The sequence below is a fragment of the Gobio gobio genome, assembly GCF_949357685.1.
Source record: "Gobio gobio genome assembly, chromosome: 14".
Lineage (NCBI taxonomy): Eukaryota > Metazoa > Chordata > Actinopteri > Cypriniformes > Gobionidae > Gobio > Gobio gobio.
The window spans coordinates 29810830-29955008 of NC_137107.1; the positions used below are offsets into that span (position 1 = coordinate 29810830).

Genomic DNA, 144179 nt, shown 5'->3' on the forward strand with positions numbered 1-144179 from the left:
TTCTGACGGGGTTTCGTCGTCTAATCTGTTGTTGTTTACTTTCTTTTTACTAGCTCTTGCTACTTGGTCTTTTCTGTGAGCGTTTATGAGCCGATTTCAGCGTTGTCTGCACTTTCTCTCAAGCACAGAATACACAAGCAAGCGGCAGCGCGTGAGAAATTCACATCGACCAATCAGATGTGGTTTTCGGCTGCAAACTTTCGCGGTTGGTCAGTTCTACAAAGGAAATTGCCATATTTGGATTAGCCAGCTGTGTGTGAGACTGAGAGCTTTACAATGATACCAAGCATGACATGTTTCTGTGAATGGAGACGGCACGAGAGATCGCGCTAGAATAACGTTTGATGATTTCGGGTAGAAATCTAAAGGCGCACGGTGACAAAATATAATGAAATAACCACCTTAATGTGTAATGTTGACATTTTTTTTATTTTGACATGAAAGCTTGCATGTTAAGGGAGCAAACTGGCCCAAAATCTCAAAATTGACCACTGCATGAAAAAACGATGTTTTCACCTGCCGTGTCTCGCCTTAAGGCTGAAAGGTTGCATGTCCTTAAAATAACATTACAAGTAATGTCACAAAGATATCAGCTCTGCTATTATTCATAAATACCAGTGATGCTGTTTTAAAATGAGGACGTTGTCATGTCGCCGGAAATAGTGTCATCAGTGGTCCAATGTGTAGTGAACCAGCGTCATTTACTGTCCTTACCAGTGCCCTAATTCGTGTAAATGGTACACTGATTCACAAGCTCGGTAGCTAGGGAACTGATTGAGAAGCACCCAAATTATCATGTGTTCCCTTGGTTACTGATTATGTTTGCCACCTGTTTCTTGTTTAGTTCTCATTATCTTGTGGATACCCTCAAATTGGTTCTTTGTTTGGTGTTGTCTTTGTGTTTCAAGGCTGTCACTGTTCACTATGGACATCTTCTTTGTTTTTGTTATGATTAAAGTTTTATTGCTACAAATCAATCCACTGCACTTCGTCTTGCCTTACCAGTTGTGATTGCATGGTTTATTGTATGTGAAGAATAATCAGGGCAAAACAAATGTATTAGATTTTTTTTTTTATCCTTAGGATTTTGTTTTACAATGACATCATAAACCTGGTATAAAGACAGTGTATCCTCTCCATAGAAACCCAGTAAAGTCCATGTGAACTGGAAGTTGTGAACGACTTTAAGTATGTATCATGTTTCCAACATAATTTTAGCGCACTACCCATCACCATCTCACATTTTGAGGGGAGTGGTTAAAATGTGTATGTAAACCAGCAAAGTATGGTGTCAATTCTACAAGGATGTATCTTTTCAAATATATTTTCTTGTAAAATGTTACAAATAATTGGAACGTGAAAAAGTAAAAAGTGAGCGTGCTTTCAAAAGCCATTTCTATATCCTTGAGGAGGTGGTTTCATCAGCCAGAGTCAGCTCTGCCCCAGGACCCAGTGGCCCTACAATGTGTACAAGCGTTGCCCTGAGCTCCTGAAGATCCTATGGAAGATCTTGCAAATGGTGAGTCTGCACAGTAGCAGACCAGGGGAGCTAGGCACGCGAAGGGGGTCTGGATACCGAAGAAGGACAACTCAACCAAACTGGAGCTTCAGATCCTCCTTGCTTCTCAGTGTGGCCGATGGATGACATACTTCCTCCTCAAGATTACATTAACACCTCTGTGCAGAAAGGTGGCATTCCAGGAGTGCTGGGTTGCCTAGAACACACTGCGATTGTCATGCAGCTAATCAGAGAGGCTTGCGAAGGGAGATCTAGTGTTACTTTGGCTTGACCTTGTCAACGCATAAGGCTCCATTCTCCACAAGCTCGTTGAGATGACCCAGGATCGCAACCACGTACCTAGTAAGATAAAGGACCTCATCATGAACTACTACAGGAACTTCAGGCTAAGATTAATTTCAGGGAACTTAACATCAGAATGCCACCTGCTTGAAAAGGGGATCATTACTGGGTGCACCAACTCAATTATTCTCTTTGCCCTTGTCGTGAATATGGTGGTTAAGGCAGCAGAGCACAGTTGAGCGCAGAAGCCCCCTGTCCAAGATTACCTCACTGCAACCACACCATCATTGCCAGGAGGCTGGTGGATACTCCAGGGCCTGGAAAAACGTATATCCTGGGCAAGGATGAGTTTCAATTCCATCCATCACCGAGAAGCCTATAAGGAGCCTCAGGGATGCTACAGCCATCCAATCAAAAAGTCTGGCCTGGATATACTGTACCAATATGGCATCTTACCTCGAATCCTCTGGCTGGGATTGCAGCGCAGCACTCTATGAAAAAATAAACAAGCTCCAACTCCCGGCAGCCTCAACGAGGAGTTTAAGGTCTCTTGCACCAGAGAGGCACTACTCTATCAGGACTCCAAGGACCCAAGAATGGCATCAGCAAGCATCACGGTGCGGTCAGGTAGGAAGGGGAGAGCACAGGAAGCCCTAGAGATAACCGAGTCCCAGCTGAGACACAGGGCTTTGGTGGGCACTGTAGCTACAGGCTAAAGAAAAAGGTCTCCTGGACTGAGGAGAGTTCTTGGTCCAAGCAGTCAATTATGTCCTTCCTAGCCCGGAAAAGTTACACATCTGGGGTAGGTATGGCTCATCAGCATGTCCTCTGTGCACTGGAGGGTTCCCTAGACTCGAGCACATCTTAAGCAGCTGACCCACAGCCCTGAGGGAGGGCCGCTACCGCTGACGGCATGATCAGGTGCTAAAGTCTATTGAAGAGTCCATCTCCAAAGCTATATGCAACAATAACCGTGGATGCCACTGAAGGAACATAACCTTTGTCAAGGCCGGGGAGCACAGTCCAAGTCAGCAGCTGTGCTGTTCACCTCAGCTTCAGATTGGAAGCTTCAATTCGATCTGGGGAGACAGCTCAAGTTCCCGGTCCACATTGTGGCAACTGCATTGAGGCCAGATGTGGTACCAGATGTTGATAGAGCTCACGGTTCCCTGGGAGGGCCGCATTGAAGAGGCAAATTAATGGAAGCGGTCCAAGTATCACGAGCTGGTGGAGGAGTGGAGGAGTGCAGAAGGGCGAGCTGGAAGGCACGCTGTGAGCACATCAAAGTTGGGTGTAGAGGCTTTGCTGGACTGTCACTGTGTAAGGTCTACACACTGCTTGGCATTACTGGGGCTGCAGATGTAGTGTTTAATTTAGTAATATTTAATTCATTCTACCCATATTCATACTTTATAGAACATACTTTTTTACTTTTACGTTATGAAGTAAATTCAAATTCTACTGAGACATTATCCGATTTGTATGTCTGAAAGAAGTGGCTTCTAGAACAAGAAAAAAATGCCCTCATGCTAAAACACATGTTATCAGAGAAGATATGACATGTCATTGCAAGAGGGAGGGGAAGTTATTTTGATTAAAGATTATGAAGGCACATGAATAAAAAAAAAAATCATTTACAATACTGCAATATTCCATAAAAACAAGAATGGTCCATTTTGATTTCATGGTGACTTTAAAGGTTGTTTTGCCCAAAGCGTCAAACTGACATCATCAGAGAAGAAACACCATTCCAGAGGGAAAGCCAATTTTCAGATACTGATGAAAGATTTTTTTCTGTGAATTAATTTGCACTGATTAATTGTTCACCACAAGATTAGTAGTGTGCACTAACAATGGAAATATGGTTCATTTTGATTACATGCAGACTTTATAAGTTTAATTAGAAGTCATTTACAAAGCTTAATGTACCAGTGGCCTTACAAGACCAAAATTACAACACCTTATTGAGCATATTGTCTACACAGAACCTTATAAACCTAAAATCTGAACATAAATTGACAAGTAAATGCTATTTTTCTAAATGATTTGCAGAATAGAAGAGGAGGAATAATTTGTTCATGTCTGTCAGAGACATGAGGTTTTAAATATATTTCCTCAGTTTTCCTGAAAACAAGAAAATACTGAAAAAAATTGTTGTTTAACTGTTTAATCACACTCTAGGTTATTACATCACTTTTCACAGGGTAAATATTTACTTTATTTATGAATAGTAATTCCAATTGAGGATGTTCATAAAAATCCCCAAAGGGAGCTTTTGCCAGATAACAAGGTAAACAAAGTAAACACACACAGACCTCCACATACACGAAACAACCACTGGGATTCAACATGTCTAACATAATAATGAGTTAAAAAATATTTAAAGTGTGATGCTCTGACAGAGCTCTGATCTTTCTCCCTCTGTGCCTTCAACAGCACACAAGCCTGGAGATTTTTACTGAAGCCAAGGACATTGTATTGCAGTATTTGTCAGTGTGCTATACCAGCGTCTGTGGTCAACAGCTTCATGCTTTATTTTTCTGAATATGTCTGCTTTTAATGGTTCAACATCTAATCTCACTCAGATCCAATACCTGGTAGATCGAGATGCACCGGTGAAAACATTCCTGTGTGTGTCCTCATGTGTTATTTTCCTTTATGTCAATGGAGTCATGATCTTCACTTTAAGGAAAAAGACTGTTTTTCAGGAGAAATCTCGCTACATTTTGTTTGGTCACATGCTTTGGCTTGATACACTCGATCTTTTTATGAGTGTAGTGTTATTTGTGTGTGCTGTTAGCAGGATCTTTATTTTGAAAAATATCTGTATCATTCTTCTTGCGGCTGCACAATCCCTCTATCAGGTTGCCTTATTAAATCTGGCTTTGATGTCACTGGAGAGATATGTGGCCATCTGCATCCCTCTCAGACATACAGAAATCACCAGTTACAGAAGAACTAACATGGCCATTGGTGTTGTTTGGATGATTGGTTTGATTCAGTCGCTGTCTGAGATTATTATCTTCTATTCCATTGATTCTACAAACACAGTGATGAATTTGTTCTGCTCAAGAACTACTCTCTTCAGACTGCAGATATATAAGAAACTTGAAATAGCTTTTACATGTATATTTTTTGTCTTAGTGTCTTTTGTTATTATCTTTACTTATGCTTCTATATCAGCTGTGGCTAAAACAGCCTCCGGTGATAAAATGTCTGCCAAAAAAGCCAACAAGACTGTTCTGTTGCATCTAATACAGCTGGGTCTCTGTGCAGCATCCATCTTAATTGGAGTTATCCAAGAAGCTATTTATGTTTATACGGACTATATGACTTCGTTACATGTAATGTATTTTTGTTTTGTAGTGTTTATAATTTTCCCTAAATGTCTAAGTCCTCTTATATATGGCTTAAGAGACCAGGCCTTCAGCTCTTTATTTAAATACTACTTCACATTTGGTCTCAAAAAGCAAAATAGTTGTGATACAGAGATAGGAGGAGGAAAAATAGATACTAACTGATGGAAAAACCTATATTTTAATGTTATCAATGGTTTAGTTGACAACTTTAAGCATCCAATCCTTGTGGAAAACTATGAAATCAGACTAATAAATGTTCAACAGTTCAAACATTTTATGAAGCATTATGTCTATCATTTGTTCATAAACAAAAACTTGTATGATGTGTTTGTCCATTCTTTTACAGCTCTTTTTATTGTCTTACTAGAGTTGATTATTGCTACATGATCTGTAACACTACATGAACAGTTTTTGATTTCATCTTTTGCTCTGTTTTTCTCAAGATGTCCTAAAGTTTATCTTTGGCATGACTGCACTGCTGTACCTCCTTTCCAATGCATCTGTGCAATCTATTCATCTATAAATAACTTTTAACTGGTCCAATGATTTGTTTTGTAGTGATTTAAGATGTGGACATACTGGGATTTCATCAAGACCCTGCATACGCACACATGATAAATGTATTAAAATCACATATATTTAACCTCATTGAATGTAATGTGCATGAGAAAAGAATTTATGATATTACCTTATAATGCACAGATATGATGTAATTTGTTGATGTTTACCAAGGTACTAGATCTTTGTTCTATTATTGAGGTCTGTTTTTGAATCCATGCTCTGGAATTTTGTTGTTGTTGTTGTTATGTCTGTTTTGCTTAGACACTTCTGCTGAGTAAAGTCTGACGTGAGTTTGTATATTCATCTCGTCTTGTGTTTCTATCATGCATCATATGGCGAACATTACAGAACTCATCTTCTGAATTTATATTTTATATCGTTCTTCGACTTCAAAATATGTGTAGCCCTGAAGGGTAGGCCTATAGACAGTTTAGGTTAATACACTTAACTTACATACATGCATTTTTTCTGCCATGGAATTAAAATATAAAAAGTAATTGTGATGTTTTCTCTTACAATTCTAACTTTATTTCTCGAAATTCTGAGTTTGTAACTTTCAGGTCTTGGGCATAAAGTCAGAATTGTGAGATAAACTCCCAATTACATTGATTAAAAGTCACAATTACGTTTTACCTTTTATTTATTCCATGGCGGGAAGTTTCCATATAAGAACTTGATGTTATCTGATTTACATCACAGATTTTGTGGCAACATTTAAAATATAGATATGCAGATACTCTCTGAAAAAAAGGTACAAACGCTGTCACTGGGGCAGTACCCATATTAGTACCTTAAAATACATATACTGTAAGTACCTAAAGTGTACATATTAGTACTGTATATGGCACATATTAATATCTTTTAAAAGGGTACCGTCAGAGTGATAGCTTTTTTTTCTCTGAGAGCATATAAGCTCTTGATCGTTGGCAAAGAAGAAATACAGAATAAATGGCTACATTTTGAACAGAATAAGTTTCATTAGGTATTAAATTCATTCATATTAGATTCACTTTTATAAAACTGTTTTATAAAAACAAAATCACATTTTTAAGCTTGCTGTAGCATAAAAATATCAAGCCTCATGCCTACTTTTGGGTTACAATTATTTTTATGTTGATATTGTCCAGATATGGGGTTTATACTTTTTTTTATCTGAAAACAACAGGTTAAAATAGTATTTACTTTATTTATGAATGGATATTCCAATTGAAGATGTCCCCAAATATCCCCAAAGGGATATTCCCCAAACTTCTGAGAACAAAATAAACACACACACACAAAGCAGCCACTGGGGTTCAACACGGACATTGTGACATATGATGAGTTTAACAATATTTAAAGTGTGTGGCTCTGACAGAGCTCTGGGGGGTATTCCAGAAAGCAAGGTTAACTTACCGTCACACACTGTAAAAAAAATCCCGTTGTTTCTACGGAAAAATACCGGCAGCTGTGGTTACCAGAACATTACTGTAAAAATGACATCAAACCGTAAACATACTTACGGAGTTGCATGTGAATTTTACATTTTAAACATGTATATTTAACATTGGATTTCAGTAATATTAACATCATTGTTACACTGAAGTGAACAAGTTTGTTGAGTAAATTTAACATTTTAAACATGTGAATTCAACATTGGGATTCCGTGATATCTATGTCACTGCTATGCTAAACTGACGAGTTTGCTCAGTTAAATTTACATCCGGCTGTTTATGAACATTAGATCAGGGCTTACACTGTAAAAAAAATCCCCGTAAAATTTACGGTAAAAAAAAAAAACACATATTTCATTAACTGAAATAATGTTAAATTACCAACCTATTGAAATACTAATATCTGTTATGTATCTTTGATATATACAGACAACCACCAATCACAGTGGTGATGAGAATCATGTGATGAATCAAAGCTAATCAAAAGCAGCTTTTAAGAGAACAATAGTAATATATAGAAGGTGCTTAGTGTCATTCACACAAACACTAAACACCATCATGGTAAAACTTAAATTTAAAAAATGCAATAAACATTAATTTAACAACATCAGATATAACATAAAACCCTAATGTACATAGCTGATTAGAAAAAACAAAGAAGAAACATAGTTATTGTAATGAAAATACATCAAATGCGAAGTGTCACGCTGGGAATTCTGGGAATGTCAATTTACGGGTTTTTCACTGTAAATTACACAATGACTTGTTCTTTTTCACTTCCAAAAACTGTAAATTTAACGGTATTTTACTGTAAAATTAAATGAAATGTAAGGTTAGATCTATTACAGTTATTCACCGTATATAGTACGGATACTTTCTGTTAACCAATTAACTGTTTTTCACCGTAGCATTTTTACAGTAAAATACCGTTAAAATCACAATCATTTTTTACAGTGCATAGCCTTGCTTACTCTAGGTGTGCTGGTTCCAAAAACAAGTCCCGGAGTAAGTTCAGACAACTCAGAGTACGTTCCCGGTTAACACACAAGACATTCTCAACAGAGCAACAAATCGATGATTCACCATGGAAACAGACGTTAAGAAAAAGCGCACCATTCTACTTCTTTTGTTTAATGGTGATTTACATAATGCACATCACCAACTATTTGGTGGCTGTGCAATATATATATTTTCACCTTTTTGTTTAATAAGTATTCTTTATTCACTGAGAATAAGGATTATATTGTTTGTTTGATGCTAATTAATTGAATGCAGATCCATGTGTGAGATGACAATAAAATAAATAATAAATATATTTGAATTGAGTTAACAATTCACAAACACCCCTCTTGCACCATCAAAATACACCCCTCCAATCTCTGGCCATGAGGGGTATCAGAGGCAGCTTTATAATACCTTATTATTAATGGCTGTATCAATATTACCATTATTATTATCATAACTATTACAACTTCTACTATTATCATTACTATTATCATTACTATTAATGGCTGTATCAATATTACCATTATTATTATTACTACTATTATTATTAATTTTTTTTTTTTTTTTTTTTTTGGTCCTCTCCCCTCATTCCGGATTACATTAGTATATTTGTTCATATGATTATCATTACTACTACTACTGCTAATACTATTATTACTATTTATCATTATAATCCTTATTCTCAGTGAATAAATGATAAATAGTAATAATAGTATTAGCATGATCTTCACTTTAAGGAAAAAGACTGTTTTTCAGGAGAAATCTCGCTACATTTTGTTTGGTCACATGCTTTGGCTTGATACACTCGATCTTTTTATGAGTGTAGTGTTATTTGTGTGTGCTGTTAGCAGGATTTTCATTTTGAAAAATATCTGTATCATTCTTCTTGCGGCTGCACAATCCCTCTATCAGGTTGCCTTACTAAATCTTGCTTTGATGTCACTGGAGAGACATGTGGCCATCTGCATCCCTCTCAGACATACAGAAATCACCTGTTACAGAAGAACTAACATGGCAATTGGTGTTATTTGGACGATGGGTTTGATCCAGTGCTTGTCTGAGTTGATTATTTTCTATACCATTGATACTACAAACAATGCCTTTGTTCTGCTCAAGAACTACTATTTTCAGACTGCAGATATATAAGAATCTGGATTTAGCCTTCACTTCCCTGTCACCAGCTAATGGTCACAATCGTTGTCTCACGTGTTTGGGCATTCAGCACGCTGAGGCAGCATTTGTGGATAGTTCATGTTCCCACTGCATGCCGCCTCGCTGCCCCACTGCGGGTACGTCTATGGTGCCATTGGTCCCGCTTGCTCGGTTCCCACTGTGAGAACATGACTATCTTGGTGTTAAGGTTGAGACTCACCTACCTTCGGGAAGGCGGAGTCCCCTTAACTATGCCCCGATCTAGTGCTATTCTTGCTGGACAGCAGAATAGGGCTACTTCGGCGAATAGCCAGGGTGACCTGAGGATCACGGTTAGGGCCACCACGCAGAGGCAAACTCTGTGGGCCCCTAATCTCTCTAAAGCGGCGCAGCCGATTGAGTTACCGAAACTTTTGTGGCTTCAGCAGATGACAGCATGCCCTTCATGCCATGACGTTGCTCCAGGTGGACCAGGCCCAGGCACTCATGGACATGCACGAGGGTAGACCTGACTCAGAGCTCATACAGGAGCTCCGGGCGACAAAGGACCTCGCTCTCTGGGCAACGAAAGTCCCTGCTTGTGCAGTCGGTCAGGCGATGTCCACTATGGTGGTCCAGGAGCACCATCTCTGGCTCAACATGGCGGATATGAGGGAGACCAATAAATATTGGTTCCTGCACTTCCCCATTTCCCAGATTGGGTTTTTCGACAGCTTTGCCCAGCAGTTCTTGGCCGCCCAGAAGCAGACGGAGACCATCAAACACATCCTGCCCCAGCGGGCCACTGCTGCCTCCAAGACTGCAGTTCCTCCGCCTGCTTGTCGCCGAGGGCGTCCACCTGCCACCGTCTCCGCTTTCGCTAAAGCCCAGCAGCAGCCTCCACCTGGGCAACAGTGTGGAGCCAGCCGCAGGAAGGCCAACCAGTATCTCTGGGTGCCAAGAGAGCGCGCTTGGCGGTGTACGACGCCACAAAGCCTTGTCACCCTCAGGTGCCTCTCCCCTCGCCAGCAGGTGGCCTCCAAGAGGCCTATTCACACCCATGCGCACCCTCAGCGGAAGCAGGTAAGTGCTGCACTGCACACTCAGACCCCACATCGGGTCCCAAGTCGGGTCCCTGCATGCTTGCATATGGTGCCATTGGTCCCACTTGCTCGTCGCTGGGAGCCTGGCTAGCGCTCCCCAGCCAGTCTCACTGGCTCATCCGTACTTTCAGACTCGGCTATGCAATTCAGTTCGCCCGGCGGCCCCCCAAATTCAGGGGCATCCACTTCACCTCTGTGTTGAAGGAGGGTGCTCCTGTTTTACGGGCGGAGATCACAGTCCTACTGGCGAAGGACGCGATAGAGCCGGTCCCTCCAGCCGATATGAAGACAGGCTACAGGCTTATACAGCCTGTACTTCATTGTACCCAACAAAGGCGGTAGATTACGGCCAATCTTAGACCTGCGGTTCTTGAATCGGTCCCGGCACAAGCTGCCGTTCGGGATGCTGATGCAGAAACGCATCTTCGGGATTGCTTCATATGAGGCCGCTTCAACACTGGCTACATGACTGAGTCCCGAGATGGGCGTGGAAGAGCGGTTAATTCTGTGTAACAATAACACAGAATTGCCGCCAAACTTTTACCCCGTGGGCAGACCCTTCGTTTCTACGGGCAGGTGTTCCCCTAGAACAAGTGTCCAGGCATGCTGTGGTCTCCCCAGATGCCTCTGACACTGGCTGGGGGGCCAGGTACAACGGGCTTGCAGTTTCGGGTCTGTGGACAGGGCCTCAACTGGAATGCCACATCAACTGCCTCGAGTTGTTAGCAGTTTGTCTTGCGCTGGGCTGTCTCAAGGGGCCGCTACGAGGCAATTATGGTCCATACAGACAGCGCTGCAACAGTTGCGTACATCAACAAACAGGGTGGTCTACACTCCCGTTGCATGTCACAACTTGCCCGCCATCTCCTCCTCTGGAGTCAGAAGCATCTGAGGTCGCTTTGCGCTACTCACATTCCGGGCCTGCTCAATCGTGCTGCCGGCGAGCTCTCACTACAGCAAGTGCTCCCGGGAGAGTGGAGACTCCATCCCCAGGTGGTCCAGCTGATCTGGAGATGCTTCAGGACCGAACAGGTAGATCTGTTTACCGCCTCGGACACATCACACTGCCAGTTGTTTTACTCCTCTGAGGAAGGACCTTCTGACTCAGAGACGGGGCACCCTATGGCACCCGCGTCCAGACCTCTGTTCGCAGAGTGGTGCTCTTCTCGACGAGAAGACCCCCGAAGATGTTCGATCAGTTCTGTGCTTTCCTTTCTGCAAGATGGGTTGGAGCGAAGCTTGTCTCCCTCCACCCTCAAAGGGTATGTTGCCACTATAGCCGCACATCATGATGTAGTTGATGGTAAGTCTTTGGGGAAGCATGATCTGATCATTAGGTTCCTGAGGGGAGCGAGGAGACTAAATCTATCTCACTCTCACAGAGTGGACAGAACGCAAAGCTTCGGGACCTCGGAACAGCTTTTCATCTGTTACGGAGGCCAGCATAAGGGAAAGGCTGTCTCCAGGCAGAGGATGGCCCACTGGATAGTGGATGCCATCGCCTTGGCGTACCATACCCAAGGCGTGTCTTGCCCGCTCGGGTTGAGAGCCCTCGTATGCGCCTCGCTGACAGATATATGTTGAGCTGCGGGCTTGCTGAATCCTAACACGTCCACTAGATTCTATAGCCTACATGTAGAGCCGGTTTCTTCCAGTGTGCTCGCTTCAACTAGCCAGTAACACCGAATTTCCCATTCTAGTGTTGGCTTGCTGCGCCATTCCCCTCCTCACGGACTGGATAAGAGTGCCTTATTGCTCCAGTAAGTTCCCCAGCAGGCGAACCCTGTTGAGTCCTCCACCACTGTCAGATGTGGCGGAACATCTGACGCCAGGCCCAGTAGTGTATGCGTACCCAAGTGCTGCGCCCCCTGCTGAGCTAGGTGCCATATGTTGTGACCCCTACGGCGATCCCATATGTGTTCTTCCATGGTACGGCTCCCTATGGCGAGTCTGTGTCTTTCCCTTGGCAGAGTCCGACTCGGTCGGGCCACCCCTGGGACATTCGTATGTTGTACTGCCCAGATGGCCAGTTCATATGTGTATCTTCCACATGATACCTCCCTACGGGTAGGATGTGGACACCGCAGCACACCCTCGGGGCACGCTTTCCCAGCGTTATCCAATATTCTGCTGAGTTGGTCTTGCAGAACAGCAGCAGTGACTCTCCCTGCGTGAGTTCCGCAGACGGTGGTCTGAGGGGCTTACACGGGGTGCTGGAAGTGGCAACAGTCGTGGCGTTTTCCATAGGTTTTCCTAAGTTGGTCGATAGCTTAAAATGTTTTAGACCCCGTTTACACCTGTATTTAGCGTCGTCCACTTGTGAACCGATCGACCAAAATGCATCTTAATACCAGGTGTAAACACGGCCTTAACCCTCAGAGCCCGACGGCATCGCCCACGACGTCACACGGCACCTCCGATAAATATCTATATTATTTCATGAAACTTTTATCGATTTTCTTACCGTTTTTTCCAGCAGAAAGCTAACGAGCTAGCCATCACGGGGGTGTCTTTGGTGTCTTTGTAGCCTTTACAGAAGGTTTTCTATCCAGCCTGGAACATGTGCATCTTTTTGGAGTTGTTCAGCAATAAATCAAAACGCTTACATCCAAGATATATCCACTTGATGTCCATAATTTATACATTTTCTGTCATTTTTGCCGCTAGCGCGATGCTAGCTGCCATTTTGGATGAGGGTTTGACCAATGACAGGCTGATCCGTCATCCACGTTGGTGTGCGTCATTACGCATGAACCACAGCTGTTATTGTGGAGAGATAGAGCCGCACGGCTAGTGTTGAGGAGAGAGAGAGAGAGAGAGAGAGAGAGAGAGAGAGAGAGGCGCTGCGTTTTTAGTAGTTTGGTGGAGAAAGTTTAAGGAAAAAGTTTGAGGAGAAGTTCCTGATAGGAACTGTTTTGAGGCTTGGCACCAGTAAATATCCAAAATCCAAAGAGGCCAAAAGCGCCTGGACTTTTTTTGGAAAAATGTAAATAGTTTTGGTTCTGTATAAGTTATCATGTTTATTCCTGAGTTCCAGGACTCCAAAGACTTGAACAAACTGTTTTCCAGAGGAAATATGCTTAGCTTTTATTTATTTGTGTGTGTTTTCAATAAATATTTGAGTGATTCAATTTCCGTTTTATGTTTTCATTTGTCTTTATGGTCCCATAACTTATTTTATATTCAGGTGATATCAATGCAACACACATATACTGATAGTGCAACTTGTCTTGAAAAAAAAGAGGTGTGTCAATTGTCTGTGCACAACAGGGTTGATGTTTTACAAGCTTTTTTAGTACATAACACCAGGCGGAAAATTAATTGTAAAAATACCCTTAGGTCTTAAAGGGTTAATGCTATGCCCGTCATAACCATAATTACAAGATCGCAACCCGTGGTGTTCTACCTGGAGCTGTCTGTTCTCAGACTCGGATTTATGCATTTCTATGATAACACTATCAACACCAAAATTACTCTGCAGCAGTCAGGGGGTACAAGTCCGAGTTGTTTACGTTCAATAGGGCCTGAGTACCTATGGTGTGAGGACCTTATTGGAATTGCTCGGTCTATTATTATTCTCCGAAATGAATCACATTTTTGAGGGCCTAAACATGGAAAACTCTAAAACTCATGAAACTTTGCACATGCATCGGAAGTGGTGAAAATGTACGTCTGATATGGGTTTCAGAATTAGGTGTGGCAAAATGGCTAGATAGCGCCACCTTCAAAATTTCAATTAAGCGTCGTCCACGCTACGTTTCACGTACAAGTATGAAAATCGGTAGATATATGTAACAGCCCAATACCTACAAAAAAGTTCAATTTTTCTCTGCAAAATGTTTGACGTTATACTTTAACAAACTCCACCTAGAGATTTTATCAAATAAACAACATATTTGGTCAGTTTAATCTAAAAGCCGTTGCGATGTTAAATTGTAAAGATCTTGTGTTTTCGCTGAAGGGTGTGTCCGTAGCAGCCTGATAGGATTTTTAATAGGACTAGTTGTTAAAGATCCCTAACTTTCAGCACAACAATTGAATGGGGATGTAATCTTGTGTGGGGTGAAATTTGCACAGATCTCGTGGTGCCACCCGTGCGACACATCTTCAGTTGTGTGCCCGACCTCATTGGGTGTTTCGGCCACTTATCACAAGACACCCTCTGCCGGGATTGGCCCACCACGAGTTGATCAGACCCGGGTGTGTGTCGCACTGTAGTGGCACCATGCAATCATTTGGCAGCCCATGTTGCGTCCATACGTTTCAGCCACAGCCAGTGACTGCTCCGTTCCGCTGCAGTGGCAAGTTGAGTGTGTTGTTGTGCAAGTTGAGTGTGTTGCAGTGTTGTTGATCTTCTTGAGGCCGCTGATTGTTTCCTGCCTGAGTTGCTCCAGCTGCTTCGAGTCTTTGAGTTCTGCGCTATACCAGCGACCGAGACTTTTGATGGGCTTCTCCTGAACTGTTGGTATTGGCTCGTTGTTGACCTGGAACCTCTCGTTGGTAAGCTGGCCCTTAACAATTGAGATACTGCGGGATTTGCTGGGTTTAATCTCCATTCTTGCCCATTTGATGTTTCCTTGGAGTTTATCCAACAGGCGTTTGGTGCATGCCTTTGTTGTTGTTATTGTTGTCATGTCGTCCATGTACGCCCTGATTGGAGGAAGACGCAGCCCGCTCTCCAACCGCTCTCCTCCTACCACCCATCGGGATGCTCGAATAATGAGCTCCATCGCCATTGTAAACGCGAGTGGAGATATAGTGCAGCCCGCCATAATACCTATCTCGAGGTGCTGCCAGGCAGTTGTACTGGCCTGTACTGTCACACAGAATTGAAGATCCTGGAAATAGGCTTTGACCAGCCTTGTGATACCCTCTGGGACTTGGAAGAACTTGAACGCAGCCCAGAGAATTTCATGCGGCACTGACCCAAAGGCATTGGCGAGATCCAAGAAAACTACATGCAGGTCTTTCTTCTCCTTCTTGGCTGTCTGTATCTGGTGCCAGATGACATTTGTGTGCTCCAGACATCCTGAGAATCCCCTTATCCCTGCCTTCTGCACTGAGGTGTTGACAAAGTTATTCTGCAAGTACACAGAAAGCCTCTGGGCCGCAACACTGAAAAATATCTTTCCTTCCACATTCAGGAGGCTGATCTGGCGGAACTGATCGATGGTTGAGGAATTATTTTCTTTGGGAATCAGGATTCCTCCTGCCCGTCGCCATGCCTTTGGTATAATTCCTTTTTCCCATGCCACTTTCATGAGCTTCCAGAGGTACTTCAAGACGCCTGGCGCGTTCTTATAGAGCCTATATGGAACGCCATTGGGCCCAGGGGCTGAGGCTGTTCTTGCCCGCTTTACTGTGCTCTCCACTTCGCTCCAAGTTGGAGGTCTTGCTTCCATCTGATGCTCGGGTGGTTGAATTGGCGGCATATCATCCGGGATGCTGGCTGGCACAAACCTCTGATTGTCAGAGTAAGTCTTCCTCAGATGCTTCTCTAGTTCTCTTAAGGGTACTTTGAGGGTCCCAGTTTTCTCTTTGCCAAAGAGGTCTTTGACGAACTTATAGGGATCTCTGTAGAAGGCAGTCCTCGTTCGTTCCTTCTTCTTATGTTGCTTTCTAAGGCATTCTGCTCTACGCAGTGTTGCAATACGCTGCTTGATGTCTCCCTGTAGTGCCTCAAGTCCTTTCCTTTCCACTTCTGTGGCCTTCCTCCATTGTTTTCTCAGATTCCTTCTTTCTTTCACCAATCGCTCAATCTCTTGTTGTCTCCTAGACTTGATATTGACCAATGGGTTCTTCTGCGTCCCAATGTTTGGGGTTGTACTTTTCACCCCAAATCTCTCTGCTCCATAGCTGTAAATGATCTCTCCGATCTTGTCCAACCTTCTTTCCACGCCCCCTTTCAGACCTTCTAGAAGATGGACGAGGTCTGTGTCTGTGGTTTCCCACTCCTTTTTCTGGCAGGATTTAGGCCACAAGATTTGAGGCTTCCGTCCGTTCATCCTCCTCTCTACTGCTGTCTGTGGCTGGATGGGCTCTGGACTCATGTCCGTTGGTGGCTCTGTGCTTGGTTGAGCTTTGTCTGGGGTTCTGATACCCTGTGGACTGTGGTGAATATCCTGCCACTGGGCTTCACTCGACTGATTTGCCCTACCTCTAAGGAAGTAGTGGTCAATGCGAGGCCCCTCGCTAGGCTCTCTCATGCACTTTTTTCTGCCCTGGTGGATCTTGAGACCCTTCTCTGATGTTATCTTTTTCCAGCCACAGGTGCAGCTTTGAAACTTGTGTTCTGACCTTACTGTTACCTCATCAACTCCCGTGCTGAACATTTGATTCATAGTCGTTTCCATTCCAGGGTCTGTTACCGTGTGATCCACCGATGAGTCATCTTCCGCCCCCGCTCTCGCAGACTCAAGGGGTATTTTTCCTTTTAAATTTTTCGTAGCCATAGTTGGTTGGATCCAAGTCACAATGTAGTGCAAGAATCCTGCTAACATGGGTAGCTAACCCATGCCAGCCCCGTTGGGGTCTATTCCCTCCTGCCAGCAGTCTCTTCAGGCCGTCACCAGGTCTTTCCCGGGTTGTCAGCTGCCCTTTCGCAGCAGTCACTGGTTTTGACACCAGACATCAGGATTTTTAATAGGACTAGTTGTTAAGGATCCCTAACTTTCAGCACAACAATTGAATGGGGATGTAATCTTGTGTGGGGTGAAATTTGCACAGATCTCGTGGTGCCACCCGTGCGACACATCTTCAGTTGTGTGCCCGACCTCATTGGGTGTTTCGGCCACTTATCACAAGACACCCTCTGCCGGGATTGGCCCACCACGAGTTGATCAGACCCGGGTGTGTGTCGCACGGTAGTGGCACCATGCAATCATTTGGCAGCCCATGTTGCGTCCATACGTTTCAGCCACAGCCAGTGACTGCTCCGTTCCGCTGCAGTGGCAAGTTCTTTGATTGCCCTCCGTTGGGACTGCCCTCTGATCCCTACTTCCTTCAAGAGCCTTGTGGTAGAACTGAACATTGAATAAAAATTCAATGTTTTGCCATAAAGAGGAAGTTGTTGTAACTCATACAATGTCCGATCTGCCCCAAACTTCATATGTTTTATTAGAGTCCTGACCTGAAGACATCTACATGCCAATATTCAGTTATAGTCATAGCGCCACCTGCGGGAAACAGAAAATGTCATGTTTTACCCGGTGATTAATTTATCATTGAGATTTAGCCAGAACAACGTAATATGTGACCAATCACAGAAAGTAGGGACACACGTTGGTTCTGGGGCATTTTGAGTTATTCACCGACTCTGAAAGTGTAGTCTCCAAGCTTTCCAACGATGTGTAACACATGGAAATCTAATATTTAGAAAAGTTGTGGCCATTTGAAAGTCGGCACTCAAAAAAGGTCAAAAGGGAGATATCGGCCTGTAAAGATTGTGCAGTTCTCACCTGTTCTCACCTGCTGGGAGTGACAATAGGGCTCATTTACATCTCATTTAGATGAGCCATACCCCCTGTAAGGACCGCATACTATTAATAATAAAGGATAATTTGCATTGTAAATGTCAGTAATTTATCTTTTTTGAATTTTATAAAAATGATTTAGAGGCTGAAATATGTGTTTTATCTTTTTATAACCTTTTTTGTCAAAACTCTATTTGAACTTGTGCATTGTAGATAACGTTGCAAGACACTCCTTTACAATCTGGCGATCATTTTTAATGTTATTATTTTAATGTTTATGTAAATAAAAAGTACATATTGATGCTAATTTTATTTGTTATTTGCTGGTGTTCTACATAAAACTTGGTGAATTGATTTCATTGTGTATTATTAGGACTTTTTGAATGGGATTTACGTGGGCTAAGTCATTCACACCAGTCAATTCAAGCAATTGAAGCCTTATTCAGTTTAATAGCAGATGCTAACATTACCATCTAAAAGCCCATTACAGTAATGGGGTTTTTTGGCAAGTGATACAATGCTAACGATAACAATTAAAACGACAGTCCTGAACTAGCTAATAACATGTATGGTATGGGAAGGTCTAAACAAGGACTAATCATGAGATAACGTTTACATGTTCTTACAATGAACACAAAACGACAAACTTTGATGTTTATGGAAACTCACCCCATAAGAAACAGAAAAGTATTCTTGCAGATCTCGTTGCCTCCAATGAAATAAGTCGTTCGGGCACACTTTCTCTTTGTCTGGGTCTTCTTGTTTGTGGATGTAACCATCTCCGAAGTTTGCACTGTGCGTCTGTTTGCCTCTAAATGTCCAATTATTGTCCTGCCACTTTTCCGCAGCTAAAGAATCCAGCTGTATGTTGTACATAATGTCTGGAGAAAGCTTCTGGCTACAGGACTGTCTCCCATGCAGAGAGTTATTTTATCCTTGTGTAGCATTTACAGTCAAAGTTACGGATTTTCCCCATTTCTCTGTCTTTATCCCCATCAAATGTTACTACCGATATAGCCTCTGATATCTTATGGTCCAACTCGTCTGACGCTAGAGCCGGCCAGAGCTGCATAACTAAATAGCCACGCTTCCATTGGAGGGCGGGGGCAATAACAAAAGAAACACGCCTCTACTGCATGCTAGAATCTCCGAAAAACAAGCCGATTTCAACCTCAAAATGTATGCTTTTAAATATACCAATACTGCTATCTCAAACACGGAGAGGTTTCTTCGTGATCTCAACTAACAGATTCTGCAAAAAAAGCGAAAATCACCAATTTAGTAAAAAAAACGCTTCTTTCTCATTTTGCTCGAAAGTTGTGCTGCCGACTTGTGTCACTGGTTTCCGTGATGGGTCACATATTTGGTCAGTCTAATCTTAAGGCCTTAGCAATGTTAAATTGCAAAGATCTTGAGATTGTTGTAACTGCATACACTGTCCGATCTGCCCCAGACTTCACACGTTTGAGAAGAGTTCTGGCCTGAACACATCTACACGACAATATTCAGTTATAGTAATAGCGCCACCCACTGGCAACAGGAAGCAGGAAGTGACGTGTTTAACACTGTAATGCACTACTAGTAACATACTAAAATATGCAATTGAGTACTAAACATGCTAGAAAAATTCTAAAACATGCTATCAACACTTAAAGCATACTATTATTGGAAGTTTTGAGAAGTAACTCAAGCATACAATGTCCAATCTGCCTCAAACTCTACGTTAGATAAGTGCCCTGGCCACAAAGACATCTACACGCCAAAATGTAGTTATAGTCATAGCGCCACTAGCTGGTAGCAGTAGAAGTGTGGCAAATATAAATGACTGACGGGTGGTGGTGGCACGAGGACCCTTTCATCGCTGCTTGCAGCTTTAATTATTATTGTTATGTTATGTGCTTTGAGGCATAAGATTATTGAACGCAGTCTCTTGTGATGCTTTGCAGACTCTGCTCTGCGTTCCTATGTTTTGGAGGAGACATGGCTTTGGAGACGTTCTGAAGGGAGGGTGGGATCATGTAGCGCCTTAAGTTCAAGCAAAGCTCACGTTAACTCTGGGGTATTCCAGAAAGCTAGTTATGTGACATACCCGGGTATGTTTAAGGGTAAGTAAGCGTATAACCTCTACTTTCGGTTCCAAAAACAGAGGTAAATTTCAGGGTAAGTATAAGTAAGTAAGCTGAATTTACTCCCGGACGCATTTTTGGAACCAGCATATCTCGAGTAAGCAAGGTTTGGGTTAATCAACCGATAGTTCAGGGTATGTTTGACAGTAAAATAACCTTGCTTTCTGGAATACCCCCAGATCATCTCTTCCACTTTATTGCTAATTACAGCGTGAAATTCTACAGCATGAATGAACATCAGAAGGTGTGTTGAAAGATACAATAAAACTTCCCGAAATCCGTGTAATCACATCGTTTCAACCGTGGAAAGACTTCAATAAAACAGCTTTTAAACAATGTCACATAATGTTATATTTACCTCAGAAAAGCCATTCAGTGTTCAAAAACTTGTTAGTCAGCTAGAAAAATTTACTTAGAGAGGAGCATTTGGATAAATATATGCACTATATTGCATATTCATTGATTTTCTACCTAACCTGTAGGCTACTTCAATATAGATCTGTCATGTTTTTATGACAGCCACCATTTAAATGTTTATATAAAAATTAAATAAATAAAAACAAGTAGAAATGGCCAGCCCTTTTGCCCATTACAACACAACTTCTTGTGCTATGCTACTTATAGTCAGGCAGTTATTATGAAATGCACAATCTTCTTGTGTGCTATTGTGGCATGCTTTGTGACGCACACCCACAAACAGACCAGCCGCTGGGATTCCATTTGATAGTATTTAAAATGTGATGAAATCTGTGCCTTTAACAACAGATGTGAGGGAAGTGTGTACTGTGGATTTACATTAACAAGGACTTTGCAGGATTGCAGTGTTACTCCATTCAGTGTTTTATTACAGCGTCTGTGGTTAAGGACATGTCTAATTTTAATGAATCTAAATCTAACCTCACTCAGACTCTGTTTTTGTTGGATCAAGATGCACCAATGAAGGCGGCTTTGTTTGTGACCCCATGTGCTATTTTCTTCTATGTCAATGGGGTCATGCTCTTCACTTTGAGGAAAAAGACTGTTTTTCTGGAGACAGCCCGCTATATTCTCTTTGGTCACATGCTTTGTGTGGATACCCTCAATATATTTATGAGTGTAGTGTTGTATATATGTGCTATCAGTAGGCTTTTAATTATGAAAAATGTCTGTCTTGTTCTTCTCTTTGCTACAACAGCTCTCTTTCAGGTCTCTACCTTAAATCTGGCTTTGATGTCACTGGAGAGATATGTGGCCATCTGCATCCCTCTCAGACATGCAGAAATCACAAATTTTAAAAGAACTCACATAGCTTTCGGTGTTGTTTGGACGATGGGTTTGATTCAGTCCCTGTCTGAGTTGATCATTTTCTATTCCATTGATACTACAAACACAGCAATGAATTTTTTCTGCTCAAGAAATACTCTCTTCAGACTGCAGATATATAAGAAACTCGATATAGGTTTCACATGTATATTTTTTGTCTTAGTGTCTTTTGTTATTATCTTTACTTATGTCTCTATATCAGCTGTGGCTAAAACAGCCTCCGGTGATAAAATGTCTGCCAAAAAAGCCAACAAGACTGTTCTGTTGCATCTAATACAACTGGGTCTTGGGGCAGCATCCATCTTAGTTGGAGTTATTCAAGAAGCTATTTATGTTTATACTGACCTTGCGACTGCAGTAAATGTAATATATTTTTGCTTTTTAGTGTTTATAATTTTCCCTAAATGTCTAAGTCCTCTTATATATGGATTGAGAGACCAGGCCTTCAGCTCTTTATTTAAATACTACTTCACATTTGGTAAAGGTAAAGTCAAACCAGTTATAATAGAGCAAAACGTTTAGTAGCAATTGTTAAAAAATAGCACTTAATATGGTACCATATTTAAATATATTGGATATGTTCCTGGACATTGAGATAATAATCTGAGATAAAATGTAGTGTAATTTGTTGTAAAGATGTAAGTTGAATCAGGCTAAAATCAGACGAAATATGCAACCTTTTTGACAATCGGTTTGTTTTATTTTCACAACACAATGTGCCCATATGGCAAAAATGTTTTGTAATTGCTGGGGGTTTTTTTGTACTCTTTCTGGTCATGTGACGAATATTATTGCAGTTTTCATTTAGATTACATTTATTTTAAACTGTTTTGGACAGAATTAAAAGCTGAATGAACTGTGAGTAATGGCCTGTTCATTTTTCCTGATTCACTTGTTTGTAAGATCAGGAAAAAAACAACAAAATAAAGTGTTATTGTGGATTGAAATCTTCTCTTTCTGTCTTTTTGTTATGCCTTTCTAAATGACTGACAGATGTTTCGCAGGAGATATTCTTTAATTTTTGACACCCAGGATGAGCCATATTCAACATGTTATCAGCCCTAACATGAACCTTGAGAAATCCTGTTTGTCAAACATCACATTAACAAAATTACATGAACAATACAAGCCTAGGTATGAATATTTAATGTGACAGTTATGGGGGGGGGGGGTTTAAACAAGACTCGATAGCAGTGTCCAACCACACTGTAAATCGAATTAGTTAGACTTAGCCTATTTTAAAAAGCATGCAAACCAATTGTCTTAAACAACAAGTAAAGTGAAATAGCAGTGTCCAACCACACTGTAAATCGAATTAGTTAGACTTAGCCTATTTTAAAAAGCATGCAAACCAATTGTCTTAAAAAACAAGTAAAGTGAAATAGGAATAGTAGGCTATGTTGTACTGACACATGCTTAGTTAGTTTAGTTCACTTACACAAGAGTTCTAGTAACAAAAAAATAATATAATTTACTTTAGATCAAATTTAATTGTTACCATTGTTGTGTTTTTCATGCTGAATGTTGAAGTCTGTGTGTGACTCAAACATGATCCAAGATATTGTCACAAATATAGAGGGATTATACCAATCCAATTAAAAGTTTCACAAGGTGTTTAAGTTTTAGCAACACAGTTTAAAAGATCATTATTTGACAAGAAATATGGTTTTGTTAGATAAATATACACTGATCAGGCATAACATTATGACCACTGACAGGTGAAGTGATTAACACTGATTATCTCTTTATCACAGCACCTGGGTGGGATATATTAGGCAGCAAGTGAAAATTTTGTCCTCAAAGTTGATGTGTTAGAAGCAGGAAAAATGGGCAAGCGTAAGGATTTGAGAGAGTTTGACAAGGGACAAATTGTAATGGCTATCCGACTGGGTCAGAGCATCTCCAAAACTGCAGCTCTTGTGGGGTGTTCCCGGTCTGCAGTGGTCCAAGGAAGGAACAGTAGTGAACTGGCGAAAGGGTTATGGGTGGCCAAGACTCATTGATGCACATGGGGCCCGTGTGATCTGATCAAACAGACGAGCTACTGTAGCTCAAATTTCTCAAGAAGTTAATGCTGGTTCTGATAGAAAGGTGTAAGAATACACAGTGCATCACAGTTTGTTGCGTATGGGGCTGCATAGTGGGCATGTGAGCATCAGAATTGGACCACGGAGCAATGGAAGGAGGTGGCCTGGTCTGATGAGTCACGTTTTCTTTTACATCACATGGATGGCCGGGTGTGTGTGCGTCGCTTACTGGGGAACACATGGCACCAGAATGCACTATGGGAAGAAGGCAAGCCGACTGAGGCAGTGTGATGCTTTGGGCAATGTTCTGCTGGGTAACCTTGGGTCCTGCCATCCATGTGGATGTTACTTTGACACGTACCACCTACCTAAGTATTAATGCAGACCATGTACACCTTTTCATGGAAACGGTCTTCTCTGATGGCTGTGGCCTCTTTCAGCAGGATGATGCGCTCTGCCACAAAGCAAAATTGGTTCAGGAATGGTTTGAGGAGCACAACAATGAGTTTGAGGTGTTGACTTGGCCTACAAATTCAAAATAATGTTGAAATGTTGAATTGAAATTAAATTGACAATTCAACATTCAAGATGACTGAAGTGGAAGAAATGAGTGAAAAGTCTTTTGAAAAAAGTGTTTTATTTATTTTATTGGCTTGACAAAATGGTACTCATGTGAATAGTACAGATTACAAGATTTTTACAATTAATATAAGACATTAAGTAAAGTTAACTAAAATTTGTTAGTTAGAATCCCTGTTGGATCTTACAGTGCACGTTGCAACAGAACAACTGAGCATACATTTTATTGTATAAATGCAATGTATTTTTCATTTATGCATTAGAGGTCAAACAATAACTATAGCTGCATCCTAATTCAGAGGCCTCATTCTTCACAGGCTGCATTCAAAGGACGAATGTGTTAAAGACGAAGGCTGTCCCAATTCTAAGGCTCCTTTGAATACGGCCTACAAATGCACCCATCTTTCCCTGGGCCGTGAGGGTTCCAACGAGTGGATCCTTCGCAGCCCAGCCTATTAAAAAATGTATTGCGTGCTGGTGACGACTGGAACTACTTCATTAAGTCAAAAATCTAATTATTATTCTGGTTGTTGTATCAACCTTACATTTGTGGCCTATTTTTTTTTCATTAACAGTACATCAATACATTCATTAGAATATAACAAAAAACATTTTTTAAATAAAAAATGCAGAGCTTTGAAGAGTATACCATAAAAAGCATTGTAAAAGACTTTTAATTTTCCTTTTTTTTTTTTTTTTAAATGTGAATAACATTGCCATAACGTTTTGTTAAGATCTAGTCTTACAAAATAAATCATGATGACATTTAAGAGACCTCATTGCACCATATTCAAACAACATCATTATATTTCCCTTCTGTGAGTTTTTAGAAAAGGAAGTGCGTCTTTCATGACCTGAAAGCCTTTGAGTATCACGACAAACACCCCCACTGGAACTCCCCTGCACTTCAAAGTTAGTGATCGCATTAATTATTTATATCGTCTTTTCAGACTGACAAACATGTTTTTCTTTATACGATTGATTGGGAATAGGTATTTCCATAAAGAATAACAGCGACAACTCATTTTCAACAGAGATTCACTATAGGCTAAGGGTCTTCAGGGCCCAAATCCTTCACAAACACAAACGCTTTTCTTAATGAGAGGTTAATCTTACATGACTCTGGTGTCTTCAGTGCTCATGATCAATAGAGATGACATCTGGACATGACTCACTCATATTCAGACTTGGGTTGAAAGTGGCTGCAGCTGGGGACGTCCAACAGAGTTCTAATTCTAATCTGTGAGTCATCAACAGATTCATCAGAAGAAAAAAAGCCATTCACTTCTTCTGAAGGGTTGTAACTTGTGGAAATCAGTTTGATAACTCCTGGAACTTAAACATCAGTGTTTCCCTTCAGCAGTGAAAAATTAAAAAAAAAAAATATATATATTTTGCAAGTTTTTCCATGCATATTTTTAAGTGCATTTCACATATGGAATTAAGTAAACTGTACTTAACTAAGCTAAGTAATTGACAAAGAAAATAAGTATTTTAACTTAGGTTGAGTTATTTCTACTTAGTTTAAGATTTCTTTGCAATACTTTTTTAAAGCAAATAATACAGTATATATTATGTAGACGATACACAGTGACTGTAACATTCGATGGATCAATTTTCAGTATGAATGTGTCATTTTGAGTAGAAAATGAACTGAAATGATATGTCACAAAATGGTAAGTTACTAAACCTAACAACAAAAGCAATGATAAAACAGTGTAAATACTGCTGGAAAACAGCAACCTCATTAATTATTCAAGCCCCAGTGCATGATGGGAACACCATCAAAGTTGAGTAGTTTTCTTAATTTTATAATGTTGATATTTACGCTTCAATTTCTACAAGCTTGAATTGAGTACTAATACAGAATTTATTATTTTTATTCTTGCCTGAACTAACTTTTTCATGTAGAAATTACGTGTTTTTTCTGTAGTAGCTTAGCCTTACTTTTACTACAGAATCATTTTTACCAGTGAGGGTTATTATCATTAACTAAAAGTAAAAAGTAAAAAAAATCATCACTTGAAATAACACTCTCCCTTTGGTCTTTATTTTGTTAGATAAAAATAGAGCGTTATCTAAAGCCTAAATCATAAAACTGTTTTAGTTATTAGAGGGGGGAACAACATTGGCTATTGTCATACTGTCATGTTATTCAGGTCATATGAGAGGGCTGATAAAGTTACAAGGATCAAACCAGAAAACATGTAGAGTAGGCCTACCTGTAAAACAGGATCAAGCTTATAGGCCTAAAAGTCATGACATTCTGTTTAGCCATGCTGAAAGAAGTGCTTGCAGACCTGGTTGAGGCAGTTATGACTGCCAAAAAGATGAGAAAATGAAACTGAATGCATATATGGGCCAACATAGGTTCATAGATCACAATCATATATTGTTTCTAATGGTTGTAGATTTTTTTTTTTTTAACGAATATTTGACAAATCATTTAATGACCAGGCTGTCAGAGAATTTGTGTTAAAGTGCGTCATTTGCTAAGGATTTAGTCATCTTAAATATTCACATCGCTCGTTCTTATTAAACAGGACCTCAGGGTGCAATTCTCTGTCAACACCGACAGAGGGAGATCGTCATTTCTTCTTCATCTCAACAAGAAGTATGGCGGCGTACAGAAGGAAATTGTTCGCTGCTGGACTGAGGTTGTTTACTGTTTTTAGCTGTCTCATTCTTCAAGATTGTTTGATTTCACGAAACGTAGCTGTAGTGTATTTGTGGTTTATGTACAATAACCAATAATGGAACAGCAGTTGCCATAAACATTTGTTGTGTAAATTCGATCAGATGTTTTGGCAGCTGGTGTAACGTTAACGTTACATTGCTGCCTATATTTCTTATTTTAACTAAGATCTATTATTTAATACCTTACATTCTGTTTCATTTTAGCCTCGTGTGTTCAAACTGTCATGTATATGAAGCGTTGTCCTTGAACTGAGTTCCTGAATTATACATCTTCAATTGTTCCTTATGAACTTATGTCATTGTTTTGTGTAACTTAGCTGTGCAGCTTCCTTGATGAACAGAAGCTCCTGTCAGAGCAGCCGCAGACTGGCATTGCTGCCCACGCTCATCAGGAAGAACTGGAAGACGCTGAGTGTCACAGGTGCTCTGTGTGCTGTTCCTTTCATCCAGGTCTGCACCATCACAATATGATTTAAACATGGACTGCTTGATTCTTACAGCTGCTAATATTTAATAAACAAGTACTGAGTTCAAAAGATAGCATCATTTCTTCTGATAGAGGCTATAATTCCTCAGCAAGCAATAGCCGTCATTTCACCATCCTGGCTAACAATAGACCTGATATAGTCTGACTCTGAGTAACCCACTTTTAGCCAAAATAACCTTGAATTTTGTTACTTGTCATTTTTGCCTAAATAACTTGAGATGTATGATGTTCCATCATGTAAGCAAAGTCAACAGTGATCACAAGGTGTTTGGTTTCATTTCTTCGACATGTTTATGTTCTAGATGACTGGTCTATTCTTGGGCTATGTTTAGACGTCTTTTAAATGTTCACTGACAGTATTTATTAGAAATTATTTACCTGTGCATATTATTTTTTTGTTTTAATTCATGTGCACTTGTAACTTGTAATCAAAACAACTTGCAGCAACATCTCTTCTTTTCTCGGACAACATGATTTTGGCATGAGGGCGGGACAACCTGCCAATCACATGAGATCACTGCAGTAGCAAACCACAATCATCCAATCAATTCCTGATGGACAACATCAAGTTCCGCCCTACTTTTTTTCTTGTTCGAGAAGCCGATATACATCCCAAAAGGGAACAAAAAACTATCGCAACTCCTGTTTCATGCCAGCTTTAAACTGTTGACATTTCTGGTTTGACATCTCTTAAAATGGAGATTCAATCTGAATTTTATTTAATAATAAAAAGTAATGTTGAAAATATCGGAGTAAATGTAAAGCTGGCTTGGTATTGCATCTCAATAAAACGGCATGAAACCACTTTAGTCAAGCACATCTGCACAGGTCATCCATTTATTAATAGTGGCCTACCAAGGCGAAGGCTTATCTCATGTATATTAATTAGATGGTATGACTGAACGGCTAGGAAGATGGCCTAGTAATGTCAACACATATAATTAATATTTATAAGCTCAGTCTTCACCCTATATTACATGTCTGCCATTAGTGTTACTTTCTACTAAATTGGTATCTAAAAAAAAAACTCAGTTAACCACTCTGTTCTCTTTGTCTTGTTTAGAAACCTGAAGGTCTGTCTCATGAAGATCTGGTACGGAGAGCATCATCTCTGGTCACTGACAGTGCAAACACTTTCCTCTCACAAACTACTTTAGCGCTCCTCGACACCCTCACAGTTTATATCAAGGTAATCACAACTATTTGAACAGGCTTTTGTTTTCATGATTTTAAAAAAGTTAGCAAAAACAACATCCAACATACTTGTCTTCTCTAGGCTATAAACAGTCTTGTGACATTACACAAGCGATATGTGGCTTCTGTCAGCAAAAATACTCCTGCGGAGGAGAGTGCTTTCTGGCAGGTCATCCTTGTCCAGCGTCAGGAGGTAATGACTTGGAAAAACAGGGAGTTCATGTTCACAAGCTTTCAAATTAGAGTTATCCTTTACATGGTAGTTGTGTTTTTCTGGCATTGTGGTTATTAAAATTAATAATACACTTTTTTTAATGAAATTGATTGCAATGTTGTTGTTTATTTATTTCTTTAATTAGGTCATTGACAGGAGGATGGATTACAAACGATTTGAATCCTGCTGGATGACTGCCATCAATCTCTCAAAGCTGGCAGCAGAGACAGCTTTCAATGCAGGTAGCACTCCTCTTCTGGAGTAGCTGTTTAAAGGGTTAGTTCACCCAAAAATGAAAATTCTGTCATGAATTACTTACCCTCATGTTGTTTCAAACCCATAAGACATTTGTTCATCTTCGGAACACAAATGAAGATATTTTTAATGAAATCTGAGAGCTTTCTGTCCCTCCATTGACAGCTTACACAACTACCATTTTCAAGCCCCACAAAAAGTAAAGACATCATAAAAGTAATCCATGTGACGCCAGTGGTTTAAACCTTCGCTTTTATGAAGCAAAGTGACACGTGTTTTTTTTTTGTGCAAATATTTTTTTTACTACTTTATTTACAAAATATGAATCTCCAACGTGTGTTCAAAACAGCACCACGACGCATGCATGTCGCCTTGATGCGAGAGCACACATTGTTGCATGAACGCACATTGAACACGAATATTTAAGTGGTAAATTTAGTTTTTTTGTGCAAACAAAGCACTCATGTTGCTTCTTAAAATTGTGGTTAAACCACTGGTCACATAGATTACTTTGTCTTTACTACCTTTCTGGGGTTTAAAAGTGGTAGTTGTGTCAATGGAGGGACAGAAAGCTCTCAGATTTCTTTAAAATGATCTTCATTTGTGTTCCAAAGATGAACGAATGTCTAACAGGTTTGGAATAAAAAAATTTGGGTAAACTAACCCTTTAAGGTTATTAAGTTAACACTGCTTTACTCAACCGTTTTTATTAACAAATCTTTATGAATATCAGGATGTTTGGTTAATATTTCTATGAATAAAAAATAAAGCTATTATATAATGTTATTATAATATAGTATATAATAGGTATATTATATTATATTATTATATATTATATTATATACAAACTTAATTGATAACATCCAAGTCAACTGGTTTTATGCAAGTCAAAAATATTATGTAATATTGCTGAATTAACTAAAATACATTAATTTATACCAAAACAACCAATTAAAAAAACAATCAAGAAAAAAAAAACAGCTCTTTAAAGTACCAATTGCAGGCTACCACTTTTTACAGTGTTAGGCTGCACTTCTTTGATTAAAAATAGTACATTAATATTATTACAATTATAACTTTAAACACAAATACAATATAATGCTACAAATAAATTTTTAATTCGATATTTTAATATAATTATGGATAATTATAATATAATTATTATAATGTTATTTATTCCTGTGCTGACAGCTGAATTTTAGCAGCCCTTACTCCAGTCTTCATGATCCTTCAGAAGTCATTCTAATATGCTGATTTTTTTTAAATTATTATTATAAAAATATGCATGTTTATTGTATTTGGTCATCCTTTTAATCTCCTTTTTGCCTTCACTAGTGCATTTTACATTGACTTTTAAAAACATAAATATTCCATGTAGTCTCTCAATTAATATAAGGTCAAAAAGCTGCATGCTTAATAATTATAAAATAAAGAATTATCCTAGAAAAATTCTCCAAAGGACATGTCAACAAAAAGATTTCTTGTCAGCTACTATAGTGCTATAATGCACATTACTTTGAAACAAGCTTGATTTAGTACAGTGCTTCTCAAAGCTGTCCTGGGAACCCCCTCCCTCTACCCCACCATTGCATATTTTGGATGTCTGCCTCCTCAGTCACACCCTATTCAAGTCTTGTGATGTGTCTGAAATCGCATACTGTCTGAGTAGGTACTATATTTAAATTTGAACTTACTTTGTGACCGTTAAAGAAGTATGTTCTATATAGTGTGATGAATAGGTGTAGTATGAATGAAATTCATACGTACTACATCCGCCATGTTGTTGCTGTCACATGACCTACCAGCATCAGTTGCGTTGGTTCACTGGCATTCATACATTTTCCTCTCCCATGGCCTCATGGGATAGTAAAGTCAGTGTCCATCAAATGTGCACTTCAGTACTCGGCCGAAGTTGTAGGTCATCAGCGGACTTTTTGCCTACTGCTTTCGAATACTATGTAATTGGACATTTTGGATGCAGTGATGCAATCTGTACTAATGAGCTGATGAGAAGCACTGACATAGGCCCTGTCCCAAATGGCACACTTCATGTGCACTTTCGGTCTTGTGGACTTACAATGGCCACTGCGTGCACGTGTCCGTTAAGTCCACAAGGCCGCAGGGTGTCCCATTTTGTGGTCGATATGCACCCTCGATGCGCACCACTGCCGAGCCCGCACTGGTGCGGGTTACGCAGCGGACTTCTTCCCGGCAGTCAAAGCGGCGTTACATTGTGAAAGTGCGGACTCCGAGGAAGACCGTGAGGGTTTAGGGTGCCATTTGGGAAAGAGCCATAGAGACTTATTGACATTTGGCACCACTTGGTGGTCATTTGTTGTATTGCGCTTTTAGCCACATGTTGTAATAGCCTAACCCTGTTTGTCCTCCCCAGGGGCTGACCAAGCTTCCGTGGCAGCACAGAACAGTCTACAGGTCGCACAGTCCCAAGTGAAACATTTTCGGCAAATGATGCTGAAGGCTGAGAGAGAACTCAAAGACTCTAACGCTGAGGACAGTGAGCGGCATCAAAACCTCAACACTGGAATGGAGGATGAGGACATCCCAGATGCATATCTACGAGAGGACTAGTCAAATCAACACCTTTAGCACAGCTTTAATGTATCTTGAACACTCTGATATAAAGACCTCTACCACTATTGAAGCACACAATTGTATTTGTGCTTCATTAATACGCCCATCAGCAAGTTATTTATTTGTGTGTAGAAGTCACTCAGGACAAATGCTGTGAAATGTGCTACAAATCTGTGATGCAGCCAGGAGAATTTATATAAATGAATATAAGTATTAAATACCAAACTATGAGGGTAAGAAATGGGACTTCAGATCAGGTTCTTCACATTTGTTAGGAATTTATCATTATATTACAGTTTAATTAAATGGATTTAAATTTAAACTAGTTTTAGATTTAAAAACAGTTGTTTTATAAATTTGAATTTAAAAAAAACTCTTTTTACTGTATGAACAATGTGTTATCTATAATTACAGGCAGATGCTACCCTTGTGATTTCTTAATAATTCTTCAAATAAACATTGGAAATTGTTTTGATGATACTTTTTCTGTGATTTTTGTTATAGGCTATTCTGTTGTAATTCATTTATTATGAAACTAGATTATTATTTAAAAATCCGCAATGTCATTCTGTTTTTCTCATTCATCCCGATAAAGAATCTAATACTAATACTTTTTTAATCATCTATTAAAATGTAATGTGTAAAGACCTCCCATCTAGACCTAAATTTGTAATATCACAAACATTCACTTCTGTCTCTTGTTTGTCCTGTTAATTTTCTCTTGCCATTCTCAACAACAGTAATGAATCTGTCATCTGTCTAGTTCAGAGGCAAACACTTGCACCTGTTGTTTCCAGTGTTGTGGGCTAAAGGCTCATATCCATCATGTCAGTGGAGATGTTGTCTGTTTTGTGCTTTTCAGAGTTTTCTCTTTTCACTTATCACTTTTTTTAGTCAGCTCTCCAGAGTCAAGGTCATATGTCATTCCTTTGTCCTTTCAGATCTTAATCCAAACTGATTTATTGATTGTTTGATTCATGGCATATAACTTCATAATGCTGTAAAAAAAAAAAAAAAAAACTATTTAAGGAAAGGCTATTTAATAGTACTCAAATGGCTTGGGTCTTTTAAGAAGCACTGGTGAGATGATGTTCATGTACCATTTTAGATTGTCCTCGTTTGATGTCATGATGGATACATAGTGACAGAAAATTAACGCATAGGTCATGCAACAGTTTTCTAAATGTAGGAACCGTGGACACATATATAACAAAATTGTTTGTTGTCATAGACTTTTTATAGTTATGTTTCTTTGTTCTTTGATTTGGTTTCAACATTTAGATTTACAGACTTAAAATCTAGTTTTTTTGTGGTATGTATCACTGGATTTAAAAAAAAATGTCTTTTGAGAAGAGAGTATCTTCCCAATTAAAAGCAGCAGCCAGAAGGAGGCGATATAGGACAATTTATAGTTGACATGGTCTTCAGAACTCTTTTCTGTGTGGCATGTGGCGTTAACCTCATATTTTTTCCAGTCACTATTGATTGATTAATTGGTAGATTGATTGATTGATTGATTGATTGATTGATTGATTGATTGATTGATTGATTGATTGATTGATTGATTGATTGGTTGATTGGTTGATTGGTTGGTTGGTTGGTTGGTTGGTTGGTTGGTTGGTTGGTTGGTTGGTTGGTTGGTTGGTTGGTTGGTTGATTGATTGATTGATTGATTGATTGGTTGGTTGGTCGCTTGGTTGGTTGGAGAGACCATTTGAGGGGAAAATATTGAAGAACTTTGGGAAACAACTCATATGTCATTTATTTTTTCTGCTGGACACTAATTCAATTTACAATTTTAGTTAATGCTTAGAAAATTTGTATTAGTAGTTACATTAGTAGTTTTATTTTTATGAAAGTAATTTTATTTGTATTTATTTATTTTAAATACATGTCAGTCAGTCTCTTTTTCTCTCACTCATCCATGATTAAAAAAAATTAAATCAGTATTTTATACACTAATACATTTTAACCATCTGTTAAAATGTGATTTGTGAAGACCTCTCTTATGACCTAAATTTGCAATATCACTAAAGTATGTTCAATTGTAGATATAATTAATAGATTACAAACATGCCGAAAGGTCTTCACTAGTTTTTTTCCAAATACAGATTCAACATGACCCGTAAAGACCTCAGATAAAAGATCTCAACATTACCCGTAAAGACCTCATTCTGAGGTATTTTTTATAAAAGCAATTTTATTTTTAAACAATAATAATAATGAACTGAAAATGAGCATTTATTGTTTGTTTAGCTATTCTGGACAATGTGGCAAAGCCTGTTTCCAGCATCAAAAACAATGTGGTATTTATAGTGTATTCTTTACCAAACATTGGTCAAAGTGACATGAAGACAATAGAAGAGTCAAAAACACTGTTCCTTCCAAGTCATCGTTCCAAAGACTCTGACATCTTCATGGGAAACAGCTTACTAAATGGACAAAGTAAACTCGGCCACAGTTTATATAACTTGGTTTGGTTTTATCCTATCAATGTCTGCCCTCTGCGACCATTGTAATGGAAATTCATCTGTGATTACATGGATTTGGAGTCCCACTTCAGGACTTCACTAACATGCCAGTGTTGACTGAAGACTGAAGTAATTTGGGGTTTGCTGGACTAATCAAAGGAAAACCCAGTCGGTCCAGGCAGCAAACGTTTAGTTTTTGATCTTGCACTTTGTATTTATAAAGTAAAAAACTTGTTTATGGAATCCAAAATAAAAGAATGAGAATAAAAAGAATACTTCACATTGAGTGATGGGGGTGAAAACAAAAATGAGACAGAGCATGAATGAAAACAAATGCATAAACAGCTTCTCTGTCTTGGCATCACACCATTAGAGACACAAAACTTCTTTGAGGGAAGCTTGCCCAGTAACAAGTTTAAAGGCTTTTGCTGCTATCTAATGAAAATATCTGTAAATTAGACACATTTTTATTTCTTAAGGCTATTTTTGTCCCATGATGACACATGGTTTTATGCTTACATTTTATTCATAGAAAGGCCAAGTCAAAGGTCATACTGTTGCAAATACAAATATCTCTAAATTAGATAAAATGATGGCTATTCTTGTGATTCTCTGGTGTTTATATCCATTTTATATTCGTATTAAGTCATAGAACATAAAAAGACAACTGTACAAAAAGCTGTTTAGTTTAATCATTTATGAATATATATTAATTATTTTATGAACTTTTTTTTAAATAAAGGTATTTGTATGTATATATATATATATATATATATATATATATATATATATATATATATATATATATATATATATATATATATATATATATATATATATATATATATATATATATATATATATATATATATATACAGATCAGAGAAAGGTGTCAGAATACACAGTGCATCGCAGTTTGTTACGTATGGGACTGCATAGCCGCAGACCAGTCAGGGTGCCCATGCTGACCCCTGTCCACTGCCGAAAGCGCCAACAGTGGGCACGTGAGCATCAGAACTGGACCACGGAGCAATGGAAGAAGGTGGCCTGGTCTGATGAATCACGTTTTCTTCTACATCACGTGGATGGCCGGGTGCATGCATCGTGTACATGGAGAACACATGGCACCAGGATGCTCTATGGGAAGAAGGCAAGCCGTGGGCCATGGGCATGGGCAATGTAATTCTGGGAAACCTTGTGTCCTGCCATCCATGTGGATGTTACTTTGACACATACCACCTACCTAGGCATTGTTGCAGACCATGTACACCTTTCATGGAAACGGTATTCCCTGGTGGCTGTGGCTGATGGATAATGGGATAATGCGCCCTGCCACAAAGCAAAAATGGTTCAGGAATGGTTTGAGGAGCAAAACAACGAGTTTGAGGTGTTGACTTGGCCTCCAAATTCCCAGATCTCAATCCAATCGAGCATCTGTGGGATGTGCTGAACAAACAAGTCCGATCCTTGGAGGCCCCAGCTCACAATTTGCAGGACCTAAAGTATCTACTGCCAGATACCACAGCACACCTTTAGGGGTCTAGTGGAATGCATGCCTCAATGGGTCAGGGCTATTTTGGCAGCAAAAGGGGGACCAACATAATATTAGGTAGGTGGTCACAATGTTATGCCTGTTCAGTGTGTATAAATTTTTTATTTATTTATTTATTTATTATTATTATATCCATCTTAGTGCCATAAAAATACAGATACATCTGATGAGCCAAAACATTATGACCACTCACAGGTGATGCAAACAATTTTGATAATTTTCTAACAAGGTCACATGTCAAGTTCTGAGTACTTTAGATGATTAGTGAACAACCAGTTATGTGTTGGGTGCAGCAGAAATGGGCAACAGTAAAGACCTGAGAGACTTTGGCAAGGGCCAAACTGAAATGGTCAGACAACTGGGACTTTTGTGGGGTGCTCCTGGTCAGCAGTGGGTTAGTAAGAACCATTTCAGGTCTTGGAATCTCTACTAATGAGCTGATGTGTTTGATAATGGAGACAATCATCGATGCACAAGCGGTAACAAAGGATATCCGGTCTGAAAGGATGGAAAGTCTACAAGTCAAAATGTGAATGATGGTTATGGGCAGAATGTGTCACAACACAGAATACATCTCAATTTTCTGCATATGGGGCTGCATAGCCGCAGACCAATCAGAGTGCCTATGGTGACCCCTGGCCCTGTCCAAAGTGCTTAGAATGGGCATGTGAGTGTTGGAACTGGACATTGGAGCAGTGGAAGGTTGCCTGGTCCGATGAGTCCCATTTTCTTTTACATCACGTGAATGGCCATGTATATGTGTGCCATTTACCAGGGAAAATTATGGGACCAGGAAGCACTGTGAGTAGACGACAAGATGGTGGATGGAGTTTAATGCTCTGTGCAATGTTTTGCTGGGAATCTCTGGGTCCGGCCATTCATGTGGATGTAAATTTGACGCACGCCACCTACCTAAATATTGCAAACTAGGTACATCCTTTCCTAGATGGCAGTGACCTCTTTCAGCTGGATTTTGCACCCTGCCACACTGCACACATTGATCAGGAATGGTTTGAGGAACATGATGAAGAGTTAAAGGTGTGGCCCTGGCCTACAAATTCCCCAGATCTCAATCTGATTGAGCATCTCTGGGATGTTCTGGAACAATAATTGCGATCAATTGCCGCTACTCCTTACAACCTACAGGACTTGAAGGATCTGCTGCTAACGTCTTGGTGCCAGATACCACAGGACACCTTCAGGGGTCTTGTAGAGTCCATGTGTTGGCAGGTTGGAGCTGTTTGGTGGCCGGCGGATGACCAGCAGAATATTAGGCATAATGTTTTGGCTCATCTGTGTTTACACACACATTAATACATTTTTAACAACTTTTTTCTCTAAATAAGGCTATTTATTTTGTCATATGCCATAAACTACAGATAAATCTACAAAACAAGACTTTAATTTGTCCAAATAACTCTAAAAGGATCTCTATAGTCAGAACCTGCCTTGCTCATCCTACATTTTCACTTTAATACAGAGACAAACATCCAGACAGAGAGAAAAAATGAAACTTTATCGATCCCCTGTCACACATTAGAAAGAACTGTGAGACATACATCAGAATTAAGTTATTGATCATCATAAAGTTGTCAGTTACCGGGTGAGTAAGTCCTTCTTGAATTTTTTAATCACTTGGAGTACCTCATAAATAGTCCCTCTCTCACTGCCAGGTGAGACTGTGTGCCCAGTTTTCCTTGAATGTTTTCCCTCCTTTTCCAAATTAACATATGGTGAAAGAATGAGTTAGCAAGAAAATGTGCTTTTAGAATAATTCTAGTCCAAACAGCAAGGTGAAACACTGGCACAAGTTACAGCAGATGAAGAAAACATTCGATAAAGATGTTCATAAATTTTCAGTCTCCACTAAACATTAATTTCTAATAGGCATCCCTCACATTGAAAAACTAAACTCACCTGCGTCTAACAAGAAAGAGAGAGGATTCTTTCTCGGTTCATGGATAGTCAACAAACAACAAAAAAGGGATTTAGGGTTTAGGAACGATGATGATGGGCCAGAGACTTTGCAAACCAAGCCTTCTGGGTGCGGATGGACAAAACCTCTGCTGAATGGATGGAGTCTCTCAGTGAGATTGTTGACGAAGAGATGTTTGGTTCATTTAGGCTGCTGAAAGAAACAGGTCCTCGAGGAACGAGTCTCACTACTCAGTTCAGAGGGGTTGTGGGAGAGTCTGGGGATCTCTGTCTTTGATGTACTGTTTTCATAGAGGAGATACGGTACCAGTAACAGAGTGAGCTGACTTTGTTGATGGTGCATTGCGACTCCTGGGAAATCGTTTAGACAACTTTATAAAGGGCAAATCTACTGTAAATACACTCTCTTTTATTTTTGGAGTTATTTTCTTGCATGCTGTGATCAACAATGCCCTGGAGAAGAAGAAGAAATTCTCTGTCCAATAAATCTAAGTAACTTCACTTCTTCTTTGCTTTCCAGCTACTACCATCCATAAATGATTGAGCTAAAGTCCTGGTTGGATTCAGACAAAACAGAAAGTCAACAAATTGCTGATCTGGCATAAATGAGGTGGAGCTTTTAGCTGCCCAGTGCATTTATTGTTTGGTATAGGATTAGCTTGTTAATTTCTATATGTCCCAATTAGACTCAGACCGAGGTAACAGCATTGGGGTGAGGGGTTTTATTGCGGCTTTGAGGTAAGTAAAGCACAGATTGGAGATGAAAATTTAAAAGGGGGGTCTGAGTGGATTAGCAGGGGGTACGGGGGATTAAGTCTGAAGCGAACAGAAAATTAGCGCCTATTCTAGACCAACAAGTGGGAAAATATCTGATGACAATCCTTCCACTAAGTAACAGAAATGTTAAATAGAAAACCCAATTTGTCTTTTAATGTTCTATGTTATACTCACAAAATAAGATTTGAATTAGGATTACATTAGTCCAAATTCCTTTCAATTTGTATAGGCTAACAGAAAAGTTAAGACACTTTACAGATTTGATGGAGCACGGCCAGTTGGTGGCGCTATAACAAAAATACACTTTAAAATGGCTCTAAGGCTGCCTCCGAAATCGTTTAATTCCCTACTATATAGTAGGCGAAAAACAGTATAGGCTACGTGACAAAAGTATCCGAATTCCAAGTAGAAAAAGCACACGGATGACCTACTTCCGGCGAGATTCTGAAGTGTGCACATGGACACTTTACTATCCCATGAGGCCATGGGAGAGGATTTTTCAGTGGCAGTGATGCGATGCAACTGACGCTGTAGGTCACTTGAAAAGGGCAACTTGGCAAATGTATAGGCCTACGTCCAGATTACACACATACTACACACATTCATATAGAACATGTTTCTTTACCGGTCGTGAAGTAATTAGTACTTAATTTAAATAAATACCTACTTGAGTATGTGATTTTGGACACAGTCATCGTGATTGTTAGGCCTATGACTGGTTTGATTGTATGTAGGCTATTTGACATGGGCTGAATTTGGAATAGCTAGGCTACTAGAATGTAGTAGGCTAGGCTAGTACATCATTCTGAATTTAGGCAAAGGCTTTTGAGAATATATGAGGAAAATTAAATGGTGTGAAATCAGAATTTACCCTATTTTCTTTGTTAGCGCACATTACTAGTCTTGTGGTAAACAATTAATCTGTGCAAGTTCACATGGTCACCAGAGAGAAGTCTGTCATTTCACCACTGGAAGATCGAGTTGTTGATCATGCATTGCCAAGTCTATCCACGGTTTTGCATGCATTTTTCATTCTGATTGAACAGAAAGTGGCGCTATAACAGTGAAAACGTGAAAATGCATGCATGCGATGCTTTTGTTAGGCTATACACCAAATATGATCAATGTTCAAGAATTTGTTAACAAATCTCGGTAAAACAAAACAGTTGGTTACTGTTTTAGAATAACAACAATTTACTTGAACTCTGGTTATTCATTACTACTTTCAACTATATTTGTTTTGTGTAATAATTTGTAATAAGTAAACTTGATGACCATCCACTTTTGTCAACATCATCTTTAGCAATAAATGGTTTGCATGAGCTGTCTGCGCTTCAGGTGAGACACACACCCCCATAACGGAGAGGCAGAGTGGTACGGTCCAGACTCAGCCTTTTCCCTATGGAGTTGTTGCTGAGGAGCTTTCAGAGTTTCGGGGAGGACGAGAGAAGCGAGAGCACGGGCGGCGATATGGCGCTGACAATGACTGCCCATTATCTCAGGAATAACCCGATTCACCCGGGACTGAATTTTAGAGTCCTTCTCATGCTGTCATTTCTGTCAGGTAGGTTTGATCAAGCCTTATTTTGCTGTGTCGTGAGAGCGCATGCCCTTGGCAAAGTTTGGGGGAATCCAGTGGTCCGTGGAAAGTATTGAGCGCGTTAACATGATGCCGTCCAAGCTCGCGGACAGTCCTTCAAAACCCAAGTATGCAACGGCGTTTGTGCCACGAAAAGTTTCTAAAACTTCACTGTAGCCAATTTAATCTCGGATACCTTTAAAATGTTTCCTCTGGAACCCAATCTTGCCGCCGTAATTATCCAAGACCGTTATTTCCCCTCAAACTACGCTGATTCTGTGAACGCAGTAACGTTAATCTCGCACGAGGACTGCGATTCAGCTGCCATGGAAACATCCGAGCAGAAACTGAGAAACAAACATTTGCTGTGTTTTTATAAATAAACATTTCTTTTTAGCCTCAAATCTTTAAAGAACAGCCGGATACTCGAAGTAACCCCCTGACATTTATGTTGGCAGTGGAATGCTAGTTATTGTTTGCCAGCGGCTAATCCATGCCAAATGTTGCGCTCTTTGTTTGTTTGTTTGTTTTAGCGTGCAATTGTGGCTTTAGCAGAAAAATAGAGCTCTGTTATTTGATTCGTTTGTTGACTGAAAATGAATCTGTAAAATGGACTGAGCCATTCGTTTGCGACTCAAATCAGAAGAGCAGTTCCTAGTAACTTGATCAGAAGTATTTTATGTAATCCAAAGTGACATTTCCATTGTTTGGCGCTTATTTGGTTTTGCACTTTGCTGGCTAACAACCATAGGAAAGGCCTGTCTGCTGGAAAATCCAATTTAAGCACGATACCTGGTTTCTGGCTGGTTATACCTGGTAACGTTGTTATAAAACGGCAATTTTAAGATGGATTTTCCTACAGGCACATTGCTCGTTGACGGTTAAACTTATTCTGTCTCTACGAGCACACCTGTCGAGACCGCAGTTGCCTTCTTTTAGCAACGGGCTTCAGCTGTGTTGTATCATTTTGCAGCTGTAGGGGACACATGCAGGCAGAGGTCAGACCACAACATAGCTCTCCGGCTCGTGCACCGTTGGGCGGTATCCATAGTGACCGGTTTGCCTGCAAGGGCAGCGTCCTCGCGCCCCATCGATAACTCACTCACTCGAATTCAGTCATTTTCCTGCCGTGTATTCCCACGCCGAGCCGTATTTGTCGGGCCTTGAGAAGAACAACAGTTGATTTGTCTGTGGATTGCATTTAAATGTTAGAGTCCACATGAAATCAAAACAAGTATTTTTAATGTAAGATTGCATTGTTTATTATAAATGATTTATCCACACACATCCATGTGTCCTCGTAATCTTGCAACATGTCTTCTCTGACGTGTTGACTGGCACGAGGGCGGGTCAACCTGTCTCTAGCATCACCTGAGCTCTCAGCAATAGAGTGGTGCAGGTATGACATCACTTTGTACACATCACTCTGATTCCCTCGACAAAAACCCAATAGGATTTATATTTCCCATAGACTTTTGGATTATCGCAAAAAAAAAAAAACCCAAAAAAGCTCTGTGATCAACTAAAGTTTATGATACTTGCATGTTTTGTCCATCAAGATTCTATCACAGATTAACTTTTTTTTAAATGAATTGTCAAGTCCCCCCAATAATTGGAAATAGCCAAAATATTTAATATTTCTTAATGCAACCCCAGGTCAGAGCCTAACTCCACCCACTGGCAATATTTGAAAAATGCTGGAAAAGTGGGCAGAGCCCAGCGGGGCCGTGCACCTGAGACCTGCAGTGACGGATTGATTGACAGCTGTCAGGCTCTCAAAGATGGAGAATGACTGGAGTGACGCCAGTAGCTTTGCAACAGAGAAGTCATTCGAAGTAGAGGACTTTTCTCCCCCACCTTCACCTGAAGTGGGTGAATTGTCTGTAGACACAGGGCCAGAGCCTTATCAATTCAAGCCGCTGGCTCAAACTGCGGTCTTAACTCCCGATTCAGATGATGCTAGCGAAGCAGCAGCGCAAGAGAACTGACCTAATCTATGAACCGTCAAATCCTTATACTGAATGCCACTAAAAATAGGTCATATACATGCACCGTATTTTCATTCAAATGAACTGAATCAATAAGCAGTGCAGGACCAATAACTTCAAACCTAGTAGCTTATTATAAACAGACTTCCTCAAATAAAAGTTAGAATATATACGCCAGCACTTTATGGTATTGTTGTTCGTTTCCACGGCAACCACTTGCGTGTCAGGGTTTGAAACCTAGACTGTAAAAAAGGTTTGAAAGCGTGTATGAAAAGTATCTGTACACATGACGGGCGGCAAAAATATCGCAAGAAAAGCCTGACGTGTACTGACAACTGCATTATTTAACCACATTTTCTTCATTAGAATGTTGATAGCAAGTGTCAAGGAAGTTTCCTTCATAATGTTTCTACTTCATGTAACATGAGAGTTCATTCTGGAGCGAAGCCGTTCTCATGTCGTTCTCATGCCCCTCGTGCCTGGGGCGTGGGTAGTGAGCCGTTGGAAGAACCAACATGCGTCACGATGACCAACAACGTCCAATAGGAAAATTCCACTTCAGTAGCCACCGTTCAACCTTAAGAGGGCAGCACTCAGACGCTTTTACACCATATATTGTGGAATTAAAACACTTTATAACCAAATGTCAAAACATTTACTCGAATCAATGAACAGCACTAATAAAGTCCCAGTCTTGCAGATCATTAACTAAAAAAAGTTGGTTTAGGGTTTAGTTAACCTTTAAAAATTTACATTTTCAGGCTGGTCAGCCTCAGAGGTCTAACAGCGCTCATCAATCTAAAAACGATGACCAATCAGATCAAAGAAGGCAGGCTTAAAGTTCACTGAAGATGAGTGTGCACAATGCTTTTAGTTTTTACAATAAAAGGGTACGTTCGTGGTAAGATATAAGTAGCTGAACATATTTGACAACTGTTTTAAGATGGATAGGTTTACTGACCCACAGTAACATACAGTGATGTAAGCTACTCTTTTGAATTGAAAATATTTAATCATTTAATTGATGTCCTTCATAACTGAATGTGACGAGACGAGAGTTTTTTTATATTTTTTTTAGTGCTGGGCATCGATTAAAAAAAATTAACTAATTAATCACACTTTTTTCTGTAATTAATCGCGATTAATCGCAAGTTTTTAATATTTTACGTTTTTAATATTTTGATATTGTAATAATTTCAGTTACTCTCCAAATTAATGTATAAACAATTTAAAGACAGCATATTTTAAATATGTGTTGTATTGTCATATTTTTATGAATGAAGGCCAGTATCACTGATACTAAAGTGTCTATGAAACATTAATGACGTTACATTACAGTATAACTGAAAGCTCCCAATTTCAACATTTATTAGGCTTTAAAAAAAACAACTTTTAATTTAAGTGAACTTAAAACAATCTTTACATAAACCCAAAATAATAAATGTTATATTTACCCATGGCCTTCCCTGTTATACATATACAGAAATTTAATAGTTATCTTTCTTAACTGCATAAATAATAAATGAAATATAGATGAATCATCATTAAAGCTAAATTTTTCTCTGTTCCCGTTGTTCTTTGATGAACATTAATGACGGACATCATCAGTGCTCCTGTCACTTTAAGAACAGCCGCGGATCTCACGCGCTGTCCCGCGCATATCGAGATGATCATTTCCTCACAACTCTTTAAGTTCATGTAAGACGTTATTTAACTAATTTAAGACTCCTAATATGAGAATACTCAAAATCCTCTGTGTTATTGTTTGTTCAAGTCAAAAGAGAACTCGATGTGAGCAGGAAACTGACGCGAGTCTATCTATGCGTCGAGTGTGTGTGTGTGTGTGTGTGTCCCTTGATTAGCTGACATGAGACGCATCCACACAGACAGGACACTGACACACACACACACACACACAGGACATTGGCATACAGCGCGTTCGCTTGTGTCTTGTCACGCTTGGAAGCATTTACATGAATAAGAGCGTGATGATCATGTAACGCTAAGCAAAAATGGATATAAAAACGGAGGCTGCGTTATTTGCGTTAAATATTTTAATTGCGTTAAGCTGAAAAAATTAATCGCCCGCGTTAACGCGTTAATTTGCCCAGCCCTAATTTTTTTTAAATATATTTACCCCCCCCCTTAAAAAAAACCTTTGGTCCCCCCATGGTTACTGCCTTGGGTAATACTGATATATTTATGTCATAGAATAAAACGAAAAAAGTGCCATGAGCTTGTTCACCACAGACCTTCTTTCAGCCATTTAACCAAAAACCCATTTACTTTGGGATGAGGGAAACTGAAGTGCTAAAATGCTAACTCGTTTCCGCGTTTTGGCCTACAAAGTGATGTCATACCTGCACCCCTCTCTAGCAAGTCACACGATCCAAACAAATCCCGATGGACAAAATCAAGTATCGCCCTACTTTTTTAAATTTTTCTTCAAGATTCAGTTTAGCTTGGAAATATGTCACTACAGGGAAGCAAAGATGATCACAACTTCATTTCATGCTGACTTTAGAGTAAATATTTGGTCTGAGGTGGGATGTTTTAAAGCTTTACTTGTCTGCTATTATGTACCAACTTAGTCATTTGCATTTTTATTGGTCTAAGAGCAAAGGTTGTGACTTGGCTTTTCCTTAGTGTTTTGTGATTTATAAACATTTTAAATATCCTATTCATTGTAAGGAGACAAATGTCAGGCCAGACACCCTGCTGACGCTAAGACCCTGTGTCCAGCGGGGCCGGCCACTGCGTCTCCTGTCCTCAGGTTTGTCCAGACTTGGTGTGGTCGTTAGCTGCACTGCAGTGAGTGATGGCGGCAGGGGAACGAGGAGAGAGAGAGGAGGAAAGAATAACATTTAAAATACCACACAGGAGCTGGGGATTAGCCCTGGCATTCCACTCTGTATATCCCTCCCTCCCTCACTCCCAGTCTTTCTCTACCTCTCTCTCAAAGTGCTCTTCGCTCCATCTCATTCATGTCGACTTAATTGCTTTTCTTTCTCTGTCTCTGTCACTGTGTTCCATTTTTATCCCTGAATCAAATTGGCTGGTTAATAACTTAGTTAAAATTTTCTCTCAGGCCTTTTTCTTTGTTAAAGGCAGATTTTCTCCACGTGTCTTGATGGTTTCACCTGGGTGATATCCGTATCTAGAGTTTTTGTATAGATATCATGGTAGTTTCTATGGATATGATATACTTTGGTGTCCCATTACTGAACATGAGGTACAAATTCAATGTTTTTGTAGAGGACTATTTGATTTCCTAAAGTATTATCTAACATAAGGTCAATGAGTTTGAAAAGTAAGTTTCAAATGTCAGTAATAACAAAATGTCTGTGTCCCACATCAGGGGTCTTGACCTTCCCCTACATACGTTTGATATACACTCACCTAAATGATTATTAGGAACACCATACTAATACTGTGTTTGACCTAGGGCTGTACGATTAATCGAAAAATAACCGAAACCGACATTCAGAGCCTCTAACCGACGTATTTTTCCCATTTCGGTTTTCACGTGACTCCGCCCCGTCAGTCACATCAAGTGCAGTTTGCAGGCACACAGAGAGATGCAGGAGCAGTTATCTGTGTTTATAGATGTCCAGAATCACTATATTAACTGCATGTTTTACACAGTTTATACAGGTCAGTTAATTGCTGTTCTTATAGCCTACGCGCTGACACACACACACACACACACAGAGAGAGACGGCGCGCGCAAGCCCCGAAGCCAGATCGCTTTCACTTTCGTGCTCCTACAGTTTGTCAAGTATGCGTTTAAAGGCTTGCCAGTTTCAACATTTAACGCGATTGTGCACTATTCAAAAATACGGAAAACTTCTCCGTTCAGTCCTCATGAGCTTTTTTCTGTGACACAGAGCCGAGCCGGGTCGCGTCACTGACAACGCGCGCGCCCTGAAGGCAGAGCTCTATCAAGTGCGTCCTCACAAATGTCATTTGTAGGTGGTTTAAGCCCTGCCAGTTTGAACATTAAAGCGAGTTTCGACCATCAGATGTGTATTATGTTGAACTAATGCCTGATATATTGTGACAAACGAACACTCAGACAGAAGCTCGCACATCACGTGAAGATCGCGCGCAGAACAGCAGCAGAAACGCAGTGTCAACGCCGTCCTTTGACTAAAGTCACTAAGGAGCTTAGAAACTCAACCGCAATATTCTAACCGCAATATCAAGACATATATTTTAATACCTTTTGAAGTAAGTACAAACCACAGCTTCATAATGAATAGAGACGGTATGAGTAATTCACACACACCATCACTCTCTCATTAATGCATACAAATAAATGTAATTTAGGCCTATGTGCTAATTTATCTGTATCTGATGTACAACAAGCAGAAATCTGCCCCATAGACAATAACTGCTGAAAGTGAACCGTTTCCTTCAAGTACTTTAAAATCACAACGAAATGCACTTTTTCATTAGAAAAAAAAAAATCCACCTTTAATAGTAGAAAATATTTACAGTACTACCTTATCAGTGAACTTACTCAAAAACCTTATGAGGGCAAAAAAAAAAAAGCTAAATAATCGTTCATTAATCGTAATCGAGGTCAAATGTTCAATTAATCGAGGTTTTTATTTTGGGTCAAATTGTTACAGCCCTAATTTGACCCCCTTTCACCTTCAGAACTGCCTCAATTCTATGTGGCATTGATTCAACAAGGTGCTGAAAGCATTCTTTAGAAATGTTGGCCCATATTGATAGGATAACATCTTGCAGTTGATGGAGATTTGTGGGATGCACATCCAGGGCACGAAGCTCCCGTTCCACCACATCCCAAAGATGCTCTATTGGGTTGAGATCTGGTGACTGTGGGGGCCATTTTAGTACAGTGAACTCATTGACATGTTCAAGAAACCAATTTGAAATGATTCGAGCTTTGTGACATGGTGCATTATCCTGCTGGAAGTAGCCATCAGAGGATGGGTACATGGTGGTCATAAAGGGATGGACATGGTCAGAAACAATGCTCAGGTAGGCCGTGGCATTTAAACGATGCCCAATTGGCACTGTGACGAAGGATGACTCCTTTTCAGGCAGATAAAACTGACTGTTTGAGAATCAGCCAATCAGAAGTGTCACTGCGCTCTGCGGCTCGCGGAGGCAGATCATCTTTAGTTTCAGTTTCGAGCCGCTTGGAAGAGATTGCTGACGTTAAAAGACTGTGCAGTGTTAATTCATAAATAATATAAGAAAGTTTCGCTGTACTTATTTACAAGTTTCTAGTATTGTGTGCGTGCAACTACCAGTAAGTATACTGAAGTTTGTTGTTAATTTTACCTCACTTTTACCTCAGTAATGTCGCGGCATGTTGCTGCTTATTGTCATACGGTAAAATGGCAGAGCATCGCACCGCTTTTGTGTTTAATTGTTGAGAACGATGTTTATTACTGGAAGTGTTGCTCTGCAAACCTTATGTGCCTTAATTTAAATAATTTCTGTTCCTGCACGATGTGTAACGTTGTTTAATTCAAGGAGTAACTCTGCAGTCTATAATTATTATACGTTCAGCTGAATTTTGGTATTATGTATATTGTTGCAATTAAGTGCAGTAAAGTAAGTAATCTTTGAATAGAGATATCATGTACTGATGCATTCTAAGTTTGTATTTTCTTAGTAATAATCATTTATTATAACACTGTATTCAAGTCATATATAACAAAACTATAACACAATTTTGATTCTGTTAGGCATGTAATAATTCTTTGTTATTTATCTTGAGTTTATATTTGTACTGATTTATGTCTGTATCTTTATTTCAGAACCACACACATATACTTTGAATCTTTATTCCAATAAACATCTGAACGGAACATTTTGTATGCATTCTAATCGATGCCCCCTGGTGGTCACAACCTTCCAAAGATCAGTCAAATTATACAGTCCTTAACAATCACCAAAACATATGGTCCTTCGAGCCGGATTACGTGTGGTCACCGTGGGATTGTTTAGAGATGTTCTCGGATCAGTATACACGCACAGAAGATGCTCGACCCCGCCGAGAGACCCGGCGACCAGCCTGGATGGAAGACTATGACATTCCCCCACAAGCATTGCAGCAGCCCTCTCGTTTACCTCAACAATCGGTTAGTCTGGCAGAGCAACAGCGGCCTTACGACAGCATGGTTAGATTCCCAGAGAGACACGCCAGGATGACGCCTCTCACACCACCACTGCTGTACGAGGACGGGAGTGTCAGTCGGGGAGCGGAAGGCGTCTATCTACGTCAGTTTGAGTATACAGAACCCCTCTTCCAGAGTACACCTGCCTCGGCCCGATTGAGGCCTGCCCAAGAAACAGCGCCTGAGGTCGTTGAAGCTCTTCATAAGCTGCAGGAAGATAATCTAAGGCTGCAGCAACAGGTAATGGATATGCACAGGCGACTTGAAGCCCGTACTTCCTTTCCAGACTTACCTGTACTGCGACAGACAGCCCTTTCTCCTTTACCTACAACAGCTCGCCCCCAACAGCAGTATAGCATAGAGCAGGATGGCGGCGTGTACCAAACCAAGCCAATCACGCCACTTGTGCAAGTTAGTGGTCACACTCTGCCTACGGATGATGATGACTGGCCACCACCACCACCTCCAGTAACAGACGTTTATCAGCCACTATCACAGGACCTTATGGCAGAGCTCATAACAGCACTGAGAGACATTAGGATGACACAACAAAAGGAGTCTCCCAGATATCCTGAACCCCATCATTCAGTACCCGGGGTACAGACACCAAAGTACTGTGTACCCTACACCCCAGAAAGATGTGAGTCGCTGCACGAAGAACTGCAACCCTCTCAGTACCATGAGGCAGTGTACCGCGGGCCTAAACCCACAATCCCTACATTCACCAAAGGGGATCCGAGAGAGTTTGCCAGACTTAAGGTTGCTCTGGAGAACCTACTGCCTGTTGATGCTACAGAGCGTTTTAAATACCAGATCCTGGTGGATCACCTGAAGTATGAGGAGGCACTTCTAATAGCGGACTCATATACAAACTCACTGCAGCCCTACACTGACACAATGACAAGCCTAATTGAGCATTATGGACAGCCTCACCAGCTAGCTCTCAAGAAAATAGCTGATCTAATGGAGGCCCCCAATATTTCACGGGGTGACTCCAGTGGGTTTAAGCGATTCGCCCTGAAAGTGAGAGCACTCGTGGCGATGTTAGACCAGCTTGGGGACATTGGAAAGACGGAGCTTCATTGTGGTTCACATGTGACACGGCTTATGTCTAAACTGCCACATGATATACGGGCCGAATTTAAGAGATTCCTGTACCCAATGCGTGTTACAATCCCAAGCCTATTGCACCTTTCTGACTGGCTTGACTACGAGCTGAAGATGCAGGAGACAGTGTATGAGCCTCTAACCAGTGAAGACAAGAGCAGAGCAGGACTTAGAACAGAGCGCCGCCGTGACACTAAGAGTGGTAAGAATACCAACATCATGCACACCACAGACCTACCCGAGGGCAAACTGACAGTAGAAAAGGCCTTATCTAGCACCAAGCAGCCAGAGAGGACAGCATACTGCCCTTACTGCTCGAACACGCAACACTTCCTAGATAAGTGTGCAAACTTTGCACAGCTTACAGTGGAACAGATAACAGCGTGGATTAAAACCAATAAGAGGTGCTGGCGATGTGGTCGCACACACCAGGCTGCACAGTGCCGCTTGAAAATGACATGTCATAAGTGTAAGGGAAGACACCTGCAAGCTTTGCATGAGGTGAATATAAAACCTGCAGCTGAGGATACATCCTGCCTTATCAGCACAACTAATGAAGTTCTGTATGTGGACAGGAGGGCTGGAGGCAGCCAAGTCCTACTAAAAGTGAGCAAAGTGCTGCTGCGCAACGGTGAACACACCTTGGAGACATATGCCATCCTTGATGATGGATCGGAGCGGACTATTCTCCTCCCTGCAGCAGCGCAGAGTCTTAAGCTTACTGGTGAACCAGAAAATCTGATCCTCAGAACTGTTCGGCAAGATATCAGAGTTCTGCACGGCACTGCCGTGTCTTTCTTCATCTCCCCAGTAGACCATCCAAAGAAGTCCTACAAGATACACAGAGCATTCACTGCTGATCAACTGGGTCTGGCTGAACACACTTACTCACTGAAGGCACTTCAGAGGAAGTACAAACATTTAAGAGGCCTCCCTCTCCAGACTATTAACAGAGTGCAACCCCTGTTGTTAATTGGGTCAGATTATACCCACTTAATCACTCCAGTGGAGCCGATACGTGTGGGACCCCATGGAGGACCAGCCGCAGTGAAGACAAAGTTGGGCTGGACAATTCAGGGGCCGATCAGGTATAGCAAGCATCAAACCACATCACAACAGTGTCTGCACATCTCCACCCTCTCACACCCTAACGAGCTTCTACAGAGTGTAGAGAGATTGTGGCAGCTGGATGTTCTGCCTTACAGGAGTGAAAAGCTTGTCACACGCTCCAGGCAGGATCAGGAAGCAGTCCGCCTGCTGGAGGCAAAGACCATACGAGTAGACGTTGATGGAATTCAGCGCTACGCTACTCCCCTCCTCAGGGTGAAGAACATGCCACTGCTTCAGGCACCTAAGGAGGCTGTGCTAGCTAATCTCTGCAGTACAGAGAGGCGTCTGCGGCGAGACCCTCAAAGAGCAGCAGCATACTGTGCAGAAATTGGAAAGCTGGAAAATGCGGGCTATGTAGTTAAAGTGTCAGAAGATGAGCTGAGCAAGGCAGCTGAATCCTGGTTCATCCCACATCACATGGTGAGCCATAACGGAAAGAACAGGATTGTGTTCAACTGTTCCTTCAAGTATAAGGGAAACGACCTCAATGAGCTGTTGTTGCCTGGGCCCACTTTAAGTTCCAGTCTACTGGGTGTGCTGCTGCGCTTCAGAGAACATGCGGTTGCTATCAGCAGTGATATCAAGGGCATGTTTCATCAGGTGAGGCTGCTCCCCAAAGACAAGCCCTTGCTTCGCTTCCTGTGGCGAAACCTGAATTCAGAGGAGCCACCCAGCATCTACACATGGCAAGTCCTTCCGTTTGGCACCACATGTAGCCCCTGCTGTGCAACTTATGCGCTGCAGAAACATGTGTTTGACCATAGTCAGCCAGGTGATGATGTTCGAGTGTCGATAGAACGATCCTTTTATGTGGATAACTGTCTGCAAAGCCTCCCATCTATTGAAGAAGCCCGTCACCTGGTCGACAAACTGACCTCAATGTTGGCAACTGGTGGATTTGAGTTACGCCAATGGGCCAGTAACACCCCTGAGGTCATCAGCCATCTGCCCAAAGAAGCAAGATCTGAAAGCAGTGAGTTGTGGCTGAACGAGTCAGGTACTGACCCACAGGAGCTGGCCCTAGGACTCCGCTGGCTTTGCAATTCAGACACTTTAAGGTATAAATACCGTATGCTGGACCAACCTACACCCACCATGCGAAACATATACAGAGTCCTGGCACGCCTGTTTGACCCTCTGGGATTTATAGTCCCCTTCACTACACGGGCCAAGGTCTTGGTGCAGCACTTGTGGGACAAACAGAGAAGCTGGGATGACCCTTCACTGCCTGAAGATGTGCTGCAGCCATGGCTGATGTGGGAGGAAGAATTGCAGTATCTCTCCCAGATTCTACTGCCTCGATGCTATGTGAGCCCTGAGATGAACACTTCAAACCTCCAGAGAGACTTACACATCTTTGCTGATGCATCAGAGAAGGCATACGGCTCAGTGGCCTATCTGCGTACGGAGAGTTCACATGGCCGTGTGGAAGTGTCATTCCTGCATGCTAGATCCAGAGTGGCCCCGAAGAAGCAGCAATCAGTACCAAGACTAGAATTGTGTGCTGCCCTGACAGCTGCACAGCTAGCTGCACTACTTCAAAGAGAGCTGACTGTGCACATCCGCAATGTTATATGTTGGACTGACTCCACAACTGTACTTACATGGCTTCAGTCCGACTCCTGTCGGTACAAGGTATTCGTGGGAACACGAATAGCTGAAATCCAGGAGCTGACTGATGTCCGGACCTGGAGATATGTGGATTCTGCCAACAACCCAGCCGATGACATAACGCGGGGAAAAACACTGCTGGAACTGGCTGGTAAGAACAGATGGAGTCAGGGCCCTTCCTTCTTACAACAGTCGCCTGAAGTCTGGCCTACACAGCCTGTCACAGAGGTGACTGATAATCCTGCTGAGCTGCGAAAACCCACTATCTGCTGTCTCACTACAAGTACACAGATTTCTCTGCTACCAAATGCTGATCAGTTTACCTCGTTCCGAGCGCTGATAGAAGCGGTTACACAATCTAGCTCTGTGTCATCGGTGAGTCCGGTCAGTCTTTCTGCAGATGACTACCAAGAAGCAGAGAGAGAAGTACTGAGACGAGCCCAGCAGGACAGCTTTGCTGAGGAATTCCGTCTCTTGAGTACTGGTAAGCCAGTAGCTGCCACCAGTAGGCTGATTTCCCTAGCACCAGAGTATGACAAGACCATGAGACTCATCCGGGTTGGAGGAAGGCTCCGCCGCAGCGACCAGTTAGAACCAGATTCTATTCACCCAGTAGTCCTGGACCATCGGCATAAAGTGACCCAGCTCATCATTCAGGACATGGACAAGAGCCTTCACCATCCAGGATCAGAGCGCCTTTTTGCAGAACTACGTCGAAAATATTGGATTCTGCATGGCCGTGAAGCTGTAAAGCGCCATCAGCGCTCCTGTCCGGACTGCCAGAGATGGAGAGCCTCTCCAGTAGTGCCCAAGATGTCAGATCTCCCACAGTCTAGACTACAGCTGCTGAAGCCCCCGTTCTTCTCTACGGGCATGGACTGTTTCGGGCCTTTCACAGTGAAGGTTGGCCGTCGCCATGAGAAGAGATGGGGCATACTATTTAAATGTCTGACGACGCGTGCTGTGTATGTGGATGTTCTGTCCAGCATGGATTCAGATTCCTTTTTGATGGCCCTCCGCCGTTTTATAGCACGAAGGGGTAAACCAGCAGAGCTCTGGTCCGACCAGGGCACTAATTTTAAGGGAGGTGAAAGAGAACTCCAGGAGGCCTTCAGGTCATTACACCCCACACTCCAAACTCAACTGGCTAAACACCAGATTAGGTTTCAGTTTAACCCCCCAAGCGCACCACACTTTGGAGGAGTCTGGGAAAGGGAGGTGAGGTCTGTTAAAGCTGCACTGTATGCCACCATCCAATCACAGACTGTCCCTGAAGAGGTGCTGCAGACGGTACTTATTGAAGTGGAAGGGATCTTAAATTCAAAGCCACTGGGTTACGTATCAACAGACGTGGCTGATGCTGACCCAGTAACCCCCAACTTGCTCCTCATGGGGCGGCTAGACCCCTCTTTACCACAGGCTGTGTATGCTGAGTCTGAGCTTTTGAGTCGCCGCCGTTGGAGACATACTCAGGTGCTGGCTGACCAGTTTTGGTCCCACTTTATTCGACACTACCTCCCGACTCTTCAGACTCGCTCTAAGTGGCACAAGGACCCTGCTCAGCTGCAAACTGGAACCATAGTGATGGTGGTGGACCCACAGCTGCCCAGAGCACAGTGGCCTTTAGGTCATGTCACGGAGGTTATTCCAGGAACCGATGGGAGAGTCAGGACTGCAGTAGTCAAAGTCAAGGACAAAATCTACACGAGGCCTGTCGCTCGCCTTGTAGCTCTGCCTGCCATACCTGACACTGATACAGTCAGTCCTTCTTAGAGTGGCAAATATGGTGTAACAAATTTGGGGGCGGCTGTGACGAAGGATGACTCCTTTTCAGGCAGATAAAACTGACTGTTTGAGAATCAGCCAATCAGAAGTGTCACTGCGCTCTGCGGCTCGCGGAGGCAGATCATCTTTAGTTTCAGTTTCGAGCCGCTTGGAAGAGATTGCTGACGTTAAAAGACTGTGCAGTGTTAATTCATAAATAATATAAGAAAGTTTCGCTGTACTTATTTACAAGTTTCTAGTATTGTGTGCGTGCAACTACCAGTAAGTATACTGAAGTTTGTTGTTAATTTTACCTCACTTTTACCTCAGTAATGTCGCGGCATGTTGCTGCTTATTGTCATACGGTAAAATGGCAGAGCATCGCACCGCTTTTGTGTTTAATTGTTGAGAACGATGTTTATTACTGGAAGTGTTGCTCTGCAAACCTTATGTGCCTTAATTTAAATAATTTCTGTTCCTGCACGATGTGTAACGTTGTTTAATTCAAGGAGTAACTCTGCAGTCTATAATTATTATACGTTCAGCTGAATTTTGGTATTATGTATATTGTTGCAATTAAGTGCAGTAAAGTAAGTAATCTTTGAATAGAGATATCATGTACTGATGCATTCTAAGTTTGTATTTTCTTAGTAATAATCATTTATTATAACACTGTATTCAAGTCATATATAACAAAACTATAACACAATTTTGATTCTGTTAGGCATGTAATAATTCTTTGTTATTTATCTTGAGTTTATATTTGTACTGATTTATGTCTGTATCTTTATTTCAGAACCACACACATATACTTTGAATCTTTATTCCAATAAACATCTGAACGGAACATTTTGTATGCATTCTAATCGATGCCCCCTGGTGGTCACAACCTTCCAAAGATCAGTCAAATTATACAGTCCTTAACAATCACCAAAACAGGCACTAAGGGGCCTAAAGTGTGCCATGAAAACATCCCCCACACCATTACACCACCACCAGCCTGCTCAGTGGTAACAAGGCATGATGGATCCATGTTCTCATTCTGTTTACGCCAAATTCTGACTCTACTATCTGAATGTCTCAACAGAAATCGAGACTCATCAGACCAGGCAACATTCTTTGTAAACCCTAGAAATGTTTGTGCGTGAAAATCCCAGTAACTGAGCAGATTGTGAAATACTCAGACCGGCCCGTCTGGCACCAACAACCATGCCACGCTAAAAATTTCTTAAATCACCTTTCTTTCCCATTCTGACATTCAGTTTGGAGTTCAGGAGATTGTCTTGACCAGGACCACACCCCTAAATGCATTGAAACAACTGCCATGTGATTGGTTGATTAGATAATTGCATTAATGAGAAATTGAACAGGTGTTCCTAATAATCCTTTAGGTGAGTGTATGTTGGTTTGATATTTAATTATTTGTAGTAAAAATATTTTTGATGAAAAATTTACATATTCCTGAAACCTGAGGTTGCAAAGTTTAAAGTCGTGTTAAAAATGGAAGTAGCAACCGATCTTTTCTTCCATATTGTGACGTACATCTGAGTGAAACAGAAAAAAAATGTTGTAATTTGTTTTAATTCATTGGTTGGAGGCAGATGTAGAAAAGGGGTGGGGTTTATGTGGATTAAATGATTGATATGAAGTCTGGCATACATCAGAGTTATGTTTTGATTAAAAATTCAATTGAGAATTTTTTTTAATCAAATGTGTGCATTGATGAATCCTTCACAATAAGATTAATTACCATGCCTTTAGAAAATGGAATACATTTCCTTTTTTGCTGGCCTTAAGATCCTATTTTGTACCCCATTTGTGGAAAGTACCATAAATTCAGCCTGAACACTGGCGGAAGTACTCGCTTTTTTGGCGTGTTCGCACCGCAAGTGTACGCTGAACACATGCGAAAAACCATCCCTTAAAAAAAAAAAAGCTGTCTACAGTACAGTTTATATTTACTCCACAAACTAACTCTACAAATATGGAAAACGGTGATGGATGAACTTCTCAACCTTTGAGGGCACCAAGCGAAACATGATTACATATTTCTGCTTAGCTAGTGACATTGAGCATCAACCACACGGCAAACGCTAATACTTTAACACATACTGTCTACTTTCTTTGTATAACTGTTCTATCTAATATAGCGTATTAGACAAGACTGTTAAACCGGTCATAAACTAATGAATACAGAGAATTGGAGCGCTGTGTGCTCAGGCTCTGGCAATCTCATCCGTCAAAAAATTAAAATCTCTGCCATGCCATCAAAATAAAAGTCACAACAATAAGCGTGGCTTGCATCACTTCAGAGTTCTGGCATTGCGAATGCAACCAGGAAAACGGCCCTAGGGGAACATTTAGTCCGTTTCCCACCAATAGGGTGCTGGTGGTTTCCACTGCAAAAAAATCAGCTCTGTCCTAAATTCATATTGGTCCTGGACCAGGAACTTTAGAGGCTAATATGATTTGCAGTAATATGATTAAATTATATAAATATATTTTTTATATACTTTCCCTCTTCTCTTGACTCTCTTCAATATGATCAATAGAAGCACTAAAAGGTGATGTGGGAATTAAAGCATTATGGTGGTATTAAACACAATCCTTTCAACACTCTCAATCTCTGTGTATTTCTCTAGAGCTTAAATCACTGCTGCCCGGCCCCCTGAGTGCTCTCTCTTATCAAGACAGAATTGATAAGGCTGGCAGTGCGTCTGCATGTAAGATCCGCCTGGAGTATGATATTATAGATCTTGTAACGCTTGTGACATGGAATATGTGAGGTAAAACAAAGTGTACGTCCACAAGACCATTAAGCTATCAATACATTACATTGTACATGTTGAGAAGTCTTAGCCGGGTCCTTTATTCATTGTTTATTCATGAATAACCTATGAGTAACATGCATGTTCTGTGGTATAGTTGGAGTAGAGATTTCTCCACTTTGGCACTCCGGGTCACACTGCGTTGGAGCAGGGTTGAATAATGAATGACCTCTTTATTTAGACCCTTTCATCTAAGGCTGTTGGTGCAGGGGCGTATGGTGGAGACTGGGAGTGAGTTCACCTTCTGTACCGGTTGTGAGTCTAATGTTGCCCTTTACACTCACCCAGAGCTTAAACGACCAGATTATTTTAACGTTTGGGGCCAGTAAGATTTGACATTTTTTTTGTTTTTATTTAGCAAGCACACTTTAAATTGATCAAAAGTGACAGACCCCAAACTTTTGAACGCTAGTGTAGATTCAGAGCCAATTTGATTCCTCTAGAAAGCGTAATAAATACATTTCTAATATTAAATTTGATCAATGTAAAAAAAAAAAATATTTTAAATGTTCAATCAATTAATATCTTGACATGTTAACTTTTCACAGCCCTAAAAATATTTAAATCCATTGTTGTCCACTATAGTCAGAGGAAAATCAGTATGTGGAGTTCCAATACTGTTTTTATTCATGCATAGCAAGTACTCAACTAGCCTTCATTGCATATGCCTATATGCATATTGCGACTCTACAAAATGTTTTCTCTTATTGTGCCCTCCAGGATAGGGCATTAGAGCATGTCATTTGTTTCCTGTATAAACTATCATTGTAAACCGACAATGAACATGGTCTTCAGTCTGCTTGACTCTTTATATAACTTGTGATGGTTTGGGCCAAAGACCAGAGCACTGCCAGCGATTTGTCCCAAACTGAGGTATGATGAATGTGCTTTGTGCAGAAGAGCAAAAATAGACAGGTTTTTCTGAAATTAAGGATCACGGAGATTTAATAGCAAACACAGATCGATTTAAAATTTGGTGGCATTTTAAAGAGGGGGTCGATGAGATGTCAGTGCTGTAGAGAATTGGGATACACATTCATCTGTCCCTCTTGCAAAAGAGGATTAAGCCCAAGCAATAATAGAGAGGCCAGCTTAGGATGCTGTGTGTGTGTGTGTTGCGATGGTGCTGTTGTTAACATGAGAGAGAAACAAACAGACAGTCAGTGATCTCTATGTGCAGTGCTCCTCGGTATTAATCTCTCTAGATGACCAGCGCAGCTTTTTGCCGAGCATGAAGGGCAGCTGAGTTCCAGTGACCTCCTCATCAAGCAGCTGTCTCTCTGTGGGTGGGGAGAGCCGTGTCTTCTATGAGCATAGGGTGACATTTTCACCCCTTATGTAGTTTCTAACTTCACTCTATGGCTTGATTACTTTCTGCAGCTGTCAGTGGACAATGGCATTCATAGATATTATTTGATATTTGCTGTGCTGCTGGTTATGACTTTGAGTGCGTTATGATTCCATAAGGATTTGCATTTTCTGTACTGATTTTGGGAGAAAAGCAAAGCTTGAATACTCAACTATGGATTTGAACATGATGAAAGCTGATCTTCGAAGACCACATGGCTAGTATAGCATGATCATGGAGGTTTATACTGCAGAGCATCATGAAGATCAGGTCCTCCCTAACTGAGTCTGTGACACAACTTCTCGTCCAGGCCCTTGTCGTTTCTAGGCTGGACTATTGTGATGCTCTTCTGCCTGGACTTCCAACATGTGCATTTAAACCCTTTAAAAATGATCAAGAATGCAGCGACTCGACTGGTCTTCAATGAACCCAAGAGAGCCTATGCCATACCTCACTATCTCTCTGCACTGGCTCCTAGTTGCGGCTCTCATAAAGTTCAGAACATTGGTGCTTGCCTACAGGACAGCCACAGGCTCCGCACCCTCCTACCTCCACTCTTTCACAAGTTTACGTGCCCTCAAAAAGCCTGTGGTCTGTAAGTGAGTGGCGCCTCGTGGTACCATCACAGAAAGGCACAAAATCACTCTTAATAACATTTTCGTTCACTGTTCCTTGCTGGTGGAATGGTCTTCCCAACCCTAACCGGACAGCCAAATCCCTAACAATTTTCAAGAAACGTCTGAAAACTAATTTCTTCCGTGAGCACTTAATTGCAACTGTCACACCTCTGTGTATCTCTCTGCACTGGCTTCCATTTGTGGCTCGCGAGCTTGCCTACAGGATGGCCACAGGCTCTGTACCCGCCTACCTCCACTCTCTCACAAGCCTGCATGCCCTCAAGGAGCCTACATCGCAGAGGCTCAAAATTACTCTCAAGAACAATTTCGTTCACTGTTCCTCGCTGCTGGAATGATCTTCCAAAACCACTTCCCAAACAGCCAAATTCCTAACAATTTTCAAGAAACGGCTCAACTTGTCTCTTCCATGAGCACTTAACTGCAGCATGCTGAGTAATACTAATTTAAAAACACCTATCACTATTATTTCACCTATGCACTCACTATTCCTTAATCCCTCACTATTCTAGCTTGTACTATCCTTTGTATAGTGATGACTGGAGCTTTGTATTAATTGCACTTCTTATGTGTATTGCCTCTTTAGATGAATCGCTTGTTGTATTCCTCAATTGTAAGTCGCTTCGTATAAAAGTGTCTGTTAAATGAATAAATGTAAATGAAATCTACCCAGACTTGGTGAAAAATAAAAAAAGATACCTGTGGTGACATTTCTGCAAAATATTACATTGCTTCTTGCACATTTCGTGACACTTTCAACAGTGTTGAGGGTAACATATTACAAGTAACTTGAGTTATGTAATCAGATTACTTTTTCAAGTAAAAAGTAATGCATTACTTTTAAAAATTACAAAAAATAGTTACTTTTTCAAATAAGTAACGCAAGTTACTTTGTTCTCCCATTTATTGACTGACAGCTCTCTTGTCCCAATGTTTAGAAAAATCATAAGTACAGAGGCATTGTGTGTCAAAATGAGGATTATTGTAGTTTTAGACTAAATGTGAGCATGCGTTTACTAATCTCACTTGCACAAAAAGGATTCGGTATTCCTCAAAATGGATAAAATCAGTCAAATGCATAATCAGAATACTATGCAAACCTCCAATATTTACATTTTAAATAAAACAATATTTTTATGCATTTAATCTCACTTTATTGACCAGTGTACTTGCTGCTGACCTTCGATGGTTCAGTTAAACCATAAGCAAAAATGACTTTAGATTTTTTATTTTTATTGGTGAAGTAAGTGTTAAACTGCTTTCTCCAGCGTCCTATTCTTCAGTTATCCAGAATAGCAGCACAAAAAGGTTTGTTTGAGCTGCGCCCTCTACTGTACACGTGTGAATTTGCATTTCCTTCAGCCTGAGGCTTATTTCAATTTTGGTGTGAAAGGGTCTTTACATTTGGCCAAAAATAGAAGTTTTTTTTTTTTTTGTTATAAAAAATACAAAATCAATCAAGTCCAGCCCAGGTGAGAAAAAGTAACGCATTACTTTTCAAAGTAACTTTCCCCAACACTGACTTTCAAAGTTAAATATCCAGTGAGTGGGACTAAAAGTTCAGTTTTATCCAAAGCAGATAAATGTAACTCTGGAAACATTTTTATTACACTGGTGGCTGTATGCATCAAGGCAGTTTGGAAATGCTAATTAATGCTTTATCGTGTTTGAAAATAACATGCCACCTACACGCAACCCTTTCTATAGCATAACCCATAGTGTAAGCAAATAAAAATAAATTCGCTGTAGCAAGCATGTCATTTAAGTTTGCTTGTCTTTGAGCAGTTTTATTAAATGTCGTGACTTGTGTTTCATGGGACTTACCCCCAATCTCTCTGCATCGCAAATGCAATGCTGTACAAGTGAGCTACAGAGCAAGTTTATGATGTCAGAAAAGCCATACGTATGGAGCTTGTGTGATCAAGCAACGAAAATTTTATTTGTTTGCACTACGGTAAAAGTGTTTTGAGGTTTTGATGAATTTTATATTAATTAATTAATATGTATACATTTATGTTAATTAATTAAAACATACTACATTTTAACCCTATAATGGTTTGCTTACAGTTGCCTCTGTACATGATACTTGCACAGGAGGGACCATTTAAGCGTAGCAAAACACCTGTAAGTCATTTTGTTGCGTGATGTTATGACACAGAGAAGGGAAGGCGTATAGATTTCATGCAAAATGTAATCCATCCTGACTTGTTTCTTTGCTTAAGTGCTGTTTTGTTGCCATGGCGTCTTTCTCTCCCACAGTTCCCCACCTCTCCTCCCCTCTCAAAGCTGTTTGATTCTCTATCTTTAATCTCATATTCCATAGTGTTTTCCAGAGTGATGTATCCTGGCCCAGTTTATGCGCATTTTCTGCATTGTATGGAGGTTTCAGATATTTTTCAGATCGTCCCGGGATGCATGGAAATCCCTGGGGTCTCTCAGAGGGCCCACAGCGCTCCTTACAAAAGGCTGTTTGTATGTGGAGTGTTGTCACTTCAACCCTCTCTTTGTGTGTGCCCGCAGCCCTGGAAGGTTTTAATGAGAGGCCTGTTAAGTTTATGTATGCGTGTTTGACAGTTTAGACTTCACTTAGTAATGGTGCGTGTTATCATATGGCCACTGGATTTTAGTATAACGCCCACATTGTCTGTGGGACAACCTTGATGTTATCGTTAAAATAACCTAAAGGCATCCTGATGTGACCCTGGAATAAGCTTGATAATGCATAATCCAGTAAGGGACTCGCAAGTCTCACGAAAGCATATATTTGCTGACATATTCATAATTCTGCTGCTTTTTAAGGCAATGCAGTTTGGTCGAGGTGCATTGAAAGCTTTTTAAGCCTGTTTTAAACTGCCTGGAATGCAGCGGATTAGACTCTGATCTAAGAACATTCTCCTCACTAACCCGAGTCCCACTGTAGATTTGACCTGATGCTGAGGTCGTCGTTGGTGTTGGTTATTTTAGATGGAGCCTTTTTTGTTACTTTTGGCTTATTTACGACCTTCTTTTCTGATTGACTTTTGCAGTGCCTTTTACTTACCGGTGAACACCAGTCCTTCCCGTTCTTTTTAACAAGCCTTCACTGGCACGCTGGGACCGTGAAGTGGTCACTTTGTTTTATATCCAGCCTGCCTTATCAGCATTTTTGGGTGTGAACTATGTTTGGCTGACTTGTTCTCTGAAGCCGCCCTCTTCACTATTTCACATCATACTGTCTTGTTTGACATCTTTGGATTATCACAAGTGTTGGGTTTAACTAGTGTTCATCCGCTATGGGTTTTTTCACAAGAAAGCAACTTCTAAAATGGACAGACCTGCATTTCTAAATGGAGAGCTGATAATCTTGGACTGCATATAATTTTCTCTCACTCTCTCATTCACTCATACTCACTCGCTCATACTCACTCATACTCACTCACTCATACTCACTTACAAACATTTGAAAACGAAATGAACATATTCACTGTACTTTTTACCCCTTACATTTGACAGGTGTATCACAGAGATCTACATGAAAGTGAAGAAATTAAATAAGATTTTATGAAAAAGATAATGACATAAATAAGATTTACTTTCACTCATTGGATTATTTAAAATGACTGGTGTGATTGAATGACGTGTCCCAGTTAAAACACGGGATAACAGTCTAGCCACCTTTTTTGGAAATGATTCACTTAAAATCCTTCCACTGTGGATGAACACGTGCTTTAATCATTCATGGAAATATCTCGACTGCAGCCCAGATCCTGATCTCTGCTCGGCCTGATTGGAGCAGTCAAACTCTTCTGCATCTCAGAGCGCTGGAGTCTCATTTTTTTTATAGTGTTCCAATGATGGAGGCCTTCATGGTTTTCTCATTTTGTAACTCTGGAATGCATGCACTCTGAAATGCAATTCTGAGCGCCACGCCAGACGAGGCTTGCTGTAATTGTGTCCCCTTTCTTTCAAATGCACAAAAACGTAATACAGCAACTGTAATTATAAAGACTGCTGAGCTCCTCGCTGCTGACGTCACGGAGTGGCTTCGGTCTGATGTGGCATAGTGCTTTCTATCATGATTGCGGGCAAATGTGGAACTGCATGCGACTTCGCATACTGTTGTCATCATCCTCATCGTGCATTCCATTGTTGTCATATCATACACATAAGGGACTTTGAAGTTCTTGGAGCTCACGGTTTAACATTCCTCTTCTGATTCCTTGATGTGAATGCATTGCCAGTGACGCCTCCAGGAGACAGCCTTTTAACTTCTGGCTCTGTAGCACTGGAAGTCTTTTGATTCTGTAAAGGGTTCCTGATTGAAAGACTGTCAGTATCAACTAGAACTGAAGTACTCATCTATTTTATTTTCATGTGTTTTTCATCCGTAACCACGTGCAGAGAATCTGACTGCTGCATCCCGCCCAAGTGCATCTGTCTCCTCTCACTCTTTAATTGGATAGTCCCTCAGTGCTGTTAAATTGGAGCTTATGAAAGAAAGTCTTTTGGGCTTTAATACGGATGTGTGTGGCGTGTTCAATTCAGACAGCATGCTCTCAACTCGTTTTATTTATTTATTATTGTGAGCATGCTATCTGAATTGAATGAGAAAAATAGATATTGGTTTATAATAAGAGATGCACCATATATCATTAGCATATCGCTTACTGGACAATTTTATTTTTGTTTTATTATGTGTATGTATGTGACGTTTAGATGAATATGTATATATGTGCTGGGCACTTTCCTCTCAATAACAAAATAAACACAACAGAAATGACAGCGGTGGGAAAACAGTAGTTACAAAAAGCCTCTGAACGTAGCGATGTGCATATGTTTGCGCAAGCTCTGCATATCTTTGTCATTTGCTACAGTATTTTAATTGTGTTTAATTTATTTAGCCATTTTCATTGTGTGCTGCTCTTGTCAACATGCAACATTGTTTCCCATTAGCATGTTTTGCATGAGGTATGCAAAATGAATGCACAGTTCAGTTGATAGAAATAGGCCAATACCTCTGAGTCATTGCTTTTCTTTCAGGGAGTCTTCAACAAGAGAGACTCGGTGAGATCAAACTGGCTCGTTCTCTCTCTTCATCATTCAAGTAAACTTATTGTATTCCAACATCCTCCGCATTGGCAAAGCTGAGTTGAATTTGTCTGTGTGTGCATGTACCCACCCTCTCTCTTGTTTTCCTGGGATGTGGACTCTGAAAAGGGATTTTTTAGGATGATACGCTGGGCAAATATCCTAGACGTCAGGAAATCTCCCATAGGTTTCAACCTCTGTTTGTTTAGGAGCCCTTATTGGAGCTCTGCTGCACCTACCACAGCGAGGAACTTGCATCTCCCACGCTCAAACACGGAATCGGCCCCCAAACCGCTCATTTCTCAGTCCCTCCCTGTCGCAGCGCAAACTTGACAGCCCGACCTTAATGCAGACTGTTTTGAAGCAAGAGTCCATTTGTCCCTTCAGAGACTTGTGGTCAGACAGATCCTTGAGATCCGCTTTGCCTTGTGTATTTGAATCTGTCCTCACCATGCTAATGTATCACAGAGCAGGATTTGAGCTTGAGATTGGAACCAGCCCTTTATATCAGATCTGGATAGACTATGTAGAAACAAATGACCTAACTAGTGTGATCATAATATTGTACATCCAGTCTGGATCGAAATCACAGCCCTTTCATTTGGCATTTCAGCACTTCCTTGTTTAGACAACTGTTTTATTTCAAAACCTTGTGAGCTGTGTACGTAGGCAGCATTTTAAGGCATCATAGGCACACTCCAGACTCAAAGGCTTAGAAGGTATAGGCAACTGTTGCCTTATAAGGTTTATTTTATTGTCCAAATTCTAAAGCAGCTTTCTACTGTTCAAAAGTTTGAGGTCTATTAGATTTTTACATATTTTAGAAAAAAAAAACTCCTATGCTCACAGAGACTGCATTTTATTTGATCAAAAATAGATTAACAGTAATGCGATGAAATATAAAAATTTTAACAGCCATTTCCCGTCACTGTGATATGATCCTTCAGAATTTATTCTAATACGCTGATTGATTTGATGCTTAAGAAACACTGACTTTACATGCACATGAACTTTAATGACATCCCATTCTTAATCCGTAGGGTTTAATATGGAGTTGGCCCACCCTTTGCAGCTATAACAGCTTCAACTCTTCTGGGAAGGCTTTCCACAAGGTTTAGGAGTGTGTTTATGGGCATATTTGAACATTCTTCTAGAAGCGCATTTGTGAGGTCAGGCACTGATGTTGGACGAGAAGGCCTGGCTCGCAGTCTCCGCTCTAATTCATCCCAAAGGTGTTCTGTCGTGTTGAGGTCAGGACTCAGCCAGTCAGGCCAGTCAAGATCCTCCTCACCAAACTCGCTCATCCATGTCTTTATGGACCTTGCTTTGTGCACTGGTGTCAGTCATGTTGGAACAGGAAGGGGCCATCCGCAACCTGTTCCCATAAAGTTGGGAGCATGAAATTGTCAAAAATGTCTTGGTATGCTGAAGCATTAAGAGTTTCTTTAACTGGAACTAAGGGACCTAACTAAGAAAATTTCACGAATGGACCTATTGCACTGGTGGCAACCTATCACTGTACCATGCTTGAATTCACTGAGCTCCCCAGAGCGACCCATTCTTTCACAAATGTTTGTAGAAGCGTCTGCATGCCGAGGTGCTTGTTGTTTTTTTCTTTTTTACACCCGTGGCCATGGACCTGAATTCGTTTGCGTGCGTGCGTGCGCGCGTGTGCGTGTGTGTGTACTTTTTTTATATAGCTCAATAATAAAAAGTTTAGTCAAACTTTAGTTTGGGGAACACATATTTACCATTTAACTATGACTTTTGTCTCAAAATAATTTACTGCTTATTAATATTTGGTGAGGTAGTTGTTGTAGTGGTGAAGTTTAGGTATTTGGTAGGATTAAGGTATGTAGAATAAGGTTATGCAGAATAAGGCTTTAATATGTGCTTTATAAGTACTAATAAACAGCCAATATGCAAGTTAAAAAGCAACTATAGTTAATAATGAGAATTGATCCCCAAACTAAAGTCAAACTCTTGCACTTCCCATGTGGAACTTTATTTGTGTGCTGCCTGTGTAGAGCTTTCCAAATCAGTCGCTTATGAGGTTTGGTGTCTGTTAGTTTGCTGCCTATACATGCAGTGAGGCAACTCGGTGAGGTTTTGGAACGAAATGTATGCATCATTGCCCAGTGTGTGTAGCCTCTGTGAGAAGTTGCAGGGAATGAGGAAACAAGTTGGCTGGACAGCGGAAACAACCGGGACTTTCCCATAAGAAAAGCATTTCTTCCTCTATTAGCAGCACACATTAAAGCCATGTTTCATTAATCTTTCTGTTGCTGCTGTTTGTTGAATGGTGTGCCGAGAGCCCAGGGAACAGCATTAAATTGGGATAGTTGATGGTATGATTAGCAGTGTTTTGAAGTGGAGAAGGAAGGAAATCACTGTTCAGAGACCTCTTATGTTATCATGTGGAAAAAGGGGGTCTTGCAGGGAGTGTTGGGGTTGAGTTCACATGGGGTGCTCTGTAATTTGGCCCAGGAGAAATTAAGGGCTGGGCTGGTTTTTATTCAGACCGCCATTGCTTTGATGTGAGTCACATCTTAATGTTGTACAGTTAAAGGAATAATTCATGATTTACTCACCTTCATGTCGTTCCAAACCCGTTTTTTTTTTTTTTTGGGAGCATCTTTATGCAGCTGTTCCATACAGCAACACTTGATTTTGTTATATTGTTTTATGGAAAAGTGCCATGCCAAAAAAAAAATCATTATGTTCCAAGCAAAAAAATAACAATGACATGAGTGCATGAGTTTCATTTTTGTGAGAACATTTTTTTTTAATATATCACAATATTATTACGGTCAGAATCAGAAAGACATCTGATTTTGGGACAGATGATAAAGTTCATTTTGAATACATTTGCCAGAATGTATTGAACTAGTCAAAAGCATTTAAAAACCTATTTATCTTCTCCTAGGCTTTTCACCCTATATATTCCTTTCACTCTGGTCTCATTTTAACCAGGCATACGGAATGATATTAGCCTCAGAGGAATGGAAAAGACAACCAAAGTAAAATGAAAACATTGGTTTGTTCTACTGGAGCAAAAGGAGCGTGTTAAGGTTTTGACGTAGGAGATGAGAAACAGCTATTTTTCCATCGCTGTTTTGACCATTAGAAAACTGGCTTGCGAATTGCAGCTCTGTGAGGTTGACTGATTAGAAGCCTGAGGAACCGAGACACTGTGACTCAGCATTAGAATATGACCTGGGCTGCTGCTGTTGCAGCTTTTCAGTCACGTGTCACAGGGATTTTTACAGCAAAAAGAGTTGATTTTTGTGCCATCACATCACAACTTTGTTTTTGCAACGTCATCAATAACATCTTCACACAACCACCAGACTATCCTCTAACATCACTCACACCATGGAGATTTTCTCACTTATTCTTTCTTGTCCAATATGACCAGCTTCCTTTTTAAAGGGGGGGGGGTCTAATGCTATTTCATGCATTCTGACTTATTTACACTGTTGGATGTTGAATTGTTGGATTCTCATGGCCAAAATTTCAAAAAACGAGTTGGATGTATGGCACAGTATTTCTGTGCGAAATACACTCCTTCAGGATTCAAGTTTCAGGAAAAAAAAATTCAGAGTATGGCCCTATATGACATCATAAAGGGCGGAATTCCTTGTTATGGGCACGTTTCTCCCGGATGAGCGTGTGCACATCAACCAGAGCAAGGACTCGCCCATCAACGAGCTTAGTTCGGGCTACGGAAGTCGCCGCAGCTCTGTCATTTTGTTTTTAGACCACGAAATCAACAATGTCACTAAAAAATTGTGTTTTTGGTTGTGAGGGAAAGATAACCTTGTTCAGCTTCCCAAATAACCCAGCGTTAAGAGAACAGTGGATGCAGTTTTTCTGGAGCCGCAACAGAGTTATGCAAGTGTGTGTGTTTGATCATTAGTCGAAACTGCATCAAATATCTGTGTTTTGTTGGCAAGTGCATATAATGTAAACGCTAATGTATAGTGAATTGAAAGTTATCCAGGGATAATGGCGTGTGTGTGTGAGTGTGTCCTTCTAGCGTTTGCCGCTGGCACCGTCTCTGTAGTGGTTAAACATGAGATATAATTCGTCTTGTGCAGATCTAACGGGCAATCTTTGGTCTCATGAATCTATAATTTGTTGCCTGCCCAATCGTTTTGGCTAAGGGCAAAGAAGTTTCATAACTTAATTTTTTAGGCTATTTAACTTGACCGTTGTAGCTTACTAATGCTGACTTTGTTTGACTGAATTGTTTGCTTTTTTTATTGTATAGCTTCTTATACCTTTTACTTATACTTTTATAATGGCTATTTTTGATCACACATAAACTGACATTTAGCAAAAAGAGACTCTGTTGTTTTGTCATATTTAATTTTATTACAGTGATAATCACATATATGCACACTTATTGTCTGAACCACATATTAATGTTTGATATTTGTTTTTAAATGCAAACGAAAAGAGACATGGTTGTTTTATATTTATATAAAATGTATATATATTTTTATATTTATATTATAATTCTTATCGTGGGGAGAATTTTTACTGGAAGCCTATATTGCAAACGATAAGATATCGCACATCCCTACTCAAGATTAACATTAGATTGGCAGAAATGTGTATGATAATGCCCAACAAATATATTTTAGGTTGCATGTGTAAGAATTTGTGGGAGTTGCTCATTCTATATTTGATTTCAGTCACACTTTTTTCCTCAGTCCCAGAATCCTCTGGTGCAACCACGTCCCCCTATAACGCTGGCTGTTTGTGCTCCTATCGGGTATATTCTGGCAGTCTCCTGGCCTCTCTGTGGTCTAGACTGAAGCTAGTGTGCTGCTTTCTGAAGGAGCCCCATGAGTCACTCTTCCCAAAACCACCATCTCCGTGTGAGAGCAGCAGCTTCACTACTGCCCTGAAGACATCACCGCTCGGACTGTCACAACACAGGCTTTCACACACGTTCTCGGTCTCTTAACACACATTCCCGCTGGCCTCTCGCTCGGGAAGTCCCTGCACCAGGATGCTGTGAGGTGGCTCTGTTTTCTGTCATAAATTGTTGGCTGTTCTTTGAGAAACCAGCCTGCTGACAGCCGGTGAATTGCTGATTGTGCTCGTCAAGCTCTAAAAGAGAAGCCATAAAAGTAGTCTAAATGATTTGTGTGCAATATTTAATAGTAACTTGTAAAGCCATACAATAGGTTTGAGTGAGGAAAGTTGCTTTTTAGACAGTATTGAAACTCTTTTCTTGTACCATGTTTACTTATTAATTATTTATTTATTTTATTTAAGTTGTTTAGTTCGTAAATTAGTTTTATTGATTTAAAAAATATATATATATATTTTAAAATACTTAAAAATTTTTTTTTTTGTTCTGAATATTATTTTATTGCAGTTTCAAAGTATTGCCATTTAAGGTTTACCATGGAATTTCTTTGGCATTAGGAGTTGCTCATTCAAACCAGCAAAACTGGGACTCCTTTGTTCAGTAGCAAATTTCGGAGTTAGGATTTAATTCGTAGAACTACTGGAGTAGAGCTTCAACTTAAAAAAAAAGTATTTTAGAAAACTTTCATTGCATAAAATTCATAAGGATATGCCCTTATATTATGCTTTTATGTAGTGCTTGGTCCGGCTATTTGTCTTTTTCAGGGAAGCGGAGACTTATTTGAGGTCCCTGGTGCGTTCCTGCTGAGTGCTCAGGCCGCTGGAGATGCAGTGACCACATTTATGTGAAACCTGAAGCCACTGCTGCTGTTGCTGCTGCTACATACAAAAATGGTGTAACCCTTGATGTCAGTGCCTGTCATTGTCTTGTGTACAGATTCACACACACAACACAATTGTCATACGACCTTTAGCCCCATCACGCCAGACGTATTCTTTACACGACCTTGAGCTCTTCAATCACCCAGGTCTATTTTCATTCAGCGTCTCTGGTCCTCTTTCACGTGTCTGTCAGATGCAGTCCTGTTAAGCTCACTGTCTCTGTCCAGAACACCTGTCCCCCTGTACAACTTCACAGGCTCCTCCTCTATAGTTCCCGTATGGTCATTTATCATCGTCATATGTTGAAAGTAGGTTCTCCAAAAAGGTCAGAAGATTAAGTATTTTGTCACATACTGTACGTGTAATGAAAAGGCAATACAATGCAATTTACCCAGGTCAGTTCTAGCTTATCTGTGCAAAAGAAAAATGTACTAACATAGATGAAAAATAAGCGTAACTTTCATCATAATAATAATAATAGTAACCACTATTATGTATGCATGTGTATGTATTTATTCTCTCCTGAAGAAGAAAAAATAAGCTTTAAAGTTAATGTATATTCATTTATTTATCTGAATTGTTTTTCTTCTCACCTGAAGAAGGTGAATAACATTTTATTTATTTCGTCAGTCAATCTCAGGTCAAATCAGGAGATTTTATGATTGTGGGTTATTGCGTAACGTTCATTTCACAACAGAATGTGAATCTGAGCTGATACTGTTTGTGAGTTGATCTTGTCCTGGTTGGAATTGTTTATGGAGATTTAAGTTTTGTATTGTTGTAACCTGACCTGAGGAGGGAATGTTTAAAAAGGATGTGAGGATGTTTAGCTTCTTTGACAAACTAACTTCTTTTCATATTTCTCTCTCCTTCCATCTTCTCTCCCGCCTCATGCATGGATATTAAGTTCTGTGAAGGAGATGTGGCAAAGTTGAGCCCATCTGCTGAGTCATGGCAGAGGTGATAGCTCCATTACAACCTGCCATGTGCAATGAATACAAACTGTCTTTGAGAGAGAAAATTGAACCCTGCCACCTCACAGCGCACAGACGTGCAGCTTCTCCCGCAGACACGCGCGCACACACGCTCACATGCACCAACACACCTTGCAGGTATAGCGCGTGTGGGGGAATAGCTGACTGTGGCAGAATGGAGAGCGAGCCCTTCTGGGAGCTCTGTGTCCTTGCTGTCAGGACAGTTAACTTCCTGCGCCGCTCTGACCTCTCAGGCTGTGTGTGTGTGTTGCAGTGACTGTGCTGTGGAGCATTCATGAGTTTGTATAATTCACGTTTATTACACCATTCATAAATTTGTTTGGTGCACAGCTTTGTCTCTACTTAATTTAATTCTCAGGCACTGAAGCAATTTTGTTAATAAAACACATTAGTCATTAGGGAACATTTTGTTTGGCACGTTTTGGTAAAATTGTCTTCTCTGTGAAGTAAGTGGCTAGGCATGTCGAAACTAGTCTTAAACATGCACGTTATCAGAAATTCTTATTTTTAGCTTAAACCTCTGAAAAATCAAACAAGAGAGGGGCTGAATAATTTCTTTGAGGGAATTTTAAATGCGAAAAAAGTCTTGTATAATAAATCTTAAATATATTTAGCATTTAATGGTTTCATTTAAATTAAAGTATTTCGTTTTTTTATTTAATAACTATTAATACATTTTTTTTTAATCCGAAGAAGCTGAATAGCAATAATTATTCATATTAGATATATTCATATTCGTACTAGATATATTTGTATTTTATTAGATGTATTCATATTCATATTTTTTTAAGTGAGCTTGGCCTGTGAAATCTATTTCTCTATATACTGTTGAAAATCTATATAATCCTCAGCAACTTAAAATAGTGAATCTTACAAAATCGTTCAAAAAGTCAAGAAATGTTTGGTTCATATTTTACAATGTAAAATAAAATATAACTGCATATTTTTTCTTTTGTTTTGGGTGTAAAATATGAGCCAGACAATTCTTTCTTGTGTCAGCCTGTCAGTTTATTTATTTTTATTTCATCAGATCGGCCAAAGTGTTATACCCAAAGGTGTGTAGTTTTGCTCCACTAGTGGCGCCCAACAGAATTAAAATTTGCAATAACTGCATTTACTTCAAGAAATATGGTTTGCATGGCTGCAAAATAATCATATTTTTTATAGGCTTAAATAAACAAAGCTCAAATGAAGTCTGCATGTAAAGCGGTTCAGGCTGAATTAAAAGTGAACATTTAATTTATAGCTTAGCAGAATGTTTGATAGTGTTTTGTGTTGACTGCTTTTGTATACGGTACTTATATTGCTTTGATCTTAAAGGTGCAGTAAGCGATTTCTGAAAAACGCTGTTGAAAGTGGATCAGAGCGAGCACCACAACACACTTGTAGCCAATCAGCGGTAGGGGGCGTGTCCACTCATGATTGGGAGGAGTAACATTAGTTTAGAGCGTATGCTGGCGACTAACAATGAACTCTTGCTTGTATATACTCGTCTATTGTATGTTCATTTTTTTTTGTTCTTCCTTGTTCGTTCGCCATCTTCACTTTATTTTATTTTAGTTTGCTTTGGCAGTGATAGAGACATCCAATCTTGCACTGCATGTTTGTGAATTTTTAGGGCGGAGAAATGGTGTGGTGTGTTTTGTTTGGGTCGATTTCAAATATCAACAGTGTTCAACAATGATTCTCAGAAATTGCTTACTGCACCTTTTTAAGGTGGTGTGTATCTGTTCCACCCCCTCCCCCCGCCTATGTGCCCATCAGCCATATGAGTGACACTGTATTTGATCTAAGCAGGATCATTGTGGCTTGTTTATGAACCCAGTGATTTAAGGATGGAGAGGTCTGCATCTTGACATTCACAGTGACTCAGTGGCCTAAAATGCCTTTGTTTAAATGCTGACGGCATAAAGTCAGTCAACATTTACAGCCAGAAATCCTCCAGATCATTTCCTCGCTTGCTCATCCATTCCTGTGAGGTCATCTTTTGGCTTTGCTTACCTACTGGCGCTGATGAAGATGTAACTACTTCCAAACTTCGTTTATGATTCTTATTTGCTGCATTTTGTCACTTCTCTTATTTCTCCTCTTCCAGTCACAGTGAGGATGTACCGTCAAGACAAAAGAGGGAGGGTCGTTGCTGGCAAGACAAACTCTCCGGCGGAATGTTTGGAGTCTGTTGCCAAGCAATGCGGCGGGTTTTGATTTACGATTACATCTTCCGACCGGCAGCTTGTTGCAATTAGCGTTGTCGTTTGAGAGGCCGAGTGAGCGGGTGGGTGTGTGCGTACAGTATTTCTGTTTATTTGACTGAATATGCTCCAGCATTCTCTTCACAAGATCTTCACTGATCTTTCACACCGCCTGTTGTGTTTTACATTTATCTGTACCTTCTGTTTTTAAGCTTTTCTTTTCCTTTCCATTTCATATTCCATGTCTTCCTCTGCGCTGGTCACCGTATAACATGGATGGTCTTTAAGGGAATGGTGAAGGCTGCAGATTAAATCCAGATATTTAGTTTTGTTTGAAGTGTTGCTCTGACTGGACCAAAGCGACGCGGTTACATGAGGGGCTGGTTTTAATTCTCAGATTCAGGTCAGCTATCGGCCAGCCATCATACATGAATATGTTTGTGTGGAGAAGCTCATACTCTTGATGTCTGCTTTAAGGGTCGTCTTCAGCTTAAATTTGGTATTCCTTTGATGAAGAGCATCTCTGACAGATTATAATGCGTTTATGGTGCTGTTAAAGTTCACTAGGTAACTAGGTAACAACCCTACAGAACAGACAGTTCGGTTTGACGTGAACCTAAGATTAAACTTGTTGTGTACATTTTATTCATTGGATATACTCCTGATAGGATTGGATTGACCATTTACCTTCATGTTTTTTCAAACCTTTCTACTGAATAACATGTTTTTTTTATCTATACAATGAAAGTCAATGGTGTTCAATGTTGTTTTGGACCTGATTCACTTTGTTATATGGACAAAAAACACAGAGGCTTTTTTATTTTATTTATATATATATATATATATATAATTAGTTTTTAGTGTTCCATTGAAGAAAGTCATTCATACAAGTTTCCAACAACATGAGTGAGTAAATGACAACAGACTACTAATTTTTGGGATAACTATGCTTTTAAGTCATTTGAATGAATCTCACTAATCTATGCTGCCTGACCTTCCAAACTTTGCAGAATAAGAGCACGTTGTACTGAAATTTGCAAAATGATATTGTACTTTAGTAAATTGTTGGTACTGTGGTACCGCTGTACACTCCAGCAGATGATTGATGTGGGAATTCAGAAAAGATCCCCCATATGTCTTTAATTCCATCTTCTCCCAACAGAACCCATTGATTTGCCTCCGTCACCACATGTTAGAGAACGCGTGCGACTGCGCTACGTGTTCGCGTGTGTATGTGTTGCGTGGATTCAGATGCTGCGGGCACAGCTGTCTGGGTGTAATAAGACACACAGGTTGTCCTCATGTGGCCTTTGTTGTTTCTTTGGCATCTTTTAGCACTCGTGTCTCCCTCTGTCTAGTCTCTCAGTCTCGTCCGCACGCTCCCCTTTTGCACTTGTTTCACACAAACGCACACCCTCTTTCAAACATAATTAAGCTTTTGTTCTGCAAATGGAAAGAGGAAAAAATGATGACGGCCTGAGCGATGGAAGGTAGGCAAATGGAAAGGAAGGGAAGGCGGTAGGGAGGAGAGCAGTCAAGAGTTTCTGTGGTGAATGCCCATGTTGTTCCTAGTTTAAAGCCCTATGGGCCTAATGGCTGTGCAGACCGGTGCTTTTACCGGTCAGCCATTGTTCTGGTCACCTTCAAATCAGCCTGACTTTAATTGTTTTTTTTCTCTAGTCGGCTCCGACTCCATGACCTTCCTGACCTCAGTGAGCTTAAAGACCCCCTGTGGTGAAAATCACCCGTTTTTAATGTCGTTTATGTCTGAGCATTTTCTTCACAAACATGTTGTAACCAATCCCATCAATGTGTGGGCGAGCTTTAGCATATCATTAACTATAGTGTGAAGCAGGTGAGTCTCAAGAGAAGCCAAGTTATCCCGGTATATTTTTGTTGATATGAAAAATCAGGTACATTTTGCAATAAAGCGGGTGAATTGTATGTTATGATGAAATGTATGCTTTTCTCCACTGACTTTAAGTTGTTCCAAACATTAAGGATACTGATTTTTAGAAGGCTGCTGTCTGACTCCGGGAACATGGTTTGTGTCACATTAGCAACACATTATTAGCTGTTTAATAATGTAGTCAAGGAAATTGCTAATTATATATCAATTACCATTATGTTTTTGACGTTGTAAAGACTAGCGATATATAAATGCATTGCCATTCTGATACATGAACTTGTAGATGAGCCTGTGTAATTCGCTCCTTCCTTTTCTTCTGAATCTGCTTCTGGTTCAAACATATATGGCTGAATTAAACCAACATTTCCACTTGCCACAGTGTAGCGTTTCCTACAGTAAAGTTGACCGAGTGGATCGGGTGATCTGAACTGGTGTGATTTTGAGTGGAGGCAGAGACTAATTTGCATATTCATGAATCCACGTATATACTTAATAAAGCAAAAGGGTTACATTCAAGCAATTTTCAAGGGGACATATTATGCCCCTTTTTACAAGATGTAAAATAAGTCTCTGATGTCCCAGGACTGTGTATGTGAAGTTTTACCTCAAAATACCCCACAGATCAAGTTTTATAGCAGGAGTCGTCCAACTCTGTCCTGGAGGGTCACTGTCCTGCAGAATTTAGCTCCAACCCCAATTAAACCGTAACCCTAACCCCAGCTAATCAAGGTCTGACTAGGGCCTAGTAAGACACTGGCCGTTTCTCAATACCAAGTACGCGAACTTCGGACTTGCTTCCTAGGTAGTTCAGACTTACCAAGTTGTACTCAGGAGAACAAACTCCCGAGAACGGGAGGACACAAGTCCGGTGATTCTGCAAATGGAACAGCAGCGTTCTTGATAGCGTCACTCGCTCTGGCTACTCCGGTTATATCTGTATGTATATTTTAGGCTACATTTAAAACGAAATGTCATAAAACACCACTCTGCCTCTTTTCATTTTCATTAAAAAAAAACCTTAAACATAATATATAATAGCCACACAAAGTACATTCTCGCCTGAAAAAGTCTTAACTACATTTCGTGACAATTACAGTAGTATTTTTTTTTATTTCATGGGTTTTCCCTTCCACTATTGACGCTTGTTGGTTGGTGCGAGAGAGATGCATTCTGGGATACCTGTCTGCTCAAGGCACCTCTCGATGCATCCTTGATGAAAAGGGTGGATCAAGGACACATCCAGGGATTTGAACTGTACTTGGCTAGATGTGACCTTTCAGGTGTGTTTATTTGGGGTTGGAGCTAAACTCTGCAGGACAGTGGCCCACCAGGAACAAGTTTGGAGACCCCAGTTTTATAGCATGTTTTGGGTGACCAAAAACACAGTTTTTGTGCATGTCCCTTTAAATGCTATTGAGCTGCTGCACCCTACCTCTTCTTTCAAGTAGAGGGCGGAGCTTCAATAGCTCCTGCAACAACAGAACATGTCAGAAAATAATGGTGTTCAGTTCGAACCGGATTTGGAAAATAATGCCTACAGAGCCAGAGAATATATTCTGCATGGAGATAGAACAGGTATAGTTTAGTTTAATTCCGTTTTAACTTGTATTGTCAAATTTGCTTTTATCCATGCTTTTAAGCATGTTGTAGTGGACCCCGTCCGAATGTTGGCAAAAACTTTTCTGATGAGTTTATTGTTCATCATACAAGATGAAGCGTCTGTTTTCAGTCCTGAAAATCACTGTAAGTGATAAATAAAACACAGTACAAGAAGTGCGCATTAAAGTTTTCTCCATAAACACTCTTACCCTTGCGTTATCAGCATACACAGCGAAATACACAATAACACTTGTTACAACTAAGTTAACAAATATATTCAGACCTTATGACTTTTCAGGATGTGCTTAATAAACTGGTAAACTTTATATCTGTAAAACAACTCAGATAAACTTTTATAAAGTGTGCGCTCTCCCTTTTATTACTGCCGTGACCAGTATCGCTCCGGAGACTATAAGCTGGATCACGAACAATTGGTACTGATCCATCCTTGAGCTTTAACTTTTTAGCAAAACCTGCCTTGAACTGTCCATCGTTCAGGTAATGCACCTGCATTGCTTGCAAGACGTTGCCGCTATAGCTGCTTGAGCGCAGATAAAATGGCAGGCAGTGTACGTTCCTACGTCAGAAGGGGCTAGTTTTTTTTCACATGCATACAGAGAAAGGCTTACAAAACAAAGCTACTGGGTTGTCCTTTTTTACATTTTCTGGGTTGGTAGGGACCCGATTATAGCACTTAAACGCGGAAAAAGTCAGATTTTCATATGTCCCCTTTAAGGCATAAAAAAAATATTTTCACAGGAAAAAAGAACTTTTAAATGTGTAATTGATGATCAAAGATGAGTTTTAAGGGATACAATTATTGACTACTGCCAGGGGGACTTTTAGATGACGGTTGCACAGTGAATGAGATCCAAAACACTTGAAGCACAAAATAGTTCAATTGGATGTAAACTTGAGGATGGAGTTCAGGAATGCTGAAAATGAAAACAAAATAAAACAATTGGTATAAAAATATCCCTGTATGGGTTATTTTAAAACTATTTTAATAGTTGTACACCTACACATGCTTTGCCACAGCTGCAGATATAATATGTAGTACTACATAGACAACATACAATTTTATTTTATATTGTTCTACATTTATGTAGTAGTATAGTTAAAATACAATTTATAGAAATTGATATAGTGTATAGTAATATTGCATTTCAGAAGAAAAAAAAACTGGCCAGTTAAATAAAAATGTTTTGGTTTATCTTTCAACTTAAATTAAATAGTTTAATTGTTTTTTTTCAGCCTGGCTTTAGTTTTTTTTTTCGCTATCTCTATCTATCTCTCTATCGCTCGCTCTATCTATCTATAGTGTGCTCTGACTCCATTGTTCCTGACCCATTTTTAGACTTTTATTTTAGAAATCAGGGTTTTTGCAGCAAGTCAAATGTTAGGGATAATTTTAGCCTCCCTCCAGCACAATAAAACGCATTTCATTTGCTCCTTCTACTGCACAGTACATTACACCAGCTAACCGGTGTAGTATCCGTCTCCTTGTCAGACGTCTAAGCAAAAGGGAACTTTTCTCATTTGGAATTAGGAGCTGTGCTTAGAGACCTTGGAGTCTGATTGATTGGAGCTTGAACGGGATAAAAACGGATTTGTCAGTTGAGATGGTGGGCAAGTGCTCAAGAGCTCTTTTCTGCAGCTGCTCAATTGACCTGACTAACGATGTCTTCATTTCTCTCCCCTAGGGGTGGTGTATGGCAGTCAGGTGGTTGTCCCCCCTAAGGTGAACGCTGTGTTGGGAAAGAACGTCACCCTCAGCTGCAGGGTGCAGGTGGACACAAACCTCAGCCTGACACAGAGCTCCTGGGAAAGGAAGCTGCCCAATGGATGGGTGACTCTGGCCGTGTACAACCCCATGTTTGGCATCTCCATCCCTACTGAATATGTGCGACGCCTGTCCTTCCGCTCGCCCTCTATGCATGACGCCACCATCGTACTGGAAGATGTGGGTTTCGCTGACATCGGCGTGTACACCTGCAAGGTTGCCACCTTTCCGCTGGGTAACACGCAGGCCTCCACCACTGTCAGCGTGCTAGGTAACAAGAGACTGTGTGTGTGTGTGTGTGTGTGTGTGTGTGTTTTTGCAGTCTGATTAAGTTTGATTATGCACTCATAGCGTGGTGCTTGTGTATTAATGCTAAAGTGCCGTGACAAACCTTTTGCATGTGTGCGGTCGACAAACAAAGAAAGGCGTGCGAGTGGATGCGCATCACAGCTGCTGATTTGTGTAAGTGGGCAAGTATTCTGTGTGTGTGTGTGTGTGTGTGTGTGTGTGCGGAAGGGAGGAAAAACATTTAAGAGCAACTCCAGGGCAGGAATGAAAGCAGTGTTTTGGGAGACCGTCCAGCTCTTTCAGAGAACATGGTGATGTTTAAACTCTCTTCCTCCACCAAACCCCCAGAGCCATCTGCTCTGCTAAACACAGATACAACTGAACGAAGCGGTGTGCTTTTGTTATCCGGGTGTACAAGAGACAAAAGTAAGCTTACAAGCACAGTGCTTTGTTAGGTATATCAATTATGTATTGCACTAAGGAGGCATGAGGAGAGTCGCTGTTTCCTCTGTTAGCTGAAGATGAAGGTTACACAGTGAACATCCTCAGCCGCTTTAAGAATAGACTTCAGCAACAATGAAAATAAAATATTTTCTTAGCAGAAACCCATATAAAAATTAACCCTGAATGGGTTGTTTTAGAATGATGAAATGCTCTAAATGCTGAAATTTCTATTCATCAAATCAGCAAATATTTTAAACATTTTATAAAAATAAATGTTTCTTGAAGCAAATCAGCATATTATAATTATTTCTGAAAAATTCAGGTTTGTTATCACAGGAATAAATTACTTTTGTAAATTAAAATACAAAAATGTGATATTTCACATTACCATTCTACTGTATTTTTTATTAAATGCAGATTAAATGAGTATAAGAGACTTCTTTAAAAAAAACAATTTTTTTTTATATAATACGTTCAGTCATCTATTATGACCACCTTCCTAATATTGTGTTGGTAATATTGTTTGCTGCCAAAACAGCCCTGACCCTTTAAGGCATGGCCCCTGAAGGTGTGTTGTGGTATCTAGCACCAAGATGTTAGCTGCAGATCCTTTAAGTCCTGTAAGTTATGAGGTGGGTTCTCCATGGATCGGACTTGTTTGTTCAGCACATCCCTCAGATGCTTGATTGGATTGAGATCTGGGGGATTTAGAGGCCAAGTCAACACCACAATCTCGTTGTTGTGCTCCTCAAACCATTCCTGAACCATTTTTGCTTTGTGGCAGAGCGCATTATCTTCTTGAGAAATTGGAGTTACAGTAGCATGTCTTTTTGATCAGACATCATGGGCCAGCCTTCACTCCCCACGTGCATCAATGAGCCTTGGCCGCCCATGACCCTGTCGCTGGTTCACCACTGTTCCTTCCTTGGAGCACTTTTGATAGATACAGCCCACAAGAGCTGCAGTTTTGGAGATGCTCTGACCCAGTCGTCTAGCCATCACAATTTGGCCCTTGTCAAACCCGCTCAGATCCTTACGCTTGGCCATTTTTCCTGCTTCTAACACATCAACTTTGAGGACAAAATGTTCACTTGCTGCCTAATAGATCCCACCCACTAACAGGTGCTGTTGTGAAGAGATTATCGATGTTGTTCACTTCACCTGTCAGTGGTCATAATGTTATGCCTGATTTGTGTGTTTATAAAATTTGTATGTAATCTAAATAGTAAACTTAATGGTTATTTTTATTAATTTAATCTCTGCTAAAAAGAAAAAACATCAAGCGTCACTTGACTCTTTGAATGTTGCTAGAGCAATCAAATTCGGGGACCAGAACTAACTGTTGTATAAATCTGAACTCTTATTTTGGTGAAAATAAAGCGTCTGGAGCAGCTCTGCAGCATGTTAAAACAGAAACCCATTAGATGAAGCAATCTAGTTTTGACATATTTCGTGCACATCCAGTGTAGACGTTGTGTTAGAGTAAAAAATGACGAGCAGACAGACAAGTTGAGTGAAGGTTCACAAAGCACAGAAAAAGATGAATTGAAAAAGATGATGTCATAGATTAAATGAGCTGTGCAATTGGAGGAAAATCGGAACGGGGACTGAGTGCTTTAATAAAAGGAGAGATGGGGGGGGGGGTGCAGGAGGATGGAAAGTGGTGGTGAAGTGAGAGAGCAGGAACGAGGGAGGAAGGGAACACGCGCCGGAGCTATAATTAGATCAGGAGGAATGTTTTGTGTGTGTGTGTGTGTGTGTGCAGAGACAGGAGTATATGAGTGTGGGAAAGATGCCTATTGCTTTTGGGATCCACTGCACTTTAGGGTCAAGGATGTCATTGCAAAGTCCTGTTGAATTTGTTGTTTAAAGTGTCACGAGATTTGCTGCACACATGGGCATGGAGCACATGCACATATAGTCACAGGCATATATGACGTGTCACTCACCACCACACAATAGTGTACCGTTGAAGGTGCGACGACCACAGCTGTTACTGTTGTCTCTGAAGGTCAGCTGCCAATGTTAATACTTCACAAGATGGGAAGAGAAAGAGAGGGGGAGAAACAAATGCTAGTCAATGAGTATTTCAATGAGTCTAAGCATTCGGTCCCTTCACTAAATGTATATTTATTATATCACCAACTACCTCATATGATACAGGTTGTGATGCTAAATGATGGTATAAGTCCAAACTTACTTCAGTTTTTCTGAGCAGGGGGGGGGGAGCTGGTCCCAGGTGAATATTTTCTTTTTTTTAACTCCCATATTTTTTAGTACGAAGACATGTTTGACAACCGTAAAGTTTCCAAATGCCTTGAATATAATTTTGTTTAGCTTTATCATTGTAGGAAATTATATGTATGTCTGTGTATTTTGAGAGAAGTTATTATGATGCACTACCATTTGGAAGTTGTTGTTTTTTTAAAGAAATTAACACTTTTATTCAGCATTGTTACATTAAATTGATCAAAGGTGACCGTAAAGGCTTTTACAATGTTGCAAAACATTTCCGTTTCAAATAAATGCTGTTCTTTTGAACTTCATATTCAAAGAATCCTGAAAAAATGTATCACGGTTTCAACAAAAAATATTAAGCAATGGTTTTCAACATTTAATTATAATAAAGCTGCAAATCAGCATATTAGAATGATTTCAGAAGGATCATGTGACACTGAAGACTGGAGTAATGATGCTGAAAAATCAGCTTTGTCATCACAGGAATAAATTACGTTTTAAGATGTATTAAACAGTAACATTTTGATATTTCACAGTATTACTGTAGTTTTGATCAAATAAATGCAGTTTTGGTGAGCACAAGAAACTTCTTTCAAAAACATTAAAAGAATCTCACCGACCCCAAACTTTTAAATAGTAGTGCATGTCAATATATGATATGTATTAGCACAGTCCTTCTTGACTAAGTGGCCCTCCCTTATCGCAGAGCCCAGGACAACGTTCCCATTCGTCTCCCACTGTCGCTCTTGAGCGGAGGAGCGGAAGGGGAGAGCCCCACACGTTAAGTTTCTGTCAGCCGCTGCGGAGGCAAAGCTCAGTTTTCCAGTCCTGAACACTGCTGGATTCATAACGGCTCACACACACCCGAGCCCCACCCCTTCTGCAATGTAAACTGGATAAGCCATTAAAACAAATAATTTCATCTTCTCTGGAAAAGCACTTAGTGCTCTCTGATGAGAAACCGAGGCCGCCCTCAGCCGGTAGTTACCATAGAGGAATAATTTTTTTTTCAGTCCGATAAGTCTTTTATTTCTTCTTAAAGAAAATCGAATTATTCTCTCAATCATGCTTATCAGTTTATGAATTTATTGGCTGTGGTACCAGAGCTATTCTTGATGCTGAGGGAATTAGCTTTGTACTCTCGTCTGAATGGATTTCCTTTAGCTCGGTTCATTATCTGGAAACATCTTTTGGGTAATCGTGTGAGCATGTCTCCTCACATTAAAACGCAGAATTAAATGCAAACATTGTGGTACATTTAACTCATATGTCTCTCTCTGTCTTAGTGGAGCCGAAGGTGTATGTCTCGGCTGGATCTTCCGCTCTGATCGACGGTGGCAATGAAACCACGGTGGCCACCTGCATCGCTGAGAGGGCCCGGCCTCCTGCCGACGTCTCCTGGGAGACTAATCTGTACGGCACGTCTGAGGCCCACATGCAGGACGATGCCAACGGCACCACTACGACACAGGTGCACTACACCTGGCAGCCCTCCCGTCACTCCCAAGGACACACGCTAACATGTGTGGTGAAACATCCCGCTCTGCAAAGCGACTTCAGGATACCCTATATTGTCAATGTACAGTGTGAGTATCAGAGAGGGTTTTTTTTTTTTTAATTTTATTTAGAATTTAATTGAGCAAATTTACCAGACATAAATATTCCTTACTGGCAGCTTAGTTTTTTATTTTCTTAAAATTAAAGGAATGGAATAGAATAAGAATGTTTTCTATTATAGAGTAGTATTGTGTGTTACTGTCATTATTTTAACAGAACCTCATGGAAAAGTTGTTGTTTTTCATTAAAGTTTGCACGTTAAATGTTTAAATTTATATTTTATTATAAACTCATATTTTTTCTGTAGTTTTTAACTGAAATATATATATTTTTATTAATTTAGCAAGTTATTTTACACCAAAAAATGCATTTAAGTTTACTGTACTTCAGTTGGTTTTCACACCGCAGTTTTTTGTGTTGTTCATTTATTATATTTGTTTGAACTGCATATTTTAGTAATTATATTAATGTTTTATTAATTAAATTAATTAATTTCATTTTTCATAGAAAAATAAATACTGTCTGTTATAAGTAAGGAACGTGGTCTTTATACCTGAATACTCTATATCCAAATGAAATGGAACCTAGCTGATTTACAATCATATCGAACTGAGAGATTGTTAACTAGAGTGAGATCATATCTGGAAATCTGTATGGGCTGCTTTAGAGCATGTCTTTTTTCATTTGCTCATATCACTTGCATCAGATAAAAAAAACAACAACAAAAAAACCTGTGAAACCATGTGTTGCCCAATTGGCCACTAAACTTATTTACTCTCCAAACCAAAATGTTACACTCTTTTGGTACTTGTTCCTGTGTGCACAGAAGCCTGTTTTTGTTTGCTTTACCTAGCAAAACAAACCCAAAGTAGCATTTCAATGAAGATTTCACAGTAACTTTTTTTTTCTATACCAAGTCAAAGCAGTCAGATTTATGTCCAGAGCCTACATCTGTTTTCCATATCACCCCAGTGCGGTAACTATCCACATGACATGATGTCTTGATGCTGTCTTGTGCGTGATGGAGCTAAAAGCCCTTTCACTAGGACACCGTCCTTAAGGTTTCATGGACTTTCAATGAATAAGGGTATTGATGCTTCAATCGAAAGATTTATCAGCGTCTTTTAACGATTTCTGCACACAGACCTCTAATCACCAGTGAGCAGCGAGGAAGGCGTGTAAGTGTGTATCTGCAGTAGTGGCGAGTGCGTAAGCGCAGATGTCTCTTAAATGAAATATAGATGTAGTGGTGAGGGGCAGGTACAGGAAGCAGCCGATGTAGGGAGTATGGGAAGGGAGAGGTCACATCAGTCACAGCTGCATTCAAGCGGGGTTATAGTCACGAAAGCTTCTTTCATTCATTTTCCATCAATCTTTTTCATCTCATTTGGGTCTGCATGACATCTTAATTCAGCACACTCACTTAAAGAACTTTTTAAAGAGCTTTTCTAAAGGCACAAATCAATAGTCTTTGTAAGTGCTCTTGTACTTTTCTCGTCAGACACACAGAGCCCTAATGGTGAATTATGTTGCTTTACGATCAATTGGTATTAATAATGTTGTTGTGTTATAAATTACTACTTTATATCGATCTATCGATAGGAAGATTTGACAGGACATATCAAAGGTACCTTTATAATCGCTCTGTTTCAGTAGGAGATGCTTCAACACAGGACTAGAAAACTGCTCACGTTATGTCATTTCAAAGGGTCTTTAACAAGACATAGCCTTGCCTTACCTTTCTTACACTACTCTGAATGATCCCTTTGTGCTTTGTGTGTGTGCGCGCAGTTGCTCCAGACATCCTGGTGCTGGGCTATGACGGCGACTGGTATGTGGGCAGGGAGAATGTGCAACTGAAGTGTCGAGCCAAGGCCAACCCGCCTGCCCAGCACTTCAGATGGATCAGGTGTGTAACCACTACTCTTACAATAGCCACTGCGCACCATGTCTGGAATGGGTTCAAGAGTGTTAATGCCCGTTTCCTGAACTCATCTCAATCAGCAGATGATCTCCATGATTCAACAGTTACTTTCAAACTGCAGAGTTTCAATGCAAATGAACCAGTTTCATGAGGGATGCCCAGAGATCGTACGCATTCAAAGCAAATCAGTTGTCTGCTAATACGTTAATGTTCGTCAGTATTTGCTCATTTAAAAGATTGAAAGTCAATCATGTGAGCTTAAACATTTATTAATTGTGCCTCAAGCAGTCATACATGTTAAAATTTTGGACACACAACTATTCATTGTCCAAAAATAACGAAGTTATTTAAAGTGGACCTATTATGCCCCTTTTTACAAACTGTAATATAAGTCTTAGGTGTCACTAGAAGGTGTCTGTGAAGTTTCAGCTCAAAATACCCCATAGATAATTTATGACACCTTTTTTTTTTTTGAGTGGAAAGCAAAACATGCTGTTTTCGTCTGTGTATCTTTAAATGCAAATGAGCTGCTGCTCCCCACCCCCTATCCAGAATAGTTATGTGCCTTTACAGCTCATGCTTCGGATACTCAGTTAAAACCAAAGTAAGATGTTTTAGTTTTTGGCAATCTCTATCATGGTCACACTCATGTGACATTGCAGTTTTTCATCATCTTGAAAGTGTATTATTTATACAGTCAGTTATATCTGTGAACAGTAATGGCAGGGAAATAAATCACATGTGTATTAAAGTAACAGCAGTGTAATATACAATATCTACTGCTGTATATGCTCTTAATATGAATCAAACAAAAAAAAAACGAAAATGACTCACTGCTCTAGATTGACTATCTTTAGTAGCTTTTAATAAGAAGACGTTTCTTACTTTCTTACTTTAACTGCTGTTAAATGCACTGGCAAGGAGATCAACAATGCGAACTGTGTACAGCTCACTCAGGGGAGGAGCTAAGCTAATAGGACAGATTCCATTCAGTTGTGGCTGGGGCCTATTCCAATTTGACATCACGGAGTACATTCCTGAACGGCTCATTTTAAGTCTTTTTTTTTTAACAAACGGAGAGGATTTTTACCACAACTTCGTTGTGGTTGTGTACACACACTGCGGACAGACATAATTGTTCAATAACTATATGAAAGTGAATTTTGCATAATAGGTGCCCTTTAAAACTATGAAATGACATATGGGAATTATGAGCATACAAAAAGATGTTTAACAAGTCAAAAAGCTTGTTTAACAAATTATATTTTATTTGGGAACGTATACTTCCCATATGTATGGTGGGTACTTGTTGGCTGTGTTTGCTAATCTGGTCCAACTCATCCATTTCACAAAAAAAGCTTAAATTAAAATGTGTCGTTACAAAGAAATGTGTACATTGGCACAACTTATGTTTATCTACAAAACTTTTTTTTAAAGCATTTAACTATAGATGTTTAGACCATAATTACGAATTTTGACTGGTACTGTAAATTACTACTGCTACTGCATTTTCCACAATGTCTGGGTAGATGAAATGGTTTGCTATTTGGAAGCAATTTGACATGTTTTGTATGTTTTAGGTTGGATGGAGAGATGCCAAATGGAGCAGAGCTGATGAATAACTCTTTGGTGTTTATGAGGCCCCTGCAGAAGAACGACTCTGGCGTTTACAGGTGTGAGGTGGCAAACGATATCGGACTGCACAGTCGAGACATTAGAATACGCATTCAGGGTGAGTGATACTTGAAACATGCCACACCCATCTTACCAATGTTTACCAATATGTTTCCCATGTGAAGCTGGAGAAACAATAATAAGATATAATAACACAACTTAACCGGTCAAACGTATTGAAATGTTGGCATAAATCCAAAACAAATGTGTCTTCTCACTGGAAATGCATTTTCTGGTCTCCTTGAAAATGGTCATTCTATCATTTACTCATTTCAAGAGAGATGTTTTTTCTCTAGAACCCACCTATCTCCCATCACTGGATCCTAATCCGTTTTTTGAGGCACGCAAGCTCATTTTCCTGGGCATGAGGCCTTTGCCTTAAAGGCATTCGCCCTCCATTCAATTCAGCTTTGGCCTTTTCCTTTTTTTTTTTTATAAAAGTTTTTGTATTTGGTTTTTATTGGGATTCATGAGTCATTATCTAATTGGCCTCTGAGACTGGTATCTGCTGTCTCACTCCATGGTGTTTATCTCCCATCATTTTTGTGTGAACATTAAACATTGAATCCTGCTGTTTAATTAGTTTCTGTGATGGAGATGCACATTACCCCCACCCTCTCTCTCTGTTGCTCTTTCTCCCTCCCTCATGCACACTTATGTCTCTGAGACTGTCACGCAGTTATACAAGGGGAGAATAGAAGGGAAGCAACCTTGACTGAGAGATGTCCTAGATTCATCAAACATTCACCAGCTCTTTTCAGCCGCCATTAATTATGTATTTTCTTTTCTTTTTCTCTTTCTTTTTTTTTACCTTTTTATGCTCTCCCCTTGAGAAAGATTCAGCATCTGCGTGCATGAAGCTGTCTTTCTGTTAGTTGTGTGGGTGTGGTTGTTTTATATCAAAGTTGTCTGCCTATATCTTGTAAGAGTCCCTTTGCGTCAATTGTCTGTTGTGATGTTTCTACTAGAATGCCTACTGCTACTTTTTGCGTATTGACTGAATGACTGTGTGTGTGTGTGTGTGTCTGCTGTGTCACGGATCTTTGTGCATGAGTATGGGTGGGCAGAACCTGTCCTGCATGTTAAACACCCTGCCACTACCTGTGTGGTCACCAGTCACCCCCTAAATACACACCCACACACTCCCTCCAAATGGACCAATCACATTTAGGTTCAAATGATCTGTACAGTGTACGGACAAGCATGGGTTACCACATACTGTACATAATTTGTGATAAATATTGATTTTATTGAGGCACAGAGAAGAGATGCATGAAAGAGGGAGGGATTCCTGACCTTTCCTTGACTTGTTCTCTCTTTATGTCCTGTTCTCTTCCCTTCTGGACATTGACATGCTGAGGCAAGAAGCTCTACTGTTTATTGATTTGAAACAAATTATTCTTTAACTCGCTGGGCGAAATTGAATAAATTAACATAAATTGACATTATCCATGTCCTTGTGGTTTAAGGGGATAGTTCACGCAAAAATTACAATTGTCATTTTATTTACTCATCATCATGTTGTTGCAAACTTGTATGACTTTCTTTCTTCTGTGGATCAAAGATATTTTGAAGAATGTTCATGCAGATTTTTTTCATACAATTGCGGTTCATGGTGTTGATCTCCAAAAATGCACTATAAACGTAGTCTTGTAAGAGTTGTGCAATGTTTTTCAAATCTTGTTAGGAACTGTCCTAAATGTATATCATTATCCGTTTATAATGTTCGATATCCAGTTTATTTGAGAACCATGGAATCAGTGAGTTGAAGTCCTGCTTCATGAACAAATCATTCGGATTCTTGAAGGAATTATTCAGACCTAGTTCATTGAAAAGAACCATATCAAAATATTTGAGAACTTCTATAGTTCTTGAGTTTAACTCAGTGACTCTTGAGTGGTCTCTATGAACTGTCTAATGGAAAGGAGCTGTATGAATTAACTAAATTCTCTTTTTTTATTGCACTCAAAGATATAACCCCATACAGGTTTGGAATGAGGGTGAGTAAATAATGATAACCAAGGTGCTTTGCACCAGGCCCTGCATCCTTTAACTTGTACTGGGCCCGTACCATGTTAGGGGGAGGCTTTGGTGACAACTTTGACTTTTGGGTGAACTATCCCTGTGGTTTAAAATATGCAACAAATGTTTGCACTAGGAAAACTATGGGAGTGTGAAAATATTTCAGAACTTTTTGTATCAAAAATGTCTCCAAAATAATGAATGGGACGAACCATACAGCTGCTCTTTCCTACATGCATATAAATTCACTCACCGGACCCACAGATGCATCCAAATTACATTTGACCTTGCGGGAACAATACAGTATGCTATATATGCTACGTTTATTATTCATTCTAGTGAGGATGAGCAAATTATTCCCCACTTTAGCATTTGAACCGTGTAACCCTGAAGAGCCTGACTCCTGCGACTCGCACGTTCTGCACTCAGTGCATTCACACACTTCACAGCCAGCCAAATAGCTCTCATTGCGCCGGGAACAGGACACTCCGTAATGGGATAGTTTGACTTTCAGCGCCCAGCCTCGGAGAACGCTGCTTGCATAGTGCAGATGCATGCCCCAGAATGCGATGAAACGCTACACGCTGCTCCCTAACACAATCAAGCGATCAATGCATGGTAATGGCGTTAACCCAATCTCCTATCCTTGCACCAGTCAAGTCATGTAAGCAGTTAGGCGTAGCAGCCGCCCAATCCTCGGGCATTCTCAATGTCTGTTCCCTCCCCCCAGTAGCATGTACCCTTTCCCTGACCCCTTCCTTCCATTTTTGTTTTTCCTCATCACTCAGCTATGTGTTCATCCATACTCCCTCTCTCAGCTAACACAAATGTTGCTCATTAGGTTTCATTGTTGCAGACCACTGTACTTCATTGTTAGCTGGAGATGTTAGTATGTAGCTCCTCATGAATCCCTTATCATGAAGATTTCAACTCTTCTTTCTCTTCCATGTTTGTTTGGTTTTTTTTTAGTCGTCTTTGCTCTGGGCAACAGTTTCAGGTTTTAAAGCTGTCGGAAGGTTTGCAATCGCTTAAATAAAAGATCTGATCCGAACCTGGAACTGTCACGTCCTTGGCAACTGAAGATAGTCCTGTTGGTCATGCTAGAAGATATTACCATCTTGGAAGCAGATTCATATGACTGTTAATGATATACTGATGTAGTTGGCATTGACATTATCTACTTTTCTTTGTCTGTCCATCCCTTCCTCCTGCCCCCCTCCCACTTGCCTTTCCTTCCTTCCCTCCATTAGATCCTCCCTCAACCACCACCATGCCCCCCACCACCCCTGTGCGCCTCCTAACTGCCGACATCTCTGCCACCGCTCCTGGCAATAAACAGCGAGCCCTCATCACCTCTCCGACCCTGGCGCCTCTGCCGGAGGGAAGCCTAGGCACAATTGTGGGTGGGGCAGTGGGCGGAGCCCTCTTCCTTCTGTTGCTGCTCATTCTGGGTGGCGTTTACTACCAGCGCCAGCGGCGGACATTCCGCGGAGACTACTACACGAAGCAGTATCACGGCCCCTCAGACATGCAGAAGGCTCCCCAGCCCCATGAGTTGCAGCAAGTCTACAGCAAAGGAAGCCCTGACACCAAGCTCAAATCCAACCAGGATAACGGCTCCATTTACACTGATAAGGATCGAGAAGAGTGGGGTGATTTCGACCGAGAGCGTTCACCCAATGGTCGCAGCAGAGCTTTGAGGGAAGCAGGTGGTCAACTCAACCACCATAACCATCACAACCATGAGCACGTCCACCACAACAACCATCACCCCGGCCATCTGCAGACCTTTAGTCCAGCCCATCACATCCAGAGGAGCTCGCTGCAGCCAGAGCCCCGCAGGTATGCCGCTCCGCAAGTCATGGGCAACGGCTCCCCCTACGTACCAGAGGACTGCTATGACAATGAATACGTGTCGCACACTGATGGCTCAATGATCTCGAGGAGGGAGTGGTATGTCTGAGAAGGTTGAGCAGGAAGTGACTGCTTAGACATTTGAAATGCTTCAGACTGCAAAATGATACAAAGACGAACAGCGTTATGTAAAGAAAATTAGTAGGAAATGCACCTTTTCTTGTAGTTTACACATACCAATTTGTTTTTGTACATTAGCCTAATCATTAGTTAGCTGTTCATAGCTAGCTGGTTTAAAAGATGTTTTGGGACCAAGAGAGGGTGTAATTCTTGTCTTCATTTGTTAAGAAGGTCAGGCAACAAAACATCTGCTTTTGTTTCACCAATAAACCAGTTCAGGGTTGAGTTCAGGGGTGATTTAAGTTGGGTTGTCTTGCCAAATCAATAGCCAGTCTCCTTTCCTTTGCACAGTAAGGTGTACTGTGTGATTTTATTTTAAAAAAAAGTCACAACAAAAAAAGCTGTTTGTATTTAGATAACCTGTTGATAAGAGTTTCAGATCAGCGCCAATGTGAGCGATGAGTTTCGATGAGTCACGTCAACTTTCAATGCTGTCACTCTGATGGAGGCAGAAATTAGCTCCTGTCAACAGCCTGGCGGTTTCCATGGCAACATTTATTTCCTCTCTACTGGCATTCAGAGTTGGAGTGCTGGAGGGAGGAGCTAGACAGGGAGTACTGTGCTGGATTTGATAAAGCCCAATGGGAGAAAGCCAGACAGGATGATTGCAGAAATGGGGTGCTGTAATTGTATCAATTCGGCTTCCATTTGCATACCACTGCGTCATTCTATTAGCTCTGGGTTTCTTTTGTTTGTGCCATCTGAAATATTTGCCGCTGTGTGAGTCGGTCTGCAAAAGGAGATGGTTGGACAATGTCTTGAACATCAAAAACTACTGCCATTGTTCAACATGAAAGCTCGCCCTGTATTAATGTAGCTGTCTGGCTTGTCTTTGTCAGACCTTCACTGCCCAGTGTTAACAACCTCCAACTGCATTCAGCGGCTGTGCATTACGTCACAAATCGAGTCCTGTGCCTGTCTCTTGTGTTTCTGTGTGTGTGTGTGTGTGTGTGTGTGTGTGTGTCTGTCTGTATGTCTGTCTGTAATATGTAAATCCAATCAGCTAGTGTTAACCGACAGTGTTTTGATGAATCGACTCATTGCCTGTGCAATAGTGTTCAGATTTCTGGCCTCAGATCTCACACGTTCACGCACATAATTTAACACAGAAGACGATAGCCTAACACACGTGTTATTGGTCATAATTTTTTAGTGTTGGCTGGATCTTAATAAGCTAGCAGATGCATATGGTTGGGTTTTGAGATATTGAAGATGATGATATTGTAGTGCCTTAAACTGAAGATGTGCCCTGTATGCATTATAATGTGCATACAGAAGTTAAGAAACAAGTGAGTATCATTTTCAGAAGAAATATCAGAGTAGTTTTTGAGGCATATAATGGTCAGGTTGGGTCCTGAGAACATCATTTTGTACTGTCCTTTGTTTTGTGTGCCATTTGTATGATTTGCTTTTTGCAGATTTTCAGACAATAACTAATTGTTTTGCTCGCATTAAATGACATGTGACACTCGTGTTAGTGCACATCAAAGAGTTAAGTAAAACAAAATATCTATGTGTACAGGTTTGGGCAATGCAGAGATGAAGAATTCAATGTAAACAAGGTTATGTACTGTATATATGCTGGCAGTTGGGAGAACCTTGTTTTGTTTGTTTGAATTTATCGTTCCTATAGGAATCCTGAGATTCGACGGTGGAACGCACTAGAAAATCCACCATTACACAGATTGTAATGAGCGGATCACATGTACACTTCTCCTCAACATTTTTTTCACTTTTTTTGTTTTACAAAAGATCTACTGTAAAAAAAAAAAAAAAATACACAAATAATAATAAATAGAAGAAATGTATTTGCAATGTACAGATACTGAGCATTATTTTGTAGAATCAACCTTTGGGATACATTTTGTTTTTGAAATAAAGCACCTTTTTTTTCTGTGACATGTTTCTTTGTTTTATAACTTGGCCTCAGATCTGTTTCGTGTTGGTTGGAGGTGTTAGTGTTGAGGTCTTGGGCGTGACTGGTTGCTTCAGCTGCAGAAATGTTCCCTGTGGGGGTCTCCTCTACTCTCCTGGAGGCCTCCAGGGATGTATTCCTCACGCCTTCTTTTCCTTTGCTGTGGTTAACCTACTTCATCTCCGAATATCCCCTCGTGCTCTGAGCCTCATGCATATTTTGTGGGAAAGCCTGTGGCTAAAAGCTTCCTGTAGATGGGGGCTGAACCTCCTTTCAGACTTACCTAGGATAGCCTTAAAGTGGGGGGGGATTATGGACTTGTTGATTCTTGTGTTTGCACTGCTGTTCTGTCGATCTGTGTGAGAGGAGATGGGGGAGCTGGTTGATGAAGGGAAGATCGGGCACAGCAGTGGGACTAAATGGTGTTTTGAGTTTTTGTTTCATAGCCGTTGGTGAGTCTATCATCATGTCCAATCCAGCTGGTGGTGGGACAAACTAGTAATTCCAAGCTAGTCAAAAGTTCCATGATGAGTCAATGTTCAAATTCAGCTCTTAAAATGTACCTCTTTAATCCATGACCATGGAGATCAGGGCTAAAATGAGTTTAGTAAAGCAGTTCTCAAACTTTTTCATGGTAAACCACCTTGCACCTTGTCAAAGTAATTACCTGTTGTTTTAAGTGTGTACAAATTATACTTGGTTTATAACTTATCTTGAAATAACCTCACTTTTACTAAGGATGCACTAATATAAACATTTCAAAGTGTATACTAATTTTGATAATGTTCTGTACTGTTTTATGATTGCACTTTTAAAAGTAATCTAAATTTCAAAAATAGCGGAAATCAAAAAGCACAATATTGAATATCCACTATATTCAGTGAAAACTGTTATATTCGGTTTTTCATAACATTTACTGTTTTGTTCACTTTCAATTCATTTAACAAGACTAAATTAAGTAGACCGGGCATTTTAGCTCTTGTACATTTGAGTCGACTGTTTACTATGTGTGTAATTGCTAGTTCCAAAATGAATGAGAAACGCAAATATAAAATGTTTGAATGATCAAAATGTTGAGGCCAGTAGAGGGTGTGTACAGGTGCTGGTCATATAATTAGTGAAATAAATAAACTTTTTGATATTCTAATTCCATTCAAAAAGTGAAACTTGTATATTATATTCATTACACACGGACTGATATATGTCAAATGTATATTTCTTTTAATTTTGATGATTATACCTGACAGCTAAGGAAAATCCCAAATACAGTGTCTCAGAAAATTAGAATATTGTGAAAAGGTTCAATATTGAAGACACCTGGTGCCACACTCTAATCAGCTAATTAACTCAAAACACCTGCAAAGGCCTTTAAATGGTCTCTCAGTCTAGTTCTGTAGGCTACACAATCATGGGGAAGACTGCTGACTTGACAGTTGTCCAAAAGACGACCATTGACACCTTGCACAAGGAGGGCAAGACACAAAAGGTCATTTCAAAAGAGGCTGGCTGTTCACAGAACTCTGTGTCCAAGCACATTAATAGAGAGGCGAAGGGAAGGAAAAGATGTGGTATAAAAAAAAGTGTACAAGCAATAGGGATAACTGCACCATGGAGAGGATTTTGAAACAAAACCCATTCAAAATTGTGGGGGAGATTTCACAAAGAGTGGACTGCAGCTGGAGTCAGTGCTTCAAGAACCATTACGCACAGACGTATGCAAGACATGGGTTTCAGCTGTCGCATTCCTTGTGTCAAGCCACTCTTGAACAACAGACAGCATCAGCAGAAGCGTCTCACCTGGGCTATAGACAAAAAGGACTTGACTGGTGCTGTATGGTCCAAAGTTATGTTCTCTGATGAAAGAAGTAAATTTTGCATTTCCTTTGGAAATCAGGGTCCCAGAGTCTGGAGGAAGAGAGGTGAGGCACACTCCACGTTGCTTGAGGTCCAGTGTAAAGTTTCCACAGTCAGTGATGTTTTGGGGTGCCATGTCATCTGCTAGTGTTGGTCCACTGTGTTTTCTGAGGTCCAAGGTCAACGCAGCTGTATACCAGGAAATTTTAGAGCACTTCATGCTTCCTGCTGCTGACCAACTTTATGGAGATGCAGATTTCATTTTCCAACAGGCACCTGCACACAGTGCCAAAGTAACCAGTACCTGGTTTAAGGACCATGGTATCCCTGTTCTTAATTGGCCAGCAAACTCGCCTGACCTTAACCCCAAAGAAAATCTATGGGGTATTGTGAAGAGGAAGATGCGATTATGCCAGACCCAACAATGCAAAAGAGCTGAAGGCCACTATCAGAGCAACCTGGGCTCTCATAACACCTGAGCAGTGCCACAGACTGATCGACTCCATGCCACGCCACATTGCTGCAGTAATTCAGGCAAAAGGAGCCCCAACTAAGTATTGAGTGCTGTACATGCTCATACTTTTCATGTTCATACTTTTCAGTTGGCCAAGATTTCTAAAAATCCTTTCTTTGTGTTGGTCTTAAGTAATATTCTAATTTTCTGAGATACTGAATTTGGGATTTTCCTTAGTTGTCAGTTATAATCATCAAAATTAAAATAAATAAACATTTGAAATATATCCGTCTGTGTGTAATGAATGAATGTAATATAAAAGTTTCACTTTTTGAATGGAATTAGTAAAATAAATCAACTTTTTGATGATATTCTAATTATATGACCAGCACTTACCTGTAAGGGCTAAATGTCCTTCTATGACAACTGACTGAGGAGGACATTTTAGTGGTCCTCACTAGTTTTAAAAGTCTTATAAATCGGCCAAAACATGTTTTATTTAAATCTAGTTTTGAACATGTTTCTGTGAGGGTTATGTTTAGGGGTAGGTGTTGGGTTAGGCGATAGAAAATATCATTAACCTGATAAAAAAAAAAATCAATGGCAGTGTATGCAATGTCCTCACGAATACAGTGAAGTGTGTGTGTGTGTGTGTGTGTGTGTGTGTGTGTGTGTGTGTGTGGAACTTTCTACTTATCAAAGAATACTGAAATATGTTTCACGATTTCCCAAAAAATTTAAGCAATGCAACTGTTTCCAACATTAATGATGATGATGATGATAATAAATCTTTCTTGTGCACCAAATCATCATATTAGAATGATTTCTGAAGGATTGTGTGATACTGAAGACAGGAATTACAGGAATAATTTACATTCTAAAATGTATTAAAATTCAGAACAGATATTTTAAATTGTAGTAATATTTTGCAATATTTCTGTTTTACTGTATTTGTGATCAAAACCATCTACTGTTGATTTTGTCATTTCTTTTGTTCAGCCAAATCAACTTGTGGACCACTCTGCATCGTTCACAGGCCATCAGAACCACAGCAGTAAAGGAAGAAATAAAGCCTGTTCTTCTGAACAATGCCATTAATTGTTTACATCAGTAATAGGAAATGACACAAACATGCTCTTTAGAGACAATTTAATTCCCCTCAGGTATTTCAAGTCCAGGTTACTGTATAATTCCTTGGAAAGTGAGGTAGCCTGAAAATAACAATGTCATTCATTATACAAGCAGTCACCTTATCACAGGTGAGGAGGTCACTGTCTCTCACTGCACTGTTTGAATAGATTCTCTAAGGAGCAGTATTACCACCCCCTCCCTGCTCCACGAGTGCTACTGATTGGTTCAATTAGACCGGTAGAATGGTTTTGTTTGCCACAGCCCCCTTCCAGGCCATTGACACCGTCCCCATGGCAACAGACTCTTCCCGGGCTCATGACAGAGAGCTTGTTCTCTTGAGGGATACCTGTGCCTCCCGTCTCGCTCTCCATCACAGAGGAATAAAAGAGGGTTTACAGAGTGGATAAAAGAGGGCAATTATGCAAGAAAAAAAATAGCAAGAGTTTTTGTGAAATGGGGGGAGTTTGAGACCGGAAGAAGGGAGGAGCCAAAGATGGACCAAGGTTAAAAAGGAGAACTGGGGGATAACACTGAAAATGCATGTGTGAAGTATAAATTCCTTCTATAAAAGATGGCCAGTTTAAAAGGCTGTGATCTCTCATTGTGACCAAGTCTCTTTTTTTTCCCCTTCCAGAGAGAATATTTCCTTAGGAAAATTTGTCATTTGTGACTCCTCCTGCCTCTCAGATATCCATCTTTTATGACATATTTTTCCACTAATACATCACAGCGGTCATGAAGTCATTCCCTCAGTGGTAGGCTGTTATTAAATGTTCAGTGCTCCATTTTAGAGCGTCTCACATTTATCAGAACTTGAACCCTGGACTTCATTTCACAGTCACAGATATACTAGGGTGTACAAATATGTAACCAAATATATTAATTGGCCTCCAATTGGTTCTCAAGATGTCATGTTGACCTAAAAGACAAGTAGTATTAGTTTTTGGAGGGTAAAATGCTGATAGAGATAGGAGATACTCTTCAGTTCTTATTTCAGATAGCATTTGAGGTCTTTGAGAGACCACCCAGAATCCGCTGCTCTTCTCTACAGTTGTGCACAGTAAAGCACAGTCATAAAATTCTGGCATTTTAAACAATGGCAGCTACAACAGAAGATGACCTCTGACACTTGACCTACCTATCTTCATTCGCCAGAACACCCCTCTCGACAATACTTAAGCCGTGGGCTTTCTCTTGTCTAGTGGCCTCTATTAGGAGAGAAGTGTTATATTGACCAGTCATTGAGCCCTTTTGGTCAGCTGCCTCATAAACATTTGCCCTTTTTCAAGGACGTTTTTCTTGTTCTTTCCATTGCCACACAGACTACATTTGAGTTTCACAGTAATTAAGACTCATGGGTTGCAAACAAACAACAGAAACCTTTTCCGGTCCAACACAGACAAGCTCCCTACCTGCACTCCAATATGGCTATCAGGTGTCAGTCAGCAGGGAGGGCCAGCTTTCCCCATGTAACATTTACCAAAATGCATTGTGGTGCTTCTCCCCCACCCAGCTCCTGTTTTCAAATACCCGTTGAGAGTGTTGAATGAGTTATGTGGTATCCGTGTCTGACAATCTGAGACCTATAACAGTCAGTCTAAGAGAAACACCTGATCCCTTTAATCAGGTTTAAAGATGCCTGCCACCCCTGAACCGACTCTAAGCGAGTGTGAACTCATTTAATCCTCCTTTGCTCTGGGATCACCTCTGCTCTGAGCCGTGAATTTCTCCGTCAGTCTCCAGAAAACCTTAAATCTGCTTGGTAAACATCTCGTAGAAGGAGTGAGAGCACCTTCAAAGGATACGGTTCAAGTCTGGGCTCACCTGTGAAAGGTCTTAAGTCCAGTGGGGTTAAAGCGAGCTGCCAAAAAGGCTCCTGAAATATGGTTCTGGGCACTTTAGCAGGACAAAACTATTGAAGAGGGACCAACAGATTGCAGAAGATGTTTGTTGAGGATTGTAGAGACTGACACAGACAAACACCCCATCAAATTCTCTAAGTTTATTTACAATTTGCTATAATCCAGTAACCCTTATGAAAAACTAAAAGGCCACTTAAGTGTATTTAAAGAGAGTATAAATGTTCCCTAACACACTATAGTTTAAAAAAAATTTGCAATGTAATGTCAAATTTTTTGTAATGTCAAATTTTTAATCATCCTTTGTCAGGCTTTAAAAAGTACAGTCATTTTGATGTGTTGTAAAGTACATAAAAAGTGCATAAAGTCAATATATTTTGACATTAAAGTATATTTTAGATTCACATAAATGAGTAGCAGTACATGGGGCAGTCCACTTTAACCATAAATCAAGGTCAATAGAAGTAATGACATTGCATATAAAGGAAAAAAAAACACTCCTAACTTGACTAATTGTATTTAATATAAATTTTAACTTTTCATTTAATTTCAGTTAACATGCCATTAAATGCAAAAACATTACGCTTGCACTTAAGTGTTTCTTTTAAAGTATTGAAGTGAGGAAAATCATATTATGTCTATCTTTATATGGATTTGGAGTTAAAAAATTAAATTGTCTTTGGCTTTATCACTTGTATTATGTGAGGTGAATGTTGTGAAGCAAACGGACAGCTTTAACCCTTGCTGAATGGAACCGAAAAGGGGTCTTGTGACTCACTGTGGGGGGCCCATCTGTGGTATTACACGCCAGACGGTAGAATGATCGCCTCTCTCCTGCCCCCTCCGAGCCCTGTCACCATCCCTGACCATTGTTCCCGTACACTGAACCACATATAATCCCAAATGAAGTTAAACCTTCAGAAAACATCTATGGAAGATAAATAGACATGCTGGACTGGCTGCTAAGCTATGTGTTAATTAGTAATAGAATAGTGTGGAAGGTAGTGGGAGAATTTTAGTCAAGAAACGTTGCAATTAATGTTTGGAACATTATCAATTACCAACAGAGTTCCTTCTTATCCTTAATCCCTCTATCCCTTGTATATTGAAAAAAAAAGAAGAAGAAATTATTGGTTATAGCCATTTCTTGTTATTATCGTTAGGAGTCTAAATGACTGGATTTCGCCCACAAAATTTCACAGAGCAACGGTAAATGTGAACGCACTTTCACATGAAGGCTAATTCTTTGTAACTACTGAGTTCTTCTGTTTCTTGTGTGTCATTGTGTGGTAAAATGACTTCTCCTCTCCAAATAGACAAAGCCGTGGGTTTGGGCCTACATTATCGACCAATAGCAGATGGGGTTTTCAGGAAATAAACCTAATAAACTGTTGGACTAATTTTCGATATTTAGACTTCATTTAGATGACATGGGGCGTGGCACAAAAAAAAAAAATACTGTGTGTCTCTGTTTCTGAACAGGGCCGTTTTGTCTGAAACACAAAAAACAAAACTGCCAAAATAAAAGTTTGGTTTGAATTGAAGAATTTATAACAGAAATAAAATGTGGTTCTCAAAGTCATCGTATTATTATTATTATTATTATTATTATTATTATTATTATTATTATTATTATTATTATTATTATTATTATACAGCATACAGGTTCTGTTGTGCTGCATGCACCTTTTTATATAAAAAATGAAATGTTTTGTTGTAAATTATTTATTTTGATTTTATTAAAAAAAAATATTATTAAATGGTTAAAGTTTTTTAAAATTCATTTCATTAGACATGATTTTTGATGATTCATTTGTATTAAATTATAAAACTGAATTTGTGAGAAAAAAAAATAGAAAACGTGGAATTTGGAAACAAATAAAACGTTTTATGATTTTATGAGACCCTAAATAAAAAGTTTGCTTAGTAGTGTTTACATTTATTATTGAGGTCTAATGATCTTCCTCTTTAATGGTATGAACTGATAAATATCGAAATCAAATGATATGGGAAAAAAAATATTGTGATAATATTTTTGGCCATATCACCCATCCCTAGTGATGCTTGTAGTACAGAAATTATACGCTTTATAAGCTGCAGAAGTCCTATTTTTGCCTTCTGATGTTGCCGTATGGACTTGCTGTGCAAAGATCTGTCACAAGCCTGGTTGAATCACCTCTGTGCCAAACCTCCAATTCAGTGCCAAACCTTTTACAAATGTTCTCTCGCAGCTCCCCTCCCCGATCTCCTGACACCTTACGCCCTTGACCTCCTGTTCTCACTGTCTTTATTCCTCCAGTGCCAGATTCTCGCAGCCCCCTCATGGGCCGGACGTGTGCTCAGCAGGGCAAATATTTACCGCTTGCTACACTTAAACGATCACTATTGAATGACTTGTGACTGAACATCCTGTTCTGTTCTCCTGTGAGAGCAGAGGTGAGCTGACAGTGTCCACAGCACTGTGGTAATTATTGGGTTCTCGGCCATAAAACCTTAGGGGAAAACGCTCGATAATACATTCAATTGATTTGTGTTAGGGGGTAAAAAACACATATTGTGATTCTTTTTCAGAGTTTTTTTTTTCTTGAATACAGCATGCCCAACAGCCTCAAAACTCTGCATTTACAGGTGGCAAAGTTGGATAATATGGTGTGGTTGTTCCACACTCTTGGCCAAGAAGTCTTGATCATCCAAAGGGGCACTCTTTGAGTTTAATTAATCTTAATTAATGGATGTAATCCTTTTACTGGAGTCCCATTGTGAGGATAACAAGCTTGTGATCTCACCAACCTCATTGATTTTGGTGAACTTGCTAAATGAAGTTGCGCAAGAGTGTGAAACTCACCGTAAACGCGTACGAGAGAGGAGGAACTGTAGTAATGACAGAAAAAGAGAATGAAAGAGAAAGTTAGAGGAAGGAGTGCAGCAAAGCATAAGAGCTCTGCGGGGTGGGAGAGACAGTAACAGCAGGCTTTAAAGGAGGGCAGCATGAGGTCCTAATTACTGAGCCTTAGAGCTGGCTGACTACAGCTTGCCCCTGCCAACCGCTGCACAACCCACCCATCCACCTGACTCGCCGTAACAACAAACAGCTTTTTCTCATGCACTCTGACTCTTGATTAACAATCAAATCCTCCAGGACAGATGATATGCACTGTAAATACCATTTGAATCATTGGCATCATTTTCTGAATCTTACTTTATGTCCTAAACAGTCCTAAAGTGTATGTGAATGCTGTTTTTAACCCATTTGTTCCCTTTTTGACAAATTTGAGCATAAAAATAAGAAAATAGTAGGGATATAATTGATTTTACCTAAAATAAGATAATATCTTGATAAGTTGGTGTTACATACAAGAATGCAGCTGAAATTATGCACGTTTGTTTATTCATATAATGTGTGTGTGTATATATATAAATATATATCATCGTCATCATATATATATATATATATATATATATATATATATATATATATATATATATATATACTCACCTAAAGGATAATTAGGAACACCTGTTCAATTTCTCATTAATGCAATTATCTAATCAACCAATCACATGGCAGTTGCTTCAATGCATTTAGGGTTGTGGTCCTGGTCAAGACAATCTCCTGAACTCCAAACTGAATGTCAGAATGGGAAAGAAAGGTGATTTAAGAAATTTTGAGCGTGGCCTGGTTGTTGGTGCCAGACGGGCCGGTCTGAGTATTTCACAATATGCTCAGTTACTGGGATTTTCACGCACAACCATTTCTAGGGTTTACAAAGAATGGTGTGAAAAGGGAAAACAATCCAGTATGCGGCAGTCCTGTGGGCGAAAATGCCTTGTTGATGCTAGAGGTCAGAGGAGAATGGGCAGACTGATTCAAGCTGATAGAAGAGAAACTTTGACTGAAATAACCACTCGTTACAACCGAGGTAAGCAGCAAAGCATTTGTGAAGCCACAACACGCACAACCTTGAGGCGGATGGGCTACAACAGCAGAAGACCCCACCGGGTACCACTCATCTCCACTACAAATAGGAAAAAGAGGCTACAATTTGCACAAGCTCACCAAAATTGGACAGTTGAAGACTGGAAAAATGTTGCCTGGTCTGATGAGTCTTGATTTCTGTTGAGACATTCAGATGGTAGAGTCAGAATTTGGCGTAAACAGAATGAGAACATGGATCCATCATGCCTTGTTACCACTGAGCAGGCTGGTGGTGGTGGTGTAATGGTGTGGGGGATGTTTTCTTGGCACACTTTAGGCCCCTTCGTGCCAATTGGGCATTGTTTAAATGCTACGGCCTACCTGAGCATTGTTTCTGACCATGTCCATCCCTTTATGACCATCATGTACCCATCCTCTGATGGCTACTTCCAGCAGGATAATGCACCATGTCACAAAGCTCAAATTATTTCAAATTGGTTTCTTGAACATGACAATGAGTTCACTGTACTAAAATGGCCCCCACAGTCACCAGATATCAACCCAATAGAGCATCTTTGGGATGTGGTGGAACGGGAGCTTCGTGCCCTGGATGTGGATCCCACAAATCTCCATCAACTGTAAGATGCTATTCTATCAATATGGGCCAACATTTCTAAAGAATGCTTTCAGCACCTTGTTGAATCAATGCCACGTAGAATTAATGCAGTTCTGAAGGCGAAAGGGGGTCAAACACAGTATTAGTATGGTGTTCCTAATAATCCTTTAGGTGAGTGTATATATACATACAGTGCTGCTTGAAAGTTTATGAACCCCTTGCAGAATGTGAAATTGTGAATAAGTTTATCAAAATAAGAGGGATCATACAAAATGCAAACTATTTTTTATTTAGTATTTTGTATGAACCCTCTTATTTTGTTAAAATTATTCATATTTTCACAGATTCAGCAAGGGGTTCACAACTTTCAAGCAGCACTGTAATTCCCATAGGAATAGCATTCACTGAAGAATCATATATAATAAAACCAGGAACATGCAATAAGTAATAGGGACATTTTTTATTTCATGTTGACTTTAACACAAGTAAAAATTACTTCAGATGCAAAACTGTTCATTTTTAAAACACAAATCTAACTAAATGTATTAAGATTTATCATTAAAATAAAGTGGTAGGTGTCCTTATTACACATTACATGTAATTACTATAGTAATAACTAAATTATGCATAATTACATGCAACTGATCCCAACCCCAATCCATATTAACTACGACTTTTGCCTCAATAAACTCCTGCTTATTAATAGTTATTGAGGTAGTTGTTAAGTTTAGGTATTGGGTAGGATTAACAATGTAGAATATGGTAATGCAAAATAAGGTATTAATATGTGCTTTTTAAGTACAAATAAACTTTACTGTTTATAGTAAAAGCCATCTGTATATTATATTATATTCATAGTACATATCCACCTGTAAATTCTGTTTATAGTAATAACCATCTGTATATTATTCACTGTACATATTCACCTGTAAATTCTGTTTATAGTAATAACCATCTCTCTATTTATAGATATATTTATATATACTCAGTACATATCCATGTCCTGCACTTATGCAAACGTTGTATATCCTGCACTTGCTGCTATTGCACTTCTGGTTAGACCTAAACTGCATTTTGTTGCCTTGTACTTGTACTTGTGTAATGACAATAAAGTTGAATCTAATCTAATCTAATCTAAATAAACAGCCAATATTATATAAATAAGCAACTAGTTAATAGTGAGAAAAAGAGTCCCTTAAGTGTTACCATATGTTAGCCTGGGAAAACCCAGACAACTTCCAGCAAATTTAGATTTGCTCAGTTACTACTGAGAATGGTCTGGTTTTAACCAGGCTAACCGTATGTAAGAATGTGTGTAGTATTATTGTAATCTGGACGTACTACATTCATCATATTGTCAATGTCATGTGACCTATACCAGTGTCAGTTGCGTCACTTCACTGCCATTCACAAATCCTCTTCTATGGCCTGATGGGATAGTAAAGTGTCCATTGGATGTATTCTTCAGAATCTCACTGCAAATAGTAGGTCACCTGGGTACATTTTGCCTACTCTTTCATGAAAACTGTGACATTTAACATACTGTTTTTCGCATATGGGAGATTGGCTATGCTTTTTCAGATAAAGTTATCTAGTTTTGATGATAATTTCATGTATTTATTTATGTGCTAAACTGTTGGCTATGTCACATTTATGGCTGTATTTGCTGACTCTGTCCTCGCTGTTGCCGTTGTCACATTTTTATTTATGCAGTATCTTTATTCAACTGAGCTGTCTTGTAGTCTCTTGCTGTTCTGTTGGTTGTCTTTTGCAATCTACATCAACACATGCTGAGCTAAAACGTGTTACATACAGTTCTTAGTTGCTTTCACAGGCTGTGCTTTGCTGTTTTGTGCTTTTTCTTGTAATTTGTGGCATTTAGCCGTTCTGTGCCAAGATCAGCAGTGTTTTTTTGTCTTGTATTGTAACACTCTGATGATCATTTTAGTTTTAATAATACCTCCAATACGGTTGGCCGTGTTTATTTATTAACTCGCTTTTCTTTATGCTCACTGTGTTGTGCGCCTTTCAGACATGTCTCAGAAGCAGATAACATCCTCCATGGCTATTGCTGGGGCTGTGATGGGAGCTGTGCTGGCACTCTTCCTCATCACCGTCTTCACCATCGTCCTCCTCACAGCACGCAAGGCTCCCCCACCCACATACACAGATAAAGTGTGAGTATATGCAATATCTTCACCTACACAGATGATCTGACTTTTAACTAACAAAATGCAGAGTGAGATCTGCAAGAATGCCATCTTTATGTTTCATATGTTTCACAGTAAGCAACAGAAAGCACTCTCAGAATGTTTTGTGAAGGTTCTCTTAACATTACGAAGGTTTGCTAAACATTATTCAAACCGTAGCAGTATTAGTGTAACATTCTTTAAATGTTACCATACTAAACATCTTTACCGTTACTGTTTTAAATAACTACGGGTACGTTTACACATTAACAATGTACTAAAAATAAAAATTTCCTTTGCATTTTTCACGTACCAACAAGATTGTCAAACCGATCCCCTTTCACATAGATCCACGAAAAGGATTAAAAGTGCTGTATTATGCATAACAGACCAGTAGTTGGTGATGTCACTTTGTAAAGACACGCCTAGATTGAACATGTAATATGCATGCGCATGACGTCACCATTTTCACAAATTCACGTTTTTGTAGTCTATATGGAGAAGATAATGGTATAATTTTCAAATACTTGCACTTTGAAACCCGTTTTCAGGTCCCCAAATTGTAAATGAACATATAAAACATAAACGTATAGAACGTATAAAAAGAAAATCTGTTTTTAGTTGAAAAGGCTGTCGTTTAAACGGCCAGTGAATTCATGAGTTAATAAGTTTAATTTAATTGTCTACAGTGATTCATTTTAGTGATTTATTGGCTTCTATTATTATTACATTATTACATTATTTTATTTTCTATTTCATTGTTATCAGGTTGTATTTTTGCACTTGTATCTCACTTAGTAACCATTGTATACATTATCAACAAATACAGGACATTTGTATAATAAAAAAAGCACAACATTGGCAAAAATGAGGAAAATTCGTTCCTAAAACATTTTTTTTTTACACTGGATGTTTTCAACTTTCCCAGAACGTTCAAAAATTGCATTTTATCAACTTAAAGGGGAACATTCTTAAAACATAACATTGTTTGCATGGGTACAGACCTCTGTATTTATTAAAATAGCAATGATATTCAATGAGTCGCCTGCTTTGCCACACGTCGACCTTCAGTTAGGGCAGTACATGAGCACTTACCTGGTGAATTATTTAATCATTACCATGCTTCCTCTGCGACTTCCTGACCGTCCTTTGAACTTGGACTGACGGAATAAAACTTTATCTATCACCGCCCTTCGTTCGGTGACCTTACAGACTTGTACCAGGTTTCTTAGTAGCTCTTTGTGCTCAACGATGTGCTCATGTGTTACAGTTTTGGTCTAACATGCCAAACCGATTTACTCATAGTCAAATATGTTTAAAATGAGTTTACTGAAGTGAATAGTTTATTGAAGAGTTTGTTTTTCCAGTCAGGCTATCATTAAGTACATTACACTCCGCTTCAGCTCTGCCCGGCTCACCTGTTGGCCTGTCAGAACGAGGCTTTTCACGCTACAGCACCTCTTTATGGCTTAACCTTTGATAAGCCGCCTTAACTGTAATAGATTTTGTCTGGTCAATTATTACTGAGCCCAGAAAACCAGTCAAGACTGTAAATGTTCTATTCTAGTGGGAGCAACATCAGATGGTTTCCTTTTGTTTCCTGAAAAGGCAACTGCATGTCATCACAAAGAGAGACTATAGCCACAATAGACTACAGTTGTGTATTTGTTTTTGCAGTATACAGAGACTACCACACCATACATCATTTCAGAACTTGTGTGGGCAAGAGAGCTTCAGATAGCTCCTTTTTGACAAGGCATGTTGATTTTTTTCCTTTGTTTTTTGCAAAAAGAGTCACTTTATTGTTCTGTCACTAAGAGTGTCTCTAGATGTGAGCCCACAGACGTCTCATTTTAGCCAGTCCGGAGGTCTCCCTTTTCCCACAGCCTCCAAAAAGCAGCTCCCCTCATAAGGCTTCACAGGGCTTTTCACACTGCACTTAACCCTGGGTTATCATCTTTTTAATCTTGGTTTGAGGTCACTAATTAATCCTGTTTTATGGTGCCAAAAGTATAATGTGAAATGATTTATTGCATCTTACAGAGAGTTATTTAGAAATAGATAACCAATAATGTATAATATAACATCGTACAGACAGAGCCCCTGAAGGGACATTGTGATGGTAAAAAAAATTGAAATGGGAGGGGAAAATTGTATCTCTTAAATGTGTTTTTTGTCCCTTCAATAAACGGGAAAGCTAAATTTCAGTGCTTTTGCGAGTGAATGCAACGTTTATTAGGGGGAACGCATTAGTTTTGCGAGAGAGCGCAAATGTTTTCCGAGCAAACAACGTTTCTCCTTGAAAAGCAATGCTTTTGTGAAAGAACGCAAAACACTGTGTACGTTTGCTGAATCTTTCGCACGCTGTTTAGTTTCAGTATCGGGTAGAAAATTACTGCTGTCTGTCAAACAAATGGTCAAACGATCAAGCGGTGACGGCAAACGTGTTAAATGGAGTAAATAAACTTTTATTCTGTTGAAACCGTAGAAATGGCTTAAAAAGTGGCTTCCTTGTCAAAATTGAATAAAACAAAACGAGATGTGCTCATCCAATTCATGCTATTCACCATATAAATATGCTAATTCAAATGTTAACCCAGGTTTACAAAAGTGTGCCCACATAAGACCGCATAGATTTGTTGTAGATGTTTTTATTCTGTCAAGGCCCCACCATTGTTAGTTTGCCACAGGTTGTTAGTGTTTGTGTCAGCAGAAATAACACTGAATATGGGATGTTCTTTCACGTTGTCTGTAAAAGAAGGAGCTAGTGTAACTACATGAATATAACTAGTTAAGCAAACATAGCCAAAAAAAAATAATGTTTCCTAGAGCCATAGTGATGGATGCAGTTCTCATGAGGATGAGGTCACAGCGGAGTCTCGCGTGATACAGCTGTTCACAGGGAAATGCGGCAGGCAGACAATTCTCAGCGCTCAAACGTCTGGCCTCCATATGATTTGTGGACCTTGAAATTTGTTTCAGAATTTTCTCTTTTTCTCAAACCTTCCATTGTATTTTTTGCTGTAATATGACCTGAGCTTGTTATCCAAACATGACATCTAAGGGGACGTTCACACTGGATACATTTTGGAGTTCATGGCTTTTAGCTGTCTGTTAGGTTAGTCTAGTCTTGAACATGCACAAAATTTACTTTTAGCAGATGTACGCCACTATTCAAAAGAAAATTAAGACTTTTATTCAGCAAGGATACATTAAATTGATCAAAAATGACAAAATTAAAATAAATGTTCTAGTTCTTTTGAACTTTCTATTCATGAAAGAATCCTGAAAAAAAAAAAAAAAGTATCGGTTTACCCCAAAATATTAAGCTGATACTATTAGAATGATTTCTGAAGGATTATGTGACACTGAAGACTGGAGATGCTGACAATACAGCTTTGCCATCACAGGAATAATTTTTTTTTTTTAAATATGTTAAAATAAATAACCGTTATTTTAAATTGTAATAATATTTCATTATATCACTGTTAGGCACAATATGTCAGATTTTTGGATTCATATATCCAAAAACCACTATAACAATGTTAAATATTTTGTTGACATGTGCACTTACATTATCCCAAATGTTTCCAAGAATGTTTAAATCCAGAGAAATAAGCAATTTTAACCAGGACACGGACCGTGTCCGTGCGCCACCTATCAATGACATTATACCCGTGTTACCCTCAATTTCGGTTTTATTTTGTAGAAACCATGGAAACACCAAAGACTCTTTTATGTTTTTTATTAGACAGCTGAGCAACTGTTTGGATACATTAATTGACAGAAAACAAATAATTTTTATATAGCTCAACACAGTCTTATTGTTTAAATCTCGTGTACCATGTTTTACCATGCCCAATATCGATGCAGTGTGCAACAAGTGTATAGCCGCCACCTCATATAACAGTGATGTTAATAAATCTTTAATACATTAAGTCCTGTCGGATTCTTTTCCACTGAGGTAAAGACAACAACTCCCAGGATTCCGCAAAATCAAGGCATCATCAAGCTACGCCTTTGTTTTGAATAAGCGACCTCTAGCTAAAATTACATATTGTGCCTTTAACTATAGCCTATTTTTGATTTCTTAGTGAGAAAGAAACTTCTTTCAAAAACGTTAATACATCTTACCAACCCCAAACTATATTGTACACATTTAAAATTCCAACTAGCAAGAAATTAAGGTTGATGGCTGTGAAGTTAAAGGCCTGTTCACACCGGGACGATTTTCGCGCGCGTTTATCGCCAACGTTTAACGCCTCATGACTAAACAATGGGCGCCAATGTGAGTGTTCACACCGACGCGTAAAACGCCAGGCGTAAAAGCGTCATTTTAAAAAAAACGCCTCGGGTTCGTTTTTTTATTTGACGCGGCGCGTTAAAAACTGGCCGACCAATGAGATCAGCGCTTTTGTTCACGTGCCTGGAGCTGCTGAAGTGACAGTAAAACACGACTGGGTGGCGCTCAAGCACAAAATCGGTCTTGCAGAGCACACATTGATACGACGAAGAAGTAGTAAGTAGACAAAGAAGAAGATGGGCTGCTAATGCTGCTTGCCAGTTAGCAAAAAGTGTGTGAATGGTTTTGCCATAGACATAATATATCTGTGGTTTTGGCAAGCACGTAAATACTGTCTCTCCTCTTCTTCTGTGTGACAAGCGAGTGTCAGAAGCGTAAGTGCCGCAGCACCACCTTGTGTACCGGGAGCGCATCTACTGAATGTGCACGTTCACTTGGCGCATCGCCAGTGGAAATCGCTTGGGTGTGAACACTCAAGACGCGCCGAAAAACGTCACGAAAAACGCTGGCGATAAGTGCGTGCGATATCCGTCCCGGTGTGTACAGGCCTTAAGGCCTGTTCACACCGGGACGATTTTCGCGCGCGTTTATCGCCGACGTTTAACGCCTCGTGACTAAACAATGGGCGCCAATGTGAGTGTTCACACCGACGCGTAAAACGCCATGCGTAAAAGCGTCATTTTAAAAAAAACGCCTCAGGTTCGTTTTTTTATTTTGACGCGGCGCGTTAAAAACTGGCCGACCAATGAGATCAGCGCTTTTGTTCACGTGCCTGGAGCTGCTGAAGTGACAGTAAAACACGACTGGGTGGCGCTAAAGCACAAAATCGGTCTTGCCGAGCACACATTGATACGACGAAGAAGTAAGTAGACAAAGAAGAAGATGGGCTGCTAATGCTGCTTGCCAGTTAGCAAAAAGTGTGTGAATGGTTTTGCCATAGACATAATATATCTGTGGTTTTGGCAAACACGTAAATACTGTCTCTCCTCTTCTTCTGTGTGACAAGCGAGTGTCAGAAGCGTAAAGTGCCGCAGCACCACCTTGTGTACCGGGAGCGCATCTACTGAACGTGCTGACCGCTTGAACCGTGCTGACCGTGCTGAACGCTTCTGACACTCGCTTGTCACACAGAAGAAGAGGAGAGACAGTATTTACGTGCTTGCCAAAACCACAGATATATTATGTCTATGGCAAAACCATTCACACACTTTTTGCTAACTGGCAAGCAGCATTAGCAGCTCCTCTTCTTCTTTGTCTACTTACTACTTCTTCTTCGTATCAGTGTGTGCTCGGCAAGACCGATTTTGTGCTTGAGCGCCACCCAGTCGTGTTTTACTGTCACTTCAGCAGCTCCAGGCACGTGAACAAAAGCGCTGATCTCATTGGTCGGCCAGTTTTTAACGCGCCGCGTCAAAATAAAAAAACAAACCCGAGGCGTTTTTTTTAAAATGACGCTTTTACGAATGGCGTTTTACGCGTCGGTGTGAACACTCACATTGGCGCCCATTGTTTAGTCACGAGGCATTAAACGTCGGCGATAAACGCGCGCGAAAATCGTCCCGGTGTGAACAGGCCTTGGGTTTTCAAATATGCTGAATTGTTGACTGTTAGTATTTATTTATTGCTTGTTTTCTGCTGTGCTATCTTTATCCACATCATCTATCTCGAAGTGAGCCCTCTCTGAAACTTCTCAGCGGTGCTGTCAGAAGCGTCACTCTCAGAAGAGGTGCAAGTGACTCTTATCTGGTTCGGCTGATCCCTGTTCAGCCTCTGTGTGCCTTGGCTCAGCTTTACTTTGGCCGCATGCTGCATGCAGATCAGTGTGGTGGGACAGCTGGGTTTGGTCTGATGGATGATGCTGCCGCTGCGCTGGAGACAGAAGGGAATCTGCGAGAGATAAGCAGCGTTGGGATGCTGACACATGGCGCTTACGCAGGAATGAAAGCAAAAAATGTCCATATAACTCCTGGCATTTAGATCTGATTGTACCCAGTAGTCAAGGATGAGAAAATGTGCTTCCTTCAAATGCTTCAAGAGGTATATATTTTCGTAAAGGTTTTTCCATTTTTATCAGGTTTATGTGAGCTTTCCACTTTTATTTCCGAGTCGTGATGATTTTGTGTTTTGATTTTGTTTTGATAGCTCATCTAAAGTGACCTTGAATTTATCCTTCACTAAATGATGTGGCAGCATTTAAAGTATTAAAGTAGTTTATATGTCAAGGTCTTGGCTTAAAATCAAGACAATTGGAAAATGTTCCAGGCTGTCTGAAGAGGAAAACAAATTAATCTGACCTTCAGCTGTGCATTCAGTACACGAGAGGAGATGAAAAGAGAGAAAACTACAATGCAATCTCACTCCCTCTTTGATGCGAAGTCCAAAATTGTGGCCCTTGTTTGGTCTCTTTGGACATCCAGGTGGAACCAGTGAGAGTATCCAGGCCTGTCTGCGTCTTTTCCTGCTCATGCTACACAAATGCACTCACCATATCATCTCTCTAGTCCATGGATGACATCTCCTGCTTTTAATCCTCTATTTCGGTCATAACTTTTCATGGGAAATGCTAATGTGAGTCCATATAGACTTAATGAGTCATAAAACACTGTTGTACACTTTTCCATCTCCGTCTGATTTAGACTTTATGTGGGGAGGGCAGGGGACACATTAGACAGACTGATGGTCCATTGAAAATCAATTACACAAAACAATGTACTACTAATGGTTGGAGATTAATGTCCACAGGAAGTGGAAACAAAGACACAGTTGATCCCCTAGAGGAATGAGGAGCTTATGGATACACATTGGGAAAGGGTATGAGGAGAGGTCACAGTTCACATGTTTACCCTAAAGGATTTTTAACCAAGAGGTTGCAACGAATTCTGTATTTTAAGAGGTTGTTCTCATTGGTTGACAATGCAGAGCTTTTAAAACTAGCAGTGAAGGTTTAAGATTCCTTATTTGTCCACTAATGACTCTAGACTATCTTTGTGACATTCAGTAGATGACCTTTACGGCACACACAGCAGTATCTAAATCCAGGGAGTGAGGAAACGTATCTTTCTAAATATTAGGCATTCTGGGAATTCAAGGTCAGGGCAGGGCGACCCTCGGGACCTCCCAACTCCTAGGGCTACAAAGCAGAAGCTCAATAGATATTTGTCCATCGGAGCCAAAGCTATTAGGGATGTGAGGCCACTCCTCTTAATTGCTAGTTTAGTTGTGGTCAATATCAGATCAGAAATCGTTTTAATAAGCTTGTTTTAGCTTTGTCAAATACATTGGAGACAGCACTATATATCAGTATCCTGTAGAAGTTTAGGACATCAAACCATGATGAATTGTTTCAAGGAAATGTAAATGACTTGATTTTTTGTTTGCATGCTGTATGTTCTTAGAGAGTCATTGCAGTGATTCACAAGGCAAACAAGAAGACAAAGTCATTTGTTTCCATTTCTCTCTTGTTTCCATTTTGTTTGGTGTTTTAAAATGGGCTCCAGTTGTATTTATGTATATCACTAATATACACCTCCACCCACATGTGTACCCACACAAAGTTACTCTAGACGGGGTCTATTGTGGCCTGCTGGTGTTTGGTTTAGAGGTCCAGAGAGCATGAGAAAGTATGTCTCAGTGTGACTGTAGGGACTTGAAAACATGGAGGCCATTTTGAGTGGCTGGTGATTGAGTCAAGCGTGACACCTTGCATGGGAATCATAGACTCTCAGATTCATTTTAGCCTTAAAAATGTGATTCTTTGGTGTTCGGCTTGAGAAATTGGCAGTCTTGCCATGGATGTAAAACAGAACAAAAGTTCCATTCTGTTCCCAGAACTAAAAGAAGGTGTGGTTGTTATTGTTCCTCAGACTAAACACATTTCAAACTTTCGACTCTTGACCTGCATTTCCTCCATCTACTGACAAGAAGAAAAACAGTGACTCCGAAAAGTATTATATTGTTTTATCATCGAACAAACTTCGGTGAAATGTTTAGCCTGAAAACAGCGCCTAAACAGTACATTTCTACACAAGAAATGCTGGTTGGTTTGATATTTTATGTAATGCAATGACATTCATACATTTTAATTGTGGCTTATGTGTCCATATACTTTTGGGTCACCGTATATCAGCTTGAGAATCATGCAACGTGTAGTCAGTGACTATTCTAACTGCTGTTGGTTTTTGTCCTTCTACAGAATTGACCTCCCTCCAACTCACAAGCCTCCTCCTCCATATTCAGAGCGACCTCCTGCTATCCCACTGGCCTCTCAGGCCCCTCAGGTGGCCTCATTCTCTCAGGTAAACCTCACACTGCTCTGTTTACATTGTGGGGGTCACGGCTCTGTATTCTGATTTATTTTCCTACTGTGGTACTTTATAATAGAGCTGCATTCGAAAGATGACTACTGGCATGTTTTCTATTATTTAAGGAATATGCTCTCTTTTAGCGCACTTTTTCCAGATTTTTTTCTCTTTTTGTCTTTCCTGGCGTTTTTACCCATGCAACACATAACACTGGTGAAAAATACACCAGCCTCAGGGAGTTTGCTGTTCTTAGCTGGTTTAAACTGGTCTCCCAGCCAGTCAGAGTTGGTTTATTAGCTGGTCAGCAGCTGGTCTTGACCAGATGAAAAGTGCCCAAAACCCCCTTTGAAATAATTCAAAACATTTATCATTATCATTTTCATTTATCATCATCATCATTATTAGGGGCCAAGCACCGTTCCCGTTCCTATTATTATTATTCTTCTTCTGCTTCTTCTTCTTCTTCTGCTTCTTCTTCTTCTTCTTCTTCTGCTTCTTCTTCTTCCGCTCTTGAGTCTATGGCAGCCCATAGAACCGTATTGTAAAAAGTTGTGAAATTTGGCACACAGATAGAGGACAGTCTGAAAAGTCACCATAGCAAATTTGGAGTCTCTAACTCAATCCCTCTAGTGCCACCATCAGTCCAATCCTTGGCTCAAGACGATTCGATTTTACCATATGACGTCATTTTCCGTCAAAAAAATGTTCCCGCCATTTTGGATTTTACAAAAAACCTACTTTTGCCAACTCGTCCTAGACGGTTCATCCGATTTGCACGAAAATTGAACCTGATCATCTTCAGACCAGGCTGACAAAAAATCTTGCAAATCAAGTTGATTCGTCAAATTGTTTTCGATAAACGCGCAAACAAATTTTATGTAGCGCTTGCAAAAATACTCATAAGGCTATATCTCCGCAACGCTTTATCATATTGAAACCAAACTTGGTACATGTCATCACAAGCATGGCTTGAGGCAACATGCAGCGTCTCGGCGCAGCGCCACCTACTGGTCCGGAGATACAAAAAATGGCTGTTTTTGCTTATAACCTTTGAACCGTTTGTCCAAAAATCATAAAAGTGGTTTCGTTAGATTCAAGAAGGCATGCCGAGTCGTCTGATATAAAATTTTACCATATCGGCCATTTTGGCTGTCGGCCATTTTGAATGATGTGCTAAAATGCTGTATTTTAGGAACGCATTAACAGATTGTTACGAAACTCGGCTTGGGTCATCAGCACGATGCCCTAAAGGAGCCTGAGAAGTTTCGAAACATAACTTATAACTTTGGGTTTGGTTGACTTATTTTCATGTGAATAACTTTTTTTGTCTCCTGAATCCTTGCAGAGTCCAACGATACCAGACTTGCCAGGTTTTGGCTTATGGTTTGTGCAGCGTGGTAATTTAGCGCTTTAAAAACATTAGCTGATATCTTCGAAACCGCTAGTCCGATCGAGACAAAACCAGCGTCAGAAGTTCGGAAACATAGGTCGATAGCTGAAGATGACTGCCCAAATGTCAAAATATTGATAGTAAGGGGGAGTAAAATCCAATCAAAGTCAGGTGTCAGTCATTTTTCATGTGTTTTTTCATATAAATATCTATAACTCCAAAACGAAACAAGATATTTTCACCAAAATTGACACAGACATGTATGGACTCACTTCGAGGTGACTCCGAGGCGAAAAAAATGGTAGGATTGTGCCTCTTGGTGGCGCTATAATAGAACAAAACATGAAATTCCCATTGACTACAATGCAGTATAATGATATAAAATGCTATGCTTTACAAATGAATTGGTGTATCATTACGAAACTTGGTACGTGCCATCAGCACCATGCCTTTAAGGTACTTAAAAGGTTTCAAAACAGCACCGCCATGTGGTCCAGACTCTCTGCAATGACATATTGACACTATATTGACACCCTGCTTTGATATATTGACACCAATCTTTGCATGTGTCATTGTTCCCTTATTCTGACCACACCACATCAATTTCGTAACTGTGTCACCTATTGGTTGAAAGTGATAAATCACTAAATCATTATTATTGACTGTATTTATCATTTTACAGCTTTTTTTGCCTAAAATCACCTTAATAGGTCTTTAATTGCTCAATGCTGCAGTTGATCTGACATTGCCAGCCATTTTGGTCTTGTCTTGTCTTCTTCTTTGCGCTTGGCCCCGATAATGGCTGCTTGTTATTTTGTTTTTACAATTTTGCTGTTATTGATAAGACAATGAAGGGTGGTTGGGGGCTTTTTTAAAGCAAAAAAAATAATATCATGTAATGTAATTCAATTAAAATATAAAAGTTTTCCTAAATTCGATTGACAGCCCTAAAAACCCCCACTGCATTCTATCCATCGAATACCATTAAACATTACATTTCATTGTCTAACAGCATCAGCAACCATAATACTTTGGATATAATATGCATGATATCTGTGTCATTTTATAGGCTCGTCGGATGGAAAGGCACTACGAATTGGCCGAACGAGTGCCTGGTAGGATGGCTCGGAGAGACCTCCACAGCCCCACTCACCATTCACTGTCCTATCAGGAGTGGATATGTCATCAGAACGGGGCGGACCGAGTTTACATTAACCATAGAGAACACTACGTGTGATGGCGTCCTTGTGTCAACTGCAGCGCACTGCCAGCCCCAAAGTGAAAACTGTTTACGAGAGTACTGGGAGCAAAACAAAATCACCGCCATACAGTAATTAGAACATTGAACTATAACTGATGTATATACAAGGTCTATATAATGCACAATGAAAACCCTGGCAGCATATATGTATTATTAGTCTGGCTTGTTTAACATTTATAGTATAGTCCAGTATAAAATTAGCATGGCTCTCTATATGGTTCACTCATATTACAAATCTAGTGGTCAAACTCTGGGTGACTATGGTTGACATTTCTAAGACTGTACAAAGCTATTTTTTCTGTAGGGATCATTGCCCTTTGTTTGATTGTTTTACACAAGAACTTTTTCTCAGTAAAATGTTATTTTTATTCAATGACTGGTTGTCATTTTAGGTGTGATTTTGACAAACTGAGATTTGTTTGCTTATGACAGACAGTGACTGCTAGAGTTAATTTGCCATACGTTTTCTTGTTTACACTGTGATGTACAGTAGATGTGAATTAGCATCATAAGGCACATGCTTTTGTACTTTGCCATTGCGTACATTATTTGTGTAGATACTGTATTGTGTATCATGTAAATATCTGAGCTCATAATATCAGTGTACTTCACAATTAAGTGGCTTTTTGTTTGTTTAAGCTCAATTAGATAATTTTTGCTAGCGTTTTTTCCAGTTGGCTTAGATAAAAATGAACTTTGAATCTCATAACCAAAGCAATATTGGCATTACAGCATACCGATAATCAAATAAAGTGATGTAACCTGTACTGTACATAATGAGACTTGTTTTATTGTGTGGCACATTTAAAATGACATAATTTTCCATCTGTATTGGTTTGCAAAAAACACGTATAAAATAACTAACCAGCGCTACTTCTCAAATTCACACACAATCTTATTAGACAGGGGTTTAAGAGTCAAATATAGGTTGTAAAACCTGATGAATACCTAAAATGCTGCTCTAAAGTCATCAAGACTGCTGTACAAACTTCCCCCAGTCGATGATGGAAAATTTTAGACCGCAAAATGCTCTCTGGGAAGGCGCGAGAGACAGTGAATGAGGGCGGCGGGAGTGCTTGTAAGAGCCTTTCGGCACAGACTTCTGTCTGCATGTCAACTTATGACTTTTGTTGTAGGTAAACAAACCGGTTATCTGCTGGGCAACTGGATAGGCAAGGCCATTAAACAGCAGGCTTTTAATGAGGTGGTGGCCACCAGGGAGCAATCTATACTATTCTGGCCTCACCGTTCGGGGAAATGTCAGCCAGTGGACCCCCAAACACTCAATGAGAGCATTGTTTATTGCATCGTGAGTTACCTCTCTGGAATGCATCCACCATTGCTATATAAAAATGTGTCAGTCCCACAATAAAGCATAAGGTTGGACTCATCCAGGATAAATCCATTTAGACTAATAAAGGTGTGCTTCTCAGTCCAAATCTATTACAGAGCGTGCAATAACATAACAGCTCACTCATCACCTAATACAAACCAGAGACGAGCCATGCTTTGATATATGCACTCTTCTATACCGTTTCTTGACAGAGCTTGTATATTCTTTCATGTTTTGTCTCCTGATCTCTCGTTTGTGTGCCTGACCTGCGGTGGATCTGATATTTCACCGCATTAAGAAGCCATCTGAGGGATTTAAGGTGCTGAGGTCTAAAATTTTCACCTGAGAGATTTCGTATTTGTTCTGGATGAGCAAACGTTCTGTCGTTCCAGCAAAGGTCTCGGTTTTGCGAGACTCTAGACACTATGTGGAATGTTGCATAAATATTTTTGCAATAGTATCTTCGGAGAACGAAACCTTTGGGAGCTTTATAATATGTAGACACTGAGCGCCTCGCAAAACTGGTCTGAATTATTTGTTCATGAATTGTTGAGCTGGAATTTTTAATGCTAACATACAGCTTCAAAAGACTTGGTATATAGTGCAAGAGCTATAGACTTTTAAGGCAGTGGGCCACCATGAAATTAAAAGACCATTCTTGTTTTTTATGGAATATTGTATATAAATGATTTATCCATGCACATCTTTTTTTATATATATATATATATAATTCATGTGGCCTCATTATCTTTAATCAAAAGAACTTACCCTCCTTCTTGCAATGATTTCTCTTCTCTGATATGAGGCCAGGATGACCTGTCATTCACATGAGATCGCAGCAGTAGCAAACCACAACAACCCAAAAATCCAATCAATGGACAAAATCAAGTCCTGGCCTACATTTGTTCTTGTTCGAGAAGCCGTTTCACTCCGAAATTTCACAATAGGGAAGAAAAGACAATCGCAACTTCTGTTTCATGCCGACTATAACCTTTTTGACTAAGTCCAACACAAATTTCAAGGGCCCCTCATATAAGTTTCGTCCAGCATTTCTGATAATTATGAAAAAGCTGCTTGTTTTAATTCATATATACAGCATCAGAACTGGACCATGGAGCAATGGAAGAAGGTGGCCTGGTCTGATGAATCAGGTTATCCTTTTACATCACATGGATGGACGGGTGCGTGTGCCTCACTTACATGGAGAACACTGAATCTCAATCCAATTGAGCATCTGTGGGATGTGCTGAACAAACAAATCCGATCCTCGCAACTTACAGGACTTAAAGGATCTGCTGCTAACATCTTGGTGCCAGATACCACAGCACACCTTCAGGGGTATAATGGAGTCCATGCCTAGGGCTATTTTGGCAGCAAAATGGGGGACCAACACAATATTAGGTCATAATCTTATGCCTGATCTGTGTATATGAACAGAAACTGGTAAACAAACATAAACAATATATAGTTATTGGAAACAATATATTGTTATTATATATTTTTGGCATTTTAATTAAGTTACATTTATCTCAATTGTTTAATAATAATAATATCAATTTTAATTTTAATAATACTACTAATAATATATTAATCTGTGGCCACCTTGGAGGTTTGTTGAGGCCCCAAGGTTGAGAACCACTGTTTTAAGATGCTTTTCTGTCCTTTTTTAATATTTAATATTTCAAACTCAAATTATTATAATTGCAATTAATTTAGATGTTTGGCTGAATTAACCCATTAAACTACACAGACCTCTTTCAGGGCGTCTGCTTTACATTAGCCTACTAATCCTGAATATCTCTGTGAATTCCAAAAACCAGCAGGGAATGCTGGAAAATTCTTCTAGTTGCTTGTGTAAAGTCATTTGTCACTGTAGATTAACGTGGACCATCGCTGGCGCAGTGCTGGAGTATGAAGTAGGGCCATAAAGCGTCTCTTAACACAGTAATGTGCATCCAAAAATCCTGTCCTACAATTGTTATCAGGAGACTGATTAACTTTATTATAGGTGGAACAATCTGCTATGCTGTCTGTCTGCATCTCTCCTTCTCTTGCATTCTGAACCAAACTACGCTGACACGTAATGGAGATACAGTCAACGGCAGCCATTTTGGACACCTGCCACGCTGTATGGCCATTAAACTATTAAGTCAGAAGGCCCCAGAGTGACCGTCCGACGCAGATTTACAGCCCTACAGGAGACAAGGGAGAAGAGGAGAGGGGGACAGTGGGGGATGGTTAGCATAGTCCAACATTACAGATTTATGACGACGGGGCAGAAGGTGCTACGGGCCTCCTCCTTTTCTTCTCTTCTCTCCTTCAGAGCTTAAAGTCACCCTGTTGTCTTTAAGAGACAAAGCTGACGTAAGGAACAGGGATATATGAGGTAGCTCTGAGCACAGACTGGGATGCAATGTTCTTGACAGACAAATTGTCAGATAAAGGAACATTAAATGTGTCTTTATTGGCGTTAAAATGCTGTGGTAAATCTTTCTTCATGTGCTCTGAGGAAAAAACGCATAACTCGGATTGACTGGTTTGCTTCAGAAGTTAGTATATCTAGTAGGCTATATTATATAATTTTTCTCTGCTGATTCTGTCATTCCAAATAGTCCTAGTTTAATTAAATATCACTTTTAAAATGTTTTTTTTTTTGGTGTGTAGCAGTAAAAGCGTTTTTCGTGTGATATTGCTATATTGTCATGTTTATAAAAATAAAACAGATAAAAAATTATATAGTATATTATTTATTGTATTTATATAGGCTTATGTTGAACTGCATTCTTGTGATTATAGGCGCTGTATTAAGTAGTAGGCTGTAAAGTATTGGTCCTGGTCGCTGCTTCATGAAAAGATACGAAACGTCTGTGTGTATTTTACGCAAACACCGTGCGAGTGTCACTACGGGAAGCAGAAAGTGTCCGTTTTCAACTCGTCGTCCTCCCCCGCCTGCAAGCGCCAAATTATGTCAATGGTAGGGATGGGCGATACCAATCATTTTCTTTTCGATCCGATACCAAGTACTTTCAAGACCAGTATCGTCGATACCAATACCGATACCGATACCGATACTTTAAATATTTTAATTTGAGTGATTTTATAATGCATTTTGATAGCCATCGTTATTAATATTAAATAAACAGCAATAGACATTACTCCTTTTTTGTTACATTTATTTAAAAGGACTGAACATTATTAATCAGATTAACATTTAACAATCTATATAACAAAAATGTAACGTCACACAAACCATTTTCAATGATTGTCAAATAATGTTTCTAAATTTTTTCCCCCAAAAACTTTTTGTGATGGAACAAGAGCATGATGAAAATGTTTCTCTTGAACCGGTTTCTGATCAACTCTCTTGCTTTTGAAAAAAGAAAAAGAAAGTCTGTGATTTACACTGAAATCATCTATAATATAATACATAAAGCTGTGTTACAAGCATAAAGAATATATGTTTGTAAATCTTTCCCAGGTTAAACTATAATTTATTTAATAAACACATTTTAAAAGTAAATAAATAAAAATTATGAATATCCACCATAAGATACCAAGTAGCCTAATATAAAAATATATAGACTAATGAAAAAATTTAAAAGCCTTAAAAAAAACCTTTAAATTAAAATGTCCAGTAAGTTATTATAATCAGTATATTCTTCATGAAATACTGCATTTAATCTTCATATCTGAAACAATCTGTATTGTATAGGCCTAAAGCATAATATAAATATACATGACTAGACTATTTTATTCAAATAATTAAATTTAAGTAATCATCACTTGGTACCTGGATAATGCCTGCCTCTGAAAGGATTCTGCTAACTCTGCCTCGAGCCAGAAGATCATGAGGGTCGTGACTGTGTTACCTTCTCTGCTCGGCTCAGCTGTTACTTCGTGCTCTTTAGGGTGTTTAACGTTTAGATGCTTTGTCACTTTGTGGCGAATTGTTTGTTGACAAATGTCACATGAAGCTTCATCGTTATTAACTGGAGTGCAATAAGTCAAGTCATGACCGCAGCAATGCACTCGATTCGCTGACATGAATACATGATAAGCACAGACACAGTGGAAGAAGAAATAGTTCCCATTGACGTTCATATTTAAGTAAACTTATATACTATATGGCCTACTACTACTATTATAAACATATTCTAAAATCACTTGTTTAAAATAAATCCCAGGTAGAATCGATATTTCAAAGTGAGAATCGATACTTTCGATACAATGTATCGGAAATATCAATACTCTAGGATCGATCCGCCCATCCCTAGTCAATGGGTTAAATCCAGCCACAGCCCAAATCGAACACACCTAAACTGGCATTAACTTCCACAACACCGGAACTGACAGCCCTTAAAGCGAAGATGACAGCATTAGGGTTGGGCCGAGCTACTTCTAAGAAATTATTGCGAATGCTAATGGATGGCTTTCTCCAGGTAGGGCCTACATTATCCTTCCTTGACTTCATCAATCACATTTGGGCCCATTTCAGTGGACAGTGAAATAACATTCCTCATACTTGCTGAGTCATATTTTCTGTTGTCTAATGAGATATCAAATGAAGATAGATGGAAAGTTATGCTTCATTCATTCATCCCCTCATTGATTTGTGTCAGTAAATGGGACACTGTGGTTCATCATAACTTCCTAAAGAGATTATGAAGAGGAGCCAGAGAGCTGCAGCAGAACTTAACATCAGCCACATTTATCTCACGTCTAGATGAAAACCATCTGTTTATAAAGCCTGTCACTAGTAAGTGCCTGTTGTCTTTTGGCAATAAATATGCAATAATGGAGAGGCACAATAACTCTGCTTATGGCTGTGAGTGAGTTATTAATAAAGCACAGTACAGTATGTAGGCTAAAGAGTGGTTCTCAAATGGTATGTCACGAGTCCAACGATGAGGCTCTTATTAACCTGTTATTTTAATGACTCAATCAAAACAATACGCAAAACAGCCTCAGTTTTGCTCGCTAGTCAGTTGTTGGAATCTGGGGCCCTGTCCCAAAATATACCCACACTTGGAGATAAAATGCAACACTTTACGCTATACCAAATTAACCCCTGGTTTCACAGACAAGGTTTAAGCAAGCCCAAGACTAAAATTCATGTTAACTGAAAGCAACTTACACTGATATATCTTAAAATATGTCAGTGCCATTGTTTTGTGTCATGCAAACCAGTAATGTTTTTTTCTAAGACATATTTATAAAAGCTACTTAAGTGTCCTAATTGAACTAAGGCCTAATCCTGGCTTAATCTAAGCCCTGTCTGTGAAACCAGGGCCCGTGTTCATGAAAATCTTAATGCAAAGAGTAGCTCCTAGTGACAAAATTCTTAGAAAGGTGGGCGTTTCCTCCTAAAATGAAAGAAAAAATCCTAGTAAAGAAAAAAGTAATTCAGAAAGCATCTTAAACCTTAAAAGAGGTATTAAGGTCCAAAAGGGTTAGGAGTACGGACAAGGACTTTTAAGAGGCTTAAAGGGTTAGTTCACCCAAAAATGAAATTTCTTCCATTAATGACTCACCCCAATGTTGTTCCACATCCGTAAGACCTCCGTTCATCCTCGGAACACAGTTTAAGATATTTTAGATTTAGTCCGAGGGCTTTCAGTCCTTTGAATGTAAGTGTATTCACACTTTGCTGTCCACGTCCAGAAAGGTAATGAAAACATCATCAAAGTAGTCCATATGTGACATGATTTGGTTAGTTAGACTCTTTTGAAGCGTCGACAATATATTTTGGTCCAAAAATAACAAAAACTAAGACTTTATTAAGCATTGTCTTCTCTTCCGGTTTTGTTTGAATCCGCGTTCACAACGCCACAAACAGATTCATAACACAATGGTTATATGTGGTAAGGTAATATACAGTACAAGATTCACAAAAATATAACTGGTTATTGATTAACACAACTTAAGGTGAAAACAAATGGATATTTACGTATGCTGTACAAATACAACCAGGATCACAGCATAAAACAGCTTAAAGAAAAAAAAAAGATTTATATACGGGAAATAGAAAAGCACACTATAAGATCTGAGGAAAAACCTAAAGCAAAATCTGTCGAGAATCACAGCAGTATGCTGTATACGAATCGATACAAAATGTTGCGCTTTACTGTATAACACTGCCCTATGTCTTCCTTTCCCAGACACCCTTGTGATTTCCTCATTCCCTGCTGTTGTTTTCAGGCACTACCCTTATTGAATTGAAACTGTGAGACTGTTTCACCCAACTTCTCTTCCTTTCTAATCATTATTTATGAGTTTTTTCTTGGTTCCGTTCTGGCCGTTGGAAGAGAGAGGCTTTCTTTATTCGTTGTTTTTTTTTTTTATGGGAGCCCAAAAATAGCATACATTTTTCTTTGTTAGTGAATGTCTAGGCAGCTCAGGCTCGGACACAGATTGTGGAGGATACATCTGGTGTAATAAGGGAGAATATGTGTATGCAAGTGTTTTGTTAACACCGGGGGGATCAAGGTGCCCTACAGTGGGGGATGGTCACGTGTGAAGTGAACAATTGATTCTGCTCAATGTCTCAATACGTCATCCACCCTCTCTCTCTCGCTCAATTTTCCTGCTATTTCTCCATTTGTCCATCCATTCCCTGAAGGTTGCCACTGCACAAGCCTCTCTAGCTGTTTTTTCTCTAAAACTATTTTCACAGCTTCCTCAGTGATCTGGACTGCATATCTGAGATAGTGCTTCATTTGACCTTCAGTGCAAAGAAAATATCAAACCCAAAGAAAATAATATAGTCCCAATAAAATGACAACTGAATGAAAAAAATTACGCAGCAGAGATGCAATACGAAAAACAGCTGCTCTATAGCGCTGCAGGATGATTGAGACATTAATAGTGAACCTACTAAGGCTGTGCGATATTAAAGAAAAATGCGATATGCAATACCATGTTAAATTATTCGATATGCGATATGATATTGCTTTAAGTGTGTAAAATCTATTTAAATTATATTTTAAAAAATATTTAGAAACTGAGAATGATGCCATTTATGTGTTTCACATTCTTTCTGGGAAAAGAAAGCATCTCTTTGACTTCTGAAAGTGACCTGCAGTGTTTTAGCAAAAATTAATGTCACAAATCTGACAATATAATTTTAACATCAATGTAAACAAACAAAAAATACAATGGCAATATTTAAATACCAAAAACTCTTTGCTTGACTTGGTAATATATAGTTATATCAACCTAAAACTTAACATCAAGAACATCCAGGTAAACAAAGACACCTGAACTAGAGGACGATTATTTTTGTTATTTTAATTTATCTTTGTTATTAAAAATAAGAACTAAAAACAGTAGTCTTCACGTGAATGAAATATACACTGATACATAATAAAGCAACAAAGGTTATACAGCCAAGAGCACTGAGTGATTTTCTCTTGTTCTTTTGCTGTTTGACAGACAGCGGCAGGTTTACTGTATTAGCAGGCTGTCACTTTAAGACCTAATGCACGGATCCCATTGACACGCATTTGGTTTCTTTCCCCAACTGATATTGTTCCCTTAAAGCATAACCGACTGTGTTCACATGAAGACTCGTTAAGCCATTTTGCCAAAACTGTGTGTGTATTTGACAGTTTGAGTGTGCAACAAGACACGAAACAGAACTGAAGGGATCACACGCTTTCACAGAGGCGGCTTGTGCGCACGTTTCGGTGTGTGTGTAAGACAGCACGAGACTGCAAGGAGTTGTTTTGCGCAAGTTATCGCGTTTAATAACTCTTTTTTAACGTCAAGCAAGTCACATAAGTAACAGTCATGTGCCCAGTCTATTCTCTGCTATCCGCTTGTTAAGTCGTGACATATGAACGCCGTTTCTGGGTCCAAGCCTCAACTCGTTTCACTTGAGAATGCCATCAACGGCGGTTTATGAGCGTTATTTATTCATATTAATCATCAAACATTTTAAAAAGTTAAATATTTTAAATACTTACAGTCTACACAACAGTCTCTGTGCTCACAGCGTCACAGACATTAATATTTTAACGATTTATAAAAGATGAATCACTGTCTGGCCATCTGGAGTTTAGGTTTGGAGATAAAGGTTATGATTATACTTTTTTTTTTGTAGTATTACACCACATTGTGTGTGTATATTAGCACCGTTTGTTGTTTTTCTTGTGGTATGAGATAGAGCGTTTGGACCCGGAAGCGTTGCCGCATGACGTCAGACTTAACATGAATATGCGTCGTACACATTGTTGTAAACGTTTTCACAATGTTGAAGTAGCCTATTAAAATCATACAGATATTGCGTGCCGTTGCGATATGTACATTTGCGATATTTCGATAATTCCGATATATTGTGCAGCCCTAGAACCTACTGTATCCATGTTGTTGATATAGCTAATCTCAACCTCATATTCTGCCTGTCGTGTTTCGGATGGACAGGGAGAGGGATTTATCTTTGGGGACAGCTGGAATAGTCCGAGACATTCCTGGTTTGCAGTGCTTCCCTTCTCCCGACCTCTTCCTCTTGTCCAGAACCCAACCGTAGCCATCCAGACTCACTCACAGAAGTTTCCTTGAATAATTTCCCTCTTTCAGGAACAAAGAGATTCTCTCTCAGTCTGTCCCAGTGATAATCTGGGGACATTGTGGTATTTCGGCTCAGTGAATGAGATCATTCAAGTGGCTTTCACAAAGACTGAGAGAAAGAGTTGAACTCTTAATTGAAATTGCTCGCTATAAAATTACAAGTCAAAAGGGTCAGTAGTTTGCCGACTATATGAAAACCTCTATTTGTGTTTCGTGTGTGTGTCTAAGTGAGGTGGGTATAGTGTAAATGTACAAGAGCTCTCAGCAAAGAGTGCACATCGATACAGACAGAAAAAACATTGGAGTGTATGATCAATGAACAGACATTTGTAGCGAGGATCCATTTAGACAATCAATAATATTAAACCAGCAATGAATGATGGTTCTTTATTATGAAATGAATTAGTAAAGTTATGTCATTCACTTCATTCCAGTCACTGTAGTAAAAATGTGTCCAATTTAGACTTTTCTGACCTATAAAGAGAGATTTCTGTGACTCACCTTGCAATGATCTCTCCATGACGCAGTTCTTGCTGTGAAAGCGCTTTCTCTAAAACTCAATTACCGTGTCTTTGCCAGACAGTCTCATGTACGACTAGTGAGAATGTCCTGCACTTAACTGTAGTGCACTACTTCTGCTTCTTTCCCATAATGCCGCTGGGCAACTGCTGTGAGTTCATGTTCTACCAATTGAGAATACACACTCTTCTTTAATTGGCTCAAGGTGCATGTATCCGTGTCAGATGCAGCTGGAAACTTGTTTGTGTCTGATGGTTGCTGATGAATGCATGGCCAATCAGTTCTTCATTTGATGTCACTTTAAGGCATTTTGAGTTATTTTCTCTTTAGTTATTTATTTCATTTCATTGCAGATGTTTCTGGTCAAAGTGCGAGAAGTAGAGCACATTCGTGCTGACGTACTCGAGATAGTATTTCCATTTTCTCGCTTTCATACAACCACAATCCCAAGACTTGTTGGCAGAATCATCTGTGAGGATGTCATCGTGGACAAAATTACAGCTTATTATCCTTCTTATTTCTTTGCTTTATGATCAGGGGGTTTGTGAAAAATCGGACCCTGTGAGTAAAGAATGGAAATTAAAGTTTTTGAGGGCATTTTAATCTTAACAGACATTATATACAAGCTTGTGTATGAACTTTGCTTGCCAAATGTTATGTTAAATTACAAACTTCAGATTTTGTGTTTTCCCTATTGTTCCATTTATTATATAGCACTTATCTAAGCCAAAAGTTTAGTTAGAAGAAGAGTAAAAAAAATGGACTGACACATGGCTCAACAATAAGAATGGCTTGATGATGTGAGAAAGTTTCGATGGAATTCTGCGTTGTCTACTACATCATATGTTTGTTGATCATATTCATTACTGTTGAAATCTGCTTATTTAAATGTCACCTAAGGTTATCTAGCTGCAAATGAAAAGTTATTGTAATTATAACATTTCATCATATTCAATTTTATTGCGAATCTGCCATGAAGCAATAATTTCTAGCTATTATTGAAAAATAAGAGCCAAAACAATTATTTGATGTAACTTTTTTTTGTTCAGGTAAACCCTAAGTTATTGGTACTGAATGTCCCAGGACATGTTTTGGTCCCCATGAGGAAAACAGCTTCTAAATCATACTAAATTATGTTTTTTGAAAATTACAAAAATGCAGAAAGTTTTCTGTGATGAGCAGGTTTAGGGGGTAGAATATACGGTTTGTACAGTATAAAAATCATTATGTCTATGAAAAGTCCCCATAAAACATGAAAACACAAAGTGTGTGTGTGGTATACAGAACAGTGAGCATTACTGTTATGAAATCTGCTTATTTAAATATGTCGCTAAGGTTATAGCTGCAGATGAAACGTTTTTGGAATTATAGTCATTAAAAAAAATTTCCAGTAAAAGAGTGATTGTGAATCTGCCATGGAGTAATAATTTCCAGCTATTATAGAAAAATAAGAGCCAAAACAATTATTTGATGTAACTTTTTTTGTGCTTAATTTTTTTTTAAAGAGAAATGTGTGGGTGTGTGTGTGTGGTTCAGGTATACTCTACCTTATGTGGACAAAATGTCCCCACAAAGATGATAATATCCGAAATCCTTGTCCTTATGGGCACATTTTTTGGTCACCATGAGGAAAACTGCTTTTATATCATACTAAATTAGGTTTTTTGAAAATGAAAAAATGCAGAAAGTTTTCTGTGATGGACAGGTTTAGGGGATAGAATATACAATTTGTATATATATATATATATATATATATATATATATATATATATATATATATATATATATATATATATATATATATATATATATATATATATATATATATATATATATATATATATATATAGTATTATTAATTTTATTATTATTATTTTTTTTTTAAGTATGATCCACACAATTTAGCATCATTCAATCAGACATGGCATTTAATTACATACAGCTATTTAGAAAAAGCTAAATAAAGTGAATAACTTCTAAATGTCAATTTTCATCATATCCTCATTCAGAGATTTCCCACTACTACCATTTAACAAAAAATGGCACACAGGGGCAGTTTAAAGCCAAAGCCAGTCTGAAGTAGGTTATTTAAACGGCAATGAATACAAAATATCCCTTTGAGTGCAATTGTTCTTGTCAGTGGAGTATTGGTATTCTTCCTTACATTCCTTAGTGTTCCTACTGTGTTCTCATGCTCTCTAAACAGTCCCCTCCATACATTCTGTCATTTTACAGATGGTACAGATACTTTCTTAAAAGCCTGCGAAGACAATAACCAGATTGTGTTTATCACCATCCTAGCATGGAAGTATTTGAACATCAAAAGACATCCTATATTTGTTTCTGTTCAGCGTTAGAATGTCATCTGTAACCAGTATGTAATTGAATGTTTTGAATCGAATCAGCTGCATCCTCACCCTGCTTATTTCTGTGCAAGGTCGAAAATATATGATGAGATGTTTTGTATGTTGACAGATGCAAAAAAAAGGCAAATAACATTGAAAACACGTTTACTGGGGGTCGTGCTGCACAAAAGACGTACAAAGACTGCGGTGCAAAACATAACTTGCGACTTATAAAATAGTTTTGAATTGCCCTGTAACATGAAACATTCAGTATTAAATATTAAAACCCAAATTATGAGAACAATCCCAGTGGGAACTGTATAAGCTCCAAAAATGTTAAACAAATTTACATGACAGAATTTCTGTAACATGCTGTTCTGACCAAGAACTGCTGTGATTGTGTGGTCGCGTTGTACCCTCTAGTGGAGAAAAACATACTAGCAACTGTCACTGGATTCAACTTTTTCTATGAAAATCAGTAGAAAAGCCATGTCAGGCAAAATGAACCAATAATTATAAATATTACACAGCTTTTATATACTAATAATAAAAGATAGTTTGAGTGAAATAAATGAATACAATAGGTAGACTTCGTTTGACTGAAGTGTGCTTCTTGATGAGGCCTGCCTTTTGCTTAATTCTTTTGAGAAGACCTAGGAATCTTCTAGCACCGTAAGAAACGTACTGTAAAACATAACGCTCGTTCACGTTCATATCATAACCCCGACCCTGCCTAACACGCAGGGCTGCAGCTGCACCGTAAGACTTTCTTTGTTCAATGTACTCCACATTTCGCCTCCTCTCCCCCATTTCTCTCTCCCTCCTCTTCATTTAGTCTTCTGTTTTTGTTTTGGTGTGGGGGCAGGGGAAGGTGCTGGGGCTGAGGCTGAGGCTGGGGCTGGGGCTGGTGGAGGTTTAACCAGTAAAACCACAAAATCAACTCTAGAAAAGAAAAATGTAAAAGTGGCACAGAGAACAAAAAATCAAGAAAATAAACCATGGTTGTTTTAGTTCATTAAAGTCATAATGAGTTTTGAGCAGTGTTGGGGAAAGTTACTTTTAAAAGTAATGCATTACAATATTGTGTTACTCCATAAAAAAGTAACTAATTGTGTTACTTAGTTACTTTTTATGGAAAGTAATGCGCTACATTAAGTTTGTGTTACTTTTTCTCACCTGGGCTGGGCTTGCTAACAAAAAATAAATAACAATAACACTTGATCTTTAATGCTTATTTTATTAGCATTAAATACACCATGGTTAAAGTGAGATTAAGTTCACAAGGTATATTTCAAGGTATATTTGTGTTATTTAACATTTCATTATTACAGGTTTCCGGAATATTCTGAGTTTGCATTTCACTGTTTTTATTCATTTCTAGAATACTGGATCTGTTTTGAGCAAGTGAGACAGGTAAATGCATGCTTACATTTAGTCTGTAACTACAATAATCCGGGGTGGATCACAGTACACTCAACAAATGGAAAACAAAGTACATTGTGTTACTTATTTGAAATAGTAACTCAGATATTTTGTTGTAAATTCAAAAGTAATGCGTTACTTTACTAGTTACTTGAAAAAGTAATCTAATTAGGCCTACGTTACTCAAGTTACTTGTAATGCTTTACCCCCAACACTGGTTTAGAGCAGGGGCGGCGTTTACGTATGGCAGTTGCCATACCCTGGCATTCAGACAAGCAGGGGAAATGATGCTCATGATGCTGCCCGTTAGTTCTGTTGCAGCTTTGAAAAGCTAATTCAAACGCCGTGTCCTAACCAGACGCAATGCAACAAGGTTTTTAGCGGCAACCCAGACTCGACCCGAGATCAATCAATCAAAAATCACAGCCAATCAGAAGAGCGTGTGGGTGGGCTCTCTCTGCAAGTGCACTGACTGCATTCACAACTAAATGTATAAGTAGGCAACAATATCGATTTTCTAAATCTTACATCGTTTTAACATGATTAAAAATACATAGGCCTACTGAGTGACTGAAACTGTTTTATTATCATAGAATACACTTGTTTGTTCACCTTAAGTTTACAGTTTGAACAGTTGTTTCCTTTAATTATCCTGGTGAATTGCCCATTGTTGCTTTCAGTAAGACTATATATATATATATATATATATATATATATATATATATATATATATATATATATATATATATATATATATATATATATATATATATATATATATATATATATATATATTAGATCAAGATTAAATTCTTTTTACATTAAATGAAGCACATAATCTGCACTCGTCATACTTTATATGTTGTTCCAGCCACAACGGCGCACAACTTTGTAAAATGTGTAAAATAGAATTGTCATGAATCGATGTTGCGGCTGGTTAGTACAAAAAACTCACAGTTAGGTCACAGTGAAGGCTTATAGGGCTGTTTCAGTATTTGCATTGATTTTGTATTGTTGTTAAAGGGGTGGTAAACCACGATTTCACTATTCTAACTTTAGCTAACGTGTAATGTTGCTGCTTGAGCATAAACAACATCTGCAAAGTTACAACGTTCAAAGTTTAAAGCAAAGGGAGATATTTGCTTTTAAAGAAATCAGTTTCTAAGAACTACAGCAAACGGCCAGCAGGCGACTACACACATTCCTCCAGGGTTGGTGACATCAACAGGCTCAATATTTACATAAACCCCTCCTCCGAGAATATTAAATAAGGGGGGGTGAGGCCATTTTGTATCGCGGCGCTGTTGTGGTATAGTTAGGCTGGAGTGTTGTTGCCGCGATGCCAAGGAAACTTGTTATTTTCATCCGGATTGCAGGTCTGGGGTACTTGCTCTGTTCAGCCTTCCTTGGGACGGGGGTGCGTTGCAGAGCGTTTAACATACAGCATGTTATATGCACGTGTGTTGGAGTCAGCGGGGAATCAGGCGCGCGCAGGGCTCCCTGCAGCACATCTAACAGAGGAAAACATCCACCGTCTTCGCGATTTCAATGCCAGATTTGCACAACGTCAGATGCGTGAAAAAAACACTGCCGGTGCGTGGATGCACGACGCGCGCGCTGCACATTTCACGGAGGACAACACAAACTTCCACAAACTTCGCGAGTTCAATACAGGATATGCACAACGGCTTGTCCTGAAAGCTGGATTTACAAACAGAAGCTTTTCACGGGCCACAACCTCAGGGTTGCCAACTTTCACGCATTTGGCGTGACACTCACGCTTTCAGGCTCTGTGTCACGCTCTCACGCTGCCCAACTTAATCTCACGCCAAACTGCCAAACCTGCTTTTGATATTAAACAAAGTCTAAGCTTTTAGATTTGTTTAAGTTTTAATGCGAAATTCAAACAATAAATAGCGTTTTGGCGCTAATATGGCATAACAGTTAAAGCAGTGTTGAAAAACGGAGATGCGACATGCTCTCTCATCTCGCGGGTGCGCGCGCGGTCACGTGCTCCACGGACCTCTCAATACTTCTAGCGCTGTGTCAATGCATTTGAATGGCTTGATACACAACATCTCCACTTCAGGTGTTTGCAGCAAGTTTTGGTAAACAGTACAGCATAGTGTGCATTGATTATTACGTCAACCATACAGGATCGTTTTATTATAGAGAGTGATGGAGATGCAACATTGTTAACATTAATGTTAATGTTTTTCCTGTATTTAGCCCTCACACACTCATACACATTGATGGTCAAATGTGACCATACACCTTAACTATTTTTCAATTGAATAAATGTTCTATATTTTAGTTCAAAAATATTAATTGAATATTTTGAGATATTTTGGTACTAAATACTATCTGTGCAATAATTATGGTCCTGACCACTTAAAATATTTTTCTTCTAATATTTTTCTTATTTATATTACAATTAGTATTAAGGTTGAATTAGAGAATTCTTATTCAAAGAGGCGAATTAGAGTCATTTTGTGGCTTGAAAAATAATAATTTCCATTTGTAATACCATAACCCACTGGTGCCTTTATGGCTCTTTAATCAATATACATGTATCTAATCTAGTTGCTCAAAAAAGTATTGCAGTTTTGCATTTTAATAAATATTTTGATATGATCAAACACTAGATTTCTTTAAATGGGAAATTTTAAAATGTTAATAACGTACATATCCTTATTTCCTTATATGTACAGCAGGCTATGAATTGATACTGAAATCGATATACGATATAATCTTATATGTACAGCAGGCTATGAATTGATACTGAAATCGTACGGTAATTGGTTAAGTACCCCCCCCCCCAAAAGAAAAGAAAATCTCACCCCAACCTGATCTCAAAAGTTGGCAACCCTGCAACCTGTAAGTCTGATTTATTTTTCATCGATGTGTTTTCCTGTAATAGGTTGTAGCAAGGAAGTAAACAGATGACAACGCTGTTCTGCAAACCAGTCTGTTAAATGCTCATTCATACTTAACGTTATCCGACGAACACCTAACATTACAAACACTAACGTTAAAATCTCAACAGCGAACCTGACATTAGTGTAAATTATTCTTTGATTAGAGCTTTTATGTATTGTTTATCTTCAGGCTTGCTAAACATGGTTCTGTGTGTGATTTGGCTAACTTACTAGTTAAAGCCAGTGCTTAGTGTTCGTTTTGGGTTAGTTCTTGCGACAGATATTTGGCTATAATCGTTCTAAAAATACAAAAGTTAAAGTGCCATTCAGTAGCGATCATTATAGATCCGCAGTCTTTACTCTTGAGGACTGAACAGGTTCTGCTCGATCATCTTCACTAAAATGTTCTGGGTCTGATTCGGGCTCATATGGTTTTATTGACGCCGTTGTTTCTAATACTGACCAAAGCACAGCCTCCGGTAAGGGGCGTGACGTTTCCGACAAACGTGCACTAGGCGGTTAGCGAATCACAACACACTGGGCCAGCTAACCAATCAGAGCCCACGGGGTTTTTTTTTTTTTGAGGGACTGGCTTCATACAACCCGGAAAGCATCAGACCGTTTTACAAGGAGGGACAGAGCAGTGTAGAATAAAGTTCAAATATATGAAAAATAAGGCAATTTTTTTTTAAAACGAAGCATGAACACATGTTACAGTGCACCCCACAAACACAGTCAAGCCTTCAAAAGAATGTGTTTTACCACCCCTTTAAGTCTTTTGCTAAGTTATTTTAGTGGATTTTTGTCCACATTTTGTTTAGATATAAAGTGATTATTTGGGAATGCCGTTGTATGGTCAGAAGGACTCATGTCATACCCTAGGTTTTTGTGAAACGCTGCCACTGGTTTTGAGTATCGTTTGTTTCTTTGCAAGGAGAAATTAAATATTTGTAGTAATTTAAATTTAAGTTGCTTTATTTTATTTTCTTTTCTGGCTCACTTATAACGGCTTATGCCAGAATAATGAAGACTTACATTTCAGTGATTTTTCCCACAAGTTTTCTGATTGCTTTAACAATCTTGTCGATCCTCGCCTGTCAAAAATGAAAAAAAAAACAAGTGTGAAGTTTGAAATAGCCTATGGTGTGAATCCGAGTGCATAAATTATTAAGATCTAATAATAAGTGCATTTCTGGTTAGAAAAATGAAGGGAATGGGGAAATTCCTGCTGTTACCTAACACATCCTTTTTTTATCTACACTCTTAAAAATAAAGGTTCCAAAAAGGGTGTTTTTGCAGCAATGCCATAGAAGAACCCGTTGGGTTTTCATGGAACTATAGATGCCACAAAGAACCTTTTATTTTTAAGAGCTAGTGATAGCCAAGAAAGCTTTAAGGCTTTTTTTTTTTCTTCAAGAATATAGGGCTATCTACTGTATGTGTAAAATCCAACTGATGCACATACCTGTTGAAGTCTGTATAACAGTGGCAGAGAGAAGGCGCATATCACACCTGTTCAGAATTGAAAGGATTACATTAACACCATGTAACATCAACACAATTGTTTAAAATTCAATTGTTTAGTGACTGATATAAGGTGAAAAAATATTTTCAGCCGTGATTTGCTTTACAAATTTCAGCAGGATATCCTTACCGGTCATCACCAGCGTGAGACCATTAGCTTGGACCCCCACATAGGTCAACAAATACAGGAACACAACAAACTACACAAACAAATAAAATACAATCATTCAGATAAAAGCATTATTTTTCATTTTGAATGGTTATATTCTAGATTTACATGTATTTATTTGCAAGATGCTTTTATCTGAAGAGATTAACAGTGCAATGAAGTTAGCCTATATATTTTAATCAGTATCTGTGTTCCCTGAATTGAAATCATTGCTAGTGCCTTGTTGGAACAGGGGATCTACAGGGACTTTATGTTCTTATAATAATAAAGGTCAGGGGTTTTTTTTCCAAATATGAATTTCTTTAGTTTCACATGGGCTTATTCTCACAGAACCTTTGCATTTGGGAATGAAAGCACATGGTAATAGTTCATATCAGGACTAATTTATGTAAGTCAGCAGCACTATCCCCTGATGTAGTGAAAGTAGGTCATAAATTGCAGTAAAAGTGTAAAAACTGCTCAGTGTATCTGAGGTGAGATATTTAAGATGTGCAAGAGACCTTCACTGAGTCCATGATGCTTTCGATGAAGAACAGCCTCTTCAGCTCGGTGACAGCCGTAGCAATCAGCAGAACGATTTGTTCCGCCATACGGACTGTGTCCTCATCTGTCAGCGTGCGGTCCTCATCCAAATATGACCTTTTTAATAAAGAAAAGTGGAACAGATTACATATATTTATCCCAATTTATTTGAGTTGCTTTTCCCATCCATCAAGCTCCTGCGAAAATCTGCTCATCTGTCTCAAGAATTAATATTTTAACCCATGAACTTTATATGGACTGTATCAGAGTAAACTCCTCCATTCAAAACAGCTTGCAAATTGGGCAGACTGGTCATTTTATATGCAATATCAAAATGAGTGTTGTTTGTTATTTTATACAGTTCAATAAAAAAGTTAATATTCTAATATATCAATGAAGTTAATAGTGAGAAGTTTACATTAAAGGTCCCATGGCATGGCATTTTTCTATTATTTTATAATGTTTCCTGAGGTGTACTTATATTGTTAGTATGACTTTTACATCATAAAATGTCATAATTTAGAAATAAAAGGCATTTTTTCAATACTGCTGTTTGCCCTGTGGCTGAATGCCCTGCTTCAAGAGGCGTGTCTGCTGTGAGACTTCAGTAAAAACGCCCACTGTTGTGATTGGCTGATATCTTTGCATTTTAAATGAGCGGAGGGGGCGTGGTTTAACGAGGTCTACGAGGCAGGAGCAGGCACGAGCTGCTGCCAGAGAGACGGATGGACCTGAGTTCACTTCACATCAGTTCTCAGCATGTCTGAACTGTTGTAGTTACAGCATATACTTCAGGTTATTAGTCTATTTCTAGTCGGAGGGACTGTCACTCATGTCAGAAAGTTAGTAACTTTAGTAAATTATGGATCAGCGCTGACTGGAGACGCGAACCGTTTAGAACGATTCAGTCCGATTTGGTGAACTGATTCGGTTCACTAAAAAGAACTGGTTCAAAAGAAAGATCGTTCGCGTCGCGAACCGGACATCACTAATGTACCAGAGACTGAGCGATTGCTAACAAAATTATTTATAGTAACTACTGAGTTATGAGAGCGCTGTCAGTCAGCGCGAGTTTATTGTGTTTGTATCTGAGAGTTCTGAATAAACACGAGTCCCAGTCACACCGAGTCCGTCTTCATCATTATTACCAACTTTGTAACACATGCAAAGGACCATTACAGCTGTCGAGATGAACGAGTTAAAAGTAAGTGTTGATAATAGCATTATTTTTAAAATAAAATAAAAGCGTCAGTGACGCGCGTTGAGTACACAGCGCAAACAAAGACACAACAGCAGTAATCGAATGTAATCCAGTTTATTGTGGGGCTAGGCTGGCTAGTCCGGATATGCTCACGCTTAACCCCCTTCTGCTTAATCTCATGCCGCGTTTGGTGCCTCCGCTGTGGGCCAGATGCAGTACTGGGGGTCGGGGATGTTGAAGGCCACCGGCCAGTGCAGTCCGAGCTTCGGTGTGTGTGAGGTTTATCTCTAAAGATCTGACTCTGCCATGTTGAGCAGAAACTCATGACTGTATGCATATTTTAGAACCGATAGACGCGACGAGGACGTACAAAAACACTGACTCACAAGATAGAAAACTCCGTTCTGTCTGGAGAGAGAGAAGCCGCATTGTGTGCACGAATAATAAATAATTAGCTACACATCAGAAATCACTGATCACAGATCAGAAGGAACTGAAAAAAGACTTCTGTTTTCATTTGTACATCCAAACACTGAGAAACTGCCAGCATTCACTCGTTCACAACCCATGATCTCTCAAGCATTTGCATGGGCGTGCCAGATTCTCTGGGCGGAGGAAAGGGAGGAAACCGTTCCTGCTTGGACGTCAAACCAGGAGACTTCAGGATTGGCTCGTCTGGGCTGTCATTTTCTCAAAGGCAGAGAAAGACAGCCAGAACTCGGGTTTACACCGATCAACATTTCTATCCACTTGGGGACAATATTCAGGCTAGGGGAACTCATATTAATGTTGAAAAACCTCATAAAATGAAAATTTCATGCCATGGGACCTTTAAAGACAACAATAGTAGCAAAAACGTTGTGTATTTTTGCTTCACCAATGAAATAGTTCCAAACAAATTCGAAGCTGAATCCCTGGAGGCCTGCGTGACATGTGGGGAGAAAATATTTGCAAACAATTGAACAAATCTCTCTATACACGGGTTTCCTGTTTACAAACATTACAGGGTGCGTGCGCATCCTGGAGGCAGAAAGACAGATCGCTGGTCCGCTACTGCAACAACATTGAAGCTTTCCTTATTGTTTGTATATAACTGCTGACTCAATAAAACGTGATTTTAGTTGGATCTGTTTGTCTGTCTTTAATTTTGCAGTGTTGCTGTGATACATGTATGAATGATCATGTTAGGTAATAATTTTTTGGCAAACGCATGCTTCCCCCTAGGTATGTTAAACATCAGGCACCCAGCACTGGCTCTGTTGGTACAATTAAACACGCAGCAACTCCTTGGCATTTTGACTTACAGACACGCCGCTACTAACCTACAACACGAGAGGTTTCTTCTTTCTGCCTCTCGGGTGCGTGCGCAAGCAGTGATGACGTCGCCGAGAAATCCATGTATAGAATACTGTTACGCATCTTCCAGCAGTACAGTTTCGTTCCTTAATCAATTCTTTTGTTTTTTACCGAATCGTTTGAGTGAATGATTCAATGACACAAAAAGCACTTTTTTTTGTTGTCAAATGCATACTGGTGCATCCCATTTCACATTCAAGTAGCCTACTACAGTATATCCATCCTAAATAGTATTTGAAATTAGAATTAGATTAGAACTTTGACATTTTGGCCATTCGTTTACATGACAACGACGTTTTGGGGGCCCGAAAACACACACTTTTCTGTGTAAACTACAAAAACACGAATTTATGAAAATGGTGATATCATGCACATGCGTAATACGTGTTCAGTCTATAGGCGCATAGTGTTTCTTTACAAAGTGACATCGCTAACTACTGGCCTGGCATGCATAATACAGAGTTTTTAATCGTTTTCGCGGATCCGTGTGAAGAAGGCAGAAACGCTTCTGTGTAAACTACAAAAACACAAATTTATGAAAATGGTGACATCATGCACATGCGTATTACGTGTTCAGTCTTTAGGCACGTAGTGTTTCTTTACAAAGTGCATAATACACATTTTTTTAATAATTTCCGCAGATCCGTGTGAACAGAGATCGTTTCGACAACATTGTCGTCTGTACGTGAAGACATTTTCAGTTTTTAGTACATCGTTGTTGTTTAAACATACCCTTAGTATGTTGAAATAAGTATCCCAAAGGTACCCGGATGATCTATTTCCGGTGGAAGTTCGAAGTGCAGATCCATGCACACTCTAATGGCACAATCTGCACTTTGGGGGGGGATTTGATTCAGAGCGTTAAACTACAAACATGGCGGATGTGCAAGACCAATGGATAGAGAGTTTTAGATAAAAGGGTTTTAGTGATTAATAATCAATATATAACCTGGGGTCCGTTCTTCATACCTCGCTTAATGCATCTGAAATTATTTGTGATAACTGATCTCTGGCTAATTTGGTTCTTCAAACAAATTTGCGGCTTGGATTAAAATATCTGGATTAAGTTGTCTAAGATTACTGCACGTTCCTGTGTTCCCTGAGATGAAGGGGAGATGAATCGATACTCGAAATCACGATCAGCAATGCAGCGATTGGCTGGCGACAAGACAGCAACGTAATGACATCATATAATTAAAAAAAGCCATCTGGCAAAAAAACTTGAATACAATTTTTAAAAAACAAGATTTTTTGGACCTTTTAAAAGGAAACAGCCAAGCGACCAAAAAAAACATAAAGGTTATAATAGATAAATGAAATGTGCGCTGTTTGTTTTTTTTAACATGATTCCCAATGATTTATATTCACGATAGTATTAGTATTTGTACACCCTTTGAATTTTTAGCAATTCATTAAATTTTTAATTCAATTTGAAGTAGATTTGCTACGTGACAACATTAATTAAAGTTTCTTTAACGGTTTCGGGCTATTCTGTAATTTCTGTCAAATGCAGGCTATTTTTGCTGAGTATAAAACAAACAATACGCTTCAAATGATTACTCGTATATGTAAATGTACTTCAGCGCCGGGAAGATGAATGTGTATTTAAACTGGGTCATTTATGTAGTAGAAATGTGAAATTATTTTTGAATTTGGTGCCTTCTAGACTGAGAAAAGACAGAAAATGTATTTTTGTCTCATGTGGATGAAAGACAACTCCCAGAATGCACTTGCTTCGCTGTCCTACGAGGCCACTCCCAAGCCACGGCTACTGGTTATCACCTGCCCACCTTTACACCACCCCCACCGTCGTTTTGTTTTTCACAGTAATACAATCATTTCGTTCAGTAAGAGAATAAACACTACAATTAAACGTGTCTTTTCAATAACGTGTGAGTGAGCCGAACGGAAGTCACGTCTCAAACGCAGCAGGAGTCAGATTTCATGTTTTCACGTTTTCAGATCGCATATGGAAGCTTAACTTTCATAGGAATTCATTGAAAAGTTGAAACACTCACTTTGCTCTGCCCTGCTCCGTTATTAATGCCCGAGTAGAGCGGCCGTGCACATTCTGTGAGTGAGATCCCACCCCTATGGGCAGGTTGAAAACATGCAGAACTAGCTCCTAAAAAAATCCTTTGATGACGCAAAATGACGATATTTGTGTCATCGGAGGATTTTTTCCAGAAATAAAATGCATAATTATCTTGTCTCAGGGGGATATGAGGGGGGAAAGTACCATAATTCCAATATACTACCAGGTTTCTACTGACACAAAGCTTAATGCTAAATCGCTGAAGTAACCCTTTAAGGGTCAAGATCAAGTTATCTCCATCTCCTGTGCTGCATCAAGCCACTCCCATAATTTTTGTCACCAGCATGGCATGCTTGGCATGGCATGCACCACCGTTACAGCATGTGTGTAAGACTCCAATAAAATTATAAAGTAATTATTCTATCAAAAATAAATCTCTCAATCAAGTGGCAGTATCTATAGTATTATACACAGCATTATAATATTATTTTCAAATACATTTTTATTATTATTGTTATTTAAAATTATTATTGCCCCTGGTTCAGTAAGGAACTCTTGTAATAAAGTGAATTTTAAGTATCAACGGCACTTAAAAATATGCAATCTAATCCTGTTTACATGAAATAAGCCTGCTCTCAAGCAGGTTTAAGTTTATGGACCTGTTGCTATGACAGCAAATCCAGGATGAGCGTCGAAGAACCAAACAATCCAAGACCATAAAAAATCGTCTAAATTCACTTTTAGAATGAGTAACAATCAAATCCAGCGAACGGAGTTAGCGACATAAGAAGAACGGACCCCTGATAAAAAATGTTTTTATACATGTTTTATATATATATATATATATATATATATATATATATATATATATATATATATATATATATATATATATATATAAATTTGATGAAAAAATAAATTTATATTTATATATATAAATTTATACCAAAATTTGATGTTCCCGCTACACATTCAAAAGTATGTACTTTTTCTTCACAAACAGAGTCCACATTAGGGCGTATACAGTAAGAGAACTGGAATTCAGCAACAGTGTTTGTGAACAAATTGTTTGAGTGATTGATTTAAATATTTTTTTTGTTGTTTAATGAATCAGTGTTTTTGAACGAATCGACTCAGGGCGTGGAGTGACATGAGACTTTGCTTGTCAGTTACACATTGCTGTGTAGAAACTGTTGTTGTGCATACTCACTGGAAGGGATGAGATCCATCGCTGAGACGGACAAGCACCATAGCTTTGTAAAGGAAGCGTATAGGAAGGGTGAAGGCCATAATGCCCAAACCGAGGTTGGACAGGGCCGTGATGGTACTGAGCTGGAACAAACAGGCCAAACCCACAACCAAACCTGTAAACACCAGCCCGGTGGTCCCCACATCTCGCCAGTATAACAGATCCAACACTAGAGAGGGCAAGAAAAATTCATGTTTGGAACATCAGGGAAATAAACATATAATGAGGCATAGCCAGGCAGAAGGATGGAAAGACAGAGAAAAGACGACTGAGGGAGAAATGCAAAGACCATGCAGTACTGCTTTGAAGTCAACCTCGAAAAGAGATGCATGGGGGTTGTGTGGTGGAGTATTTGGGTGGTCAGATGTGCATGTTTGCACTGTGTGTGGTAAAACAGACGATCAAATTACAGATTTTCATCCATTCTTTGAGTCATTCCACAAATTTCACTTGTCAAAAACAACTTCAACTCTTCTGGGAAGGCATTTGACCATTCTTCTAGAAGCGCATTTGTGAGGTCAGTCATGTTGGAACAGGAAGGGGCTATCCCCAAACTGATCCCACAAAGTTGGAAGCATGAAATTGTCCAAAATGTCTTGGTATGCTGAAGCATTACGAGTTCCTTTAATTGGAACTAAGGGGCCAAGCCCAACCCCTGAAAAACAACCTGAATAATCCCCCCTCCACCAAACTTTACACTTGGCACAATGCAGTCAGGCAAGTACCGTTCTCCTGGCAACCGCCAAATCCAGAGTCGTCCATTGGATTGCCTGACAGAGAAACGTGATTGGTCACTCCAGAGAACACGTCTCCACTGCTCTAGAGTCCAGTGGCGGTGTGCTTTACACCACTGCATCCGACGCTTTGCATTTCACTTGATGTAAGGCTTGGATGCAGCTGCTCGGCCATGGAAACCCATTCCAAGAAGCTCTCTATGCACTGTTCTAGAGCTAATCTGAAGGCCACACAAAGTTTGGAGGTCTGTATCTACTATCTATTATAACTGTGCGCCTCATGCGCTGACCCCGCTCTGTGATTTTACGTGGCCTACCACTTCGTGGCTGAGTTGCTGTTGTTCCCAATTGCTTCCACTTTGTTATAATACCACTAACAGTTGACCGTAGAATATTTAGTAGTAAGGAAATTTCACGAATGAATTGCACTGGTGGCACAGTATCATGCTTGAATTCACTGAGCTCCTGATTGCGACCCATTCTTTCACAAATGTTTGTAGAAGCAGTCTGCATGCCTAGGTGCATGATTTTATACACATTTGGCCATGGAAGTGATTGGAACACCTGAATTCAATGATTTGGAGACGTGTCCCAATACTTTTGGCAATATAGTGTATGTTAAGAAAATAATAGGTCAATTTCTGAATACATTTTATGTCAGCCTATGTCAAATAATGGAAGTGACATTGTAGGAAGCTGAATCATCTCTCTCTGTCGAGAAGGTTTCTCTCTCTCTCTCTCTCTCTCTCTCTCTCTCTCTCTCTCTCTCTCTCTCTCTCTCTCTCTCTCCCCCTCTCCTCCTAATGTGTATGTAATGTATGATCATTTATTTTTGACAGGGGGGAGAAAATATAAGATGCCAAAACTGATGCCATATGTGAATACATAAACATCTGTAACCTTTTTTTAATTAGCTAGCAGGAAGCTTTAGCAGTGAGTGGTCATCTGTATTAGTCAACACAATTTGCGATCTGGATGTATTTAATGTTCTGAAATTGCAACGTGATCATTACCAGTATTTTCATTGTAGTTATAATCATTAAGCCACCAAATTATCCAACTTTGTTTGTGTAATACGACTGATCTACCAGTGGTATGGGTAGAGTATCCAAAAACAAAATATCGAATATATACTCTATCAGGCTAAACATTATCAGTCTTTTAGTGTTTGTGTTGTGAATTTCAGGCAATGTGAAGCATTGTAAAAGCTCTCAAATGGCGCAATAAAAGGATAAAGGCTCAGTGGAATATGAAAACAACCCTACAAAAGGTCAGGGAAGACAAGGTAGAATTGAAGTGCACAGAACCATTCATGAGTGGCCTTAATGCTGTCAAGGACTTGACTGGAATTTAATTTTTTATTTTGAAAAAGGCTGTCAGAGAGATTTTTATTCAGCATTGAATACTGATTATGACAAGCAGACATGTCATCAAGGCCGACTCACACTTGATGAAACAAAGTCATTGTCCAACAAAGCTTGATCACGTTATACACCCCAGGCTCTGCCAAACACGTCAAGTCTGTAAACACATTCAATTTTTTTGTGCACATAAACAGACTCATCTGAATCCAAAGCGTTCAGTTTTCCATGAGCTCATCTATCACTTATTTGCACATTATTTTGTACAATTGCAATAAATTACTGCAAATGCTCTCTGAGACAAACATACAGTGGGGAGAACAAGTATTTGATACACTGCCGATTTTGCAGGTTTGCCCACTTACAAAGCATGTAGAAGTCTGTAATTTGTATCATAGGTACTCTTCAACTGTGAGTAACGGAATCTAAAACAAAAATCCAGAAAATCACATTGTATGATTTTTAAGTAATTAATTTGCATTTTATTGCATGACATAAGTATTTGATACATCAGAAAAGCAGAACTTAATATTTGGTACAGAAACCTTTGTTTGCAATTACAGAGATCATACGTTTCCTGTAGTTCTTGACCAGGTTAGCACACAGCTGCAGCAGGGATTTTGGCCCACTCCTCCATACAGACCTTCACCAGATCCTTCAGATTTCGGGGCTGTCGCTGGGCAATACAGACTTTCAGCTCCCTCCAAAGATTTTCTATTGGGTTCAGGTCTGGAGACCGGCTAGGCCACTCCAGGAACTTGAGATGCTTCTTACGGAGCCACCCCTTAGTTGCCCTGGCTGTGTGTTTCGGGTCGTTGTCATGCTGGAAGACCCAGCCACGACCCATCTTCAATGCTCTTACTGAGGGATGGAGGTTGTTGGCCAAGATCTCGCGATACATGGCCCAATCCATCCTCCCCTCAATACGGTGCAGTCGTCCTGTCCCCTTTGCAGAAAAGCATCCCCAAAGAATGATGTTTCCACCTCCATGCTTCACGGTTGGGACGGTGTTCTTGGGGTTGTACTCATCCTTCTTCTTCCTCTAAACATGGCCAGTGGGGTTTAGACCAAAAAGCTCTATTTTTGTCTCATCAGACTACATGACCTTCTCCCATTCCTCCTCTGGATCATCCAGATGGTCATTGGCAAACTTCAGACGGGCCTGGACATGCGCTGACTTGAGCAGGGGGACCTTGCGTGCGCTGCAGGATTTTAATCCATGACGGCGTAGTGTGTTACTAATGGTACAGCTCTCTTCAGGTCATTGACCAGGTCCTGCCATGTAGTTCTGGGCTGATCCCTCACCTTCCTCATGATTATTGATGCCCCACGAGGTGAGATCTTGCATGGTGCCCCAGACCGAGGGAGATTGACCGTCATCTTGAACTTCTTCCATTTTCTAATAACTGTGCCAACAGTTGTTGCCTTATCACCAAGCTGCTTGCGTATTGTCCTGTAGCCCATCCCAGCCTTGTGCAGGTCAACAATTGTATCCCTGATGCCTTTGTGGAGAGGTTGGAGTCTGTTTGACTGAGTGTGTTCAGGTGTCTTTTATACAGGTAACGAGTTAAAACAGGTACAGTTAATAATACAGGAAATGAGTGGAGAACAGAAGGGCTTCTTAAAGAAAAATTAACAGGTCTGTGAGAGCCGGAATTCTTACCGGTTGGTAGGTGATCAAATAATTATGTCATGCAATAAAATGCAAATTTATTATTTAAAAATCATACAATGTGATTTTCTGGATTTTTTTGTAAGATTCCGTCTCTCACAGTTGAAGTGTACCTATGATAAAAATTACAGACCTCTACATGCTTTGTAAGTAGGAAAACCTGCAAAATCGGCAGTGTATCAAATACTTGTTCTCCCCACTGTATGACATAAATGAACAAGAAGCCCCTGTGTCAGAGAGAGTGCATGGACACAAACCAAGTGGAACAGCTAATGGCAGTGTGCATTTTCACGCCCTTTCCTCTGTGAAGCCAATAGACCCCAACAGCTGTTGATTCTGATTATCCTTCAAACGCAGGTGCAAATCTGA

The 144179-nt window shown here is 39.6% G+C and overlaps 5 protein-coding genes across 7 annotated transcripts in view; 4 read left to right on the top strand and 1 right to left on the bottom strand.

Annotated features, from left to right (window-relative positions):
* Positions 1 to 4347: 4347 nt before the first annotated feature.
* Positions 4348 to 5322, top strand: LOC307137101 (odorant receptor 131-2-like; the record flags this gene model as incomplete). Its single annotated transcript, XM_079834580.1, has 1 exon — positions 4348 to 5322. The coding sequence occupies one exon, from the start codon at positions 4348 to 4350 to the stop codon at positions 5320 to 5322; it is 975 nt and encodes a 324-aa protein (XP_079690706.1).
* A 15536-nt stretch (positions 5323 to 20858) lies between these two features.
* LOC307137446 (odorant receptor 131-2-like) lies at positions 20859 to 21815 on the top strand (the record flags this gene model as incomplete). The annotated part of the gene is made up of 1 exon (XM_079835105.1): positions 20859 to 21815. One exon carries the CDS (start codon positions 20859 to 20861, stop codon positions 21813 to 21815), a length of 957 nt encoding a protein of 318 aa, XP_079691231.1.
* Positions 21816 to 26220: 4405 nt separating this feature from the next.
* diablob (diablo, IAP-binding mitochondrial protein b) lies at positions 26221 to 31987 on the top strand. The gene is made up of 6 exons (XM_079834960.1): positions 26221 to 26556; positions 26914 to 27046; positions 28147 to 28272; positions 28360 to 28470; positions 28637 to 28733; positions 31139 to 31987. The coding sequence occupies exons 1-6, from the start codon at positions 26516 to 26518 to the stop codon at positions 31333 to 31335; spliced, it is 705 nt and encodes a 234-aa protein (XP_079691086.1). The 5' UTR covers positions 26221 to 26515; the 3' UTR covers positions 31336 to 31987.
* A 7518-nt stretch (positions 31988 to 39505) lies between these two features.
* Positions 39506 to 115657, top strand: nectin3b (nectin cell adhesion molecule 3b). 3 transcript variants are annotated; one of them, XM_079834871.1, is made up of 8 exons: positions 39506 to 39637; positions 77433 to 77783; positions 81769 to 82068; positions 83831 to 83948; positions 85544 to 85695; positions 103471 to 103615; positions 112123 to 112225; positions 114691 to 115657. In XM_079834871.1, exons 1-8 carry the CDS (start codon positions 39544 to 39546, stop codon positions 114856 to 114858), a joined length of 1431 nt encoding a protein of 476 aa, XP_079690997.1. In that variant the 5' UTR covers positions 39506 to 39543; the 3' UTR covers positions 114859 to 115657. The 3 variants fall into 3 exon arrangements, with proteins under 3 accessions (XP_079690997.1, XP_079690996.1, XP_079690995.1); XM_079834870.1 differs by lacking the exons at positions 103471 to 103615; positions 112123 to 112225; positions 114691 to 115657 and adding exons at positions 88910 to 89626; positions 94916 to 95647; XM_079834869.1 differs by lacking the exons at positions 103471 to 103615; positions 112123 to 112225; positions 114691 to 115657 and adding an exon at positions 88910 to 91609.
* Positions 115658 to 127796: 12139 nt separating this feature from the next.
* rtn2b (reticulon 2b) overlaps positions 127797 to 144179 on the bottom strand; it is a 16947-nt gene continuing 564 nt past the window's right edge. The window contains exons 2-7 of the mRNA XM_079834918.1: positions 140005 to 140212; positions 134181 to 134319; positions 133642 to 133711; positions 133453 to 133499; positions 133023 to 133081; positions 127797 to 128589 (exon numbers count right to left, since the gene is read on the bottom strand). Coding sequence (XP_079691044.1) covers positions 128475 to 128589; positions 133023 to 133081; positions 133453 to 133499; positions 133642 to 133711; positions 134181 to 134319; positions 140005 to 140212 — 638 coding nt within the window. The 3' untranslated portion in view covers positions 127797 to 128474. The remainder of the gene's footprint in view (positions 128590 to 133022; positions 133082 to 133452; positions 133500 to 133641; positions 133712 to 134180; positions 134320 to 140004; positions 140213 to 144179) is intronic.

Coding starts and splice junctions, on each gene's coding strand:
- diablob (XM_079834960.1), top strand. CDS start 26,516: ATGGCGGCGTACAGAAGGAAATTGTTCGCTGCTGGACTGAG. Junction 28,273..28,359: donor CCCTCACAGTTTATATCAAG/GTAATCACAACT, acceptor TGTCTTCTCTAG/GCTATAAACAGTCTTGTGAC. Junction 28,471..28,636: donor TCCTTGTCCAGCGTCAGGAG/GTAATGACTTGG, acceptor TTCTTTAATTAG/GTCATTGACAGGAGGATGGA.
- nectin3b (XM_079834870.1), top strand. CDS start 39,544: ATGGCGCTGACAATGACTGCCCATTATCTCAGGAATAACCCGATTCAC. Junction 83,949..85,543: donor CAGCACTTCAGATGGATCAG/GTGTGTAACCAC, acceptor TGTATGTTTTAG/GTTGGATGGAGAGATGCCAA. Junction 85,696..88,909: donor CATTAGAATACGCATTCAGG/GTGAGTGATACT, acceptor TCCCTCCATTAG/ATCCTCCCTCAACCACCACC.